Genomic DNA, 144,179 nt, shown 5'->3' with positions numbered 1-144,179 from the left:
ATCAATTGGCAGTACATATATTTATATATTTATATTATTAATTAATTACATTTATATATCAGGCTTTTAAAATTAAAACTAAAATCAAAATCAAAATTAAAATTATTAGGTATAAGTGGGCAATATGTGGACATCAAGAGTAAAAGGAAAAAGGAAAAATGAAAATTGAAAAAGAGAAAGAGAGAAAAAAATAGCATACATGGGATTTGTTTTGTATTCAAGAATTGTAGACTGTGATTACAATTAATTAATTTTTTAGTGTTCACAGGTGACCAGACTATATTTGTGATAATGTATTATAATATGAGAGAAATATATAATGTCACATTTTTAGTTCATAGTTTATTTCAAAACATGCACAGGATTAGGAGTTTCTCATTTTTAAGTTAAAATTGTGACGTTATAAAATGGCCGCTCCATTTGCACTTCTCTTGAGCTATGCAATGAACATCAAAGAAGGACTATATGGTTTAAATAGTTGAGTGTAAAATGTCTGCCAATGTCCTGTTGAAGGCTTCGGCCGAAACGCGTAGACATTTGGTTGGGACAGCGTGTGTGTCTTTTGAATGGTGGGCACATTGTTGATCTTTTTTTTGTGCTTTTTGTACCAACTTTTGCTGGTGTGATTTACCTGCAATCTAATCTTTTTTCAATAAATAGCAGCCGATGAATTTATCGATAATAAGTGGTTTTTTGAGTATTTTACCAGCTGGTATTGAATGATGTGCAGCCCTTGGTGTGCGATTTAAATACACCATTTTTCTGGATATATATATATATATATATATATATATACACATATATAGTATACATATTATATATTTATATATTATTTTTTTCTTAAAAATATTGTCAAGTGTGGTATTACTTCTCCCATGGCACTATCTGTGTCAAACACAATCACGGCTCACATTTTGTGTCATATCATGCCAAGAACAGTGATGTTCATATCTGACATTTAAAAATATACTAGACTCCATTCTTAGTGCTAGTGAGACAGTAACAATTGAAAAATGCACAGCTTTACACCCTGAAATAGCGGATGCCTGACCTAGCCATAAGTACATTGGCTCCCTGACAGCCATCAGTGGAAGTTGACAGAGTAGTAGGTGGTACCCTCCACAACAGTCCCTGCCATAGGTTGACATGTGTGACGACTGTGCACAGAAGCCAATGGCTGTGTCCATCTCTGGCCCGGATTGCCAAAAATCACTTGCTTCCTAACACTGCTGACAACTAAACCACCTCATCTTTTGCTGCTGTTTCTGACCTCTGGGAGCCTGATACAAGTCAGAGGAGGTGACAGGGCCCCTGCCTTCAGCACAGAAGAGCTGGAGCTCCTTGCTAGGGTGTTCCTGTTCCTGTACACCCAGCTCTATGGGAGCCCAGAGGAATGGGTATATGTCTGATTTGGGAATGTCTTACTGAGTAACTACTTCCTTTTTAATCCACAGGCTGATTTCCCCCTTTTAGTTAATGGGGGGATTGTTATAATTGGGGTTAACTGAATGATGTAGCTGGGAAAGATTGTTTTTTGCCACTGACTGAAGTGTCTGTGCATGGCAATGTTAAGTCACCTGAAAGTAGAAGCTGTAATGTGTGTCCATGTAACATACAAATCATATTTCATCACACAAACTGAAGACTACTGTCTACCACTGGCCAGTAGACAGTGTATCATTAGTATAACTGACTGACAACATACAGCCAAAGTTGAAATGATAGTGATGTTGAGGGAAAAATGTGGAGGGTCTGGAGTTGTCTGATGCTGTACTGCCAAGTAAGATTCCAGCGGACTATGTGTATTCGGCTGCTCTGTATGGTTTAGACCTGTCATGGAGCCACATATAGGTAAAGTTATTTTATGTACAGTAAGTTCAGATTGTACTGGCTCACAATTATCCATCCCAGTCTGTCCTATTCCAACACACACACTTGTTCATACAGCCCACACATCTCTGCTTTCACTGACACATAGCAGCCCTTCTATTTTGCCCTTAGTCACTATATGTGATGCAGACTGTGGGTTATGACTCCTGTGAGTTTAGACAGAAAGCCAATGCAGCTGTGTGTGGGATTATGTGCAAGAATTATACAGGTGGTTTGGCCTTTAGTAATTCACAATGATTGTGAGTGATCAGGGGTGGCTCTCACAACAGAGTAAGTTGCATAGCTCTGGACAAGCTGATGTTGTAAGCCTGATTAGGTATTATAAAGAGCTAGCAAGTTTTGATGGTGCTCATGAGATCACTGCAAATCAGTATTTCCTAGATAACTTTAATATTGTTTTGGGAAAAAATGTGGTTAATGTTTGGTAAATGTACATGTGCATATCCAAAATGTAATATCGCAGCAGGAATGCCAAACAGAAACACTCACATTTATTTTCTTGTTCTTTTCTGTCATCCATACAGGTCAAAGCCCATCAGAAGTGGGTGATTTGGATGGCAATCCCAGAGAAGTGCAGACCCTGGGGGTCCACAAGCGGCTCAGCCTGTACTGTAGGAAGAGGTGGAGGACCTGCGTTGGGCAATGCAGATGTCTACTGAGGGCCAAGTCGGGCAGTCCTCACAGCTATCCAGATGGGTGCACCACACCCGGAACCCCCTAATGGCCAGATTTCTTGCGCTGGCTTACCTGGAGCTTGATGGGCAGTTGAGACCCAAAAGCAGCAACAAGGGGTTAAGTCACTGTCAGTAGATATTGTTATGTTTTAACCTCTTTACTTTCCAGCTGTGTTGTATGTCATAAACATTGAGGTTGACACACATCCAAAGCCCATGAGGATGTCTGGAGATGTAAGTTGATAAGTGTCTGATACTGTGTGTGCTGTTTTGCTTTGTGCTGAAGGTTGGCACTAGATTCCTCCTCACAAGATAAGTACTTTTGTGGGCAGATACACGCTGCATGCAAACAAAGGGGTTTCCAGCATTATCTCAACGACATGAGGGACAGTTCCTCAAATCTTGCCCCACGTCATGATTGGGTCAGGTGGGTTGGTACATCATAAATGTGTGCAGTGAATCTAGTTCCCCTTACTGGTAAGTGTGGCAAACTGCAAAATTATATTGCAGCTGATATATCAGACTTGACATTGGTGCTATGACAATATGACAATATGCATCTGCACTAAATGTATTGGAATTCTGTGCACAGTGACATCATTCCGTATCTGATACACGTTTGAAAGCAGTTTGTCAACAAACGTCTAGTACGTTCATGTGGACAGTAGCAGGTTGAGCTGAATCCTTAGGACCAGATTTATGGAAAGTGGTGCTGCACCGAGTGCAGCACCACTTTCCCTGCGCCCCTTAGCACCACCCTACTGCCACCATGTGGCACCGTATTTAAAATACAGTGCCCCATGGCGAAGAGTGGGGGGCAATAGTGTAATTTTTTATGACGCTGTTGATGTACTCTGCGGGAGAAGCGCCAAAATATTGGTGCTACTCTTGCAGAGTACATAGGGGCCCATTCTAAAGAATGGAAGCCCCTTTTAATGTCTGCTCTTGAGCAGGCATTAAAAGTGCCGTAAAAAATGGCGCATTATATCTCATAGATTTCCTCAAGCCATTTTTCCGTCTCCCCTTTATGGGCTGAGGCATAATGTAGTGCAAAGGGTTACAGAGTGGCATAATGCATGCATTGCACCACTCTGTAAATACGCCACAGGGACTTTGGCCTCGTTGGGCCACATTAACATTAAAATAAATGACATTAACCCCTTCGCTGCCAGGCCTTTTCCCCCTCAGGTGGCAGGCTTTTTTTGGGCTATTTGGGGCAGTTCGCGCATAGGCCCTCATAACTTTTTTTCCACATAAGCTACCCATGCCAAATTTGCATCCTGTTTTTCCAACATCCTAGGGATTCTAGAGGTACCCAGAGTTTGTGGGTTCCCCTGAAGGAGACCAAGAAATTAGCCAAAACACAGCGAAAATTTCATTTTTTTTTTTAAACAATTGGAAAAAAGGGATGCAGAAGAAGGCTTGTGTTTTTTTTCCCTGAAAATGGCATCAACAAAGGGTTTTCAGTGATAAAATCACCATCTTCACAGGTTTCAGGAACAGGCAGACTTAAAACAGAAAACACCATTTTCCAACACAATTTTGGCATTTTACTGGGACATACCCCATTTTTACTACTTTTTGTGCTTTCAGCCTCCTTCCAATTAGTGACAGAAATGGGTGTGAAAGCAATGTTGGATCCCGGAACGCTACACATTTCTGAAAGGTAGACAAAATTCTGAATTCAGCAAGGGGTCATTTGTGTAGATCCCACAAGGTTTTCCTACAGAAAATAACAACTGAAACAAAAAAATATTGAAATTGAGGTAAAAAAACAGCCATTTTTCTCCACATTTTACTCTGTACTTTTTTCCTGCGATGTTAGATGTTTTAAAGCAATAAACCGTTACATCTGCTGGAATCCTCTGGTTGCACGGATATATAGGGCTTGTAGGTTTATCAAGAACCCTAGGTACCCAGAGCCAATAAATGAGCTGCACCTTGCAATGGGGTTTCATTCTATACCGGGTAAACAACAATTGCTGAAATATAAAGAGTGAAAAATAGGTAGCAAGAAAACCTTTGTATTTCCAAAATGGGCACAAGATAAGGTGTTGAGAAGCAGTGGTTATTTGCACATCTCTGAATTCAGGGGTGGCCATACTAGCGTGTGAAATACAGGGCATTTCTCAAATAGGCGTCTTTTTTACACACTGTCTTACATTTGGAAGGAAAAAATGTACAGAAAGACAAGGGGCAATAACATTTGTTTTGCTATTCCTTGTGCCCCCAAGTCTCCCGATAAAAATGACACCTCACATGCATGGGTACGCATAATGCTTGCGACAGGAAAGGCAACATGAACACATCACATTTTCACATTGAAATCTGATGTCTTTTGCAGAGTCCCTAGCTGTAGATTTTGGCCTCTAGCGCAGCCGGCAAACCTCAAAATTTGAAAAACGGACACCTAGGGGAATCCAAGATGGGTTGACTTGTGGGGCTCTCACCAGGTTCTGTTACCCAGAATCCTTTGCAAACCTCAAAATTTGGCCAAAAAATACTTTTTCCTCACATTTCGGTGACAGAAAGTTCTGGAATCAGAGAGGACCAACACAATTCCTTCCACCCAGCATTCCCCCAAGTCTCCTGATAAAAATTGTACCTCACTTGTGTGGGTAGGCCTAGTACTTGCAAAAGGAAATGCCCAAAACACTATCTGGAAACATCAAAATTATCAAATGCAAAGCTACCTGTTTTTGCGGGGGCGCCTGTGTTTTTGGTCCTGGGTTCAGCAGCCATACAGGGAAACCTACCAAACCCAGACATTTCTGAAAACTAGACACCCAAGGGAGTCCAGGGAGGTCCAGGAAGGTGAGACTTGCGTGGATTCCACAGTGTTTTCTTACCCAGAATCCTCAGCAAACCTCAAATTTAGCTGAAAAATATCATTTTTCCCACATTTCTGTGTGGAACCACCTCGCCGTAACAAATTTCCTACCACCTAATGTTTCCCTCAGTCTCCTGGTAAAAATGATACCTCACTTGTGTATGTGGGCCAAGTGCCTCTGACAGGGAAGAGCCAAAAACATGTCAAAATTAAGGGGGAACCAAAGTGGGTCCAAAGGGCAGTTTGAAAAAAAACATTTTTAGGCTAACAAGTGGGACAGAATTTTTATCTGCATAGATGAGACAATGCTGGGTGGTAGGAATTTTGTGGATTCCTACAGAGTCCGGCATGTTCCATCACAAAAATGCAGAAAAAAATTGTGATTCTAGCAAATTGGAGGTTTGCAGGGCATTGTGAGTAAGAAAATGGTGTGGGGTGCATGTGAAGCACACCACCCTGGAATCACCCAGATGTTTAGTTTTCAGATGTATCTAAATCTTGTGGATTTTTCTACATGGCAGCATCCCAAAGTCCAAAAAGTGCAGCCCTCATCATTCCAAGTGGGACGATTTTGAGAGTTAGCCAAGCTCTCATGGCCCAAATGTAAAACCCAAATAACCAAATGTCCTCCTGGTTGCCATGTGATAATATGTTTTAGTCTACGGGGGAGAGCTGAAAGACTGTTACCCCCTTCAGTTGGGGTGGGGACATACCCATGCCCTTACTGGTTGGTAGCCACCACCACACTTTTTTTTTTTTTTTTTTAAATTCCCTGGCATCTAGTAGACTAGCTGTCCCCCGGGGTGTGGATCGGGGGTAATTGCCCCATCTGCCCACTGGTGGGCAGAAAAACTTTGGCCCGATTTATTTGGGGTGGGGGTATGGTGGTGGTATGGGGTGGTCTCTGGTGGGCTTTCTGCCCCACGTGGGGACAGATGCGCCTCCGAAAATAGGCCGATCTGCCCTCAACGGGGGTAGATATGGCCAACAGTAATGTGCGCCCATGGGGACCGACCCTTGCCCAAGGGGCTGCCCCCCCAAACAAAACACACACATACACACACACCAATCCCTGGTGCCTAAGTGGTTTCTGATCCCCCGGGGGCAGATCGGCCTAATAGAAATAGGCTGATCTGCCCCCAAGGGTAGCAGAAATAGCCTAAAATAAATTTGCCCCCCGAGGGGAGCAACCCTTGCCTAAGGGGTCGCTCCCCTTGCGTGAAATTGGCACCAAAAAAATCCATGGTGCCTAGTGGTTTCTGCCTCCCTTGGGGGCAGATTGGCCTAATAAAAATAGGCCGATCTGTCCCCCAAGTGGGGCAGAAATGGCCTAAAATAAATTTGCCCCCTAGGGGAATGACCCTTGCCTAAGGGATCGCTCCCCTTGCGTGACATTGATGCAAAAAAATAAAAATCCCTGTTGTCTAGTGGTTTCTGCTCCCCCCTTCCGGGGGCATATCGGCCTATTTATAATAGGCCGATCTGCCCCCAGGGAAGGCAGAAATGGCCTAAAAATAATTTGCCCCCCTGGGGACCAGCCCTTGTCCAAGGGGCCAATCCCCTTATGCATAAAATACAAAAAAAACTCCCTGGTGTCTAGTGGGCATTTCTGCTGCCCAAGCGCCTCACAATCGGGTAGCAGAAATGCTGAGAAAGACATCAAAGGAAAGGAAAGGCCTTTCCTTTCATGCCTCTCTTGGCCCCTCAACGTGATCGGAGGAGACATGCTTTTGCATTTCTCCTCCGATCGGCACTGGAAGCTGAGATTCCAGCGCGGATGGGCAGGCCTCGGATGAGGTCAGCGCGTGATTGCGTGCTGATGTCATCAGATGCCACGGAGGGGTCAGGCTGGGTGGGGTGGAAGGGGAAGCGATTCCCCTTCCATCCCTGCCCAGGGGAGGGAGGTGCGAGGCCCCCGGGGGGGATCGCTAGTGCTTCCCCCAATAGCCCCTACTTGGACATAACAGTTACGTCCTGGGCGCCCGAGCGGTGCTGCCCAGGATGTAACCGTTATGTCCAGGACACCCAAAGGGTTAATTTGGTGCAACGTGGCACTACGGCCCTATAAATATGCCCCTTAGTCCTTCACAAATGTACACATAAGCCAGTCTGTGATTACCAAAGTGAATTTGTCTACCAAACTGTATTGATTGCAACAGACAGGAATGTGTCTACATTGGTGAGAGAGTTGTATGTCCCACAGGCAACATTTTCGTGTTCTGGTTAGAGGAGAAATTAATGATAGAGAGCAGTATGATACTGAAAGGGACATTTGCATATGGAAGGTTACATTACATGGATATTGTGGTGTCCCATCTTGAGCAGTCCAATTCCATCCCAACACCTTCTCCTTTGGAAAAAGTCAATCAATTTTAGCTCTGTACTGCAGTGGTTCAAATGTGTCTCCAGGCCTATGTGTTTACTCATGCTGTTGGGACCCTTTGTCATGGAGTGAACTATAAGTGTACAAGTGACAAAGGTATAGATGATATGGTAGCTGGAATGGAGGATTACTGAATTTAGTGCAACTGTTGTGTGATGTACATTTATGTCCAATTGTTTTCTCACAGATACACTAAAAATGTTGTATCTTTGGTTTCAGCATCAATTGGGCAAGGCGAAGATGACAGCAGCCACATCAGCGGGGATGAAGCTGACCACTGGGGATTGGGTGTGGACACCACAGACACCAAGGGACCAAGTGACACAGAGGATAAGGGGACTGGCTTGGAGGCTACGAGTAATTCAAAATCTTCCTCAGAGGCTTCCAATGAACACCAGTCCCTAGTGGGGGTGGACCCTGGAGCAATTGTGATACAAGCATCTTCGGCAGCCCCCTCTTCCAATCTGCACCCTCCTCTTGCTTCTCCCTTGTTGGCTGTAGCCACCCCCTAAAAGGGATGACAACACATTTGCTGCAGGCACCTCTGCACCTGCCCAGTGTCCCAGGCTGCACTCAGTCAGACGGCTGTAGACCTTTTACAGACAAATGCTGCAGGCCAGCCAGGGGCTGGCTGGCCAGAACATCCAGATGCTGGCTTACCTAGGTAGCATTCATGGTGCCCTGTCTGGCCTACAGCGGTTATTCCAGGCTGCAGCCTCCACATTGGGCACAGCCTCCCACCCACCTCAACCTCGTACCCACACTCCCACCCCTTTCCCATCCCAAATTCCTTAACCCAGCCCTATTCAAAGCACCTGCAAACATATGCATGCACCCACTAAAACAGCCACAAGCAGCATATCCTCACACTGACACAGCAAAAAACACAAAGGCAGACACACACATGCAGGCACCAAACACCCTACCACCACCAGCAGCTTACACACAGACACAACACCCACCACTAAACCTACACCCCCACACACCACCAGCACACCCTGTCTGTGCACCCACCACTACATTAACAACCATGGATACCACTAGCACACTGACAATCAGTGCACCCACCATGACACCCACACACACCATAGGTACAACCCAAGTCAGCGCACCCACTACCACAAACACATGCACCACCACACCCTCGGACACCACAGCACACACATACTGAGCCCAAACACCCACACTCACCTACCCAACAGACAATCAGTAAGAGAAACAAATCAAAACATACAGCACATACACCAGACTCTCAGACAGCCACACCTTCAACAGTCACATTCACAACAGCTGCAGCCACTTCCTCTACCTCCAAACCCAAACTCCCTCCTGCTCACCCTGCCCTTTTTTACCTAAGGAGGATGTAATGTTTGCCCTGGCCCTGATCCCTACCACCTCCCAGAACACTCCTCCCTAACGTCAGACTACAGCAATGTCTTCTTACCCCTTCCAAACTCCAAGCTACCCCTTCCACATCCCAAACCACCCCTTCCACATCCCACTCCACCCCTTCTAAATCCAAACCCACACCTCCCAAACCCAAATCCACCCCTCCCAAACCCAAATCCACCCCTCCCAAACCCAAGGACTCCCCTCCCCCCCCGTGACATCATTGAGGTACCTGCTCTATCTGCCCCATAGATGCCCCTTCCAGGGGAGATTCCTTTCCGACACTGATTGTAGGAGCCAAGTGTGGCCTGACAGCCATTGTGGCCCACATGGCTGTATATATTTTGTACATATGTACATAGTTCTTGATTGTGAAACATTCATTCTTTGTTTAGCTATTTTGAGAGAAGTATCTCATTTATATATAAAAAACTTTTAATTTTAAACCTACCTTTCTCCTTGTCTTCTTTATGACTATACTGATTGTTTGCTGATGATGTTATTTCTGCTAATGTGTGAGACATGCACTTCCTCTCATTTGTGAGAGTGACCAACACATGCTGCATCTTTGACTTTGTTTCTAAATACATAGATAAGTGTTGCACATTAGTGGTGGACATGATAATTTTGGTTCAAGCATTCATCATGTTACGGACATATACAGCAAATGTTTGTATCCTGATATTGTGACTGGAGAATGCATATGTGTGTATTTTTACACGCTGTGTCAATAAATAGCACATATGCATTACCCAGGGCACATGTCACTGTGGGGCTCAAAATCGTCTACTGTTTGACATCAATTGCAGAGAGCAATGGCACATGTGAGCATCCAAGATTTCTGACATGTTTGCAGTTTAGAGGTAAAATTGGTTGTAAATTCTGTGTACACTCCTTGTAGCTTGTTGAATGGCAATTGCTACAGTGTGCTGGTGTAGAGTAATTCCTATAGGGAATACTATTCATATTTGGGTCTATTTTTTGGAGAGATTATTTCCCACACCCGTAGGATCACAATTTTATTTGGGATTGCTGTGTTATATGGTATAAGTGTCCTGTGCTATGAAGGCAATTAGTGGCAGATTGTTGGGAACTACAGACATCTCAGGTGTGTTTTTAAAAAATACTCTCAGCACAACACAGCAGGCATAAACATTGCAGGTCATTATACTGGTGTCTGGGGCCCTTGAATAAAGAAAGTTAAGTTCTGTCCTATCCACTTTAACAAAAGTATAAAGTAAACCTCATATTCCAGTTAAAGATGTCAAAGTCATCAAGACTGAGGATCCATTGATGGCAGGTAATATGGTGACCTACCTCTGGTTCCGGCGGTGACATGTCAGTTTTCATCTTGATTCAGCAGCCGCAGAAGGGATATCATTGCCACTATTGGGTTGATGTCCACAGGAAAGAGGAAAAGTGTAAAAAAAGGTGAGTTTCATTCTTTTACAGCTCCTAATCTACCAACTCAAGTGTGGAGGGTTAGCTACCACAGTTGCGTCGGAGGAACTGCACATTATGATTTACTTGGCAATGAAAGGGGCTGGAGTCCTGCTGCCAGCCACTTTTGCCTATTGCCCCATGGACGCAGGTGGTGATTCTTGGTGGTGGAAGTGGATCGTCAGCAGTCTTTCGCCTATTAACCTGCTAACATCTAATTACAGCACATGGACGGCCATGGCTGCAAGCAGGTTTTCAGTCAGTAAAAACCAGCAGCGGGACTGTTACCACCAAAATCTAAATCAGGGCATTAGTTTCTGAAATAGAAGTCGGAATTCTCCAGTTGGGCAAGGCTACACTTCATCTCTAAACTGGATAGCTGGTGAACGAGGTCCAACTGAAGCTGGTGGTTTTATCAGGAAATGCTCAGAGTGGGAAAAAATCTAATTTTGCAGACGTAGTTGTGTCAGGTCGATACTTTTCACACCTTCACCCAGTCAAGATTTTTCCCTTCGAACGTAGGGCCTCATTTATTAGGAAATGGTGCAGCATGGTGCCACAAGCACCGAGCTCTGTCATTTCCAAAATGCAGGAAAGTGCAACCCTATGCTTACTCCTGCACCAGTGCTAAATCAGCTGCCTACTGTCACTGAAGGCACCCTTGTGTGTTGGTGCAAGGATGCCTGCGTTGCAAGGGTGATTGTTTATGTGTAGGAAGGGACACCTTTCTGCACATAAACAATCATTAATGGTGATTTGCTCCTTCTATGGGTGCGGCAGAATGCAGCACACATAGAAAGAACAAACAACAAGGATAAATAAAGGTATTTTTGTTTAGTTGTGCCACTCTATTGCCACCCCTGGGGAGGCAATAGTTTTTGATATTGCCTTAGATTTGCGATGTATAAAAAATCGGGGGCAGCGTCAAAAAGCAATGGGAGGCCTTAGAATTCCCAAAAAATTCTAAGTCCCAACTTTTCAGAATTTGGACGATCTGTCAACATCAGGGCAGTGCGCGCTCTATGGGCGACTGGAATGCAAAAACCCGGCACTTATGAGATAACGTAATTCATGCATTATGCGGATATGTTGTTGTTTAACCTTTTGCATTGCAGAGTTTAATCCTGAAGACTTATATTCAAGGTGCTTATAAATACTGTTCATTTGCAATGTATTGCTGCAGGCTTTCAGAGTGTGTCAGGTTGTGGTCCCTTTCCAGGGCTTTCTAGAAGCTTTCTCTGCAGCATGACTGGGTGTAGTTTGTGGGCTGGGCCAGACTCTATATAAGGGAGCAAGACCAGCTTCACGTACTCACTATTCAGAGGTCCCGGTGCAGAGCAGCAGCAACTTCCTGAGCTCCTGTTCTGGAGGCCTACTTTGATCTTCCAGGCCTTTGCCCTTCATTACATTGGTGATCCTTGATCAGGGCGGTAAGACGGAGGTCAGGCTGGTCCCCCGATCCCGTTTTCGAAGGCGTTTGAGTTATTGGGCCTAATTTTCATGTTCAGAGATTTTACCTTGTGCGTGTGAATGTGCTCTTGGTTTTTCTGGCATTTACATGTTGATATTCGAATGGGCAAGACGCGCGATTCATTCCTCGTGTTTAACTCTTGATATTCATTGTGCCCTACCATTTCTTGGCAGTTACATGGTGGCATTCGAATCGTCAAGAAGCGCGATTCATTCCTCGTGTATAACTCTTGATATTCATGGTGCGCTACCATTTCTTGGCAGTTACATGGTGGCATTCGAATCGGCAAGACGCGCGATTCATTCCTCGTGTATAACTCTTGATATTCATTGTGCGCTACCATTTCTTGGCAGTTACATGGTGGCATTCGAATCAGCAAGGCGCGCAATTCATTCCTCGTGTTTAACTCTTGATATTCATTGTGCGTTACTATTTCTTGGCAGTTACATCGTGGCATTCGAATCGTCAAGACGCGCAATTCATTCCTTGTGTTTAACCCTTGATACTCATTGTGAGCAACCATTTCTTGGCATTTACAAGGTGGAGTTCGAATCGGCAAGACGCGTGATTCATTTTCCTTGCATTTAACTCTTGATACGCATTGTGCGCAAGCATTTCTTGGCATTTACATGGTGACATTCGAATCAGCAAGACACGCGATTCATTCCTTGTGTTTAACACTTGATACTCATTGTGCGCAACCATTTCTTGGCACTTACGTGGTGGCGTTCGAATCGGCAAGACGCGCAATTCCTTTTCCTTGCATTTAACTCTTGATACGCATTGTGCGCAAACATTTCTTGGCATTTACATGGTGACATTTGAATCGGCAAGACACGCAATTCACTCCTGCAATTAAAACTTGATGTTTCAGATCGCGTGCAGTGTGCGAGATCATTTCATGGCATAAGCATATTCTTGATGAAATCAGCAATGTGCGAGATTCATGTTTCTGCATTTAAAACTACGGTGGTCATTACAGCCCTGGCGGTCGGTGTTAAAACAGCAGTAAAGCCGCCAACAGGCTGGCGGAAAAAAAATTGGAATCACGACCGTGGCGGAAACCGCCAACATAGACAGCCACTTTAACACTCCGACCGCCAAGGCGGTACAAACAAACACCGCGGCGGAAACCGCCAACAGCCTGGCGGAGGACAATGTACCACCCACAGAATTACAACAGTCCAATCCGCCACCTTTTCCGGGGGGGATTCACCGTGAACAAAAACACGGTGGAAACAGGACTTGGAAGGGAAAACGCTCACCTCTACACACCCCACGGGAATCAGGACGCCATGGAACCCGAGCTCCACATACTGCCAGCCTTTATCTTCCTGCTTCTCTACCAGGAACAACAAAGACAGCGGCAAAGACCACGGTGAGTACTGCACCTACGACACAGGGGAGGGAAAAGAGAGTGACACACACACGCAACACGCAACACCCCCCATCCCCACCCTCACCCACGACAACACACACACTAATACATCATGATACATTACAGTTACACCCCCTAAGCCCCTCTGGAAGAATGCAAGGACAAAAGGAAATGATTCGAATGACTTTAATATATTCAAATACATGAGTCAAAAATATATACATATATAAAGATATTTACACTATAAACAAATATATACACCAAGAATACAAGTCCAAGGGATTCCACCATCATAGTCCGTGGACCACTGGCCCCAAAATGCATGGGCGAGACCCACACTCAATACCCGAACAAGACGGAGGGAACACTGCTGGGGCATCAGATAGAAATAAAACAGGCACCTCAGGGGGAAGGGGGGGCACCTCAGCCGGATGAGTGCACGACGCCAGATCCATGAGGGGGCTCCATGCCCATTGATGTATCCTGGGGAGTGCAAAGCCACAGTCTCTAAAGTCTCTCCAGTAGGTGGTTTCCCCACTGCTTTATCCAGGGGGGTGCAAAGCCACAGTCTCTCAAGTCTCTCCAGTGGGTGGTTTTCGCACTGCTTTATCCTGGGGAGTGCAAAGCCACAGTCTCTCAAGTCTCTCCAGTGGGTGGTTTGCCCACTGCTTTATCCAGGGGAGTGCAAAGCCACAGTCTCTCCAGTGGGTGGGTTGCCCACTGCTGCATCCTGGGGAGCGCAAAGCCACAGTCTCTCAAGTGGATAACAGTCTTCACTGGTTCTGGAGGGGGCTTTGTGCCTAGAGTGCTTCATCCTGCCAAGGACAGAGGTACTGGATGGATCTCTCCACTGGTTCTGGAGGGGGCTTTGTGCCCAGAGTGCTTCATCCTGCTCGTGGCGGCCTCAGTAGCGTCGGAATCTTTGGCGCTCACTGGTTTGCGGTGCTTGTTGCGGCGGTGTCCTGTTCAGCGGTGCTGGTGGCGGCGGTGTCCTTGGCAGCGGTGCTGGTGGCGGCGGTGTCCTGTTCAGCGGTGCTGGTGGTGGCGGTGTCCTTGGCAGCGGTGCTGGTGGCGGCGGTGTCCTTGGCAGTGGTGATTGTTGCGGTCTTGTCCGTCGTGTAGGTTTTCCCAGACTTGCCGGTTTTACTGTGCCCCTTCCCCACCTTGGATGGTGGCGCAGCTGTCTCCACACTTACAACTGTACCCCTGGTGGTATATTTTTTTCCTCTCTCCCTCCGGGCACTGGCCAACTTTTTCTGCTTTTGAGGTGGGGGACTGTCCGTGCTCTGGCTCCTTGCCACACTGGCTGCCCTGCTGCCTGGCGCACTCCAGAAGCTGGTTACTACTGGCACCACTGTTCCCGCAGATGTTGTGTCTGAGGCGCTGGTTTGGGACCTGGAGAGGCGGGCCCTAGGAGACTGAAGGGGTGGGGGAGGTGAGGGAAAGAAGTCAAGGTTGGACAGGAAAAGTTTTTTGGGCACACTGGGACGGGTAGATGGAGGGGGTTTGGGAGTGGAGGAAGAGGTAGTGGTTGTAGGAGTTGTACGTTTGGTGACTTTGGGTGAAGGTGCATGAGCTGGAGGCTGTCGTGAGGTGGATGGCTGTTGGGTGGGTGTGTGGCTGCGTTTGTGTACCTTGGGAGGTGGGCTCACAGACACACTGGGAGAGGACACAGGGGATGTGTGAAAGGTAGTGGGGGTGGTGAGTGCACGTGAGCGGGGTGTGGTGGTGGGTGTGCTGATGATGGAGGTAGTGGCTGAGGATGTGGTGCATGCAGGTGTGAGTGGAGACGAGACAGGGAGGGAGGAGGGAGACGAGGAGGAGGGGGACACAGCGGAGGCAGTGGATGTTGGTATATCTGCATGTGTATGATGCTTGTGTGAGTGCTAGTCGGATGTGTGGTGCTTATGTTTGCCTGAGCTTCCCTTGTGTGTTGACGTGTGTGCATGCTGGTCTGATGGTGTGCTTGGGATAGGCTGACGTACAGGGGTTTGGGTCTGGGTGGAGGAAGTTGGAGGGGGGAGGCTAGAGACAGGGACAATGGCTGCCATCAGTGCTGAGGCCAGAGTCTGAAAAGCTCGCTGTTGGGCTGCCTGACCAGAATGAATGCCCTCCAGGTATGCATTGGTTTGTTGCAACTACCTCTCTACACCCTGGATGGCATTCAAAATGGTAGACTGCCCAACAGTGAGGGACCTGAGGAGGTCAATGCCCTTCTCACTGAGGGCAGCAGGGGTGACAGGGGCAGGGGCTGAGGTGCCTGGGGCGAAGGAGATGCCCACCCTCCAGGGTGAGCGGCCACGGGGCAAACGCTGAGGGGCTGCTGGGAGGGCGGTGCTGGTAGGGGGGTGGCGGCTGTACCTGTAGATGCGGGGGGCACAGATGGGACCGCCACCGCAAGGAAGCTCCCATCAGAGAAGGAGTCTGTATCGCTGGTCTCAGCTCCTCTCCCCGCCGTGGTGCTCCCCTACCCCTCCGTCCCACTGGTGAATTCAGACTCCGTTGTGTTGCCCTCCAGGGCCATGTAGGATGCAGCTCCCTCCTGCCACGGTGCCACTGCTCCTCCACCTGATGATGCTAATGCACACAAGAACAGGGAGACCACAGGAGAAAGACATGTTGAGTGCATGCAATACCGCTACCGTTGGCGGACACTACAGACACAGAAGCTCCCTGCACTACGCCGTGCACTTGGAGTTCCCTAATCAATCACAGGGACATGGGTTACAAGGCTATGCCCGATTGCTGCACACATGGATGTCACAACAGCCTGACTAGGTGTACTTGGCTCTGTACACAGGTGGGGTGCCACAGGGCCTGCCTTCAGAAGGGACCTTGCCTACTAAACTCGCCCTGGCCTAGGGGAACCCACAGCCCACCTCCCCCACCCAGACACCTACAATGCGCGCTGAATCAGCTGAATGAGAATGTACTCACCCCCTTGTGGCTGCTGTGATGCCCTTAAACACCCATCCAACTCCGGGTACGCCACCGCCAGTATCCGAAACATCAGGGGGGTCATGGTGCGACGGGCACCCCTCCCACGTTGGGAGGCCATCCCCAGCTGGGCCTCCGCCGTCTTCTTGCTCCAGCGGTGAATGTCCTCCCATCATTTCCGGCAGTGGGTGCTCCGTCTATGGTAGACCCCCAGGGTCCGGACTTCCTTGGTGATTGCACGCCAAATATCCTTCTTCTGGTGGGCGCTGACCTACAGGAATAGTACACAGGGAAAAGAGAAGATATAACTGTCCACATCGTCACAGTTATTGGCCCGCATCCCTACCCTTGCCATGACGCACATGCACTCACCGTCGTTTCATGCACGCCTCATTCTCCCCCCCTATCTTTCATTCACACCACTCCAAACAGCCATTGCCCATTCAGCATGCTCACAGTGTACTTACCTGTTTGTCTGTAGGACCGTAGAGTAGCGTGTACTGGGGGAGGACCCCATCCACTAGTTTCTCCAACTCCTCCGTGCTGAAGGCAGGGGCCCTTTCCCCAGACACACGAGCCATTGTCTCTTCCAGACTGAGGTCACAGCAGCACTTGCAGTGTAGGTCCTCTCCTGTCGAAGATCAGGTATCAAGTGATTGAACAGAGAGAAAATGGCGGTCACGTCTGCGGCGGTGCGTACCGTCACCGCCGGCGTACATCGTCATTGGCTCCTGGGACCCATAGGGTCCAATTTTAACGAATGCAGGATTGCGCCGCGCTCTTCGACCGCCTACCGCGACAGTGTACAACGCCAGCTCAATTACCTCATATCCCCTTGTCGCACTGTACAGGTCAGGCAGCTGCCATTTCAGGGGCCCACATGGCATTCTTTTGGACTGAGTCACACATATCTAGGCTTTGCTTAAACACTAATACAGCCATATGTCGATTTGCAAACATTTTCTGATTAAATTGTGTTTACGTACCTCAGAGTTGGTTGACTCTCTGCTCGCTGTTCTCCTCCATAGGCAACGTCCCCTGGGGCAGGTGAGGAGATGGCGGCATCCTCCGGTGTACAGACCACTGGTGGACCTGTCGACAATGGAGGAGCGACATGTGATCATCACCTACAGACTTGATCGTACCACAATCCTGGAACTGTGTGCCCAGTTGGAGCCAGACCTGATGTCAGCTATCCGTCATCCCACAGGAATCCACCCTCTAGTGCAGGTGCTGTCAGTACTCCATTTCATAGCAAGTGGGTCTTTTCAAAGAACATTGGCCATAGCATCATGGATGTCCCAGCCTATGTTTTCCAACATGTTGTCCAGAGTGTTGTCTGCCCTGCTGAAACAAATGCGGAGCTACATCATTTTCCCTCAGGTGGAGGATTTGCATACAGTGAAAGGTGACTTCTATGCCCTTGGACATATCCCCAACATCATAGGTGCCATTGATGGGACACATGTGGCCTTGGTCCCCCCATGCAGGAGTGAACAGGTGAACAGAAACCGGAAGAGTTACCATTCGATGAATGTGCAGATGGTGTGTTTGACCGACCAGTACATCTCCCATGTGAATGTCAGATTTCCTGGCTCAGTGCATGACGCTTACATTCTGAGGAATAGCAGCATCCCTTATGTGATGGGGCAACTCCAGAGGCACCGTGTGTGGCTATTAGGTGAGGACCTGGACCCTATACAGTGTGAATAGGTGTCTGGGTCTGGGGATGTCCCTATGAGATAGTGTGTGTCTAACAGTTGTCCCTTGCCATTTGCAGGTGACTCTGGTTACCCCAACCTGTCATGGGTACTGACCCCTGTGAGGAATCCCAGGACAAGGGCAGAGGAACGCTACAATGAGGCCCATGGGCAAACTAGGAGGATTATAGAGCGGACCTTCGGCCTCCTGAAGGCCAGGTTCCGGTGCCTCCTTATGACAGGTGGTTCCCTATTCTACTCACCAAAGAAGGTATGCCGGATCATCGTGGCCTGCTGTATGCTTCACAACTTGGCTTTGCGATGACAGGTGCCTTTTCTGCAGGAGGATTGTCCAGATGGAGGTGTTGTGACAGCTGTGGAGCCTGTGGACAGTGAAGACGAGGATGCAGAAGAAGAGGACATAGACAACAGGAACGCAGTGATCCACCAATACTTCCAGTGAGACACAGGTAAGAAGACAACACAGCCTGCTACATCTGATTTAATTCTACTGCCTCTCATCTGTCTGTCATTTTCACCCAGTGTATGGTCACTGAGTTGTCACTTTCCCTTACGATTTCACAGATGTGGGTCCCACTGTGTGACATCTGCTTTGTTTCTGCATGGACTAGAGCTGTGTGACATAGGTATATTGACAATACAATGGATATTGCTATTTCCCTCAGTTATTGCAAATACACAATTGTGAAAGCACAGACTGACTCCAGATTGTTTTGTGATTTAAGGGTGTTTATTTAAGTGCTAAATAGTGGAGGGGGTTGTAAAATGGTCAGGGGTGATGGTGGAGGAATGTCCATGGCAGAGTCCAGTCTATTAGTCTCACAGGTGCATTGTCCAAAGGGGCATAGGAAGTGGAGCTGGGGCAGTTTAAGTATGGAGAGGGTGACAAAGTGGGACAGAAGGATGACAAATCAGGGTGGCCTCATTTCTTGGCGGGGGTCTTGCCATTGTTCTCTGTCTTTGTCCTGGATCTCAGGGACCGCTTGCAGGGTGGTTCTCCATCTGCAGGGGGTGGGGTGCTGGTCTCGTGGTCCTGTGGCGGTGCCTCTTGTCCACTAGCGCCGGCGGAAGTGGTGGGCAGTTCATCGTCCAGGCTAGTGTCAGGGGCCCCTTGTTGTGCCACAGTGTCCCTCCTGGTGTTGACAAGTTCCTTCAGCACCACTACAATGGTGCCCAGGGTGGAATTGATGGATTTTAGTTCCTCCCTGAAGCCCAGATACTGTTCCTCCCGCAGCCGCTGGGTCTCCTGAAACTTGGCCAGTACTGTTGCCATCGTCTCTGGGAATGGTGGTAGGCTCCCATGATGTTGGAGAGGGTCTCGTGGAGAGTGGGTTCCCTGGGCCTGTCCTCCCCCTGTCGCACAGCAGCCCTCCCAGTTCCCCTGTGTTCCTGGGCCTCTGTCCCCTGAACCCTGTGCCCACTGCCACTGCCCCCAGGTCCCTGGTGTTGTTGGGGTGGTGGATTAGCCTGGGTTCCCTGTAGTGGTGGACACACTGCTGATTGACGTGTCCTGGGGACAGAGGGATGGGCCCACTGGGTGGGTGCTGTACTGGTGTTTCCAGAGGGGGAAAGCTCTGTAGTGGCCTGTGCCAGTGTGAGGGGAACCAACTGTCCCGAGGTCCCAGATGGGCTGGGCTGGTCATCTAGATCCAGTTGGTCAGAGCTGCTGTCATCACTGTGGGCCTCTTCTGTGGGTGGAGTGGACATGTCTGGACCCTCCTGTCCGGTGACGTTGGGTAGGGGTCCTTCAGGGGTGTAAAGGCATGATTATTGCATCTGTGTGTGCCATGGTGTGCAATGTACCCCAGTGCTTGCATTCCTGTGTAGGACCTTGTGTGATAATGGTTTAGGGGGGTGTATGGGTATGTGCAGTGGACATGCTTTGGTGATGGGTGTCCATGCTTTGGTGTTACATGCAGGGCTTGGGATGTGTGGTTTGTGATGTTGGAACATACTTGAGGAGTTTGAGTGATGGGGGTGAGGGTGAGGGCGAGGGTGGGGATATTTGATGGCATGCAGGTGGGGGGATAAGGTAGTAAAGATTTGCCTTACCAGAGTCCATTCCTCCAGCTACTCCTGCGAGGCCCTCAGGATGCAGTATAGCCAAGACCTGCTCCTCCCACGTAGTGAATTCTGGGGGAGGAGGTGGGGGTCCACCGCCAGTCCTCTGAACTGCAAGGTGGTGTCTTGAGACCACGGAATGCACCTTCCCCCGTAGGTCGTTCCACCTCTTCCTGATGTCATCCCTAGTTCTTGGGTGCTGTCCCATTGCGTTGATCTGCATTGCTCCATCTTCCTAGCTATGGTGGTGTGCTGCACCTGTGATCCGAATAGCTGTGGCTCTACCCGGATGATATCCTCCACCATGACCCTGAGCTCCTCCTCAGAGAACCTGGGGTGTCTTTGTGGTGCAATGGTGTGGTGTGGGTGATGTGTGGGGTGATATTTAGAGGTGTGTTGTGTGAGGTGCTTGGATGTTGTGTGAGTGATGGTGTAGGGTGCCTGTAGATGCTATTGTTCTTTCTGGTGGTGTCTCTCTCTGGCCTTCTGTCGCAATTGTTGATGTAAGGGTTTGTGGGTGATGTGGGGGTGTGTTTTATATTGTATTGGATGTGTGGAAGTGGTGTGTGTATGTGTATCAGGTGTGTGTATTTCTAATTGTCCAATGTGGTAGTGTTTTGTAAATGTGTGTGTATTTTGAGCGCAGCAGTGTGTACCGCCAATGGAATACCGTGGTTGAAAGACTGCCGTGTGGATTCATGGGTCGTGATAGTGTTGGCGTATTCCTGTTGGCGTGATGGTGGAGGTTCTGTTATTGCCAGTTTATCACTGACCTTTGGTGTGGCAGACTTGTGTTGGTGCCTGGATTTTGGCAGATTCCGAGCTGTGAGTCATAATGACTGTGGTGGAATTCCGCGGCTGCGGCGGTGTGTTGGCGGTCTTCTGCACGGCGGTAAGCGGCTTTTACCGCCAATGTTGTAATTACCCCCTGTTAAAATTCTAGATGTTACATTATATGTGCATAATAAATCCCTTAATACAATCCCTATTGTGTTCCAGAAAACGTTCAGATTATTTTCTTGTCCTCATGCAAAAAGACCATATTTAATTTAGAAAACATCATTCTAGAGGCTTCTTATATTCCTAGTCAATGTGTAACATTTCATTAATAGGTTCATTGAAAAGTTGTATTAATCATTCTTGTTTCCTTCCCAGGTAACCATTTGTCTTGAGGCCTAGTTATTCAGTCCATGCTTAAGTTATCCATGGTTACAGAATTACAATGCTTAGAATCATAGTCTAGTAAAGATTAATATGATATAATCTTGATATTGTGTGTTTTAACCTTTTGCTTCCTACAGGTCTCCTTCCCAGCTGTTCCCTACCTAATTCCCTTTTCCCCACTTGGACTCTCTTAGATTCTGTGACATTCTAATCAGAGTATTGGAGCTGTCTTGTGGTGGACATGTCGCGAACGTGCGTAGACCCCGAGGATCTGGTGACTCTGACACCATCTCCTTTTTTCACTGCTAAGTATCCCAGCCAGGACTCTCTCCAGCAGAGGCCACCAGCAGGATCCAGTGTTGGACCAGTTACTATTAGCCTACTGAGCACGTCAGGAAAAAGGCCTCTTTGTGCTTGGTGTATCCCTGTAGCCACACAGGAGGCCAGCCAACTGACCCTTGGAGTACACTTCTTAATGTTGGGTACAAGTGAAAACAGGTCCAGCAGTGGCATAACCAAACTAGAAGGACCCCTCTCCAAAGAAAATATAGGGAGCCCCCACCCCACCCAGTCAGTAGCTCACTGGCCAGGGACCCACCATCCATGCATAGTGTCCTGTTCTGACTGGACCCACTGGAACTTGCACCCTCCCCTGCACAGCAGGGGCTGGTGTGGCTAATGTCACACCACTGAGGTCCAGCCCTTCAGGTCTCCATAGAAGTCTCAAACTGCAACACCAGTCTTCTCCTGTTCATACAAAGGTCCAAAGATTGTTCTGATGAGCTGTGCATGAGGTTCCACCTTTTTAGGTTTCACTATCCAGTAGGTGGGGGTGACTCCTGGACACTCTCTAACCAATGAGAAAAACAGGTGACTCCTGGACACTCTCTAACCAATGAGAAAAACAGTTCCCTGGGGCAACTCTTCCCAATTTTGCAGCACATCCTGATTGCCTTACTACAAACTATCCTGCAGTGCACTATTCTGAGGAAAATGAAAGATGGCAGCATCATTATGCCCTTGGAGTTTGCTGCTGTGACAGCCCAGGGTGTGTTTATAGAAATGAGCAGTCTCCTTCTCCTCAACTGTACCAAAATGGATTTGGAATCGGCTCCCCTTCCACTGGGATGTGCCAAGCTGGCTAAAGAGGGCTTAGTACGCGAAAGCCTTCTCTTCTCCATAACCCCTTTACACTTAACTATGAATGGACAGGCCTCACCCTAGTTACTTTCAAGTTAATGAAGTTCTCCAACCCTCCTCAGATGCCTTTCCTGAGCTTCTAGGCATCACATACTTTGCACAAAGGTTTTCCTTCGGAAAGGCCTGAGCCATTGCTGCTGGTCTGAGTGCAGCTTTCACACCTTATTATGGGGAAGCACAGACAGGAGCCAGATGCTGGCCGGTGGATGCTAATTAGACTACTGGAAGTTCAAGTTCAAGCAAACAAAGTTTATTTATTTTTTTATTATACTTTATTCTATTACTTAAAATCATAGAAGAAGAATATACATTGTACATTAAAAGTAGCTAAGAACATTCACCAATAATAAGAATAATGGCAAAACAATTAAAAAGAATCTGTAAAATCCACTCAAACAAAAGTATAAAGTAAACCTCATATTCCAATTAAAGGTATCAAAGTCATTGAGACTAAGGACCCATCAAGACTATACATTTCTTTCTTAGTCGCAAAGCCGCTGCTAAAACGCAGGCTTCATTATGACAAACTTTAACACTTGTCATCATCGGTAAAAATAAAAGGGCAGGTCTGGGCAGCACAAAACCCATCCCTCTTAAGAATGGGAGAGTATTCTTTTGTCTCTGGGCACTATATTGATCACAGAACCTAACAAAGTGTGTAGAATCTTGAGGCGAGAAGTTATTGCAACTAGAAGGGCCCTAGCTGGTTAGCAGATTCCAACAAGCGATTCGGCTAAAAACCAATGCAGAAGATTCAGCCTAAAACTAGTAAGGAGGACCCTGTGTGGAGGAATGGTCACTATATAGAGGTAGGGTTCAATCGCAGGGCCCAATTTTAATAATACTTGTGCCCAGACTAGGGTTTACTATAGTTCGCTAGCTTCTCTTTGAGCTTGAGCCAGGGATAAGAAATGTTTCTTCACCCAGGCTAACTGACTTCTGTAATCATTTCAGGGGAGCTAAACAGGTCAGGGCGATTCAGCCTGTCCATGACCGATTTAACATAGTTGAGTCACAAAATACTGTTACCCTTCTCCAGTGCTAGACAGTCCTCAAGAACGACATGGTTTAATTTGATGCAAAAGAGAAAACCATGGCACATCTTAGAAAGATGAAAAGTTCCACTTTATTCCTCTATGATGTCTTTAGGTGAACAAATGACGTCTGGCCCAATCAGACATCCTGGGCACAAAGTCAGACGGTGAATACAGATCTCATGTTCAGAAAGACAACAGCCGACACGTGTTTCGTCAGGTTAGACTTTTTCAAGGCTGTGGACATGTACAAATATAATATATCAAACACTGATGTTGCTAGTGTTGAGAAAGTAATACATTGTCTGCCAATCAGGGCTAGGAGCTTTATCTTTGAACATCAGTGCTATTGCATTGGCAACCTCTTATTTAAAGGCCAAATCATGGACTACCCCAACTTTACCTAGACTGTTCATTGGGGAGTCCAAAGCCCCACATCCGTATATACCCCTAAAATGGGAGACCCAGGTGTCTGGCATTATTACACATTCCAAAACACTGTTGTCCATCCCAGTAAAAAAGTGGACAGTTAACAATCTCCCAGAATCTAGCACTATTCTTCAGGATCTATGTCTGGAGTAATTGAGACCATGCGTCCTGTCTAATGTCCTTTTTCCTTTGTTTGAGGGTTAGTTTATATCTCCTTCCACAAAGGGATACCTCCGTCCTATCTCTGGGTTTTCTTTTCAGGGCTTGCGTAAATTTATAATGTGCCTTGGAGCAGCCTTGATCAAACTACCTCTCACCCCCCCAACTTAGGCTTGGCATCAGCTTTCCTCAGTCTCAAGGCTACATGCGTGCAGAAACGATTATAAGCACCCAAAAGGAGAACTGGATCCACACTACCCTCTAGGCATAGGTCCATCGTCTAAATAGGAGGCTATGGTCACTGAACTGGGGCCATCTCACCTTGTATAGCAACAACCAATGGCTTAGAGGAATATGTAATCAATAATAGTGTTGGCGCCTCAACTCTTATAGGTGTGAACCTCTTTATCCTTCCTGACATCCCAAATTAAAGTCGGAGATGTCATCCAACTTACCTACTTGGAAGGTATTTTCAAATAGATCGTAGTTGAAGTCCTCCCAAGGGTTCTCAATTAATGATTGACAGCTTGCTTGATTAAGATGAATTTTAAAATCTCCAGCTAACAAAATCATATATGGGGAGTTATGATTGTCACAGTATGTAGGAGGCTGGCCTGGTTTGTAGTGGATACCTTGGGTACTTACACCTTACACCAGGTCCAGTTATCCTTTATTAGTGAAATGTAGTAGTGTTCTAGCAGCTTAGGCTGATAGAGGTAGCTGTAGCAGAGCAGGTTAGGCTGAACTAGGAGACATGCAAAGTTCATGCTATACCACTTACAGTTACACAGTACTGATACACAAGTAAAGAGTAATACTCAGTTTTACCAAAAATAAAGGTAGTTTATTTGGATGACACAGTACCAAAAATATCTTAGAGGCAATACTCCGTCTGGAGGTAAGTATTATACATAATATATACACTAGACATCAAAATAAGGTAAGTAATTAGACATAGATTAGTGCAAACAATAGAAAATGCTATAAAATGCAGTGGGAGAAAATAGATCTAGGGGCAACACAAACCATATAATAAGAAATTGGAATGTGAATTCCCCCCTAGAAAAGTGTAGTATATGCAGAATCACTGGGAGAGTAATAATACAGTAAAGGTAAGTAAATTACCCCACCCCATGGCCCAGAAAAGCAGGAGTAAAATACTGCAAGTTTTCTTAGGACACACTTCACCTCGTGATTGGGATTATTGCAAGACCCAACCAAGTCTGCAAAGAACAAACAGTGGATTCCTGGACCTGAAGACCTGCAAAGGAAGGAGACCAAGTCCAGAAGTCGAAAGACGTTCCAGGAAGGACAGGAGCCCCTGCCAACCCAGAAGAGGGTACAAAATAAGAGTCCCCGGTTGGACGAAGACTGCAGAAGTGCACCATAGGAAGATGCCAGCAGGTTCCTGCATGATGCAAAGGATGTCCGACGTCGTGAAGTTGGATGCAGGTGAGTTTTGGTGCTGGATTCCTCCAACAAGCCTTGGTTCCGGCAAAGTCGCGTTTTGCGTCTACTAGGCACTATCTGGACCCAGGATGGACCTGGGGGCCTCAACTCAGTGTGAGGAGTGAGAGGGGACTCTCAGCACTTCAGAGAGCCCTCAGAGCAGCAGATAGCACCCACAGGAGTCCCAGGACACGGGGACAAAGGAGGTGCAAAATGCAGTTGGTGCAGCACAACAATGGAAGGTCCCACGCCGCCGGAGAATAACTCAGCGAGTTGAGCATCACAGGATAGAGTACTGGGGACCTGGGCCAGGCTGTGCACAAAGGAATTTTGCAAATAGTGCACAGAGGCCTCAGGAGCTGAAGAAGACACAGTACAAAGGGGTACTGTCATTCTGGGGGAAGGCAAAGTCTTACCTCCTCCAAATTGTGACAGCAGGACTTCAGGACAGTGTGTGTCGAAGGAGTCCACCCTCTGTGTTCCAAGGAGCATGCTCATCGCCAGGAGAGGAGTCCAAGAGAACCGGTCGTTGACTTAGAAGGTGCCTGCGTGAGCAGGGGAGTGACTCCGTAACCCCACGGGAGATTTCTTCGGTCCTTCTGGTGCAGGATGAAGACAGGGAGTCCTCAGAGCGTGCACACCATGGAAACTGTTGCAGTTGCTGGCTGGAGCTGAAGTTGCAGAGGAAAAGTATCCCTTCTGGATACTTTGTTGCTGTTACAGCAGTTCCTGTAGCAGGCTGCGGTTGATCCGAGGTCAGAGGATGAAGTAGTAATTGCAGAGGATTCCTGCTGGAAACTTGCAAGTAGAATCTGAAGAGAACTCACAGGAGAGACCATAAATAGCCCTGAGAGGAGGATTGGCTACCTCATCAGGTAAGGACCTATCAGGAGGGGTCTCTGATGTCGCCTGCTGGCACTGGCCACTCAGAGCCCTCCAGAGTGCCCCCAACCCTTGAAAAGCAAGATGGCTGAAGTCTGGGACACACTGGAGGAGCTCTGGGAACCACCCCTAGGGTGGTGATGGACAGGGGAGTGGTCACTCCCCTTTCCTTTGTCCAGTTTTGCACCAGTGCAGGGGACAAGGGGTCCCTGAACCGGTGTGGACTGGCTTATGGAAGGAGGGCACCATCTGTGCCCTTCAAAGCATTTCCAGAGGCTGGGGGAAGCTATCCCCCAGACTGTTACACCTATTTCCAAAGGGAGAGGGTGTAACACCATCCTCCCAAAGGAAATGCTTTGTTCTGCCTTCCTGGGACTGAGCTGTTCAGACCCCAGGAGGGCAGAACCCTGCCTGTGAGGTGGCAGCAGCTGGTTTGGCAGTACTGGGGGTCCATAGTGGAGCCCCCAGGATGCATGGAATTGGCTCCCCAATACCAGATTTGGAATGGGGGGCCAATTCCATGATCTTAGACACTTTACAAGCCATATTCGGAGTTACCATTGCAAAGCTACATATAGGTATTGACCTATAAGTAGTGCACTTGTGTAATGGTGTCCCCGCACTCACAAAGTCCCGGGAAATGGCCCTGAACTATGTGGGGGCACCTTTGCTAGTGCAAGTAACTTTGCACCTAACCTTCAGCAAGTGAAGGTTAGACATATAGGTGACTTATAAGTTACTTAAGTGCAGTGAAAATGGCTGTGAAATAGTGTGTGCACTATTTCACGCAGGCTGCAATGGCTGGCCTGTGGAAAGGTTTGTCTGAGCTCCTTATGGGTGGTAATAGAAATGCAGCAGTCCATAAGGATCTCCTGGAACCCCAATACCCTGGGTACCTAGGTACCATGTACTAGGGACTTATTAGGGGGGTCCAGTGTGCCTATTGAAATTGGTAAATGAAGTCACTAGCCTATAGTGACAAATTTAAAAGCAGAGAGAGCATAAGCACTGAGGTTCTGATTATCAGAGCCTCAGTGACTCTGTCAAACACTATGCACACCACACACATAGGTCATAAACTATGAGCACTGGGGTCCTGACCAGCAGGATCCCAGTGAGATAGGCAAAAACATACTGACATACAGGTACACATGGGGGTAACATGCCACAAAAGATAGAAGAGGTAAGATTTTAATCTGAACTTTTTTTCCTCATATGACAGTTTCTGCCCTTTTTCAGTTAAAATGACTTTTTTAGGGGGTAGTGACTGTAAGTACATTCAGCACATAGTTCTTACATGTACCACTTTTGAATACCTTTGAATATTGTAGCCCGATCTTTTGGGTTGCAAGGCCTAGTTAATGGTGGCTTATTTAATATGTACATGCAAGGGTTCTTTCCAGTCAAAATATGTTATTTTGACAGGTTCGTCTGCAGATTTCAAAGCTGCAGGAGTCAGGCCGTACAAGCAGGCCTGAAGCCATGTTTTCTTTGTTAGGCTAGTGGACGGCACAACACGTGCTGCAGTCCACAGTTTACATTTAACTTTTAACTTTTTCATGCTGTTGCATATTTACTGCGCCATATACTAGGGCCTTACTGGGAAGTTAAATGGGCTAGTTAGGATTTAGCCAATTTTGCAATGTTTCAGAAGTCAGAGCACATACCCTGGGAACTGGACAGCAGTGTCCCAGTGTGCAGAGTTTAAAAACTAGCAGCATTAGTCGACAAAAAGGGGGTGAATACGCAAAAAGAAGCATTTTCTTACATCTGCTGATTACATATCAAAGAGAAAATTGTATATTTGCACATTTCGAAAGTACAAAAACAATGAGAAGCTGAAGCCATGCTAAGTTTGAGTGCAATTTAATGCAGCAGTAGAAGCAGCACTCAGGGAACTAGCTGGTCCCTCTGTGCTGTAGGCAAAAACGTACATGAACCTCGAAAAGCCACATGTCCGTTTTGGTCTGGGCGGTTCGCAACTTGCAATACATTACTTGGTAAATAACTATAGTTTATCAATTTCTACCTACCAACACATCTACATGTCACTCAATTGTGGAGTCACAAGGCTTGCAATATGCCTCCGCAGCAGTTTTAAAAAAATCAACCCATACTTTAATGTAAAGATGTTGGAAAATGGGTTATTGGTAGGGCAGGTAGGTACCTACACCTAGCAACAAGCCACTAACCTCCACATAGGTACAGTTAGGTCTCAGTAAATTAATCCCAGCTCAACCCTTGGTAGCTTGGCAACAAGCGTCAAGGCTTAACTTAGGAGACAAAGGGGGTTATTCTAACTTTGGAGGAGGTGTTAATCCGTCCCAAAAGTGACGGAAAAGTGACGGATTTACCACCAGCCGTATTACGAGTCCATTATATCCTATGGAACTCGTAATACGGCTGGTGGTATATCCGTCACTTTACCATCACTTTTGGGACGGATTAACACTCCTCCAAAGTTAGAATAACCCCCAAAGTGTAAAGCATTCAAATATCACAAAACAGTAATTAAATAAAACACAGGAAACAGTTTAAAAATCCAAAACCAATTTATAAAAATAGTTTATATTTTTATCATTAAAATGACACAAAAACGATTAAAATCGGTTCAGGGGAACCGGAGATATGAATTTTTAAAGAATTATTACTTTTCTAGCGCTTAGAAACAAAAAGCGCCAATCGGGTCATCTGGTTGCACCTCGACCGGGGCAAAGTCAAACTTTCAGGCCGACCGCGATGGAGCCCTGCTCGGCTACAGGTCGCGGGAGGCCTCGGTTAAAAAGTTACCTTCTGACTTAGTCTTTATTTTGAAGTTTTTCTTCACCGGGACGAACCTGCCAGTTGAATCCGACCTCCTGGAGCCCTTGTCCGGATACGCGATGTGGGTTTCCTCGGTGGAGACTTTTACCTTCGGACTTAGTCGTTTTTTCGAGATGAAAATCCTTCGACCGGGGTAAACCTGGATCTTGATCCGACGTCCATGGAGCCCTTCTCGGATACGATGGCTGGGAGGTCCCGGTCAACTTTTTACGTTCGGACTTAGTCTCTTTTTTGGATGTTTTTCTTTACCGGGACGAACCACGAAGTCAGGCCGGGTCGCGGTTGAGGCAAGCCGGCTAGAATTTCCGCGGCGGGTCGGTCCCTCTCTGGAGCTTTTTTCCCAAAATTCTCAAATCTTTTCCAAACTTCTGGGGCTTCACCCAGATGTTCTTTTAAGGTTCTTTTGGGGTCCACAGCTCACCCCAAGGGTCCAGAAGTTCTGTGATGGTCCTTGGGGGGTTCGGACTTCAACTCCCAGAATGCACCTGGCGCAAACTCCTTTTTGGCCACTGGACAGTGGTCAGCTGGTCGCTTTCTTCAGGAGTTGGTGCAGGGGACTCTGGTTTAGCAATTTTTCACCTGTAGCAAACAGGGAGTCCCTCCTTGAACCAGTTGAAGCCAGGCAAAGTCCTTCTTGTGGTGAAGCCCAAGTGTGCAGCTGGTGCAGTCCTTCTGAGTGCAGGGTCCAGGTGCAGGCCAGGGGTCCAGCAGGGCAGTCCTTCTTCTTCTTTAGTTCCTTTCTTGTTGAATTCTGGAGGGGATCTCAGGCGTGGGTGCAGGTCTGCCAGTTTTATCCTTGCTCCTGGGTGAAAACCGGAGGGGCCCTGGTTCTCCAATCAGGGACAGGGTCGTCCCCCTGTGATGACCACTTCCTGGGAAGTGTGGCAAAAATCCATCCCAGAAGGCAACAGTCTCCAAAAATCCCACATGTATGAATCTGATTTTTGGAGGTTACATCTGGCTGAGCCCACCCACTGGTGTGGCTAAAAATCATAAACACACCCCTCTCCAGCCCTCTCCTAATCTAATCAAGGGGGCACCTAATTGTCTGGGGTTGCAGGATGTGGGGGTGTTGCTGGGTGCTGCAAATGTCCTTCTCTGCCTTTGAAGACCAGTTTGGCAGCCCTCCCCCTTCCTGCCTCACCATCTGCTGAGGGGAGATTCTCTCCCCAAGCACATTCCTTTGTGTGAAGCCTGGCCACTTCACACCTCATCAAGGCAGCCTGGCAGAAGCTGCTGCAGGCTGGCCAATCAGAGCACAGCAGCAAAAACAATGCAGAGCTGAAATTGGCAACTTTTTAGGTAAAGTCTAAACTTTTTACCTGGACAAGTTATATTAAATCCAACAACTGGAAGTTGTGGGATTTATTACAACAATCAATTTGATACCAAATTCTTGGTATGTAACATTTAAGGAGACTTTAAAATTTAAAATAAAGTCTGCCCATTCTAGCCTATGAAGGCCATTTACTTCAATGAGGGAAAAACGAATTTGGCTGTTTTTACCTCACCAGGGCTTATAAATCTATTTTTATAAAGTCCCTGCTTATAGTTACATGGCACCCAGCCCTAGGGGCACATAGGGCACACCTTAGGGGTGACTTATATGTAAAAATAAGGTAGTTTAAGACTTTGGAAGTACCTTTAATTCCAAAGTCGAATTTGCATATCCATTTTACACAGAGCACAGGCCCTGGGACTGGTTAGCAGTACCCAGGGCACCATCAAAGTCAGGAAAACACCAGCAAAAAGAGGAAAATGGGGGCAAAAAGTTATGGGGCCTCTGCAATCAGCCCTGTTTTCTCACACAACCCCCGCCAGCCCACACGCCCAGGAGACTCAGCCCAACCCTGGGAGAGTCTTCCTGGCTTGTTAGGCGAGGAAGACAGTGAAGAAAACTGGCTGTCCCTTTGCAGGGCCTACTCTGCCTTATATCCTCCTGTCAGGGTCACTCCCTATGGGTAGTGAAGCCATCCCAACAGTAAAAGGACCCAACTCAAACTGAAACTTTCCTCTAGGGGGGTCCTCCTCCTTTCTCTCTGCCAACTTGGGTAGTGAGGTGCCCAACTCCCCTACTCCAAACTTTGCTAGGGCAACACCTAGCTTACCCAAAGAGGTCACCCAACACTTGAGCAACCCCACCATGACCAATAGGGTCAGGGGGCCTACTTTGCTATTGGCCCTGGGGTCTGCCTCCCAGGCCAAGTACAGTGCTGCCAGGAAGGCTAGCACCCAGCAGAGGCTACTGACAGCTGTCAGTACCCAGAACCACACCCTAAGCTCTCCACTGACAGGTGGCTGAGCTGCTTTAGGGGCTTCTTTGGGGTCCTGGCACCCCTCTTGCTGTCTAGAGTGGGGGGCTACCACCTCCTGTGGCAGACACCCTCCTTCCACTCTCCCTTCTGTCAGTGCAGGGGCAACACCCTGCATCTGGACAGCTGCCTGACTACTCAGGACTTCCTTAGGGTCAGGGGAAGCCTCACCAGTGCCAACTCTGGGCTCCCCCCCTACTGGGGCAGAAGGCCTTTGGCTCCCTGGAACTCTCTTTAAGAGTGGCCTACCCTTCCTTTTCTTCTTTCCTTTTCTTGGGGACCCCTGTCTCCTAACTGTAGGGACTGACTCCCCAGGACTTTGGTTTGGGGCGGCGCCCTGGGCGACCACCCCATCTGTGACCAGACTCACCTCTGGGAGGTCATTGCCCAGGATACAATCTAGGGGGAGGTCAGCACTGACTACCACCCTAATCCAGTCAAGGATACCCTCCCTCTCTAGAGGCACTATGGCTACAGGTTTGGAGGTGACCTCCCCTGTGGCTATCCTGACTTTCTTTGTCTTTCCTGGGACATACATGTCTGGGGTCACTAACCGGTCACTCACTATAGTGTGACTGGCACAGGTGTCCCTCAGGCCAGTGGTAGGGATCCCATTCACTTGAATGTGGTGGAAGTGCCTACTCCCACCCTCAGGGATCACCAGCTTACCATCTGGTCCTGTCTCCCAGCACAATGCTAGGAGGGCTTCATCATCTGAGGAATCCTCCTCTCTGGCTACACTGGACAGCCCAGTGCTAACCACCTTCCTTGGACAGGCTGCATCTCCTCTGAAGTGACCTGTCTGCTGACAGTCAAAGCAAGCCCTACTGTCCAAGAGCTTTTTTAACCCTGGGTCTAACTGTCTCTGCTGGTCAGAGTGGGAGTGGGATTTAATCTCCTCCTTCTTAGGGTTCTGGGGTACAGAGGGAGTCTCTGTGGTGGGCTTACCACCTCCCTCCTTAGGTTTTTGGGGACCTGTCCCCCCCTTCTTGGAGTCTCCCCCCTGGGACTTGACAACCACCCTGGTTCTCAACCACTCATCAGCTGCCTCCCCTAGCTCTCTAGGGTTGGTCTGCTTAGAGTCCACTAGATGCTGGTGTAACCTTTCTTGGGTACAATTGGTCAAGATGTGCTCTCTCATGATCAGATTGTATAACCCCTCATAAGTATCTACTTTGTTACCAATAATCCAGCCCTCTAGTGCCTTTAGTGAAATGTCCACAAAGTCAACCCAAGACTGGGTACTGACCTTCTGGGTGTCCCTGAACTTCATTCTATATTGCTCTGGGGTCAGACCAAACTTCTTGGTTAAGCACCTCTTCATACTAGGGTATGAATCTGCCTCCTCCCCCCTTAAGGTCAGAAGCCTATCCCTCCCTGAGTTGGGGACCAACTCCCACAAAAGGGAACCCCAGTATTGAGGCCTAACCCTTCTCATTTGGAGTGCCCTCTCAAAGGCCCCCAGCCACTTATCTATGTCATCCCACTCTACATAAGCAGGAACTACCCCCTTGGGTAACCTGGGGCAAACTCCCCCACCCATGGACACCTCAGCTTCTTTATCGCTGCTTCCAACTCTTTTCTCTTTGTATGCCCACTTTTTCTTTTCTAGGGCCAGCTTCTCTGCTTCCAAAGCTATGTATGCTAGCTGGGCCTCCAGCTCTCTTTCTCTGATGGATGGGTTCTCTCCTCCTGAAAGGACCCCCTTCCCACCACTAGCTTTGGATCTGCCCCTAGTGACTGTATTTACTGAGGACCGTTCTTCCTCGTCCTCACTTAGGGTCAGATGCCTTCCCTCCCCTAAGTGGTTAGAGCTTGCATCCTCCCTTCTTTCTCCCTCCTCTGGAGCTTCTTCTGACTCTACCTCTTGGGCCTCAGCCCATGCTGTCAGGGATGTGATCAGGATTTGCTTCCTGAGATCAGTGGTTGCAGGCAACCCTCTTTCAATACACAACCCCCTAAGCTGGACTACTGTCAGTGTGGGTAGGCTAGCCAGATCAAGCTCCATGGTTCCCTAGTTTTGTAGCAACAAAAACTTTTTGCAAAAATTGGAAACAAGAATTTAGAAAAATTACAAAAATTCAATAATTGAAATTAATCCAAATTAAAAATTAAAAACAATTTTTGCACTAGGACAATTTAAAGGATTTTTAATTTGTTTTACCTAAAACTGTAACGTGATATTGAACACAAGTACAGGATCCCGTCGCTGCTTCCAATTATGTTGGAAAATGGGTTATTGGTAGGGCAGGTAGGTACCTACACCTAGCAACAAGCCACTAACCTCCACATATGTACAGTTAGGTCTCAGTAAATTAATCCCAGCTCAACCCTTGGTAGCTTGGCAACGAGCGTCAAGGCTTAACTTAGGAGACAAAGTGTAAAGCATTCAAATATCACAAAACAGTAATTAAATAAAACACAGGAAACAGTTTAAAAATCCAAAACCAATTTATAAAAATAGTTTATATTTTTATCGTTAAAATGACACAAAAACGATTAAAATCGGTTCAGGGGAACCGGAGATATGAATTTTTAAAGAATTATTACTTTTCTAGCGCTTAGAAACAAAAAGCGCCAATCGGGTCATCTGGTTGCACCTCGACCGGGGCAAAGTCAAACTTTCAGGCCGACCGCGATGGAGCCCTGCTCGGCTACAGGTCGCGGGAGGCCTCGGTTAAAAAGTTACCTTCTGACTTAGTCTTTATTTTGAAGTTTTTCTTCACCGGGACGAACCTGCCAGTTGAATCCGACCTCCTGGAGCCCTTGTCCGGATACGCGATGTGGGTTTCCTCGGTGGAGACTTTTACCTTCGGACTTAGTCGTTTTTTCGAGATGAAAATCCTTCGACCGGGGTAAACCTGGATCTTGATCCGACGTCCATGGAGCCCTTCTCGGATACGATGGCTGGGAGGTCCCGGTCAACTTTTTACGTTCGGACTTAGTCTCTTTTTTGGATGTTTTTCTTTACCGGGACGAACCACGAAGTCAGGCCGGGTCGCGGTTGAGGCAAGCCGGCTAGAATTTCCGCGGCGGGTCGGTCCCTCTCTGGAGCTTTTTTCCAAAAATTCTCAAATCTTTTCCAAACTTCTGGGGCTTCACCCAGATGTTCTTTTAAGGTTCTTTTGGGGTCCACAGCTCACCCCAAGGGTCCAGAAGTTCTGTGATGGTCCTTGGGGGGTGCGGACTTCAACTCCCAGAATGCACCTGGCGCAAACTCCTTTTTGGCCACTGGACAGTGGTCAGCTGGTCGCTTTCTTCAGGAGTTGGTGCAGGGGACTCTGGTTTAGCAATTTTTCACCTGTAGCAAACAGGGAGTCCCTCCTTGAACCAGTTGAAGCCAGGCAAAGTCCTTCTTGTGGTGAAGCCCAAGTGTGCAGCTGGTGCAGTCCTTCTGAGTGCAGGGTCCAGGTGCAGGCCAGGGGTCCAGCAGGGCAGTCCTTCTTCTTCTTTAGTTCCTTTCTTGTTGAATTCTGGAGGGGATCTCAGGCGTGGGTGCAGGTCTGCCAGTTTTATCCTTGCTCCTGGGTGAAAAGCAGGGGGGCCCTGGTTCTCCAATCAGGGACAGGGTCGTCCCCCTGTGATGACCACTTCCTGGGAAGTGTGGCAAAAATCCATCCCAGAAGGCAACAGTCTCCAAAAATCCCACATGTATGAATCTGATTTTTGGAGGTTACATCTGGCTGAGCCCACCCACTGGTGTGGCTAAAAATCATAAACACACCCCTCTCCAGCCCTCTCCTAATCTAATCAAGGGGGCACCTAATTGTCTGGGGTTGCAGGATGTGGGGGTGTTGCTGGGTGCTGCAAATGTCCTTCTCTGCCTTTGAAGACCAGTTTGGCAGCCCTCCCCCTTCCTGCCTCACCATCTGCTGAGGGGAGATTCTCTCCCCAAGCACATTCCTTTGTGTGAAGCCTGGCCACTTCACACCTCATCAAGGCAGCCTGGCAGAAGCTGCTGCAGGCTGGCCAATCAGAGCACAGCAGCAAAAACAATGCAGAGCTGAAATTGGCAACTTTTTAGGTAAAGTCTAAACTTTTTACCTGGACAAGTTATATTAAATCCAACAACTGGAAGTTGTGGGATTTATTACAACAATCAATTTGATACCAAATTCTTGGTATGTAACATTTAAGGAGACTTTAAAATTTAAAATAAAGTCTGCCCATTCTAGCCTATGAAGGCCATTTACTTCAATGAGGGAAAAACGAATTTGGCTGTTTTTACCTCACCAGGGCTTATAAATCTATTTTTATAAAGTCCCTGCTTATAGTTACATGGCACCCAGCCCTAGGGGCACATAGGGCACACCTTAGGGGTGACTTATATGTAAAAATAAGGTAGTTTAAGACTTTGGAAGTACCTTTAATTCCAAAGTCGAATTTGCATATCCATTTTACACAGAGCACAGGCCCTGGGACTGGTTAGCAGTACCCAGGGCACCATAAAAGTCAGGAAAACACCAGCAAAAAGAGGAAAATGGGGGCAAAAAGTTATGGGGCCTCTGCAATCAGCCCTGTTTTCTCACACAACCCCCCCCAGCCCACACGCCCAGGAGACTCAGCCCAACCCTGGGAGAGTCTTCCTGGCTTGTTAGGCGAGGAAGACAGTGAAGAAAACTGGCTGTCCCTTTGCAGGGCCTACTCTGCCTTATATCCTCCTGTCAGGGTCACTCCCTATGGGTAGTGAAGCCATCCCAACAGTAAAAGGACCCAACTCAAACTGAAACTTTCCTCTAGGGGGGTCCTCCTCCTTTCTCTCTGCCAACTTGGGTAGTGAGGTGCCCAACTCCCCTACTCCAAACTTTGCTAGGGCAACACCTAGCTTACCCAAAGAGGTCACCCAACACTTGAGCAACCCCACCATGACCAATAGGGTCAGGGGGCCTACTTTGCTATTGGCCCTGGGGTCTGCCTCCCAGGCCAAGTACAGTGCTGCCAGGAAGGCTAGCACCCAGCAGAGGCTACTGACAGCTGTCAGTACCCAGAACCACACCCTAAGCTCTCCACTGACAGGTGGCTGAGCTGCTTTAGGGGCTTCTTTGGGGTCCTGGCACCCCTCTTGCTGTCTAGAGTGGGGGGCTACCACCTCCTGTGGCAGACACCCTCCTTCCACTCTCCCTTCTGTCAGTGCAGGGGCAACACCCTGCATCTGGACAGCTGCCTGACTACTCAGGACTTCCTTAGGGTCAGGGGAAGCCTCACCAGTGCCAACTCTGGGCTCCCCCCCTACTGGGGCAGAAGGCCTTTGGCTCCCTGGAACTCTCTTTAAGAGTGGCCTACCCTTCCTTTTCTTCTTTCCTTTTCTTGGGGACCCCTGTCTCCTAACTGTAGGGACTGACTCCCCAGGACTTTGGTTTGGGGCGGCGCCCTGGGCGACCACCCCATCTGTGACCAGACTCACCTCTGGGAGGTCATTGCCCAGGATACAATTTAGGGGGAGGTCAGCACTGACTACCACCCTAATCCAGTCAAGGATACCCTCCCTCTCTAGAGGCACTATGGCTACAGGTTTGGAGGTGACCTCCCCTGTGGCTATCCTGACTTTCTTTGTCTTTCCTGGGACATACATGTCTGGGGTCACTAACCGGTCACTCACTATAGTGTGACTGGCACAGGTGTCCCTCAGGCCAGTGGTAGGGATCCCATTCACTTGAATGTGGTGGAAGTGCCTACTCCCACCCTCAGGGATCACCAGCTTACCATCTGGTCCTGTCTCCCAGCACAATGCTAGGAGGACTTCATCATCTGAGGAATCCTCCTCTCTGGCTACACTGGACAGCCCAGTGCTAACCACCTTCCTTGGACAGGCTGCATCTCCTCTGAAGTGACCTGTCTGCTGACAGTCAAAGCAAGCCCTACTGTCCAAGAGCTTTTTTAACCCTGGGTCTAACTGTCTCTGCTGGTCAGAGTGGGAGTGGGATTTAATCTCCTCCTTCTTAGGGTTCTGGGGTACAGAGGGAGTCTCTGTGGTGGGCTTACCACCTCCCTCCTTAGGTTTTTGGGGACCTGTCCCCCCCTTCTTGGAGTCTCCCCCCTGGGACTTGACAACCACCCTGGTTCTCAACCACTCATCAGCTGCCTCCCCTAGCTCTCTAGGGTTGGTCTGCTTAGAGTCCACTAGATGCTGGTGTAACCTTTCTTGGGTACAATTGGTCAAGATGTGCTCTCTCATGATCAGATTGTATAACCCCTCATAAGTATCTACTTTGTTACCAATAATCCAGCCCTCTAGTGCCTTTAGTGAAATGTCCACAAAGTCAACCCAAGACTGGGTACTGACCTTCTGGGTGTCCCTGAACTTCATTCTATATTGCTCTGGGGTCAGACCAAACTTCTTGGTTAAGCACCTCTTCATACTAGGGTATGAATCTGCCTCCTCCCCCCTTAAGGTCAGAAGCCTATCCCTCCCTGAGTTGGGGACCAACTCCCACAAAAGGGAACCCCAGTATTGAGGCCTAACCCTTCTCATTTGGAGTGCCCTCTCAAAGGCCCCCAGCCACTTATCTATGTCATCCCACTCTACATAAGCAGGAACTACCCCCTTGGGTAACCTGGGGCAAACTCCCCCACCCATGGACACCTCAGCTTCTTTATCGCTGCTTCCAACTCTTTTCTCTTTGTATGCCCACTTTTTCTTTTCTAGGGCCAGCTTCTCTGCTTCCAAAGCTATGTATGCTAGCTGGGCCTCCAGCTCTCTTTCTCTGATGGATGGGTTCTCTCCTCCTGAAAGGACCCCCTTCCCACCACTAGCTTTGGATCTGCCCCTAGTGACTGTATTTACTGAGGACCGTTCTTCCTCGTCCTCACTTAGGGTCAGATGCCTTCCCTCCCCTGAGTGGTTAGAGCTTGCATCCTCCCTTCTTTCTCCCTCCTCTGGAGCTTCTTCTGACTCTACCTCTTGGGCCTCAGCCCATGCTGTCAGGGATGTGATCAGGATTTGCTTCCTGAGATCAGTGGTTGCAGGCAACCCTCTTTCAATACACAACCCCCTAAGCTGGACTACTGTCAGTGTGGGTAGGCGAGCCAGATCAAGCTCCATGGTTCCCTAGTTTTGTGTCAACAAAAACTTTTTGCAAAAATTGGAAACAAGAATTTAGAAAAATTACAAAAATTCAATAATTGAAATTAATCCAAATTAAAAATTAAAAACAATTTTTGCACTAGGACAATTTAAAGGATTTTTAATTTGTTTTACCTAAAACTGTAACGTGATATTGAACACAAGTACAGGATCCCGTCGCTGCTTCCAATTATGTTGGAAAATGGGTTATTGGTAGGGCAGGTAGGTACCTACACCTAGCAACAAGCCACTAACCTCCACATAGGTACAGTTAGGTCTCAGTAAATTAATCCCAGCTCAACCCTTGGTAGCTTGGCAACGAGCGTCAAGGCTTAACTTAGGAGACAAAGTGTAAAGCATTCAAATATCACAAAACAGTAATTAAATAAAACACAGGAAACAGTTTAAAAATCCAAAACCAATTTATAAAAATAGTTTATATTTTTATCTTTAAAATGACACAAAAACGATTAAAATCGGTTCAGGGGAACCGGAGATATGAATTTTTAAAGAATTATTACTTTTCTAGCGCTTAGAAACAAAAAGCGCCAATCGGGTCATCTGGTTGCACCTCGACCAGGGCAAAGTCAAACTTTCAGGCCGACCGCGATGGAGCCCTGCTCGGCTACAGGTCGCGGGAGGCCTCGGTTAAAAAGTTACCTTCTGACTTAGTCTTTATTTTGAAGTTTTTCTTCACCGGGACGAACCTGCCAGTTGAATCCGACCTCCTGGAGCCCTTGTCCGGATACGCGATGTGGGTTTCCTCGGTGGACACTTTTACCTTCGGACTTAGTCGTTTTTTCGAGATGAAAATCCTTTGACCGGGGTAAACCTGGATCTTGATCCGACGTCCATGGAGCCCTTCTCGGATACGATGGCTGGGAGGTCCCGGTCAACTTTTTACGTTCGGACTTAGTCTCTTTTTTGGATGTTTTTCTTTACCGGGACGAACCACGAAGTCAGGCCGGGTCGCGGTTGAGGCAAGCCGGCTAGAATTTCCGCGGCGGGTCGGTCCCTCTCTGGAGCTTTTTTCCAAAAATTCTCAAATCTTTTCCAAACTTCTGGGGCTTCACCCAGATGTTCTTTTAAGGTTCTTTTGGGGTCCACAGCTCACCCCAAGGGTCCAGAAGTTCTGTGATGGTCCTTGGGGGGTGCGGACTTCAACTCCCAGAATGCACCTGGCGCAAACTCCTTTTTGGCCACTGGACAGTGGTCAGCTGGTCGCTTTCTTCAGGAGTTGGTGCAGGGGACTCTGGTTTAGCAATTTTTCACCTGTAGCAAACAGGGAGTCCCTCCTTGAACCAGTTGAAGCCAGGCAAAGTCCTTCTTGTGGTAAAGCCCAAGTGTGCAGCTGGTGCAGTCCTTCTGAGTGCAGGGTCCAGGTGCAGGCCAGGGGTCCAGCAGGGCAGTCCTTCTTCTTCTTTAGTTCCTTTCTTGTTGAATTCTGGAGGGGATCTCAGGCGTGGGTGCAGGTCTGCCAGTTTTATCCTTGCTCCTGGGTGAAAAGCAGGGGGGCCCTGGTTCTCCAATCAGGGACAGGGTCGTCCCCCTGTGATGACCACTTCCTGGGAAGTGTGGCAAAAATCCATCCCAGAAGGCAACAGTCTCCAAAAATCCAACATGGATGAATCTGATTTTTGGAGGTTACATCTGGCTGAGCCCACCCACTGGTGTGGCTAAAAATCATAAACACACCCCTCTCCAGCCCTCTCCTAATCTAATCAAGGGGGCACCTAATTGTCTGGGGTTGCAGGATGTGGGGGTGTTGCTGGGTGCTGCAAATGTCCTTCTCTGCCTTTGAAGACCAGTTTGGCAGCCCTCCCCCTTCCTGCCTCACCATCTGCTGAGGGGAGATTCTCTCCCCCAAGCACATTCCTTTGTGTGAAGCCTGGCCACTTCACACCTCATCAAGGCAGCCTGGCAGAAGCTGCTGCAGGCTGGCCAATCAGAGCACAGCAGCAAAAACAATGCAGAGCTGAAATTGGCAACTTTTTAGGTAAAGTCTAAACTTTTTACCTTGACAAGTTATATTAAATCCAACAACTGGAAGTTGTGGGATTTATAACAACAATCAATTTGATACCAAATTCTTGGTATGTAACATTTAAGGAGACTTTAAAATTTAGAATAAAGTCTGCCCATTCTAGCCTATGAAGGCCATTTACTTCAATGAGGGAAAAACGAATTTGGCTGTTTTTACCTCACCAGGGCTTATAAATCTATTTTTATAAAGTCCCTGCTTATAGTTACATGGCACCCAGCCCTAGGGGCACATAGGGCACACCTTAGGGGTGACTTATATGTAAAAATAAGGTAGTTTAAGACTTTGGAAGTACCTTTAATTCCAAAGTCGAATTTGCATATCCATTTTACACAGAGCACAGGCCCTGGGACTGGTTAGCAGTACCCAGGGCACCATCAAAGTCAGAAAAACACCAGCAAAAAGAGGAAAATGGGGGCAAAAAGTTATGGGGCCTCTGCAATCAGCCCTGTTTTCTCACAAAAGAACTGTATAGGAAAAGCAGCAAAATGAGCTTTACAAAATGATTTTCAAATGTTAGCTTTTAAAAGGTCTACACCGACTGTCTCTTGTTGCAAATTATATTCATACATGCTCATGGTGCGTTTTTGCGGCGCCTCAAACTTTCCCAACATGGACGTTAGCAAAGGCAATAGGTCTAGCTATAATGTAATAACTCATGTTGACACATGCACGCTCACATGTGCACAGACTATCTGTGTCATGTCTCTGAGCAACCTGTGTCTGTCTTTCTGTGCTTCCAAAGTCTATGCTCTATGTCATATTCTCAAGCTTGCAATTCTGCGTGGAGATGCAAGCTTGGGAATAAAAAACAGCAGTGTTGCAAGCTTGTGTAACAAAAACATGCAACAGATGTGAGAGGCACAGAAAGAGCGAGGTTTCAGAGAGACAAAGCACTCTCTGTCCTCCTTTGTGCCTGCCAATTAGCGCAGGCATTAGCACTTTGTAGAGCTTTGCCAATGCTTATTTAAAGTTGTTTTAGTTCAAACGAAAACTATGCGATTGCACTGAATATTTTTATGGCCTTTGGAGAATTGCAAATAACAAATAAATTAATAAGATAAAAATCGGAGCGCCAATATTTTTCGTCTAAAAATGTGCATTAATATCTTGAACAAAATTTATGGATGTTAACTTGACCTTTCAAAAATACTGAAAAAACAGTAACCGGTATATTTCTTTTTTGTCCTAAAAGGAGCCATGTTGGTAGTAAATTATGGTCCTAACAGCTGGCTGCCAATGATGTCAACTATTAATTGTATGTTCGCTAGGCTGCTTGATGTAAATCAATATGACGAATGGGAAGTCTGGGCCTACCAAAGACGAAGCCATCTTACTGCGCACAGTAATTTAATCGTTGATTTTATGGCCGTTGGACAAGGCATTCTCATTAGTCACGCCTATTCTGTTGACAAGGCAAAAACACCAGACTTTTGCCCACTCCCCAAACTCTCTGTTTTTCGTAGTTTTTGGAAGAAAGGAAACCTGTGAAGCACTTACAAATATAGGAGTGAGAATTAGTTAAGCAAACAACTTCTGGTTTGTATTCACTGTCAGAAAAAAGGTCCAGTTTTGTTTCGTCCTGAGTGAATAATTCCCACGCTTTAAAGTGCGTTTGCTATAGATTTACAGGCAATTCCTAAACAAATGTGTTGAAAGTATTTGTTGATGTGCAATGTCAAGATAGGAGGGAGCTCTGTGGCTAGATAACACAGAGGAGAACAGGCACACGTTTGCATTGGGTGCAAAACCAAGCAGGTTGTGGCCAAGTTAAGCAACACGTGACTGGTGACAGTCCATTTATTAAATTGCCACGGGCAGGGGCATGCTTTTCCAAGTGAGCAAGAGGCTGGACTGCAGCAGGGGCAGCGTTCCAGAGACGTGTCGCTTTGAGCTTTTCTAAAATGTTGAGATGTTAGGGGTGCCCCTGGTTTTAGTCCTGGGCAAGCATGTGCTCATCTGATGGCACTGCCCTACTGATAAAAGTCCCTGCATAGAAGATTACATTTTTTTTTTTAAATACCTAGTTTTTCTAGAACAATACTTCCGTAGGCTGGATGTGGCACTACTTTCTATGTTATGAATTGTTCCAACAATAGCACAAAAAATCGGAGACAAATATAGCACTATTGGTAACTGTTATTACAGACAGGTCACAAGGCTCTTTCTGTAATGCTAATCAGAGTCAGATGCATTACCAATCACAACCAGGTTAAACACCTCACGTGGAATTCCCTGCACATGAGTGTTTCTTCACAATGGAGCAAGAAGCCCCACATGGGCCCTACCTCACCCATCTACTTGCTCTTTCACCTGTGTCAAGTCTATCTCGGGACACTTCGAGGGCCCTTAATTGTGATGAGGTTGCTACCCCCTTTTATCACCCCATATCAGAATTACAAGGTCAACAGACTTACCACAGACAAGATGTATTTCTCTCAGTGATTTCACTTGCTTCAAGGAGGTGAAATCTCAAGTAGAGAAAAACATGTGGAAATGAGGAGTTACTAGGGAGTCGAGTGGGGTATTCCCGGTTCTGAGGTCAATGTTTCATTTCTTAGCAGAACTTCAGGGTCCAACCAGTAATGAGCTGTGCTTTCCTCACCCCCATACGTACTGCTACCAGCAGTACTAGTAAGGCTAGGAACAGGGAATAAAGGTCCATTGCCAAGGCCATTTGTAATGATGCCAAGTTGGTCTTAAGAGCAGGGCAATGTCAGTGTGGAATGTCTTGGCACTGGTGCAGACCTGTCCCACAGACGCATCTACATCTTTATGCATTGGCACACAAACCTCGAAAGTTAGGGTAGATCTTACGAAAACACAGCCACGTGTTTTTCTTTTTAGGTTGAGCCTCGACAGCGCTCATGCGCTGTCTGGAAGACCTGTTGGTAGGGAAATAGGCATTTTGGTCCCGCCTGCCGCTGCCTGCAACTTCCAATAGGTTGAAGGCAGTGTTGCTCTTGTTGTGCTGCCTTGTAAGTGGGTTGGTAGCGGATACCTCACTTCCTGTACTTGGCTGAGGAGCACAAGCCAAGTACAGTTTACTTACGTCTCACAAGTTTTTCTGTTGTTTGGACGGACTATTTTTCTTTGTTTCCTGCCTCTCGTGTTTATCAGTAAGCACTCACGTTCATGCGCACGTGGTTTGTTTTCTGCATTTGTCTATCACTTGGTCCTTACTTTACATAGTCAGTAATAACAAGTAGTTGTTTTGCACCTGTGTTTTGTACTTTTTTTGTCACTATATTAAACATGAAATTGACCTAGGAATGAATCTTCATGCTCTCCCAGCACAGCGGGAGAGGCAATACTACAATGTTCACTGCACTCGGGAAACCTCAACCCATAATGCTTGATAGCATTCGGTTTACAACACGTTTGTGCCCATAACTCAGCCTGCGGTGGTCCTAGGTCAATAGGAGCATCCCCCAAAACATGTAGAATGATGTGCTCTTTCTGTTCAGGAAATCCTGTGGGTTACACTAGGTGAAAGGGGACCCAAATATTATAACCTTTTCCAACTCTCTGTGCATCTTTAAATTCTTTTATAGCTGAAACTTTTTATTTTTTATTGTTAAAACAGCTGAGAGGAGTTTGTGTAAGAGCCTTGTTAGTATTCTGATAATTCTGCCTGGCTTGTAGATGTGTAATGTGCTACGCTATGCGCTCCTGATGTTGAAAGGATAATTGTTCTTAAGGTGAATCTAGCCACCACCAGTGGTATTGCGCCATCTGCTGATGAATGAACACACTTTGGGGCAGATTTATGGAAAGTGGTGCTGCACCAAGTACAGTGCCACTTTCCCTGCAACCATTAGCACCCCCCTACTGCCACCATGTGTGCACCGTATTTAAAAAACGGCGCACCATGGCGCTGGGTAAGGGACAATAGCGTCATTTTTCAGGACGTTATTGATGTTCTCCTGCATAGTACATAGGGGCCCATTCTAAAGAATGGAAGCCCCCTTTTACTGCCTGCTCTTAAGCAGGCGTTAAAATTGGCATAAAAAATGGTGCAAGGAAATCTCATAGATTTCCTTGTACCATTATTCCAGCTCCCATAAAGGGAGAACACCCTCTTTGCATACATTATGCCTGTTGCAGGCATAATGTAGCGCAAAGGGTTACAGAGTGGCACAATGCATGCATACTCTGTAAATACTGCACAGGGATTTTGGCCTCGTTGGGCCACATTAACATAAAAAATAATTACATTAATGTGAGCAAGGTGGCGCAAGGGAATTATAAATATGCCTCTTTATTTCTGATAAATGTTTCATGTATTCATGGAAACCTAGCCCATAATGCTTTGCAGGTATTTGTTTTACAACACATTTGTGCCCATAATTCATACTGTGGTGGTCCTAGGGCAATGGGACCACCCCCAAACCATTTAGAATAATGTGTTCTTTCTGTTCAGGCAATCTTGTGGGTGACACTAGGTGAGATGGGGGGCAAATATCATAATCTTTTCCACCATTCAATGCCTATTTAAACTCCCTCCTAGCTGAAACTTTTGTAGCTTAGAAAAATTTGTGTTATAAGGGCTTAGTGAGTATTCTGATAATTCTGCCTGACTTGTAGATGACTAGTGATTTAATTGGGTCAACAAGTGCATCTAGCCACCACCAGTGGTTCTTCTTCTTTTGCTAAGGGGACATTTAGCCCAAACCAGTGCTACTGCACCTTCTGCTAATGAAAAAACACACTTTATTTCTGATAAAGGTTGAATGTATTCACGGAAAAGCAGCACATAATGCTTTTCAGGCATTCAGTTTACAACACATTTGTGCACATAACTCAGCCTGTGGTGGTCCTAGGGCAATGTAACCACCCCCAAAACATTTAGGCCTATATTTATACTTTTCATGCACTGCATGTGCGTCATTTTTTTACAAAAAAGCGCAGCAAACTTAAAAAACATAATTGTATTTTGTAAGTTTGCGCCTCTTTTGTGTCAAAAAATGATGCAAATGCGGCGCAAAAAGAGTATAAATCTGAGCCTTAGAGTGATGTTCTCTTTCTGTTCAGGTAATCTTGTGGTCACACTAGGTGAGAAGGGGCCCAAATATCATAACCTCTTCCACCATGCAGTGCATCTTTAAATTGTCTCATAGCTGAAACTTTGTTTCTACAGCTGAGAGGAGTTTGTGTTATAAGGGCTTTGTTGGTGTTAGTATTCTGTCAGTCTTGTTTGGCCTGCAAATGTGTAATGCACTACACATTGCTTTACTCAAAAGGATAATTGTTTCTCGAGACACTACTGATTTCATTGGCTTAACAGGGATGTCTTGCCACAACCAGTAGTACTGCACATTCTGCTTTTGATTCTACAGGGACTTCTAGCTACGACCAGTGGTACTGCCCCTTCTGCTATTAACTCTAGAGGGACATCTAGTAATGATCTACGGCACTGCACCCTTAGTCTACTGACTCCACGGTTAAATGATATTTAAAAGAACTGCTAGGCCTGAAAATGTGTAAAAGACTATGCCCTCAAGGGGCTGATTCTGTGATTACACTGCAATAAACTTTATCATTCTTTTTTATGTGATTATGCCCTCTAGGGGCTGAATGTATGTTTATATGACCATGTTTCCTCCAAATGCTATTTGTACTGTGGTGCTCTGTCGCGGCTATTCAGACCATTACAGTCTAATGCCAATTGTATGAAGGAATGCACAAATGCAGTTTATTTCTGATAAAGGCTTAATGTGCTGCATGGCTAAATATGTGTAAGGTCCCAAATGTGAGGTTGTCATTTCATTTTCAACACCAACAGTTTAACTCTTGCTAATGCGAGACCTATTACATTGCAAATGCTTGTTAAATATTGTATTAATATATACTCGTAATTAATAGAAAAAGAGAGATGTTTTTATGTTTGTCATTGAGAGGCACCTGATACTGGGTAATTATAACAATTATAACTGAGTTGTTGCTTGTGATTTAAGAAAACGAGTTATGCTGGAAGTTATTTCATTTTTAGGCTATAGATTTTTTGGAGTAGATAGTCTTGCAATGGTTGCACTTCACTTACGCATCCAATAGGAAATATTAGGCAAAAATGTGCATGCTGAGTATATTCAGGGTAAGTAAAGTCTTAAATTTGATAACAGAGTGTTCCCATATCTCTGTCATCCTCCATTAAAAGGTCTTTGCAAAGAAAACCTAAGGCAGATTATTGGTATTTACCTGTGTTTTCATGTAAAGGGACTTAAGGACACAATGTATACCAATCTGCCGACAAACAGTGAAATTGTGCACACTTAATGGGTTATAATTTGTTGTTAAATTATCAGAGATTGTTCCTTTGTCCAGTAATTTTAAAATGTAGCATACAAGTTAATCTTACTGCAATCAGGTTTCCTGGATGTGATTATAATTGACGTTTTGGTGTATGGCAGTGTAATGCCTTAAAAGTTACAACTGCCTAGCTAGGCCAGCAGGCAAAAGTATGAGGGTCGGTGGGAGATTGAAGAATGATCGGCTGTTTTGATACAGGATGGGCCAACACCCCACCATGAATGCATCTATTCAGGCACAGCCCTTGTCCAGTGCCCAGATAGCATAGCCAACATGCTTGTGAGCATTCATTCTCACTCAGTCAGCCTAAGACCAGGCACTAGAAATAGCACACAGACTTGTAAGTAGCTGAATTAATAAGCTACCTGTGAAATTGTACCACAAGCCAGCCCCTGTGGTTGTGCACATTGAAAAGACGTATATAGCATGGGTTGGCTGCCTGTGGGTGCATTGCCAATACCCTGCTGTGCACAGCTGAATGTCATGAGCAGCATGAAGTTGGCTGTCTTTAAGTGGTTGGTTGCAGGCCCAGCCATGCGCAAAGGGGGGTTTGCTTTACATATTGTAGTGTACACTGCTAAATACCCAAAATATTACATCACTCACGACATCTTCTTTGACATCATTGAAAAAACACTGTAACATTTACAATTAAATTATTGATGAGAAAACTGTGCATGGTGAGGTCCATGAAAGAGGCTCGTATGAGCCCAATGGGTTTGTATGACATTACAGCAAATGCCTTTACCATGCATGCTTTTACCATGCCTCCTTTACCTTACAATGCATACCACACATTGGGGCATATTTATGAGCCCCTAGTGCCACTGGAGCATCACTTTAAGTGATGCGCCAGTGACGCTAACATCTTCTCCAAATTTACGAGGAGGTGTAATGCCACTTTTTGTGGCGTTACACCTCCTTGTAAATATGGGCCCCTCTGACGCAGTTATCTGCATTGGAGGGGCGTGCAATGAGTGTTGCTGTGGGCGTGCCACAGCAACACCCATTGCATTTTGATGCTGCCTCAGATTTACAAGATTTCGTAAACCTGAGGCAGCGCCAAAATCTAACGCGACCCCCAGGGGTGGCGTTAGCAAGGCACAACGAGAAGTAATACTTTTATCCCTCCCCATTTTTTTGCTTTTTCCATGCATGCTGCATTCTGCAGCACACATAGAAAGAGAAAAATGCCAGGATATATTGTTCATGTGCGGGAAGGTGTCCCTTCTTGCACGTAAACAATCATTTGAAAATGATGCTTTGGCACTTATGTGTGTGCTGCATTCTGCACGCTCCAGCACATAAACAATCACACCCCTCAATGCAGACATTCTTATACTATGGTGCAAGGATGCCTGTGTTGGCGCTGGCAGCTAAATTTAGGGCCAGTGCAGGGGACAACACAGGGGTGCGCGGTATTCAATTAAATACGGCGTATCCCTGCGTTGTGAAAATGACAGAGCACGGCGCTGCCAATTTTGGCACAGCGTCGCACTCTGTTATTTTCCCATAAATATAGGCCATTGCCTTTACCACGCATACGCCTTTTAACATGCAAGCCTTTAAAACGAAATGGTAAGGATTTATTTATATTGATATATTTTCACTAAAAAACAAAGGTTACAAAGACATTATAGTTAGGTTCAGGTTTTACATGCACAAAACGATAGGAATTCAGCTGTCAAAGATATTTCAAGTAACTATATCTCGTGCCCTAAGGTAACTATAGCTCGTGCCCTTATATATATATACATATATATATATATATATATATATATATATATATATCATGTACATATATCTATGTGTGTGTGTGTGTGTGTGTGTATGCACCTATGCGCTTATCTGATCTATACTTACAAATTAATTGCAAGGCAAGTATGGTAAAGGCCTGCGAGGTAAAGGATGTGTGGTAAAGGCATTGCGTGGTAAATTAAAAAACAAAAGCATTAATAGAAGCCGGGACAACAGGCATCTATAGATGTTAAAAGCCAGAAACAAAAAATAATTTTTTTTAAACACGTTAGAAAAGGTAGACTGGCATATTAGAGCCATACAGAAATTGGCCAGTGCTGCTACTGTTCTTTCAGGAAGGAGAATAAATATAAAGTAGAAACAGCATAGTGTAGCCAGACTGCCACAAAAGGACTTACGCAGTTCACAACAGCCCATGAAACCTTTCAAATTTTACAAGCATGCACTTTAGGACTGCAAACACATCACATGATAGTGAGGAGGCATCAAGTTTAAGTAGTATTTTGGCACCAGTCATCCATCCAAGGCTCTTCAGAGGATGTAGAAGTGAAGAACTTGAAAGTGCTGGGGCAGTGTCCTCCTCAGACTGTCGCGTAGGCTCTCATTATATGAGACTACTGGATTTTGAGCAGCAAGATCGTCCACGGTGTGGGAGACTGAGTCTGACCCATTGTGGGTGACACCTGTCGCTCTAAATCCGGGTTTTGCTCGGGCTAACTGGCAGTGTCTCGTCTCTCCCGAAAAGTAGAGATGATTGGGCAGCTGAGCGCATGACATATCCTACTTCTCAAGGAAGTCGTGATCACTCAGGTCGCATCTGGTTCTCTCATTCACAATTCGGTCTCATATATAAATGACAATGAAAGCAGTATAGGTTTTAAAGACTGGTTTAATAAAACAACTGCATTTTAGATAGCAAAGCATGAGCTGCAATAACCAGAAGGACACATCATGAAATATTAAAATGGTGACGATGAGAGTGAAGCATAAGAATAACGCTATCATATTGCCACTTTAATTGATGGACTATTTTCTATCTGAATCATAATTTGTGCACAGCATGTTAAGCTCTAATCCTGCCTTTCAGGTTCCCCTGGGAGGACATCGACCCTCATACCTGAACAAAGGCCAGTAGTCTGCGTTAGCATCTGCAGCGAAGCATTCAGCAATCAGCATACAGTCGTGGTTCCCTGGCTTGGAATCTCCCTCTTGACGTGTAATAGGACTAGGAAGTGTTTTCATAATAACACAGCTAATGTTCTAAGAAAATGTCCCTACGTAAGGATGTGTATTTTCTATGAATGTTGGAGACTAAACTTCTACCACATTCACCGGCAATGTACCAAACTGTAGCCTTGACTGAAGCACAAAGTGATCAAGAATGTCTTGTTTGAGAACACAGTGCTGGGCTAAGCAAAACAGTTAAATAGAAGAAATTAAAACAAGACCGTAAAACTGGTGATTGTAAAAATAACAATGTGAAGCTGAATAAAATATATCTAGATCAAAGTGCACAGTGGCCTAGTGTATTAAACTAATGTGCATGGAGCTATAACTAAAATGGCTACACAACAAGACAATCCTATAGTTAAAAGAGGAAAGAAAAAACACCTAAATCATTAACTTTAATCTGTTCATTTCATTAATAATAGTACTTGTTTCAAAACATACTGGCATGAATTGCATAACATATTTGAAAGTATTATTTATTTTAACTGGCAGTTTTCTGTGAATAAACAGAATAACTAATTTGATTATCACGTAAATAGGCCTCATGTGATTACTTTTGTTTTGTTTTATGTCATTTTACCCTAAAAATAATTGTTATTTTTGTCATATGTAGTATGCCTCTGTCTGCCCTGGTTACTTCTTATGCAGGGCAGGGGGAAATTGCTTCCCATCACCTGAATCATCTTCCTCAGGATCAATGAGTAGTCTTTTTTGGGTAATTATGCCATGTAACATAGAACAACATGCAACTGTTATGGACGAGGCATCTAGAGAAAATTGTACTCCTGTGAAGGTACATGGAACTGTTTTCAAAGTCTAAAAGTCATTTAAGCTACAACACGTGCACATCTCTGTTGCATTTCCTTTCACTGGTGGTAAACTATTTAGATAAGGTGTAAGTAGCCAAACACTAAATAACATGAACTTCCATCTACAAGACAAATATATAATGATAAATGTTGCGAAGAATTGGATAACATACTGAGTATTTAAAGATTCAATTTTACAGTGTCGATACATATTGGAATCATGTACTTTCAGGGTAGCATGACATGAACTTCAGGCTTCAGGCAGACGTCCCACAGTCCTCTACATCACGACACAGGATCAAAACAATTACAGCTTAAAAAGCACACCTACCTGTCCAATACATGTGAACCATAGTAACGTTGAGTGGTGGGTACAATGGATGGCAGATGCATTGAGATTTAGATTTGTTGTAGCTGCCAGTGTGACAGCTTAGATGGAAGTGGGAATTAACATGTCAAGAGAGGGATGTGGATGCAGGATGGAATTCACAGGCCAACAGACAATTGGCACTGTACACTCATGCAAAGACCCTGAGCCCCAAGCATATGACACATGCAGTAAGGGAGTACCTACCTTTTTATTATCTATGTAATGAACTGAACTTAAAACTATGTAACACCTATACTAACCTAATCTATCCTAACTATACATTACCCACAATTGGCCCTAACTACCTTATGCTAAGCTTACTTACCACATTTAACAACACACTCTATACATTTGCCCCTCACCCCTCTTATATGATGAGACACATGCAGGACAACATATACTAACCTAAACATATCCTACCTAATACTAAACAAATATATATATATTTTTTTAAAGTTTTTTTTTGTTGTTTTTTTTTTTCAAATACACAAAAGCCCCAACATTAACCAACCCACAAACTAACATGTAAAAATATGAAAAACAACCCTCCCAAACCTACTTATCCTACCTATCCTACTACCCTACTCTAACCTATCACTAAACCCCTTAAACCCACTACAAAACAGGATGAGGAATGAGGAGGGAGGGGACTGACCTAGGGGTGAGGGGAGGCAAGATTCACAGGTTGGCCCTCCTCAGTGTCTTTTTGATGGCCTTCAGTCTCCTTGTGTTTTTGTCAACCTCCTTCTGAATGCTGTCCAGCTTTTTGAGGACCTTTTTCATGTCCCTCTGAAGCTCCCCTATTGCCGACATGTCCATTGCAGCAGGTGTGGTAGCCTGTGTGCAGAGGTTGATGGTGCAGCAGGTGGAGCAGATGTGACTGTGGCGGCTGTGGTCCCCTGTGTAGGTGTGGTGGTGGCTACAACCTTTGTGGCCAAAGCCAGTCCCCCTTGGCTGAAAGCCTGCCATTACCCTGTGGCTCGCTCTCTTTGACAGCGTTGTGCCATCTTGCAGTCCCCAGACTCAACATTCAAGATGTGGCGATATTGCACTGCTCGCTTTTGGAAAGCCCTGATTTCCGCAACATCCATGTTGGCAGCTGTAAAAAGGAGACAGGCAAATATAAGTGTCATCATTGTGTGATGCATGTACAGATGATAATCTAACACTCTTCCTCTAATTTGCACATGCAGTACGAATCACAGGCCAGATAATACAATGTCCCTGATGAATGTAATGGCATAGCTGCCTACCCATCATCTCATTTACACCACAGCGAAGTACAACAAGAGTTGGACCAATTAAAGTGATCTGTGCATTGATGTAGTGCAATGTGGCACAATGCAAAGGCAGCATCTACTTCACCTGGGCCAGGCCGACTAATCTTTATCATCTGAGTCAACTTCAAAGCACACGAGACCAGTGATTTGTAGATGTAATTGGCAGGATGGTATGCAGTTGCTAATCATAAGAGGTCAGTGTTGTTTGGGACACATTCATGCTTGAATGAGATGACTGTTATCTGCACTTTGACCATCACATCTACTTACATATATGTTGTTCCCCTTATACATGGATTTAGTGAGTGGAACACATGTGAGGAGGGCTGCCACCTAGGAATAAGGTATCCATAGGTCACTCACATCTACATTCATGTGTCCAGTTGTGGGCAACCATCAACACCTGATCTGCCAACACAATTCCCAAAACACCCACATTGATGCCAGCACACGTCTGGCCTTGACCTGCATGCATGCCTATTACATACCACATAAGTGTCACGTAAATGGAGTACAACTTATGGGGATAGATGCTGGGGACAGTTACCCATACAGTCCTACATGTAGAGTACAATACAGGGATGCACAATTTTGTGTGGAAAACTGATGTATCACTGTGTTGTGAGGATGAGGGTCTGACCCTGTGCCAATATACTGACCTACATGTGTCTACTTATCACCTTGTTCACACGCAGCTGCCTATTGCGCAGCACAAAACTCCCAAGATATGACTCTCTGCTTCTGAATGCGTAATCCTTGCACAGAACACTATTTCAACATCCAGCCTAGTGAGATATCAGATCACGTGCCAGCTCATCATATCTTGCAATGAGTGCAACACAGAAGAGTCACTCACACAACAGCGACAATCACCATAAGTGACAGGCATTATCACACTTACTGGATGTCTGGGTCCTGAAATCTAGCTACTTCCCCGATGGTATAGGGGGCAGGTCCACCAGTAAGACATGAAAAGGAAATATATGCTCAATGTCAGATCACTGTACATACATGTGGACAACATATCACAGTGTGTAACATTTTACATGAGTGAGCTGGTGATCCTGCATGTAGACAGTACAACAGACGTACCACTGCAAACTCACATTGACACTGACACTCCAGTGAGTGATAGCCACACATCTGCACACATGCCAAACAATTATGTGGTGCTAAACCCTACTACAACCATATGTGGCTAATCCATTTCAGATAGTACTCCATGGCATGATTTGTATTTTGGTGACAATTTCCATGGCATTTCCCTGGTGCACTGCAATACAAGTGACTCCGGTATTGTGGCTTGTGCATCAAGGGACACTGAGTTACTGTGTGATGGACATGTGGCTCAATCTTAAGTCTGCAATTATCGTGCGTTCAGTGGTCCCTGACAGATGTGGCACAGTTGTATGTAGGTAACAAATGCCCCATTGACAGTGTCCCTTAAGCCGTGTATGGCCCCTTTGCCAACATAATGGCAGGGATCATGTGTGTGTAATGATGACAATGTAGCACTAAACATGGATTGCCCACTTTGCTGTTCCGATACAGTGAAATGTGGTATGCTGACAGTGTCTAACCTGATCATCATTGACAGAATGCATGGGCACAGGTGTTGCCATAGCACCTGAAATGTGTGACTAAGAGCCACATGAACAAAGATCAGGTTTTTTGAGTCACACATTGTGAGACTTAGCAACTTGCAATTTGCGAGTAGGATAATCTGATGTACAACACTGTCAGTGACACTGTTTGCAATTCACAAATGGGGAGCAAATGACCTACCTCATGAAAATTCATGAGGTAGGTTTCATTTTGCAAACCCCTTGGGAATGGCGGCACTCACAAGGATGCTGGCCTGCTCAGCTCAGCAGACCACCATGTGTGTGACTGCTTTCAAATAAAGCTGTATTTTCTTTTTTTTAAATGCAGCCTTATTTCATTAAGGGTAAACAGAAAGCATGTCAAAACCAAATATTATAACTTTAACTTTTTATTTTTTTAAAGCAGACAGTGGTCCGTGGGACCACTGCCTGCTCTGAAATAATGTTTTTGCATGCCTTCCCTTTTGTGAATGGGTTAGCGCCAACTTGAAACTGGTGGTAACTGCAATAGTTTTGTGACGGCATTCGCGGTCACCAAACAATCAATCAGCGGACTGCGACTTGCAAATAGGAAGGGAACGCCCCTTCCTAAATGCCACTAGCAAACCCTGTTTTGTTATTTGGCAATGTGATTGCAGAATGGCAAAGTTTGATATGTGCATTGGAAGAAACATTTTTTCTTGACGTAAACACACAAATTCTGAAAACTAGGCCGTTTGTGACAATAAAAAATAGCTTTGTACATGTGGCCCTAAGTGATAGTCGTACATGACTCAACAAACCTCAGGCCTGCATTGTTAACATGTATAGACACGTGGACTTCATCTCATTACTGGGACACTAACACTTTGTTCCGCTTGCATTCAACCTGGCCACAAACATTGCATGCAGCACGTCAACACATCTGCTACTGTCACTCAGGGTCATTCTACTGTCCACATTTGTCAATGTGATACTCACCAACAGGGCCACCGATCACCACACCCAGGTGGCCCAGCAGATCCTGCTCTTCACCCACCAGGTCAGCCCAGCGATACTTTAGCTGGTGCTCATTCCTGTTTGTATGGTAGACCTTCTTGAGGTGGTAGAGTACCTTGTCCCACTGCAGCCGCTGTGCCTCTGTGTGATACCCCTGTATCACCCGCCCACCCATCTCCAGCATCAAGGGTAGGAAGTGGCACACCAGCCACACAAAGCCCCCAAGCTCCTCCTCCCCCAGGCGTGTCAGCCTTGCCCTTCCCAACATGTCCCTGAACAACAAATCTAAACAGATAATGTATAAAAAAAGAGGAAAGAAATAAATAAAAGGAAACTTACAGTCCAAACCTAAGAACCCCAACTAACCCAACTAATCTAACCCCAGGCAGACACCCGACAGTACAAATACAATAGGAAGGACACTAAACTACACAAAATCACATATACAGGTACAAGAAACAAACAAATTTCACAAAAACACAACAAGAGATACACCACAAGATACAATAGACGCAATTGAGACACCAGCAACACCGAGACACAGCCACACAGTCAAGAAATAGCAGACTGTAAAGTAAAAGTGAGAGTACACCCACTGTAACATGCCTGTAAACAGGATTTCCTATTACATCACTTCCTGTCCCCTTAGCGGCCCGTTTTCCATCATGTGTGTGTTTTTTGACACATACGATGTTTGTGTGAATATTTTCGATGCAAAACCTATATGTGCAGCAAAATACCACGCATTACCTGTAGACTTCAATTTCGATGGATATCCACATGCGTGTGGTGCGCAGGTGGAATTCATTCTAAGGGCCCATGTATGGTTAGTTTGCGTTTGCGTGAGTTTTCGACACACTTGCCGCAAAATTTTTGACTATCTGTAATTGCATGATTTTCTAATATTTAACATGCATGCACCCTGTATCAACATGAAGATAGGATGGTATGGCCTGCAGTGTGTGATATTGTGTTTGTCCACATGTGGTAGAGCATGCAACTTTGTGATTTGGGAGTGAATGATCTGTAACAACAGTGTGTGTGTTTCTGAAGGAACGGCATGCAATACTTTGGACGTCATGCAAATGTATGAATGTGTTCTGGATGTGTATCTACATCTGATGGCAATCAGTGATCTACAACAGTCATGTATGTGTTTGTAACATGTGTTGACTTGTGATATGTGTAGTTGTTTGACTTAGGGGGCATTATATTTCACACAACAAACAAAACTCAGGTATCATTGAGGATGGCTGATGAGTGATGTGTAGGATATGTTACCCCTCATATGTCATTAATTGTTGGTTACGACTTCATGGTGACTTGTGTGCGGACTACACAAATGTCTGACATGTGTACATGTTTGGTACGTACTGTGTTTGAGACACTGTACCTTAATTCCACCCATAAAATGTTTGGTACACGTCAGTTTGACTCATTGCAATTACCTATGTTACTTGTGTTGCTGTGGTGGACCTGCTGCCTGGCTGCATGTGTTCACATATTTTCCGATGTGCATTCCGCAGAAGTGTCCAGTTCAAGTGTGTGGGCATGTGTACCCTGTGTCAGGATTGGGCTCCATGGTGTCACGGTTTCGGGCGGGTCTAGTCAGTACTCTGTTAGGGGCACCCCTTGAGTTCACAGAGTATCTCGCAAAGAAGTAGTGTGCCAAAGCAGAAGAGCAGCTAAAGGCATACAAGGGAAAGGCCAGCTCTGGTAAGGCAGAGAAAACGGAAAAGTGAAGGCAGAGAAACCTTAGTGTGAACAAATATGGAACGGGTCAGTAATGGACAAACACATTGGGGTTATCACTATGGTTGTAGGGTAGGGCTCAGAACTTCCCACAGCAACAGAGAACGTCAATGCCTCTGTGCAGATTACTCTTACAGATATTCACCACACAAGCCCCATAGAAAGGAGGCAGCAGAAGTGATTCTGTGTCTGGACCCTTAGGGCACAAACAGGGACTGTACTTACATACACGAGACTAGACTTTGTGGATCCAGCTGGAGACACAGTGGCATTCCTGGAAAACAGCCATAGCACACTGTCACTGTTAGGCAATAAAGACTACATGCAACATTAGACAAAGGATGGAGGCTGAATTTGCCTCCTGGAAACCAGGTGCCAACCCAAGTACAAAGGTGAGGACTGATAGTACACTTACCAGACACGCTAACCCAAGAGGAAATAGAAACAGAAGGAACAAACTAGGAGGCAAAACCAGGAACTGGGAACAGGCTCAGGCTGACACAAAGGCAGGAACAGGTCTGGGAAACAGAAGGCAGGCTCTGGCTGAAACAAACAGGAACAAGGCCGAGAAACAGGGAGCAGACTCTGACTGGAACAAGCAGGTACAGGACTAGGAAAACCGAGAGCAGGCTCAGGCTGAATCAGGACTGTAACACAATCCAACAAGGGGTCTGGAACACAAAGGAATCATACTCCAATGCACGATTAGGAGCTACAGGGAATGGCAGATTATAGACAGTTCCAGGTAGCAGCAAGGAAAGGGCAGGGTCACATGGCTGGGCTGAAAAAGAGAGGTCACAGGTGTGTGCAGCTTCAGTCTCTCAAAAGTCCTAGAGGAGAGAATCCAGGATATAGGGTCAGTCAGACTTTTTACATAGGAATCAATGGACAGAAGATTACAGGTCTTACTGACTACCAGGCTGTGCATTATGGGACCTGAAGTCCATGGATGCTAATGTAGTTCTTCTATAGCATGCCATATGGAAAAGTGAAGCAAACAGGAGTCAGAAAGGGACTCTGGGTGAGTGTTAATAATGATTCCCAAGGTACAGATAGTCTGTTTACAGCACCCCCTAGAGATGGGAGGGCAGAGACATAACACATGGCAGTGGCAGGACTGATTTCCAGGGATGGACTGCGCAGGGCATGTGTTGTCATACCTGGGACACTCATGCTATTCCTTTTCACAAATTATGCCCCTCTTGTCACGCAAGCACTTTGCAGAGATTGCAAGTGTCACACTTACTAATGTCAGGGGTCTGTTTGTACATTCCTGTTTCCACTGATATTTCACATCAACTGCCTCATGTATGGGGCGCTTATTTGCCTTATGATTGGAGATGTCATAATTGTGTATCATGTGCTACAGTAGACCATGTTGGCAACGTGGATGTGAGTCATATGGTGTGGTCTATTGATTTGGTTCTTCAAATGTGAAATTCAAGTAATGAGTGTTTTTTATATGTGTGTGATGTTTGCTGTACAATCATATGCATCACATGTGATGTTGCATCAGAAGTAGCCAGATTTGCCTTTGTAACATTCTCCCTGAGGTAATACTCACATTCCTATGGAACATGTGATGGAGAATGAAGAAACCAGAGCAGGATTGTGTGATTAAGAAAGGTGTTTATTAACATATCTTAACAAGGTGTGTAGAGTGACTATTAAGTGAAAACGTTTTGTACAATTTGCTGTCTGTGGAGCATTCCTTCAGCTGTGTTTTGCTGTTCCCCATAATTTTCCCTGCCACCATCCTCCACCTCCTCCTCCTTCTCAGGCAGTTCTTGGTCATGCTCATTTAAAGGGATGTTCCTCCTCACACAAATGTTGTGCAGGATAGCACAGGTCAATATAATTTTACACACAATGTGTGGGGCATATAGGAGTCTGCCTCCTGTGATGTCCAGGCACCTGGATCTGGACTTCAGGATGCCAAAGGTCCTTTCCACAATGGTGCGTGTCCTCCGAAGTGCCTCATTATAGGCACGCTCTGGTGCTGTGCTTTGGTTGGGGAATGGGGTTATGATCCATGGCTGGATCCCATAACCCTGATCCCCTGCAAAGGATAATAGGAGTGAGTATTTTGTTGGTGCTTGCAACAGGAATGTCATGTAGCATGGCAGTTGATCTCTTGTGTCGTCTGTGACTCATATGTGTTTGTGGTATTGTGTGAGATCCTTGGCTTCTGTGAGGTTTTTTCTGCAGTGGGTTGTTTGACATGACAAATTTTGTTTGGCTCATTGAGCTGAGATCTATGATTTGTTTTCCAAACTGTTGGTCAGTATGTATGTACCATGCATTGTGTAGTGTCCAACATGTTTTAGTGTGCTTTCACTGGAGGGGACATGATACTTCCACACACACAATGGATTCGGATGTGGTGGTAACATGGTTGCACTACATGACCTGGACATCCCATCCACTTAGAGATATGTAATTGCAGATCAAATGCGACAGTGAGGCCCTTTGATTTGGCTAGGTGACAATGCACAACACATCTCCATAAGTTGGCAGCACTGAGGTGTTCAGTATTGACAATGCACAATTGTCCCATGTGTGACTTGTTTCTAGGCAAGCTTTGTTGTTCCCTCTGCCAGTAGCTCATGTGCAACCATGCACCTACACTACTGAACTTGTTCCAGGGAAACTGGCTAACTGCCTTGTGGAGGTGGATGTATCTGTGCAGGAAGGGCCATCTCCCTGTATATATGTTATTTTGATGGACAATTGACTCTTTCAGTATGTGCAGCAGTGTGCAGTTTGCATTAGTGCCACATCAATATGTGTTCATAGCAGTCCACTTCCGTATTGCAACCTGGAAACGGCATCCAAAGAGTGATGTATGATGTTGGTACTGCCTCAATATTTCCGTGTCACATACATGTGAGTCAGCATCATCATGCTATGTGTCTCATCTACAATGAGATCGCCCCTTTCTTTGAGAACATTTGCTAGTGGTCTAGATATGTAGACAATGTTTTCTTTGTTTGGAAGGGATAAATGGAACTATTGAAAGAATTTTTTGCGTGGCTCAAATTATGTGATTCAAACTTGAGGTTTACTATGAAGAGTAATCGAAACCGGGTGGAGTTTCTAGATGTTTGCAATATACATTAAAATGGAAGTCTTTCAGTATCACTGTATGTTAAACCTACAGCTAGGAACACTCTTTTGCATTTCGAAAGTCACCATCCTAGGTGCCAGAGACAAGGGATTCCATTTAGTCAGTTTTTGTGGATCAGAAGAAATTGCACAGATATGAGGGATTTTTTGGAGCGTTCAGAAGTATTGGCCAAGAAATTCTTACTAAGAGGTTATCCTCCTAAGTTAATAAAGGACTCCTTGAAAAGAGCAAAATATTATGACTGACAATCCATGTTTCAAAAGATGGAAAAGAATGCTAGTGATAGGCTGGTATGTGCCATTCGTCATTCTGACAAAATCAGACAAATTATTAATTCACAATGGCACATCCTCAATGTGAAGTCAGACATGGAACCACTAGAGAAACCTCTTTTTGCCTTTAAAAGAATAGCAACTTGAGAAACATTTTAGTGAAGTCTGGAGTGAATGTCCGTAACGAACCTATACAGAAGTCGATTTCTGGTCTAGACCCTATTACTGGTAACCATAAATGTGGCAACAGTGTAGCATGTAGAGGAGCTATAGTTTCTGCCAGTATCTTGTGTAACAACAAATCTATTGTTTTAAGAACTAAGTCGAACTGTAGGTCCAAAAACGTTGTGTATCTCATTTTTTGCCCATGTAACTTAGGGTATGTGGGCAAAACATCGAGAGAGTTCAGAACTAGATACTATGAGCATAGGTCGTCTTTGAAAACCCATAACCAAAATGCTCTTTTGGTTGCCCATTGGCTGGAACACAAACACAATGAAGATGATATTAGATGGAGGATCTTGGAGAAGATTGTTCCTAGAAATGGCTATGATGTTGACAAGATGAGGAAAAAATGGGAAGTCTTCTGGATCTTCTTTTTGGATATATTCCATAAAGGATTGAATGAGGAACTACTGTGGCAGAATACCTTGTAAAAAGGTTCTACGCAACCTGTATGCTTAGAACAATGGTATATCTCTCGTGTAATCAGTTTATTCTCCCATAAAATGTTATGGAGCTAGCGTATGTCGCCTAGTATATTTTAAGTCGCCTTAGCCACTCTTACTGGAACTCTAGCCAGTCTGCAAAAACTAGACCATAATTATGATCATTACTAGTTTTATTTGTTATATTTCACTTGTTAAGAGGGCCGCTACCATGTAGAGACATGCTGGTCTTGATTTATAAGTAGTGTTTCTTTACGTTTTATTTCCTGTCATAGTTTTTGAATCTTCAGTATGAGGTTATGGAGTCACTATATTGTGCTGATTATGGGGGTTATTCTAACTTTGGAGGAGGTGTTAATCCGTCCCAAAAGTGACGGAAAAGTGACGGATTTACCACCAGCCGTATTACGAGTCCATTATATCCTATGGAACTCGTAATACGGCTGGTGATATATCAGTCTCTTTACCGTCACTTTTGGGATGGATTAACACTCCTCCAAAGTTAGAATAACCCCCTATGTGTTTAATGGCACTTTCTATGATTGTTCAGACTACTAGCTCGTTTACATTACATACACGACAATCATTAACTACATAATGCCGATTCTGGCTAAGATGGCTGCCACTTTTTTTAGGTATCTGGGAGCTGTTTTTGCTCAGTAGTCTTTCCTTTATGTTTGTGCACTAGTCCCGTAGTGGCGGATATGTAAGAGGCGCTTCCTGGATTGGGCGTGAGTATGTTTTAAATCATACGGAATATACAAGTGCTGAGAGGATGTTCATCGTTCGCTGCTTGCAAGGTCAGACAAGAAATGTGTTTTCACCAGCAATGTAGCGCAGATCTTAGTCATCCAGTACCATTCTGGTGTGTGTGTTTTTTTAGAACTGTTTTTTTTAAAACTGTTTTTGCTCAGCCTCTTGACTGTTAAGGGGATTGGTCCTATAATAGCGGGCAGGGTTTAGTTAGAGAACAGGGCCTTGGCATTAACACCGTCATGCTACATAAGGAGCACGGTGTAGATGTCTTGCGTATTACTGCTTAGCAGCAGTATCTTCTCAAGGACACACAGTGGGTCTTATGTGTTTTAAAAAATATTTTCTCTTTACAAAGTATTTGTAGAATGATTTGCTACTGCATGTATCCATCTAGTCCTCAAGTGTCTATTTGTTACTGGTCATATCAATTGTTTCTATTCCTGTTTTTCTATGCCTTATATGCGGGGCATGTTCCGTGAGTGCACTTGTAACATGAGCTAAAAGCGTAGTCGGTAGACTTCAATTGAGGAAGCTCAATTTTAAACCCTTGTGTCATGAGTCTCTCCTGAGTTTCTGCCTTTTTTATGCCCCTAGGCGATTACACAGTCTATATTTTACTTGCTTTATAAAATGACAGACAAGAGAAAAAAGTGATTTATTGTTGAAAGGCGAAACACCATTAAGTATGGGTATATTGTTGTATTTCCTTTTTTTTTTATAAAAATTTATTTTCTCACTCACTGGTGGTGTTTTCTGGTGTTTTGGGGGGGGGTGAGACTCACACAGTTGGTGTTGGAATCTGTGGTTCTTCTTCTTTTTATTTTTGGCTTATGCTATATGGTTTTTGGATATATTGTTTCACAGCTCTTTTTTTTCATTTGGGTTTTTTCTTTGGCATTGAAGGTATTAGTATTCACATCCACTGGCTTTTCTTATTGGTTACCACTTGTTGGTATAGAATTATTTATGAAGATTAACAACACTGATGTTACCTAGACATTGATATCATTTGTTTGAAATATCCTTTTTATCCTTTTATTTAGATGCATCATTTTGTCTTTGGTGCTTATTGTATTTTTGCCCTGAGGAAGGTGGCTGTGAAATTATTAACATATTTGGATCCACCGAAATGCGCGTTGGTGAGCAGTACCAAAGTTGTACTTGTATTTAGTTTGGCTCATGAAAATATAACATCGTGACTCCTTGCTGTTTCAAGAATCAAGAATTGTTTGTTTGCTATAGGATTAATGCAACTTTATGGAGGAGTTGCCAAACGTCAAGAATTGGATATACATTTTGAAGATCTATTAGAGGCTTGTGACATCAAAGCATATGATTTAGGTGGTGAATATAGGTATAATTGCCTCATATAAGTAAGGACATTCATTTAGATATCTATTTTGTGAATTATATTATATTTTCAGGAATATATATGTTATTATATTGAAGATATTATTTGTTTGTTGCGTTATTATACGTCTGTTCTTGATTCAGCCTGTTGTTTATATGTTGTCTTGATTGTGGTTGGTGTGAGTCTATGTTGTGTTGATAATTATTATTATGATTCTTAATAAATGTGATATATTTGTTGTTTGTTCTAATGTTGATATATAATACAGGTTGAGTCTTTATTCTTTTTGTATTGTATAATCATGGTGTTTTTTTTTTGTATACTAGATAGGAGAGTTGCTATTGTTGTAATTTACATTAGACCTGCTGCAACACACATTGCACACCCCCTCCATGCTACATACTGTTTGGGAGGATGGCCGATTGACTATGGGGCCTAATGTAATTGTAAATGGTTCATCTTCCAAGTTGTACTTTCAGTGCAGGCCATGTCATTGTTACTGTAGGCTTTGACATTGGTCCCTTGTTGCTCTAGAATGGCAGCTAATGTTTGTGGCAGCCGTCATTTGTCCAGAGGTGTGTATCCCATTGTGGCAGGGTGTACAACATAACTACCAGTGTCTCACCTCAGTGTCAGCCTGCACACGTGTCAATGTAGTGGTGTATGTTTTGTGTGTCCTACAGGGTTGTTGGGCTGTGTGTACATTGCTAGGTTTATTGACCTACCGACAAGAAGGCCATTGCCATATTGTCTGTCCTGGAAGTGCTGATTGATCCCTCTGTGGCGGAATATGAATGAATCATAGACACTCCCAGGATACTTGGCCAAGATGTTTGTGAACAATCCCTGGTGGTCAACTATGGCCTGCACATTGATGGAATGCGTGTGCTTTCTGTTCCTGAATAGGTGCTCTGTTGCTGCAGGTGGGACGATCCGGACATGGGTGCAGTCAATTGCACCGAGCACATGCGGGAAGCGATGGATTTGATAGAAGCCCTGTTTTATCTCTTGCTGCTTCTGCTGGGTGTTGGGGAAGCTGATGTGGTGGGTGTGAGGGGGATTATGGCATCTAACACCTTGGGCAGGAAGGCTGAGAATGAGGGCTGTGATACCCCAGCAACCAGGGCACCCGTTCTCTGGAAGGAGCCACTTGCCAACATATGCAGGACAGCTAGCAACTTGGTCACCGGTGGTATGCTGTGTGGTGTCGGCAGGTTAGCTGTTAGTTGTGGCTCAATATGGCACAGCAGCTGCTGTAGGGCTTGCCAGTTGAGTCAATACCTCTGGATGAGATCCTGTTCACTGAGGCCATGGAGGGTTGTCCTGTTCCTGAAGACCCTCTCCTACCTTTGGCATTGCCTTTGTGGACCGCGTTGGAGTGGTGGTGGCTTCTGCCGTTGGTCCTGTGCCCGGCGTTGTCTTGCAAGCTGCATCAGTAGCACCTCCATGTTGTCCTGTTGGTCTGTAATGTTGCTGGTGTGTGTTTTCCTTAAGTAGTGGTGTGTTTGCCTCATTTTAATGCCTGTCCCGACCCAGGCATTAAATTTTGATGCAAATCGGGTCTAGCGTCATTTTTCGGATCCGCCTCCCCCGTGCATCTCATTGACGCAAGGCAGTTTCATGCATCCTTAAAATGACGTTAACTCCATATTTTTGATGCTAGATGGGTCTAGCATCAAAATATAAATATGGAGTTAAGTTTGCGCTGGATTTGCGTAAACAAAAATGACGCAAAACCGGCACAAACAGAGTATAAATATGGGCCTTGATGGGGCAGTCGACATAGGGGGTGATTCTAAGTCTGGCGGGCGGCGGAGGCCGCCCGCCAGACTTCCCCCCTCCAGAATACCGCACTGCGGTCGGAAGACCGCTGCGGCTATTCTGTGTTTTACACTGGGCTGGCAGGCGACCGCCAAAAGGCCGCCCGCCAGCCCAGTGTAAAACTACCTTCCCACGAGGACGCCGGCTCAGAATTGAGCCGGCGGAGTGGGAAGGTGCGACGGGTGCAGTTGCACCCGTTGCAAATTTCAGTGTCTGCAAAGCAGACACTGAAATTCTTTTTGGGGCCCTCTTATGGGGGCCCCGCGACACCCCATACCGCCATCCTGTTCCTGGCGGGAGAACCGCCAGGAACAGGATGGCGGTATGGGGTGTCAGAATCCTCCATGGCGGCGCAGCTTGCTGCGCCGCCATGGAGGATTCATTTGGGCAGCGGAAAACCGGCGGGAGACCGCCGGTTTTCCACTTCTGACCGCGGCCGAACCGCTGCGGTCAGAATGCCCAGCGGGGCACCGCCAGCCTGTTGGCGGTGCCCCCGTCATTTTAGCCCTGGCGGTCTTGGACCGCCAGGGTTAGAATGACCCCCATAGTGAAAAGTATACAATGCTCACAGAAAGATGCGAAGCAGTTCAAACCAGAAGCAACAAACACGACTCTAACTAATGTCAACAGTCAAAACAAATTTCAAAGTAAAACAACCGAGTAGACTGTCAACTAACGACCGTTACAGTAAAAACAAAAACATGAGTAAGACTTTTGTTACAGATGTAGTTCTAGAAATCGTGTTTTTAATTTTCAAAATTGTCCAGCAGTCACTCTAGAATTTTGGAAATGTAAAGTTTGTACAGGTGGCAAACGCATTTCTTTTAAAGTGTTCAAGATAAGAATTCAAATGATGAGGATGACTTAGACAAGAAAGTAGAAGAAATCAATAGCCTAACCAATGAGAAAAAATGTAGTGATCCACTAGTGACAGTAAACATTATAGTACAGATATGACTATGCTCATAGATTCTGGTACAAGAATCACCATTATATCGATTGAAAAATATAAAGTATTTTTACCAGCAGATGCTATCACTACAGCTTTCGAGGGAAGCAGAATTTACCTACTGGGATATTTTTGGGCAAAGCTTACTTTTGGGGAAAAAACTATCGAAGGAAAAGTGTATGTAGCTTATAAAGGTATTAATGTACAAGGATGGTGGCATCAAGCAGATTTTGGTATGGTTATTAGACCAGGTCAGAAGAATCCAGTGTCATTGGTTAGTTCTGTGTCCAATCACCGCAACAGAGCCTTGGACTTGATCACCTCCTTCCTCATCAGCAGAACTCATAGAGTCGGCTTCCCTCCATCCCACTCTGAAGCCACCAAAATCATCTGCGGCGCACCCCAGGGATCCTCCCTCAGTCTGACCCTCTTTAACATCTACATGGCTCCGCTCGCAAACATCACCCGATCTTACAACCTCAATATCGTCTCATACACCGATGACACCCAGCTGATCTTCTCCCTCACCAAGGACCCCGCCATCGCCAAAACCAACCTTCACGAAGGAATGAAGGCCATCGCCGAATGGATGAAGAGCAGCTGCCTGAAACTGAATTCTTACAAAACTGAGGTCCTCATCCTCGGCTCCGCCCCCCCTGCATGGGATGACTCCCTGCGGCCTGCCACACTGGAAACTGCACCGACACCCACCGACCACGCACGCAACCTGGGATTTATCCTGGACTCATCACTATCAATGACCCAGCAAGTCAACACTATCTCTTCCTCCTGCTTCAACACCCTCTGCATGCTTCGGAGGATCTACAAATGGATCCCCACTGAAACCAGAAGGACGGTCACCCAAGCCCTCGTAAGCAGAAAACTGGACTACAACAATGCCCTCTACGCAGGAACCATGGCCAAGCTCCGGAAAAGACTGCAAGGCATACAGAATGCCTCCGCTCGCCTCATCCTGGACATCCCCTGCCACTGCCACATCATAGCCCATCTGAGAGACCTACACTGACTCCCCGTCAACAAGAGAATCACAATCATTCTCCCACCTCACCGCCAAGACGTGGAACACTCTTCCCATCCACCTGCGACAGACACAGGACGTATTTGCCTTCAGGAGAAACTTCAAGACATGGCTGTTCGAGCGGTAGCAGCCCCCCACCAGCGCCTTGAGACCCTCAGGGGTGAGTGACATTCTTTACAAATGCTCTGATTGATTGATTGATTGAATTGTACATGGAAAAAAACATTTACAGAAGATTTTGATAGCAAGGTGGGCAAAATTAAAAATGCTGTCCATACCATAAAGGTCAAGGAACGAGTATTATCAGTAAAGCATAGGCTTCATAATGTTCCACATATTATTCAACAAGAATTAGTAAAGTTTTAAAATAAGTGCAAAAGGATGGTGAGATAGAACCATTGGATGCAACTTTTTGGCTTTCACCCTTACTTGTAGCTAAGAAAAAAAAAACAGCAGATTTACGCCTATGCGTAGACCTCAGATCTGGAAAAAAGCTATATGGGTTGGAAATTACCTGTTACCATGTATTGATGATCTAATTGCAGCTGTAGGTTAGTCTAAATGGTTTACACAGTTAGATGTACAGGCTACTTACCATGAAGTTGAATTAGATGAGAAATCAAAGCATCTTACTGCTTTTGTAACACCGAAGGGGACATTTCAGTTCTGTTGAATGCGATTTGGACTGGCCTCAGCAGCATCAGTGTTTCAAAAAGTTATGTCTAGAATATTTGCTAACATGAGTTATGCAGTGGTATATCAGGATGATATATTAATTCATTCTGAGACACATTAAATGCATGAAAAAGACATTGAAGAAGTTGAATTTATTCTACAAACAATAGAATCGCTCTTAGAGGAGACAAATGTATATTTGCAACAAATGAGGATGGGTGTCCGGTCATGTATTATCAAGTAAAGAAGTAAATCCCAAACCTAATATTGTTGAAGGAATTATCAAAACTCCTCATCCTACAGGCAAAGATCAATTACATTCATTCATTGGTTTGTGCAAATTCTAGTCTAAATGTTTTCAAAATTGTTCAAATCTCACAGAATGTTTCAAATTGTTGCTACAAAAAGAGCAGAGTTTATTCGGACCTTTACATGTCAATATAATTTTGAACTTAGTAAACAACGCATAGTAGAAGCCCCTCCTTTACAACCTTACATTGAAGGTTGTGAGACGATTATCACAGTAAATGCTAGTGCCTATAGCATGAGTACTGTGTTATTTGAGGTCTAGGGTAGAAAATAATTTACTGCTGGATTTGCATCTGGAAGAATGAGACATGTAGAATCAAGATACTCAGTAGTAGAAAAATAGATGTTATCTTGTGTGTGAGGTATAGAAAAATTCAAATCTAAGTTCTAAGAAGAAGGTTTTGTTTAAGGACTGATTATTAATTACTTGTAGATATTCATGCAGATAACAAAATAAAGAAAACTACTGCAAGACTAGCAAAGTTAGCAACCACAATATTGGAATTTCAATTTATAGTAAGCCACATAGCTGGAGAGAAAAATGTGAAAGCTGATTTTTTATCAAGGATAACAATTTTTGGGAGTCAGATGAAAAGATCATGATGGATGAAATTGAGGTGTATAGAGGATTGTGTTACTTGTAATGATATGGACAGATGGTGGATTGCCCTAAAAGAAGACAGAATCTCTAGTGAAATTATGACAATGGTAACAAATGTTTAGCCTAAAACAAAACATTAGATTGGTCATTACATCCATATTGCAAGAAAGCAGATGAACTATTTATAGAGAATAATTTGTTAATGAGAGGAGGCAAATTGGTTCCTCCTGACTGTTTTAGGCAAACAATTTTGAATACTACTCATGCAGGCCATTTAGGTGTAAGAACCACCAAGCGCAGAATAAGATATGATTTTTGGCGGCCAGGATTAGATTGTGAAGTAGAATTACTTGTAAAAGAATGTACTTAATTTTTTTACAGTGATAAAAAATGATCACATCTACACCTCCCTCTATTCGAGTAAAATGTTCAGAGAGAGTTTGGCAAAGAATTGCAGTGGATTTTAGGTCCTTTTCATGTATTACCCAACAACATGGTGAGATATTTCATTGTTTTAGTAGATCATCTGTCAAGATGGTTGGAGATAAAAGGGGTGAACAAACACAAAAGTAGTCATTTTTTTCTAGAGGTCTTTCTTAAGGATGGAGTGCCTGAAGAAATACTGTCAGACATGTTGTTCAAGTTACTTCTACTAGCATGTCTGAATTTTTTACTAGATTGGGAATAAAACATTTACATACACCATTATGTCATCCTCAAACTAACAGCAAACTAGAAAGATTTAATGGAGTACTAGTAGTATGCATCAAGAGTGCCATTAGAGCCAATGCCAAATGTGAAATTGCAATCAGTAACTTGTTATAAGCATACAGAACTGTGACAGTGACAGGTAATCCACCTTTTGAGCTTATGAGAGGAAGAAAAGTCACGCTGTCATTAAGTCCATTTTGGAAAGTTAAAGTAATTGATCAGGAATGTGATGTGATAAAACAATCACAGGAGGCTGAACAAGAAAGCGATAAACAAAGTGTTGTACGATGTGAGAAAGAAGTGAAAACAAAAGGTGACAAAAGAAGTGTTAGACTCAGATTTAGCATTGGAGAATTTGTATGCATAAAAAAGCCTGTACAGCTGCAAAAAAGTATGTCAAAATTCAGGGATTCATATAATTGAAATTAGAGGTCAAGCTGCAAAAGTGTCTAATGGTCAATCGTAGCATATTTCCCATTTGACAAAGTGTAACAATATGACATTAATGGAACAATGGAATGAGAAAGAAATAAAAACATCTGTAGACACAGAGTAGTAACAAAGAGTTAAAAACAGATCAAATATTAAGTCCACATAGAAGTACAAGAAATAGAAAAATTCCTTACAAGTTTAACATTTTTAAAGTGTATTTGATTTATGATTGTATACTATCTTTGGCATAAGATAGATCTATATTATCATTCAAGTAATGTAATTTTATTTTTGTTTTATGCTTTATTTTGTTTTCTTTTTTGTTTCTGAGGGGGAGTTATGCGGTTACTTGGTTTCGATCGATTCTAGTATTAGTGTACATAGAATAGCTTAGGTAGTTCATAGTGATGTAATATAGTATGGGTTAGACATCCATTGGTTGTCTGCATATTCCACTTTGGAATGTACTATGTAGGCATTTGAATCAAAGTTCAGGTGAATGCTGTCTCCTGGCTTTTCACTTGTATGCTGTACTTGGAGTATCAATAAATAATATGAAGAAATAAACGAAGTATGGATGTTTGGCTTCTACGAATACCCTTTTGAGTAAATATTCTACTGAAATGGATGGTTCAAGTTGTTTTTTGTTTTTTAGTGTGGAAAGCTTTTTATTTATTTTACTTTTTTTTTAACAGTAAGGAAGTGCCCCAGAGATTCCAACTTTATCTTCCTGTCCAGAAGCTTAGTCCCAGTTCTTAGTCCATCTCCTGGTCAGTTTTCCTTTGGATTTCATAGTGAAAGGATCACTCTCTTTGTCTGCAAATCTTGCTGCATATATACTATTGGATGTAAGGACGTAGGTGCACATTTACAAGCACCATGGTGCAGGGCAGCGCAGCAAGTGACCTTGCTGTCCTGCTCCACAAAGAAAGGGCAGAAATCTACCATATTTACAAGACATGGTGCTTTTCTGTCCTTCCTCCCTGTGCTGGTGCACAAATTCCTGCCTAGTGCCAACACATGCACCCTTGCACTATGGAGCTAGGGTGTCTGTGTTTTTGGCAGGATTGCTTTTGTGCAGGAAGCGAAACCTTGCTCCACAAAAACAATCAAAATAATCCTGGGAGACATTTTCCTCTCTCAATGTATGCTGTGAAATGCAGCACACATAGAAAGAGGAAATAACATGGAAATAAACATATTTCTCCATGGTGCTCCTGCCTTCGAGTGACATGCAGTTTTGACGCATTCCCAGGCCTGCAGATTCTTGTAAATCTGTAAATGTGTCAAAATCCCTGGGTATTGCATGAAAAAACCCACCTCAATGCCCATGGAATGCTTCTCTGATGCAGTGTGAGGCAACGCAGCTACTTGCGCTGTGTTGCCTTGCACCATATTTTCAAGTTCATGAAAAGCTACACAAGGTGGCTTTGCGTGGCATGGAAGAAATGGGTCTGCATTTTGCGCTGCCAGGGCATCACACAAATTCTAATCTTTTAGAAGGAAAACAGATTGCATAGTTAAGCACATTTTGTACATGTGTTTAAATTTGAGCTATTAATTTATTTTACCATATGGCCTAGTCTGCCCATGGGCCATCCAGCCAGTAATAGTCATTGGGAATATCAAATACGTTTCAGTAGTATATGTTGTTTTAAAACATCTATAATTTAGGCCAGGGGTGGCATTGGATTAAATTAAAAATGTGGATTACGTGACAAATATATTTGTATATGTTTTTATTTCACTTTTATTCTGAAAAAAATGTATTTTGGTGAGGTGATATATTTGGTTGTCTTCAGAGGATGTAAAATCTGTTTGCTGTTGTAAAATTGTTCATAGCTGCTGTAATGTTTATTCTTCCAATTGCTGAATTAATGGTAGTGTTTTCTTAATTGTTTACCATGCCTCCTTTGTCTGGTAGGGTGTGTATATGTGTGTGTGTTTAAGATAGGGCACCATTTTGTCTATGTTTTTCATGTCATGTGGCCGGTGGCCATTTTGTGTAGTCAATGTCCACAGGCTTGCAAGTTTTCTTTGTTGTCCATGCCTCCTTGCTTGTTGTTGTTTGACCATGCAACCATTGGCCATTTTGTGTGGCCAGTCAGAGTGCTTTTGCCATAGGCCTGCATGTGATTTTAGTTTTTTACACCTTCTTTCTTGTTGTTATTTTTGACCATGTGGCCAGCTGACAGTTTTCAAAGCCATTTTCAAGGGACATTGATGAAAGAGGGCTATTCCTTTTTGTTTTTTGTTCATTTTTTTACTTTTGTTCCTGATAGCAGTTTAATGTGCTTGAGGATCATTGTAGTATGTGTATCAATAGTATTTATGCTATGCAGTTTTTTTCAATTTTTTCCTTTCACCTCCTAGCCTCCCAGTGGATTTCTCATAGTTCTCAGTGATACATCAGCAATTACATCAGCATTACTTTTTTATTTTACATTTTCCCTCTACCACCCTGCCTGTCATAGGTCTCCCAGACCATAGACGCACTTCAGCATTCATTTTGTAAGGATTATGGCCCTCATTACGACTTCAGTGGTCTTTTACACAGACCGCCGAAACTGCAGGTGCCAGAACACCGCCATATTACGAGTACTGAGGATTTCTGCCACAATTTGGGTGGAAATTCTTCAGCAGTCGTGCTGACGGTCGGCGACGTAGCAGCGCTTCCACCGCCATCACCGCCACACCAAAAGGGCTCCGCCCGCCGTATTATGAGCAGTAATATGGAGTGGCGGTGCCCTGATGGCGGGGTGCTGCCGGTAGTGGAAGCGCGGGGCCCTGCTCCCTGGCAGACGACCTCCTCGCCGGACAAGGTAAGTTGATCATCTGACAGTGGAGGGAGGTTGGAGGGTGGGGGGGTGTTGTGTGTGAGTGGGTGTATGTATGCGTGTGTGAATGTAAGTGTGTATGCTTGTGTATGCATGTGTGTATGTGTGTGTGTGCGTGTGTGTGTATGCATGTTTGAATGCATGTATGATTGTTGAAGAGAGTGCGTGTTGGAATGTTTGTGTTAATGCATGTCTGTTGGTGCGAGAGAATGTGTGTATGTGTGCATGTTGGTGAATGCGTTTATGTAAGTGTTGGTGAATGTGTGTATGCGGTGTGCGTGTGTGTGTGTGCATGTATGCAGGAAGGGTGGTGCTGTCATGGAAGGAAGGTGGGGAGGGGGTGCTGTAATAGAAGGGGTGGGGTGTGGGGGTGCTTTTATGAAAGGGGGTGGGGAGCAGTGCCATCATGGAAGGGGTGGTGGGGGGTGTGGTAATTGGAGGGAGTTTGGGGGAGTCATCTGCCGGTGACAGAAAAGGAATTTCCTGTCGCCGGCAGCCTTTCCGCTAGGGTTTTCGTGGCGGTGCAACTGCCGCAGAAACCCTGGCTGAAAGCCGACTCATTATACCGCCGGCAGTCTTCAGTGGACAGCCGGCCCGGAGGTGCTGTCCTCCGGGTCGGCTGTCCTACCGCCCTGACGGTACCAGTTGAGATGTGGCGGTTTTGTAGAGGCCAAACCGCCACACTCATAATGTGGAGGTCTTCACCGCCAGCCCATCGGGGGTAAGACTGTCACCGCAGCCCTTGCGGTCTTCAGACTGCCATGGTCATACTAAGGGCCATTGTCATTTTTCCCTACACCCCTTGGCAGCCATAGGCACACACCAGCATTCATTTTGTAAGGATTATATCATTTTCCCCTGTGCCCCCTACCTGCCATAGGTGGTGGCACACACCAGCATTCATTTTGTAAGGATTCTGTCATCTTGCCCTGCTCTCCCTGCCTGCCATAGACACACACCTGCATTCATTTTATAAGAATTATGTAATTTTCCCCTGCACCCCCTGCCTGCCATAGGTACCTGGCACACACCAGGATTTATTTTGTGAGGATTATGTAATTTTACCCTGCACCCCTTCCTGCCATAGACACCTGCTGCATACCAGCATTCATTTTGTAAGAATTATGGGCCAGGTGTATCATCACGGCCCTTTGCGATTCGGTAATAGCGATTTTTAAGAAATCGCTATTACCGACTCGCAAAGGGCCATGTATCACATTTGCAATTCGGTAATAGCGATTTCTTAAAAATCGCTAATGCTATTACCGAATCGCAAATTGCAATACCGGCCCCATTCGCAGCTATGGGCCTGTTGGCCCATAGCTGCTAATATTTTGCATTTCCAAAAATGCGATTTCTGAACCAGAAATCGCAGTTTTGGAAATGCAAAAAGCCAGGGTGCTGGGGGCCCAAGGCCCCCTCTCCTGCACCCCAAAAACTGTTTTTTCAACATGTAAGGTACACACATGCCAAAAGGGCATGTGTGCTTTACATGTTGAAGTTAAAAATGCAGTTTAACTGCATTTTTAAAGTTTGCACCAGGTTACCACCTTGTTGCAAAGCATGGTATTTTGCAAGTGCAAAATGCCATTTTAGGAAAAATCGCAATTTGCGATTTTTTCCAGAATTGCCTTGCGACCTGGAAATTGCGAATCGCAAATTGCGACTCGCAATTTCCAGGTTGCAACGCAAGAAATCGCTATTTTAGCGATTTCTTAGTTGTGGTCTGCGAATGCATTTCATGCATCGCAGACCACGGTTTTGCACTCGCAAACGGCCGATTTGCGATTTTTTCCAGAATTGCCTTGCGACCTGGAAATTGCGAATAGCAAATTGCGACTCGCAATTTCCAGGTTGTAACGCAAGAAATCGCTATTTTAGCGATTTCTTAGTTGTGGTCTGCGAATGCATTTCATGCATCGCAGACCACGGTTTTGCACTCGCAAACGGCCGATTTTACCGTTTGCGAGTGCAAAATAATTTCATACATCTGCCCTATGTCATTTTCCCCTGCACACCTGCCTGCTAAAAGCACCTGGTGCACTCCAGCATTCATTTTGTAAAGATTATGTCATTTTCCCCTGTGCCCCCTGCCTGTCATAGGCGGCAGCACACCCCAGCATTAATTTTGTATGGATTATGTCATTTTCCCCTGCACCCCCTGCCTGCTATAGGTACCTGGCACACACCAGGATTTATTTTGTAAGGATTATGTCATTTTCCCTGCACCCCTTGCCTGCCATAGGTGCACACCAGCATTAACGTTTTTAAGGATTATTCAATTTTTCCCTACACCCCCGCTTGCCACAGGTGCCTTACCTTAGATGCACCTACAACAAATAATTACATCAGTATGTTGTTATCCTGATTGAAATACGTTGTTATGATTTGGAATGAAATTAGTAAACTATTGTTGTTAATTATTCTTCACTAAATCACATTGTCTGTACTATGAACAATTCGGACTGCAAAATTGCCATGTTTCACTAAATATTTTTCTTGTTTGTTTGCTTTTAGGTGCACAAGAGACATCAGCCATAGTACTGTCAGACAGAAGGCCAGCACAAAGTAACATGACCACACCATATGACACGATTCACGCTTCTGCTTGTGCAGCTATGTGCCAACTGACAGAGCTTGAGGGTGGCCCCAAAGAAGGGTGCCATTAAGAAAGTGGTCAGTGACAAGGAGAAGAAGAAACAGATTGCCACTAATAGCTTGCCATCCTCCTCCTTTTTCAGGCACCTTTGTGTGGTTGCCGCACCATCCTCCAGGCAGCAAACTGGGATCAGCACTCCTGAATCAACAAAGGCACCACCCCAACCTAAGCCCAAGCCCATGTCTCTCAGCAAGGAAGCCACTGTAATCTTGGTAAGGAGCAGTGAATCTGAATTGGATTTGTCTGAGCTGCAAAGTACCCAATCACCACAGTAAACTGAGCAAAGTGGCCAGTAGGGGCTGCAGCCAGCAACACTTCTTCCTGAAGCAGGAGCAGAACAGGAGGCAGAAATTCCAGTTGGCCAAGATGTACCTCATCTTGAATCATTGGCTTCCCAATTTCTAGCAGGGAAAAAGAAAGGGCATTCCACCATTTTCTCCAAGCCCCCCTTCTGATGATCTGGACATGGATTGGACCCTGTCTGAATCTGAGACCCACCATGAGAGACAAGGGAAAAGAAAAGCTCCTGAAAGCGCTAGAATTATGGAAAGTTATGGGACGAGGTAGTGATTGTCAGTATGGAAACCGGCTCAGAGGACACTGACATTACCCCTACTATTCACCCTGCTCAGAGGGATGTGGCACTGGTTCTATCACAACCACCACCATCTTCCATATTTATAAAGCCACCACTGAGACCTGTATCCACCACTACCTCGTTCAAAGTATGTACTGCAGAGAGGTAATTGACACACCAACCTACCTCCAGTTCTTCAGGCATTGGCACTATAAAAATGTTCTCCTTCCCAGTTTGGGACTTCTTTAAAATTAGGAACCAGGATGATAACATTGCAATATGCTCCATTTAATACACAAGTGTTTGTCGAGGTAAGCATGACTCACACTATGGCATTGGAGACCAACGACCTATAAGAAAAAAACATCACGCTATCCAGTGGAAGGAATACTTTAAAAAATAGATGTTGGTGGTGGTGATGAGAGAGGGGAATCACTTTCGATCATAGTGATAGGAGATGAGGAGGAAGGAGAGAATGACAGCTTTATTACACAAAGCAGCCCTGTCCCCTCCAGTGTACCAATATCACCCGCATCAGCAACCTCCAAATGGCATAAAACTCAGAGCCAGATGCAGAAACCACCACATACAGTGATGATTACCTCAAGATGCACATTGATTCTACCACCTTCAAGTTCCCTCTGGAAGTTGCCTGTGCCAGTGGCATCACAAAAGAAAACTATCCAAACTATTATTACAGGCATGTTTGGCCAGGAGGCCTAACATTCTATTCAAAGGCAAACACCCAAAGCCACGTTCATTCAATGGGAAGCTGGCTAAAATGTGAGCACTGGACCTCTTCTCTTTTTCTTTTGTGGAAGGAGACAGATTTTTAGAATTTGTGACAGCCACCTGCCCAAAACAGAAGGTTCCCAGCCAAACCTATTTTGCCAGAGTTGCTGTTACAGCACTCCATAACAATATACTGCAATTGGCTGAACAAGCTGTGCAGCAGAGTACAGTTCACACTAATGCAGTTTTGCATCAAAATGTTTAGCACCGGCTTGCGCCATTCCTGAGCACCAGCCGGGCGCCATATTTATTGAATGGTGCAAGCCGTGCAAAGGGTGAGCTAGCATTAAAAAAAAAATGACGGTAGGCGGGTGGTGGTAGGGGTATGAGAGAAGGGGGTTTTGCACCCAAAAATGACGTTAGGCTGGTTAGAGGCAAAAACATGCCTCTAACCAGCCTAGCATCATTTTCTGACGCAAAGCCATCTATACCACATGACTCCTGTCTTAGAAAAGACAGGAGTCATGCCCACCACCCCAATGGCCAGCACAGGGGATCAGTGTCCCCTGGGCATGGCCATTGCACCCTGTGCCCTGCAGGGGCCCCAAGGATCATTCAGCATGCTAATAGAATACCGGTTAAAGCCATCCTACATCAAGTGCCAACACATTGGAACTTGACCTAATACATGTTATAACATGTATTTGAGCATTACAGACCGATCGCTATGTCTTTCAATGAGGAGGGGATACAACTGGGAAAAGCATGATCATGGAGATGGGCAAATGGAGCCTTTGCAAATGCCTGATACAAAAGCTACTTCTTTTTGATGTTTTCACAAGGAAAGTCAGCAAGGATGACAGTGCAATAAACCAAGCTATTCCGTTGTTGAATCTGCTACAGGACCAGTTGAAAATGGTGTTGTGAAGGTACGTCGGTGGGAACAAAGGAGCACATGAGTTGGTTGAGAGCTTAATCCTTCACTTGGTTGTTAATTCAAGGCTGCAAAAGGAGATTGTGTCCTCCAAAGAGTACATTTGTGCCACAATACTTGATCCATGGTACAAAACAATACTGGCTACTTTAATTCCTATTTCAGAAGGGGATCTTTCACTATAGAAGATGTGGATTGTTGAGCAAGTGAGAAACCTGGAAGAAGAATGGCTGAAAGTTAGAGGACCTGGCAGAAGTGCTGGCTGCAGCCTTTAACCTCGAGAAAGGGCAGTGCTGCTGCCTCAGAGCAGCCAACACTAGCAACACTGGCAACATCAACACTGGCAACAACAACAACACCTGCAACAGAAGAATCAGACCCAACCACTGCAATGGCTTGGTTTCAAGTGGCAGCTCTTAAGTCATGTGCAGAGGTGATGGCTAAAGAGGTTGAGCAAGTGACCATTCAGAGGATGGTCCATGACTATCTGGGTGACCCAAAGGAGCTCTACCTGGATCCAAACCCATTGCCCTATTAGAAAGATGCACCAATGACCAGAGCTCAGCAAGGTGGCAATGAAGCATCTGGCTTATCCAGTAGCCAGTGTGTCTGTTGAGTGTGTGTTCAGTGCACCTGGCACAGTTGTCAAAGTCAGAAAGACCAGTGTATTGCTTCAAAATGTTGAGAGATTGAAATTGATTAAAATGAGCCAACACTTCATACTGCAAGATTACACTGTTCCTGCAACTGCACAGGAGGAGTATGACAGTTATTGCTCAGTCTCAAGTGTATTAGCTGACCAACTTCTTGGTGAACCCTGTAAGAACAAATTCACTGAGTAGGCCACAATAGAACTTTCACATTATTGTCAAACTGTTTTGCAAAAAAATGGATATAGCTAGAAGTAAATCTATATGTTCAGGGCCTCATTTACAAGAATCTGACGCATCAGCATTGATGTGTCAGACTTCTTGCACATCCCTAGGATCCCCTAACAACACCATGGATGTGCTGTATTAACAATACAGAGCTCCATCGAACATGTTTTCATAGATGCATCAGAAATTCTGACACATCTGTTGGTGCTAAACTCATGCATTGGTACAGTAGCGTCATAAAAATGATGCTACTCCAGCAATGCGAGGCGGCTTCCATTGGAAAAAGCCCTGCGTCAATTTTACACCTGCTTTGAGCAGGTGGTAAAATTATGATTCAGTGGAGTCACAGAATGATGCAGGGAAATATTTTAAATTTCACTGCGTCAGTTCTGTGTGGCTTTTTGCCTGGGAACACCTACCCTGCATACATCATACCTGGTATAGTTTTAATGTGATGCAGAACTTTGCAAACTGACAAATTGGGCTCAATGTGTCAGTTTGTAAATCCAGAGCAGTGCAGTGAACTGCTAGCACCACTGCTGCTTAAAAAAATGAAAATGACACTGCAGTGGCACAAATAGCTTGTAAATGAGGCCCTTAGTGTCTGACATACGCTGCCTGCACCATTTATTCACATCCATGGCCAGATTGGAGATGGACCCGTGTGCACAGAAGAAGCCTCCACATCCCCTTAAAGGACATGAAGAAAATGTCTGCCTTCGTCCAGTTCCTTTCCATCTTTTTTTTATTCCCTAGCTGGGCTACCCCAGTAAAGATCATTAATTTACAAGACTGCCATTGTGTTGCTTCCATGGGGAAAGAGGAGATACAATAGACAATTGTTTACCACCATGCTTGGATTGGAACAGCTAACTATTGCACCAATAAATGATACATTATTAAGTGAGTGGTGATGATTGATTGTGGTGGCAGACAGTAAGGGTGTTGTTCAAATAATATTTGTAAACATGATTTTGATGATTTGCACTGTTTGAGGGCCGATGGATGATTCTGCCTGAAGGTGATTGACCCTTTCTTTCAAACTTACCTAGATTTACTTGCATGCTCCACTCCTTGCTATACTTTTTCAGGTTGTTTAGAGACCAGTCAGCTTACTTAACAAATACCATCTACACAAAATGCTCAGGGTTGAATTACCTCAACAGCCAGATGAAGGAAGATATCTACTTTAAGTTCAAAGGGAAACCAACATGACTCAAAAAGGCCTAATCAGCCATGTGGACTTCACTGGAGAGAAGTATGTTGATTTGGGAAATGGTGAGCAGTGTGCTGGCTCCATTGTCAAGCTCCTCTAATGAAGTGGTTGTGGATGGGGAGAAGGGCTGTAACTGGAGACAGGGGTGACACACGACTAATCACTTGGCTGCATGTTATGACAATTGTTAGATTGATCAGTCAGGTACATGCAGCTACTTGTCTGGAATTGGTTGTAAATTGTTCTCACTTCTCAGTAAATCGTACATGAGTCATCATATGATGGATTGCACTGCAGGAGCCTATACTCTTGCTGTGCCTCATGGTCATCTCCTCATGAAGCTTAACTTCTCTGTGACTCTACAATATCAACTTTACTGTTTCCCAATCCACATGCCTTAGTTTCTCCTCTGCATGAAAGCTCTAACACTCCTGCTTACCTTACAGGACCAGTTCAGCAATACACCCACAACAGACATTCCACGAAGAATGCAGATGCACCACCCAATTTGGCATTTATATACAGTATCATTTGTTCTTTTAACTGTGATATTTGTTAGAATATTTATTATTTGTTGTTATTTGTTAGAACTGTATGGTTTTGCTCCTCCCTAATTTGTAGTTTTCAAACATAGATGACAGAACATTTAGTTAATAACTTGGTTTGCTGGGACTGGAGTACTGTTGCAATGCATAAACTGACTGCGTTATTCCTTCCTCTGCTTCAACAGCAGCTTTGATGATGATGATGTGCTGCTCATCGACCTGATAAATATTGTTGTTGCGCAGTGTTTGTCAGCTTTTCCCAACTCCCTGTTCCCATCCATTCATCAAACCCCTAACCCTTTTTCGCCGGCTGTGTGATATATCAATCAATAAATTTGTAAAGTGCGCTACATACCCGTGAGGGTTTCAAGGCGCTGGGGGGTAGGGTGCTGCTACTGCTCGAAGAGCCAAGTCTTGAGTAGTTTTCTGAAGGAAAGAAGGTCCTGGGTCTGTCGTAGATCCGGCGGGAGGGTGTTCCAGGTCTTGGCGGCGAGGTACGAGAATGATCTGCCGCCGGAAGATTTGCATCAGATGCGGGGGACGGAGGCGAGGGCGAGGGCGAGGTTAGCGGAGCGGAGATGCCGGGTGAGGGTGTAGAAGCTGAGTCTGTTGTTCAGGTATGAGGGTCCGGTGTTGTGGAGTGCCTTGTGTGCGTGGGTGAGGAGCTTGAAGGTGATCCTCTTGTTGACGGGGAGCCAGTGAAGGTCTCTTCGGTGGGGGGTGATGTGGCAGTGGCGAGGGATGTTGAGGATGAGTCGGGCGGAGGCGTTTTGGATGCGTTGGAGGCAATGGAGGAGTTTGGATGAGATACCGGTGTAGAGAGCGTTGCCGTAGTCGAGTCTGTTGCTGACGAGGGCCTGGGTTACTGTTTTTCTTATTTCTGTTGGGATCCATTTGTAAATTCTGCGAAGCATGCAGAGGGTGTTGTAGCAGGAGGAGGAGATGGCGCTGACCTGCTTTGACATGGAGAGTGAGGAGTCGAGTGTGAAGCCGAGGTTTTGTGCGCTGTCGGTGGGTGTCGGTGGGGGACCCAGCGTGGACGGCCACCATGAGTTGTCCCAGGCAGGGGGGGGTGCGCCCAAGGATGAGGACCTCTGTTTTGTCCGAGTTCAGTTTTAGCCGGCTGTCTCTCATCCAGTCGGAGGTTAGTTTTGGCGGTGTGCGGGTCCTTGGTGAGAGAGAGGATGAGTTGGGTGTCGTCAGCGTAGGAGATGATGTTGAGGTTGTGCTGATGGGCCACTTGTGCGAGGGGGGCCATGTAGATGTTGAACAGCGTCGGGCTGAGGGATGAGCCCTGGGGTACGCCGCAGATGATGTTGAAGGCTTTGGATTGGTATGGGGGAGGCGGACTCTTTGGGTCCTGCCGGCGAGGAAGGATGCAGTCTATTCGAGGGCCTGGTCCTGGATTCCTGCTGCGTGGAGGCGGGATTTTAGGGTGTGGTGACATACGGTGTCAAAGGCGGCTGATAGGTCTAAGAGGATGAGGGGTGATGTTTCTCCATTGTCGAGGTGGCTTCTGATGTCGTCTGTGGCGGCAAGGAGGGCGGTTTCGGTGCTGTGGTTGCATCTGAAGCTGGACTGGGAGGGGTCGAGGATGTTGTTGTCTTCGAGGTACCGAGTGAGGTGAGTGTTGACGATTTTCTCAATGACCTTCGCCAGGAACGGGAGCAGAGAGATGGGCCGGAAGTTTTTCAGGTCCTTGGGGTCCGCCTTTGGTTTCTTGAGAAGGGCGTTGATTTCGGCGTGTTTCCAGCTGTCCGGGAATCTTGCAGTTTCGAAGGAGATGTTGATGGCTTTCCGTAGGTGTGGTGCGATGGCTGTGTCTGCTTTGTTGAAGATGTGGTGTGGGCAGGGGTCTGATAGGGATCCGGAATGGATGGAGTTCATGGTCTTGCGGGTTTCGTCATCGCTGATGTTGGTCCAGGAGGTCAGTCGGCTGGAGCGGGTGGAGTTCATGGTGGGTGGGGTAGGAGCATCTGGAGTGTGAGGGGAGTTGAAGCTGTCCTGGATGTCCGTGATTTTTCGGTGGAAGGCGGTTGCTAGGGCGTTGCATAGTGTTTGGGAGGGGGTGATGTCATTGATGGTGGCGTTTGGGTTGGAAAGTTCTTTTACGATGCTGAAAAGTTCTTTGCAGTCGTGGGTGTTGTTTTCTAGGCGGATTTTGAAGGAGGATCTTTTTGCTTGCCTGATGAGTTGGTTGTGTTTGCGTGTGGCATCCTGGAGGGCCGTGTGGTTGTCTGGAGTGCGTTCGAGTAGCCATATTTGCTTGAGTTTTCGGCAGTGGCGTTTGGAGGCTTGGAGGTCGTCGGTGAACCAGGTGGCTTTTTTGTTGATGTGGTTGTTGGAGGGTTTTCTGAGTGGAGCAAGGCGGTCGGCGCAGTCGGTGATCCATAGCTTGAGGCTGTGTGCCGTGATGTTAGGGTCGGTGGGGTTGACGGGCGGTTTCTGGGCTAGGGTGTTGATTAGTTGAAGTTCGGTGACTTTGCCCCATCGGCGGCGTGGTGGTTGTTCGGTGAGGTGGTGTTCTGTCTGTTTCTTGAAGGTGAAGTGGATGCAGTGGTAGTCGGTCCAGTAGAGTTCGGTGGTATGGTTGAAGGTGACGTGGTTGCTTGTGGAAAAGATGGGGTCAAGGGTGTGACCGGCTGTGTGGGTGGGTGTGTTGACGAGCTGTGTGAAGCCGAGGTTGGCGAGGTTTTCGGTCAGGGTGGTTGAGTTGGTGTCATTGTTGTTTTCGAGGGGAAAGTTCAGGTCCCCGAGGAGGATGTAGTCCATGGAGGCGAGTGCGTGGGTTCTGGCCAGGTTGGCGATGGCGTTGCTGAAGGGTGCCCTGGGTCCTGGGGGTCTATAGATGAGTGTTCCTCTGAGCGTGGTGTTGGGGTCGGTGCAGATTTGGAAGTGAAGGAGTTCGGCGGCGCTGAAGGAGTCGTACGGGGTGGTTTTGACTTCGAGGGTGGCTTTGTGGATGATGGCTATGCCTCCTCTGGTTCTGTTGGTGCGGTCTCGGCGAGCGACTTTGTATCCGTTCGGGATGGCTATGGCAATGTCGGGTGCTGAGGAGTCGTTCCACCAGGTTTCGTTTAGGAAGGCCACGTCCGGGGAGGTGGAGTCGAGCAGGTCCCAGACTTCGATGGCGTGCTTGCGTGCTGAGCGGGTGTTGAGGAGTATGCAATGGAGGTGGTTGGTCTTGATCCATGGAGGTATGTGGGTTCTGTTGCAGATGAAGCTGCAGTTGTGGCAGGAGAAGGGTCCGTGCGTGCTCTTTGGAGAGGCCTGGAAGCAGGTGGTGTCTCGGCTGGTGTTGAGTGCGCAGAGGATGTCGGCTTTGTAGCAAATACTGGCGGGGTGGCTGTTGCTGGGGCCAGGGGTTCTGGCGCTTGGCGCGGTCCAGGTGCGGACAGGTTCAGAGGGGCTTGCCATAAGAGGAGGGGAGGGTGGGAGTGGCAGTTGGGAGGCGGGAGGGCCTGGCGAATGAGAGGGCTGGGGGAGGGGACACAGGGGACGCAGCAGTGGGAAAAACGGAGTCAGAAGGAGCGGAGAGAAGGAGGGGGAAGCGGGAGGGGCCGCAGGGGACGCAGCGGCGGGGAAAACGGAGTCAGAAGGAGCGGTGAGAAGGAGGGGGGGCAGGAGAGGACGCAGTGGCGGGGAAAACGGAGGTAGAGACAACAGGAGAACCAAAATGCAGAGTGGAGGTGGCGCGGAATGCGGAGCGGGGATCGACCTACCTGCAGAAGCAGGGTCAAAGGTTGCTCCCTGCTATCAAGCCGCGGCTTCCATAAGAGGAGGGGAGGGTGGGAGTGGCAGCTGGGAGGCGGGAGGGCCTGGCGAATGAGAGGGCTGGGGGGAGGGGCCACAGGGGACGCAGCGGCGGGGGAAAACGGAGTCAGAAGGAGCGGTGAGAAGGAGGGGGAGGCAGGAGGGGCCGCAGGGGACGCAGCGGCGGGAAAAACGGAGTCAGAAGGAGCGGTGAGAAGGAGGGGGGAGGCGGGAGGGGCCGCAGGGGACGCAGCGGCGGGGAAAACGGAGTCAGAAGGAGCGGTGAGAAGGAGGGGGGAGGCGGGAGGGGCCGCAGGGGACGCAGCGGCGGGGAAAACGGAGACAGAGACAACAGGAGAACCAAAATGCGGAGTGGAGGTGGCACGGGATGCGGAGCGGGGAGCGACCTACCTGCAGAAGCAGGGTCAAAGGTTGCTCCCTGCTATCGCGCCGCGGCTGCCATAAGAGGAGGGGAGGGTGGGAGTGGCAGCTGGGAGGCGGGAGGGCCTGGCGAATGAGAGGGTTGGGGGAGGGGACGCAGCGGCGGGAAAAACTGAATCAGAAGGAGCAGTGAGAAGGAGGGGGGAGGCGGGAGGGACCGCAGGGGACGCAGCGGCGAGAAAAACTGAGGCAGAAGGAGCGGTGAGAAGGAGGGGGGAGGCGGGAGGGGACGCAGGGGACTCAGCGGCGGGGAAAACGGAGTCAGAAGAAGCAGTGAGAAGGAGGGGGGAGGTGAGAGGGGCCGCAGCGGCGGGGAAAACTGAGGCAGAGATAATATGAGAACCAAAATGCGGAGTGGAGGTTGCGCAGGATGCGGAGCGGGGAGCGACCTACCTGCAGAAGCAGGGTCAAATATATTGAAGTATGACTTAAAAATGTATACTTAAATGGATCACACATTGGGTGGATGTGGTGAAAGCAACACCAACTCACCGTGGGATCTTCTTAGTGCTTGCAAAGTTACTACCCATAACGTTACTGTTGGAACTTTACCTTTGTAAATTCGGCCCTCCAATAGTTACAGATTCTATGCAACATGGAGTAATCAAACCTTCTCCTCCGGAGTTCTGAGGCCTGAGTCCTGACTGGAGGATTTTGTAAGTTTAGTTGTATTCTTTTTTTTAACAAATTAGTGCCCGGTTTGCTTAGGCGTTACTACTGCTAATTTTTGTAATCAGAGTTTTTTTGTCATGGTGGTCTGCTCTCAGTCTTTGATCCCTTACTAGGCAAATAGTTATAGAGGGTAGGCCAAGGACAGTTACTACTATGCTAACTTCTATACTGTATAATTAATTGGGTGCTGGGTCCTGCAAAACATCATCAAGTGAAACAGAATTAACTTAATCACTAATCTGTTGCTGGACAGTGCCACTTGTGATGGGTTATAATAAATTATTGGACAGCAGGAAGAGGTATGTATCCTACTGAAGAATATATACATGGCAAGGGACGTCAGGTAGGGAAAGTCTAGGATGAAAAGTGAATGTATAAGGTGTGAAGATAACAAAGGGCAGCTCTGTGTCATACTGGTGTGTCAACAATAACCCTCAACAATGCTATACTATTCTAACTAGCAAAGGAAAGACAATGATGACAACAAAGAAAAAAATTAAAACCTATTATTTTAAGACTCACCCTCTCCCACAACAGGACCAACCCCCTCACCAAGCCAAAAAATGTCCCAAACAGTTCAAAGTTCAATGTTCACCCTTCCCCCAACTTTCTGTCCTTAACAACATACCCTACCATCAAAACAAAAAATCAATAAAAATGGGCCTTGAGATACTTTTTTTCAAAAGGGAGGGGCCCCATGACCCCCTCCTCAGCCTGTCTTCAGTCCCAGGGACCCCATCCACTGGGGCCCAGCCACACACCCAGTACAAACTTTTTGGGACTCTGGGGAAAGGTTCAAGGCCTCCGCGGTCCCACCAGTTCCTGCCTCTTGCACACAGGGAGCTCCTACAAATAGCAGATCCCTGCATGACTGAGCAATGTTTTCATCTCTTTCCCTGCCCGCAAGACAGTGGAGAGGGGGAAGAGATGAAAAGTCCACTTTCAGCAAGTGGGAGCAGTTTGATAGCTGTTGTTTGCTGAAAGCGGATTATGTTTGCTTTTGCTTGGTGGGAGCTGTCATCTCCTACAAAGCAAAAGCAAACTGCTATCTCCTGAGGGTGAGCACCTCGTCAGGTAGCAGGAACTAGCCCTGGGGGGTGAAGGGCCCGAGGGCCATATCGGCTCCAAGAGGGGGGCCCTCCTTCTATTATATTTGCCCCAGGGAGGTGGTGGTCCCGGGGACTGTGGGGGGCCATGTGACCCCCGCACAATTTGCATGTTCGCTTTTTCCCCAGTGAGGTGGTTTTCCCCAGGACACAGCCCCCCACACGGTTTGCATGCTCACTTTGCCCTGGGGAGGTGAGAGTCCCCAGGGCTGTGGGAGGTCACGTGCCTCCCCCAAAGAATTGCATGTTCACTTTGCCCTGGGAGGTAGTAGTCCCTGGGGCTGCACAATTCGCATATTTACTATGCCCCAGGAGGTGGTGGTCCCCACACCCTCCCCATGCACAGGTTTTGTTTAGGAATATTCTTACAGCAAATGTTACAGTGATATAATCAATGGTGTTATAAAGGAAAGATGTTATGAGTGCTGTAATATCTGGGGTAAATAGCAGTGCATGGCGAGTGTGCAAGTTATAGTTACTTTAGGGCATGAAGTATAGTACCTCGAAATAACTAAAACTATAACTATAACAGATGAATTTCTATGGTTTTGTAAATTTAAATGTGAGCCTAACTATAACGTCCCTGTAACCTTTGGTTTTTTAAGTGACTTTTTTAAAACTCTATTTCCTAACTTTAACGTTCCTGTAACCTTTGTTTTTTTCAGTTAATTTCTATGTTTTTTTTTAACGCAAAGTAATTTTAATTACTATACATTTATACAACCACAGCCATGCATAGCCTTCAGCATTCCTCCTGGAGCCCGGTGACCCACGATTTATGACAAATTTAAAAAAGGCTCACCTGCGGACCAAAAACTACCTTTCTGCTAAATTTGGTGTAATTCCATCCAGCGGTCCAAGCTGCAGGCTTGTCTAAAGAGTCAATGGGAATTAACATGGGAAATGCAGTTGTTTTACCCCCCCCCCCCTTTTTCTCAGACCCCGCTTAACAGATCACCCTGAAACTTTTTAATGCCCAACAAGACTCTAGATGGCACTTCTTTTGGAAAATTACGTGAAGATTCGTGAAACAGTGTCAAAGACATAGGCAAGTCAAAAAACACTTTTTCTATGGAAACTAGGTCCTGACTATAACTACCTACTATAGACTCCAGTAGGCAATCTACATATATATACATATATATATATATATATATATATATATATATATATATATATATATATATACATTACACACACACACACACACATATAGAGTACACAATCAATGTAATACACACATGTAATAAATTTCACATTCAATGAACACATTGACATTATTACTTATATTTAGATGTATTTACATAATTTTTGAATAAGCACATGTACATATGCACACTATTATTAACCAGTGTACAATATATGGATTTTTATAATACAAGAAATAATATACATAAGCAGTTAATGTGCATAATATATATCTCATAACTACAGCATTCCTCCTGGAGCCCGGTGACCCACGATGTAGCCAGTGGATCAAGCTGGTCTAATCCTTCCAGCACAATCCATAAATAAAGATGCTCACTCAGGACCATCCAATGCAGCAAACACTTCACTGTACCCAGTTCATGAACTGGGTACAGTGAAGTGTTTGCTGCATTAAATGGTCCTGAGTGAGTGTCTTTATTTATGCATTTTGATATGTGACTCACCTAGTCACAGTTACCACTAGGTAGTTTTAGTTAGGACCATGTTTCCATAGAAAACCCGTTTTTTGACTTCCCTATATATTTGGCAATGTTTGGCAAATCTTCACAAAATTAGTCAAAAAAACGTGCACTGGTGATTGTTGTTTCACACAGAAGGTTTTGGGTGATCCGTCAAGTGGGGGCTGAGGAAAGGGGGATCAAAAAAGTTGTGTTTCCTATTCTAATTAGCGTTGGACCTTTAGACATGACTACAGCCCAAACCACTGGACGGAAGTACACCAAATGTGGCAGAAAGCTAGCTTTCAGTACACAGATTATGCTTTAGCTTATTTGGTGTAAATCCGTTCAGTAATTTTGGAGATGTAAAAGGGAAAATGAATTTGGATTTCTCTGTCAGTGATGACTTCACAAATAATGATGAGCTTGTGCAGGGAAATATATAGCTCTGATTGTCTGTCAACACTTCAAACCAGGAAGTGTTGGCAGCCATCTTGGGACGAGTCCCAGAAAAAGACACAATAAAAAGAAAAGGGGACAGGGTATGGACACCCTAGCCCTTTAGCCCTGATGGTGGGGTCTCAGAGGGACCCCACCAGAGCAAAAAACCTTTTTGTTTTTACATTTTTTGCCGCAAATTCACAATATTCACAAATTTGCTGCAACAAATTACAAAAAAACAAGCACAGGCTCCTGCAAATGTTTTTTTTTAAAGTCCCCAGGTGGGCTAGGTCCTTGAGGCAAATATAAAATTTTGTAATTTGGGGGGTTTACCAGCCCTGACGCATCCTGGGGACCACCACCTCTCTGGGAAAAAAGTGCTTTTTATGTGTGGGGCAGGCCCAACGGGACCACCATTTCCCCAGGGCGATATATATAAAATATGTGCAGGGGAGTTCCTAGCCCCCCAAAAGACCCAGGGACCACCATCTCCACAGTGAAAAACAGATTGTTGGAGGGGGCCGCAGACCCTCGTGGAGCCACTGATGACCCATGGGACCGCCACCTCCAGGGCCAGCTCCTGCTATGTCCTGGGGTGCCCTTCCTCAATTTTGGATTACACATGTATTGCAGTGCTCTTTGCTATAATTAGCCCAGACAAAGGAGGTGATTAATAATCATGTAGGTTGTCTGGGTTTGAAAGGGGCAGGATCTTGATGCTCCTGAATAAGGATGGGACTGTACCTACTATGTTGGAGATAATGATATTGAGGAGAGGACTCAGGGCTTAAGAAATAAAGATTTGTTCTCTATCACTGTTGCAAGGCATTCTACGCTCCTGACATCTTTTCTGAGTCCTGCACTCCACGCCTTGTATTGTGATCAGTGTCACATACACATATTTCACGTATATTCTTTACATTGTTAATTTGTTAACTATAGAAGTAAATCTCATTGCCGTAAACCTGATTAATTGCATAATTCTTCGTTTTTAATGAAAACCTCTGAATCTGACTCCAGGAGGGTGACAAGTGCGAGCACAGCCATTCTTCCTCGGTTTGAATAGTTCTCAATCTTCTAGTCTATGAGAGAGGAAAACACAAAACAATCTAGCTTAAAGATTTGTGATGTAGTGGAGCGTGGCTGCACATAGCATGTTACCTGCCGCAGAATGGATTTCCTGTAAATTGAACACGAAATGGTCTCGAAATACAAGTGGTGGGAGCACAGATGTTTGCGGACAAATGCATACAGTCAAAAATATTGACGAATGATAGGCGCTGCGATCCGTGATTTGAAACTTGAAAAGGAGCAGAGATTTAGAAGGTGGGCTGTAGTCCATAACTACTGCCGTTGGCAGTGGACTCGCTTTCCTTTTTCATGAAGCCTTTATGTTGTTTTGTTTACTTCCCTCGACTTTATTTCGTATATTATGGGTGGAGCTGCCTTCCAATAATAAAAGATTTGTGCATCTAAAACACTTTAACACAGCTGTGCATGTTTGCAGGTTTAAAGCCCTTAAAATACAGCAGGGTGTCTACGTACAGCTGGGAAACGAAGGCAGCAGTGTGTCCAGAGTGCCATGTTTTAAGTTATTTCTTTAACTCTTATGCTTTAAGATTTTTTTATATAGAGCTGTAGGCCTAATGGTATGTTGAGGGGCAAACTAGAGTCAAGATGTGAAATTATGTTTTAGCATGTATTTGGGGATAATTATTTCATTTAATAATTACAATGCCCAAAACAATGGCTGCTAAATTTAGAAATGACTGAAAATGTAGGCGATCATTTAAGTTTACAATATTTCAGATAAAATAGCTCAGTGGGAGTGAGGAGACATATTTCTCCAAGTTATGACAAAGTATTTAGGGCCGGATGTAGCAAAGGTTTTTCCCCATTCTGTGTCTATGGGAAAAAGTGTTTGTACATATGGCCCTTAATTCTTTCTTTCCCTGCCAAGTCATGAGCAAGTCATGAGCAATTAATGAAGGCATAATTGTGGTAAGAAATCATTACACACTCTGAACCCAGGCCACAGAATTGTCTGGGTCTTAACTAAGGTGATTTCCAATGCAATGGTGTGTCCCAATATCCAGTCCCTTCAAAGAGTGAGGCTCAATACAAATGAGAGAGTGAATTAAGACAAAAAATCGGGAGTTTGGGGAGCAGATGAGGCAAGAGAGCAAGGAATAAGTCAGATAAGAGAAGGGAGCCGAAACTAGCTGGACATTAAAGGGAAGAAAGGCACAAGAGAGATGGAAGAGGGGACCAGGGCTTACAGTGAACCTCAGTGAGCAGTTGAGAGGAGTGATTCACACCCTGGATGTGAAGATGTGATTGGCGTCTGCAGCCCACCTCCTTGCTGTGATGCACATTTTTTTTTTTGTTTTGTTATGGGATAAGTGACTCCAAACCACTTCCTTTCTGTTTTTTCACCTTACATGGTGGTACGGCCCAGAACCTGCTTCCTGCCTTCTTTTTTCCCTACCTGAACTTGTTTTACAGTATAAAGTCCTGGTGTCATGCAGGTAAGGCAATACCTTGTGCAGAAAAGCATCTGGCCACAAGACCACATACCCAGGGCACCCATGGGATGATTGAGATGGTCAAGACATATGCTGGACGAGAAATAATTCTGAAATATAGGACAGGGAAAGGATGGGACGTTCTAACTCATGGACAAAGTGGACAAATGCCCTGGGCCCCCACCTTCCAGGTCCCCCCGGGAAAGTAAACTTTATCTCTCTCAAGCTCAAATCTTTCTATTTCTATATGTAAACCTCTCTTCTCTCTGTCTACCTCTACCTGTCTCTACCTCTCTTTTTAGGTGAATTTCTATGTTTTTTTAACGCAAAGTAATATCTAATTACTGCACATTAATACAACCACTGCTGTGCCAGGCCGTCCGGCTAACCCCCCACCCTCCTGCATGCACCCAACCCCTTCAGCTGTGCTTGGTGTGTGAGTAGTTTTTTTTTGTCATTGTTCTTTGGATTTGTGGATTCTTCACAAGTTTACACTGGGAGCCGCACTGAGCACCTCAGAGGATCCGTGGATCTTCAAGAACGGAAAAAACAATGAAGCCAATTTTTCCCCAGGAGGGATAGAAGGGAACTCAGTGACCCCTCCCTCTCTCCTATAGGGTCAGGACACCTGTATCCTGACCGTTAAGTCAATTTTATTTTGTCCCCCCCCTCCACCCCCAGAATGATGCATGAAAGAAAAAGTTGGCTGCAACTTTCCTCTCAGATTACAGCAGCCAATCAGGACCTTGCTTTTCCTGCAGATCCTCTGCGAGTGGATCCACGAAAGGTCTTCTTCTCTAGATACATACACTTCTTTTTCCTTTAATAACACCAAAACTACTGAAACTACTGAATGGATTTACACCAAATAACAAAAAGGGCTCTTTCTGGACCAAGAGATCTCTTTTTGCCATATGTGGTGTCAATCCACCCAGCATTTCAGCTGTAGTCATATCTCAAATCCCTATGGAAAATTGCATGGGGAAAGCACATTTTGGGACCTCTTTTTCTCAACCCTTACTTTTTCTCAGTCCCCAAAGTAATGGGTGTACTAGTTTGGAACATTTTGTGACAGTTCATCAAATGGAGCCAAAGTTATAGGCAAAACAAAAATGCTTTTCCTATGGAAACCGGATCCTAAGTATAACTTCCTACTGGCTATTGCCAGTAGGTAATATACATATGTGTTTGTGTGTGTGTGTGGGTGTGTGTGTGCATGTGTACATGCATGCATGTGTGTGTGTCTATATATATACCTACAAAGGAGTGATGTTTTTTTTAGTGCTGGGTCATTTAAAATGTTTAATTTTTGCATTGTAAAGGCCTGTATCAAGGGGAGTATTTACTAACATTAAAAGAAGATGGTTCTGAGAGGAGTGTCTGTGAAATTTTCTGATTTGCATGTTCAGATAACAACAGTGATTGCATCTAACTCCTACCATATCGAATTTAGCTTCACAGATGGGGATGTGTACAGTGATGTACTGATATGCATCATTAATTTATACTCTGTGGCCAGATGTATCAAACTATTTTGCAGTCACAAACGATGAGAATTGCAATATGAAAGGGATCGCAGTCCCATTTTAGGGAATCGCAATTTTTAGCAATTCCCTATAATTGCGACTCCGATGAGGGAATTGCAATTTGCGATTGCCTAAATAGGAAATCGCAAATAGGGAATTCCAATTTGCGATTCCCTAAGCGCATGTATCAAACATTTCCTAAATGCGAACTGGGCATTTAGGATATGCAATTGCCACCAACTCCAAGGTGGTGGTAACCATGTGCAATTTTTTAAAATGTATTAAAAATGCATTTTTAAAAGTGCCATGTAGCTCACACATGCCCAACTGCACAATTACATTTTGGGGTGACTCAAAGGGGGCCTTAGGCACCCTTGGTTTTGCATTTCCTAATTTGCGACTCCCTAATAAGGAATCGCAAACTAGGAAATGCAAAAACATTCACACCTATGGGCCTGAAGGCCCTTGGGAACAAATAGAGTTTCATTTCTTACTAGGTATTCCTTAATAGCAATTGCGACTCTGTGGGAATCACTATTTTCTCACATACCATTCTACATTTCTTTAACAGCAATTTCTTAAAATGTGCTATTTTAGAAATGCAGAACAGTACTTTGATACATCAGGCCCCTGATTATTGTACCAGAAGGATTTGTGCTATTCACAAGACCAAGTTAATCATATTTGGAAGGAGAAATGACCACATGGTAAAGGATAACGCCAGGTTTGAGGTAAATCATATTCAAGTGGCAGAGTTTTTTGTGAACCTATATGTGCAATGTACATTTTTGTTATTGACATAGGAGTGAAGTATTTGCAGAGGCGGCTGCTGCACATGTCAAGGAGGGGTGGGGGCAGGGGGACGACGTGACAGAAGAAACAGGGAAAAAATACAAAATAAAATACTTATGGTTTTGTCGCTGCCACCAGCATTCACTGGGACACTAGCACAGGCTCCGCAGCAATCCTGGCACTGCTTGCATATTAAACCTAGCATGAAAGCAGCATCAGGATTGGTATGAGTGGCAATGACTGCCGCTCAGACACAGCCCTGGGGTCTGTGCAGTTTCTCCAGTCCGGCTGTTAAACACAGCTGGGCAGAAGAAACCTAAGGGCACATTTGTGTTTGATTGGCCTGAGACACTACTCCCCTCTCCTCCGCCCTCTCACCTCCCGTAGCCCGGCCTCAACCCTCCCTGAACAGCTGGCTGAGCCATCTCCTGGCTCTTTCATCTCCTGGCTCTTGGCCAGGGGGATGACGCTCCTCCGCCATTGCGGAGGAGCAACCCATGAGTATTTGTAGTGGTGGGTGACTAAAAGGACTCATTTTGATTTGTTTTATAGAGTTTTGTAACAAGGGGAATATTTTCTTATATAAAGATCATTTGGAGAAAAAAGTCTTGGGCAGCTTTCAATTTGTTGCATATTCAGGTAAGAACAGTGATTGTGTATAACGCTTAGTATATGAAATTTATCCTTATAGATTGGGACAATTAAGGAATAACTGAGAAGTGTTAATAATTTTTGTGTTAGATTCTCTTAGGAATTTTTGAGTGCTGACAAGACTCAGGTAATAGAAATCTTATGGAGTAATGATTTAAAGGTCTAGGATAACTGGGTACGAGGGTTATCATAATTAATTGGCAAAGTCTTTGTTAATGTGCAGTGGGAAACTGATAGGTTTAAATAGTTTGAATCACTCCATCAGTGCGGGGATTAGAATGGATATCTTTTTTCCTATTTATGGCCATCAATGGAGTACTATTTTCTGCTCTTTGTTATCTCTTTACTTTAGTACCTTGAACTTTCCATAACGTTTTTGAATAAGCTCTGATAATATTATCACGATGAGAGATATCCCCTGGTAGAGGATGTCTAGGTAAACATACATTCTGTTCTTTGGTTATAGATGTGAACTTTATAAACAAATATGCTTTTGGTGTTTTCCTCAATGTTAAAAAGTTTATGTTATCAAAGCATAGATGGTTTAGCTTTTATCTTTTTTATGCAGTGTTATTTCTGATGAACATACATACTGTAAATACCTTTGCTATTGTATCTTTTGTTTAACAGCCCTGAAGAAGTGACTGTGTTGCAAGCACTTGTTGGTTTTCTGGCTGTGAATATATTTCTTAAAGATTAAACTAAGCATTTGGAACAAACATCTGGAAACGTTTTTTAATCATATTTTTAACATGTATTTGTATTAAGCTATGCATACACTGGTTGGGTACCAGTGCTTCGATCGTAGCGCCAGGAAAGATCCCTGTTGCCCAGGGTTCGAGTCGATGGTAGACGAAGGTAGGCGGCATCTACCTTCTCTTTTCACAGGGTGGACCCCGTCTACCCTGCAAAGAATGTGAGCACCACAAAAATATAATGTTTGTCCCGAGGTAATTTGTAGACACCGGGACACATTCAGCAGCGCCTGCACGTTGTCGGCTTTCATTCCAAGCAGACGTGCAGGCAGGTAAAGGGTCTGTTAGATTCCAGCTTGGTCAATAACGAAGGCCAGGCAAGTTAAAGGGCCTTCAGAAGTATCCAGGCTGGGAGCTATCGGGAACCTTCTACCTAAATGTAAAGGAGGAAAACAAAAGCACAAAGCTTATCTCTTCACAGGTACTTAAGAGGGATGTATTTCGCTTTGTTTAACCCGTGTTTCTAAGACGTAAGCATGCACTGTAAGAACATCAGATGTGTTGGCCTGTCTCAGTATTTACACAAATACCACTATTTTGTTTTATTACTTTTATAGCGCGTTAGTGCTACTCATCCCAATGTAGGGTGTATAAATGCTTTACATCACTCTTACATATTATGCACTGACAATAAATCATATGTATGTAAATCAATGTACAGGATTTGTTACACAAGACAGTAAGGGTTACAAGGTGCAGGGGTGGTGTCCTTCACAGCTCACTGTGACTTACAATTTCTGAATTGCAAATAACAAAAGGATCTCATTGTTAAAAGCAGTAATGGACCTACCCATTTCCATAAAATAAAAATCTGTTATCTGCATGTTACATGATGTGCTTACCAGTAGACACATTAACCCTCTATGCTACTTTGATTCAAAACAGGGACTAGACAAAACACAGATCTCTCCTGCAAATACAGTAACCTCCAGAGTTATATTACCATTATTACCATTATTGTTACTCTGAGATTTAGTTGGCACACAAAGATCTCTGGCCCATAATGTATTTTAAAATGCACACTTTGCAACCATTTAAGCAGAACAGATTTATTGCCAGCCATGATTTTCCTTGTTTCTAATTTCATTTTGTCAGAGTTTTAAAAATAAATGTAAAAGTTAAGGTCCAGATTTTACTCTGGGGTTGCATTACTTTTCTGGCATCCGCAACCCAAAATCTAATTTGTTAAATATTGTAATGTGCTCAAATGTACTCATGTTAGACCTGCTCAACATATGTGTGAGGGTAACAAGAATGACAGAGTAAAACAAAGCTTAAGATAAATGACAGAGAAGAGTCAAGAACAAGCTAATGTGAATGGAGTCCTAGGCACAACTGGATGAAAGATGGGAGCTGGGAAAAAAAGATTTGGTAAGGAAGTGAGTTACAAGCCAAATAAGAAAGGAGATCTAAGTACAGATGGAAAAAAGAAAGAAGCAGGAAAAAGAAGTGTGAGTGGGTGGACCAAAGCAGACAATGCATTAGAGGGGACAATACTGTACAAAAGAAAGAATGTAGTTAGGCATTCGCCTGAAGAGTAGAGAGACTGCGGAGCTAATTTAATTGGAAATGAGAAGGGTGAATCAAGATAAATTAGAGAAAGGAGCAAGGTACAAGGTGGCTTAGAGGAGAGAATGTCGAATAAAGTTGAACGAGTCTGGGGCCAAGGCACAATAAATGTAAAAGAATGCAACACCTGCAAGATAGCTGAGAGAGAAGAGCCAGAAATAGGATAAATTAGAGGAAGGAATGAGAGATAACACTAATTAGAGATGTGTCCGAAGACCAAGGTTGGCTATTCAGAGGTTTGGGACACATGATGAATGAGAGGGAAGACCAACTCGCAAGACAGACGAACAAGACAATAGATGGATCTTAAAGGGAACCAAAGCAAATTATGGAAGATGGCGCATGCAAAGGCACAATACAGGTGTGAGACAGTGGCCTACGCACACAACAAAACAGTAATGGGAGTGACAATCAGTACAGATTACAGGTTAGTAAAATGCTAAACAAATGTTAAAGGTTCAGAGGCACAATCCAGGTAGAGTGGAATGTAAATCAAGATAGAAGTGTAACAAAAAACCAAGCCAGAACACAGGCAAATACTGTGCTCTGCATTCACACAATTTTACATGCTATACCTTTCTTTGTACTTATATTCTATTTAATATGTTTGTAACTATAATCTCTATTAAAACTATGGTGTCGACAGGAAAAATAATGGGAAAAAAGATTATTCAAAGAGGTAGTGAGGCACAAAACAGAGGAGAGACAAGAGTGAGAGACAGCATTTATGATAGAGAAATTCATAGTACAAAACGTATGAATACGAGGACCAGGACACACAGAGAATGAGAGGGGAGTGATACACATGGCAGCTAAAAGAGACGCAGGAGAGACACAGCACGTGTGAGAGGGGGCTGTGGTATCGATGGATGAGAGAGGATGCTGGGAAACGCAGTGATGAAGGAGGGACACAATGGATGAGATAAACAATATCGCCATATCAACATTAGACAATTTATCTACTTCAGAAGAATGCAGTACAGAGTTGGTCTTATTCATGTTCAAACACTTGTAAGCCTTATTCTGAGTGTCATTATAATCCGAATGGGGCTGGAAATCAGAGTTACCAGTCCCATGGAGATTACAATATTCGTGGGAACACGCATCCCGAGACATTTTTCAGCTGGACACCATTACTGATCAAATCACGCAAAATATTTAGGTGAAAAAAAAATAGAAATGGCAAAACGAATGCAGAAATATGTGCAAAAACAGCAAGACCCTCATTTAACTCCCCATTAGCTCATAATCAGGAAAGAAAAGTTTCCCCATCTAGGACTTATCAATGCCCACATTGTCACTGGTCCAAGTATGGGGGAATTGCAGCCAGGATACTTGTAGCTGGACCTTTGGTTTGGATCTCTGAGTGAATGGCTTACCTCACTTAGCTATTTTAGGCACTGAGGGACTTGTCAAATAAGACAGTGTGCCATGGAAAAAGACTGATTAGGAAAGGGGACATGGAAGAAGGGAGAGGGTAGAGGAGACTGTGTCACAAAAGAGAAGGGAAGGGGCAGAGAAACACAACAGAGGAGTGAGCATAGCTATGGACAGAAAACATGACAGCAGGGACAAGAATGAAAAAAGACCCAGGACACTCAGTGAATGAAAGAGAGAAAGGAAGCACACATCAAATGAGGAGGAGTGGATATTTTCACAAGAGGAACGGGAAAGGGAACAAAGGCAAAATATAAATGAGAGAGGAGAGTGGGTGGATGAAGAAGAAGCACGGGTTCAATAGGAGGGATGTGTGAAATTGGCATAATTTGCTTTCTTGTAACTATGCAAAATGTCAGTAAAATTATGCGTAATTACATGAAATGCAAAACTGGAATTTCAGTGCAAAATGCATGCTCACATCCACTCTGGATATTACATTGCAAATTGCACTAAAACATGGGGACATATTTAGGATCCCCAAGTGCCATTCCAATGCCACATTAGTGTCATTATTTTGACGCTAATATGGCATTAGAAGGCCAAAGACGCTGCAGCATATTCACAAAGTGGGGTAATGCATGTAATGCGCCACTTTGGAAACCTTTGCACTACATTATGCCTGCGCCAGGTATAAGGTATGCAAAGGGAACGTTACCCCGTTACTGGGGGTAAAAAAATGGGCCAAAGAAATCTAAGAGATTTCTTTGTGTTGAGAGAGCGGAGCTTATATACTTAGAAATTAACATGTAATGTTTATGAACTAATGCGTAATAATGCCGCATAGAAAATGTATTAATGTATTTTGCTAAACGTGCGCTTGAAATGTGCCCACAGGGAGTGGCCGTCAATATATACAATATATACAATGACTAATGAAACTTACTAGTAATGTTAAAATGTTATGTTAAGAATATAATTTTGCACTAATAATAAAAGGGTTATATGTTAAAGTTCTGCTAATAAATCATTAGGCCTTAGTTAACATGAGTCGAGGCATAGCTGCCTGGTTTCATATTAAATGTGTTTTTCTAACGTGCAGTGTGCTGACTTGCTGAAGGACATGAACTCTTGTTTTTCCAAAGCTAGAAGATGAATGTAACTGTAGTAGATCCGTTCTCATGAAATTCGACTTGCTTAGTGAAACATTCTTGCTGAATGCAACAGTGTAGACTACTCGCAGGTACAAGGTCACCTGAACCGGTACAGACAATGGAGTCAGTGACTAAAGATGCAAAGAAGACCACGAGAGTATGAAATCATACCGGACATTCTACCCACTGAAGACATCAATCATAAGGACCAATAAACTACGTGAGAACTGTTATTGGGGTGACAAATTTAATGAAGTAATTGAAACCCTATTGGAGGGAGATAGTGGGGTACTGACCCCAAACAATAACATTTTAGAGGATTGTACAACAGAAAAGGGATAAAAACCCTTGACACAAGGAAGTAGATCAGAATAGGAGACTAGGAGATAGATGAGAGGGAGATGCTGTCGCGTTTTGCTATGACCCAGACACTTTGTTACTCTGCATAGAGACTTTGCTGTTTGGTTCTTCAAACCAACCTTGCCCTTATATTGCCCGTTTACACTTTACCTCCTTATGAGGGAAGTGCCCTTTTACCCGACTGCTGAATTCCTGATGGCGAATCAACTGATGTCCTGAGGACGAAGACTGAACCTGAATGCTGACCCAATACGGAGGGTAACTATATGACATTGAAACTGTAGTTGTCTGTTTGCTTTTCCTTTCCAGGTACCAACTGCTTCTTTTGACAGAGACCAGAGTTAGATGTTTTTCTAAATTGGTGTTGCTAAATTGTTTTGCATGAAGCCCAACATGCCAATGCTAATTCGAGGTTAAATGAGGGGTTCACTAAATAGACACAAATAGACAAATGACTAAATCTATGCTTTGTTGAATAAAGTGATAATGATTCTTTGCTAAGGGATAACCTATGTTGACGTCGTGCTATATTCTAATATTCGTGATTCTTGCTTTGATGAAATCTTTTCAGAGTTGCCATATTGTGACTATGCTAATGTGTTTCTTGATTTTGAGACTAATAAACTTGCTAGTAGAATTGTAATCAATAGGGAATAAACTTCATATAATAGCACTAAGCTGGTGTGGCTATTCATGACTGTAAGGTCATGGTGGTTTCTGAGTTTTATTAATGTCTTTGACTAGTTTGAATTGTATTATTGCGATAAATATTGATAACGTTATTGACATATTGATTGACATGCTGATTAGTTATCTCGTCCTAAGGTGTCTTCAATCAGGATCAAAAGATTCATTGGCCTAAAACAAGTCCCAAAGTGAGTAAATTAATCATAAAGGGACGCGTTATCAGTGTTATTTTTTTCGGCACCTTTAATGCCTGCTCAGAGCAGACATTAATTCCATTGGATACAATGGGCCTCTGGGTGCTTTGTAAGATTGGCATAAAAATGTTTGACGCTAATCCTGCAAAGCGCCGGACTAGCATCAAACATTCTGATGCTAGTCCCCGAACTACTGCCATGGTGCACCGTATTATAAATACGACGCACACATGGTGGTGTTAGGGGGCCACTAAGGGGTGCAAGAAAAGTGGTGCTGCACTGTTTCTTAAATATGACAAAAAACAAAAAGCACTGCATACAACGACCTCTCATGCTCTTTTGTTTTGTGGTATATGTTATAATATGTTTTCTTGCTTGGGTTCACCTTTACTGTGTAACAGATTGTTGAATCTGTTGAATGGAATATAACTTCAAGAAGCCTTTAAAAAAAGGACATTATAGATGGAGCTTGTTCAGGTTGGATGATGATGTAGGATAGTGAATTTCAAATGAACCCTGTGGGTGCAAGGGAGGTTGGCAGGGAGGCTTGTGTTCCCAGGAATGTTCGTGCTTCAGGAGATGACCAGATGGTGTCAAGGGAAGGGAGATTTTGCAGACCACCAGGTTGGATGGGCGACTTAGGGCCTGATTTATACTTTTTTAGCAACGCAGTTGCATCATTTTTTGAAGTAAAAGTGGTGCAAACTTACAAAATATTATTGGATTTTGTATGTCTGCGCCGCTTTTACATCAAAAAATACTGTGTTGCTTTTCTGGGTTGGCCTGCAGTTTCTGCTTCGGCCTTAAAAGAGAGCAAAGGGTGAACTTTGCTGTGTATCCTGCTTGAAAGAGTTCTCCAAGGTCTTGGAATAGAGCTTGCCTCCTGTTGGAAGTCTCTGGGACACCAAAGACTTCAGTTTCATCTGCCTACAGCACTGGGAACTGTGTGTTTTGTGCTGTTCAGGAAGAAAACCCACAGCACCACCAGCAACGATACTGCTGGCCTACACAGTGATCTGCGATGCTGCATGGAACTCCACTGCCCCGCTTCGCACCACAACCCCATCTCACAGATGCTGCCATCTGACGCCGCCACTGAGCCACTGCTTGCACCGGGACCTGGGGCCCCACACTCTGGCATCACCTAGCTCACAGCACAGCCTGGGCATGCCGACGATGCTGCTCCTGCTGACACTGGTGCTTCTGCCTGCACCGTGACCCGAGGACACCTCTCGTGAGGTATACGAAACACCGTATGGTCCCGCACTGCAGCCCAAGTCCACCTATGCCAGCACCATCGACTCCAGTGTTATCACCAGGTGTCCCAGTCTGAACTGCAACCCATGGATGCTGCACGGAGCCCGTCCCGCACCACACCGCTGACTTGGGCCCACTGACGACAGTGCTTCAGCAACGACAACGCCGCTGCCTGCACTGTGACCTGATGATACCGCACGTCACTCCGCCCCACTACACTCCGCAGCCCTTGTCTTACCAATGCCACTGGATGCCGCCACTGAGCCACTGCCTGCACGTGGCCTGTGGGCACCGCATGTCGCATTGATCCACTTCGCACCGCAGCCCCGATGCCATCCACACCAGCACTCATGACTTCATCAGCCCGGAGCTCGATCTGTAACGTGTGTGACCTCAAGGGCCCGATTACCCCTGCACCGACTTCCAAAACCAACGCCAGCCATGCCACTCTCTGGATCTCATCGCGAGGATCACAATGCCCTGCATTTCCAAGGTATTGTTTGTGGGTCTTCCCGACACTGTAGCTGGCCCGCAATGCCTGGCCTGAACTGTTGGTTTTGTTGATCACGATGCCATGATAGCCCCAGGTGGAGCTATCGACTTCAAGGAACTGTATTTTTAAGTAATTCTTGCAAAATTCATATCATTAGTACTGTATGTTGGACTTTTCTTGTTTTGGTCTTGTTTTATATAGATAAATATTGGCTATTTTTCCAAAACGTGTGTGGTGTTCTTTTGTAGTGTTTTCACTGTGTTACTGTGTGTTATGTGCAAATGCTTTACACATTGCTTCTGAGATAAGACTGACTGCTCGTGCCAAGTTAACAAGGGGGTGAGCAGAGGTTATCTGAGAGGGTATCTCCCTTATACTGACTAGAGCGAGGGTCCCTACTTGGACAGGGTGCAAACCAACTGCCAACTAGAGACCCCATTTCTAACAATTTCCATATAGCTGGCCCAAAACTGGGGTGGCATGGTGAGTACAAAGAATTATGGATTTAGGCCAAGATCTCTAACTAGGTGTGAATGTTTGATATTGTTCAGCATTCAGTCCATCATCTGTTTTTTTTCACTTTTAGGAAGTTGCCATTTTCCTCCTCTAGGTTTCTGGGCCTTTCAAGGACTTTCCAGCTATCTGGCCATGTTAATGGTTCCCCCATCAGGGATGCGTATTGGGCAAGACAATAAACTATGGGACCTGGGTGTGGCTGGTATTTCTGGTAGGATGACTGAGGAGGAGCTGCACCCTGCTCTGATTACATGGCAAAGGACCTTGCCCACAGCAAACACAAAGGAACCAGACACCAGGCCCGCTCTTGCATTTGTCCCCCTAGACAGTTTGGAACCAGGACCATGGGAAGGGGACGAACTGACCAGACCCACAACCAGCTTTATGAGTATGTCAGGAAATTCCCCCACACAAAGGCTGGCACCAGGATTAAAAATGGACCTGTTGAAAATTCAGAAGAAGAACTTCCCTGTTGCCAGAAGTACTGCCCTCCTGCCAGGAGGACTGTCTTGCGGTCTGAATAAGGAAGACTAGATCTGCTTGCCTTGATTCTAGGCGACCCATGGTGAATCCAAGGGTCAGTTGACTGACCTGTGTGAATTACAGGGTCACAACTACCAGAGCCCTGCCTGCATCTTTACAGCCCACCAGTACCAACTGGACCTGCCTGGACCGACCTGAGTCCTGCTGCTGCCCTCTGTTGTAGTGATTCCTGATCTCCAAGAGATGCCCCTAAGGTCCTGGATTCTTGGTTGGCATCAGTGAGAGCTCCTCCCGAAGTATAATGTGAAACTCCTGAAGTTTGATGCAAATACAAATGAGCCTTTTGATGTCAAACCTCTGTAGCCCATTGGGACTGGCAATTCAAACCTTTGTAGAGACCTGCTCTTTGCACCAACAGCACCAGTTCGCGAACACTGGCAACGTGAGACCTGTACTTAATGCAGATAGTGACCATCTGAAATGATCAACCAATTCAAGGCTCCATTGCTGACCAGCTCATTGTGCTACAGCAATGACCTTGTGGGACACTAGACCTGCTCTTCATGCCAAAAGTAAGCCTCCTCCTTGCGTTCTCCTCCAATGCAACAGAACTCTTCGTTCTGGACTTGAGAAGGTAAGTCTTCAGGGAGAATAACCTGGTCCCTGTATCTGACCCACACTCCATTGTGATCGGCATGAACTTGTGACTTTTCCTTGGTCTAGCGGGACCAGAAAACTGTGATTGTCGATTACTGCTTTTTGGTGCTATTTCACTTAAAACTTTAAAATTCAATATGCCTGGTTCTACTGATTGGATTTGTGCACATTTTGGGATCATTTTATTTATTAAAATGTACTTTGTCATTCTAAATTGGTTGGGGATTTTCTTTTGCTGTGTTTTCACTTTATTGCTGTTTGTGTGCTTCATAATATGTTACACATTCCATCTAAATTAAGCAAAATTGCTTTTGTGCCAAGCTACCAGAGGGTTAAGCACAGGTTCATTTTGTGGTTCACCAAGACAAGGATTGAGGTTACTGCTTGAATGGGGCTTCCACCCCTCTCAACCAACAACTCAATTCCTTACACTCAAGAATAAATTTAAAATTTAACTCATGCGAGAAACTGTGGACTAGGAGAAGAACTGTGGGACTGATCAATTGAACTTTGTAAGTTTGCGCGGCTTTTGCGTAAAAAAATGATGCAAATGCGGCGCTAAAAAAGTATAAATCAGGCCCTAAGTCTTCTCATCTCAACATTAGGAAACATGTGGGACAAGGTTGAAGAGGTCTGTACCTCTCAAGTCCAAGGGAATCAAGAAAGAATGACTGATGTCCAACTGGGGAACAGTACATGAAAGTCCAAAATGCAAGATGATTTGCCCATCTCTCACTTCACATGAATCGAAAGGTTTAGCTCTCCAATCATAGTCCATTATATGACAGTCACTTGAAACACCAGGAACGATTCCCATTACCAACATGGGAAAGCCATCCATCTTCCTCTCCTGTACAATTTGAAACAATCATATATTATCCATACCCACAGTTCCTCGATGTACCGAGTTCAAGGTTACTTTTTCAGGCTCTCTCAACACAACAAACAATAGGACATCTATTTCCAAGCTAATATTCTATAGGAACGTAGTCTGAAAGAAATGACACATTAGCAAGAATGAACAAACATTTTTCCACACATTTAGAAAAAGGAAGATGATTCCACAAAACCATTTGTCTTACAACAAACATTTCTTTGTCAACTAACAAGAAGGAACCTGATGTATCTGTAGACAACTTATCTACAATGGTTGATAACTTTCTTATCTTTTTATCTTCAGATGATTTACAATCACAAATACAGATGGAATCATTGCACCAAGGATATCTCCTACAATCTCTGAAGCAAAGGAACCTCTCTTGATTTGGGTATTTGATTTTTCATCCCAAACAGGTTAATCAAAATATTCCACATTATAAATCCTTGGAAAAGCTACTAAATAGCATGTATCATACCATCCTTTCAGCAATCTAAAATAGGCATTCTTTCCACAAATGAAATAAACTCCTGGAATTTCTGGATCTTGTCCATTCAGCATAAAGGTCCAAATACGTTTAAACAAAACACAAGTCTACACTCACTCATCCCTACTTTGTGCCAGTTTTCAATTTGGGTCTATAAACACATAATTTCCTTACATGTTGCCAATCTAAAGTCACAGCAGTTTGACTTCCTGCTGCTGAATGGTCTTCTTATTTTCCCCAATCACAGACTACTACCCCTGTCATTGCTTTAATTGCTTTCCTTCTGTCTTGAATTTGCTCCTTTGCTACTGAGGTAAGAATACAGGTCAAATTATTTTTCTGGCTTCAGACTGAACCAAATGTCAAGGTAAGCTCAAGGAAAACGGCCACTGTGTCTATGTTTTTAGTTTTGGCAATGCTGCTCAAATGTTTCATGATGGGGACCATTGAGATAACTAAGCCATAGGTGAAATAATAATATTGGAAGTACTCTTCCTGCTACAAAAGAGTCAGCAACAAGCTACAGGAAATTCCATAAGTCAAAGGGAAACTACGATATGTGATTCACTCATGAAGGCAACTGTGTGCACACATAACAATTCTTAATGTCCATTGTAGCAACATAATCATATAGCAATTCATAATAAGCATTTGAAGAAAGAGCTTCTCTAGAACCATCTGCGTGTAATATCTTCTCAACTAATGTATGCAATCTATAATCTGTGGGCTTTGTGGTACTCGGTGCACTAATGTTTCCTGTTCTAGATGTTATAGGCATGATCATTCTGATAAGCAATGCAATCATTAAAATAACTGTCACAATTAAAATTCCCAGATATAGGTACCTACGTTTACTACTTTTGTCTCTAGTGATCTCCATGTGTTCTCTAATTTCAGTCCAAAAATCTAAAATTAAATGCAAAAATAAAAAAATGCCAATAGTGGCAGCAAAAGATGCAAATGTATCTTTCAGTCCTTTCAGTCTTTTTGTTGTGAGCAAAGCAAGTAGCAAGAAAATGAAAAACTTGTTTTCTTTTCAAAGTTCAGGCTTTAATTTCCCAAAAATCTTCATTTAAATTGCTACAGGGTCCATCAAATGCCTCTAATAAAAATTAAAAGGTTTCTAATAAATGCACAATTCAAAATCATTAATAATCACACACAAAGTATAAAGTCTCAGGACCTGATTTAGAGTTTGGGAGAGGGGTTTAAGCCATTGCAAACGTGATGGATATCCCTTCTGCCATATTACAATTCCATTATAGCCTATCAAACTTGCAATACGCAGATGGAATATCTGTCACGTTTGAGATGGAGAAACCCCTCCACCAAACTCTAAATCAGGCCCTTAGTCTGTCAAGTGGCAGTGAAATGTTTAATTTCAGCTCTGCCACAAAAACAAATTCAAAAATGTTCAACTGGATATTTATTGTTAAAACAAAAGGTTGCAAATTCCTTCTCCCAGTCATTTGCTGGAAAATATGTTCATCCAAGTGTTGCATACTTTTGATAAGGAACTCTCTTTCGTTTTGATCTCCAAGCTACTGGTCTGTCTGTATTACTGTCACTCTGACCAGACTCCAGCTTGCTCTCGAATAGTTGGGACACTTGCACTACTGAAACGATTTGCCCACTTGGCTGATGGTGTCCAAGCACAACTTCTTTTGCTTCATCACTAGCCTCTTATTTACAAACCCCTTGCACCACTGTAGCGTCATTTTTTTGTGACGCTGCTGCGGCACAAGCAGTCCCCTACAATGCGCTACATTTACAAACTTGCACAACAAAGCCATTGCACCAGTTTGTAAAGCCCTGCACCACATTATACCTACCCAAGGGTATAATGTACGCAGGGTGGGAGTTCCCATGTTAAAAGCCACGCAGAACTGGTGCAGTGAAATTTACTACATTTCACTGCTCCATTCTGTGCCTTCACAGCATCACTTTTTTAATGTCTGCTCAGAGCAGGCATTAAAGTGATGCTGGGCTTTTTAACATGGGACCCTCCTCGCATTTCTGGAGTAGCATCAGATTACCGACACTACTCCAGCACTGCCCCACTTTTGCTCCAACAGATGCGCCAGATTTTTTGGCACATCTGTGGAATTGTACGCCATGGAGCACTGTATCATAAATACAGCGTTACCATGGCTTCAATAAGGGGCATGGGGCTGGCGCAAGAAAACTGGTACATTGATGCTGATGCACCAGTTTCTAGTAAATGAGGCCCTAGGTCCTTTGTCAGCGCTTGAGCTTTGCAGAAACAACTGTTTCTGTCTCGACCCTTCTGTACAAACCACTGCTGTTGACTCACTCAGACCCCCTTCAGATTGCAATTGTGCTGTTTCATTTACTAGCACTTTCCCAACAGCTTAACTAGCCTGCCCCCTTTGTCTCACTATGACCGGCCTACAGGGAAAGGTGCTGTACCATCAAGGGCACCTGGAACTTTGCAAGTGTGGGCTGCATGGATCCAGTTAGGGAGACCAGAACAGCCATCGTAGTCACCAGCACAACCTGTTATGGCCCCTTTCAGCACGGCACTGAGCAGGACTTCCGAACATGCTTTTTGTCCATTACGTAGTCAACTGGACACAAGTCATAGCACAATTCCATCTGCGGCTGGACTGTAGCTTCTCCAACCTAATGAGACATAGAACAAAACACGTTGTTGGACCTGGCGCTTTTTGCAGACTAGTCCCCAAACTTTTTGCCTCCTTCCTCCTGTTTTTGTTGGCTTTAGGACCCTGGGCATTTTATCACTGCTGACCAGTGCTCAAGTGCAAGTACTCTCTGTCTAAATTGTATTGGTGATTGATTCATATATGATTGGCATATTTGACTTACTAGTAAGTCCCTCATAAAGTTCACCAGAGGTGCCCAGAGCCTGTAAATCAAATGCCACTAGTATGCCTGCAGCACTGATTGCACCACCCACATGAGTAGCCCTGTAAACAAGTCTTAGACATGCCACTGCAGTGTCTGTGTGGGCAGTTTGGAACTACTAGCTCGGCCTGGCAAGGGAGTGTACCTACTTGCCACGGTCAAACCATCCCTTCTACTACATGTAAGTAGTCACCCATAAGGTAGATCCAAGGCAGCCCCATGGGCAAGGTGCAGTGTATTTAGAAGGGAGGACTTGTACTGGTTTGTTTTATGTGTCCTTATAGTGAAATACTGCTAACTTTGTTTTTCACTATTGCAAGGCCTATCGCTCCCATAGGTTAACATGGGGATTGCCTGGAAATATCTTTTCAGTGCGGTTCCCCATTGGGAGCAGATCAAGAAATGGAGTTTGGTGCCTCTGAACTCACAATTTAAAAATACATCTTTAGTGAAGTAGGTGGGTTTTTAAATTGTAAGTTTGAAAATGCCACTTTTAGGAAGTGGGTATTTTCTTGCTTAACCGTTCTGTGCCTCTGTCTTTCTGTGGAATACACGTCTGGGTCAGGATGACATTTGAGCTGTTTGTGAATTCACTCTAGACAGTCACACAAAGGGGGATGAGGTGTGCCCTGCATATCCTGATGGGTCTTCCTTGACTAAAGTGGTGGGAGGAGCTGACACTTGCACCTGAATAGGGCTGTGCCTGTCCTTCCCAAAAGCAGTATCCAACCCCCTGGGGTGTGTCTGTGGATAGGGCAGGAAAGGCAGGGTCTTGTGCCCTACAAAGACTTTCCTTTGAAGTTTGTCTACTTCAAAGGCAGAAATGGACTGAGGACATTCTGCTAGGAAGAAGAGCTGGATGCTGTAGGAGGAACTGCTACTCTGTGTGTTGCTTTGTTGTGCTGGCCTGCTGCTTGCTACTTCTGTCCTTGGAGTGAAAGGATTAGACTTTGCTTTCTACATCCTGCTTTCCAAGGTTCTCCAAGGGCTTGAACTGAGCTTGCCTCCTGTTGTTAAGTCTTAGGGAAATCAAAGACATCATCTGCCAGTGCCTGGGCCCTTCTGCTGAGAGTCCTGACTTGCTAAGTGGTGCCAAATTCAGTCCCTGGGCCCTTAGAAGTGGAAGCTGGTAATATGAGTAAACATCCATGCATCAAGGCCGTTGCTGCATAAAATATTGTTGCAGTGCCAGCACCACGGCTAAAAAATCGATGCAGCGCCTATCTTGTGCGTGCAAAATCAAAACAACGCCTGCTTCAGTGAGGATCCATCATTACTGTGCATCTGAATGTTCCATGCATGATCCCTTGGCATCATTTTTCTTCATTGACGTTACTCCACAATGAGGAATCGACACATTGCTAGTTTGGCGGGAAAAGAATCGATGCATCGCCAGTTGGGTGGGAAAAGAATCGACGCATTACCTATCCAGCGTGAAAATAATAGATACATTGCTTACTTTACACACGCATCACCTCCTTTGTAGCCCGCATCATCTTTGTTTTTGACGCATCCGAGGTACGGTGTTACAAGGAAACAACCACAGATTTTTCAGGATTAAGACCCTTTTAAACATTTTAAAAGTGATAACTTGATTTGTGTTTGTTGGATATTTGTCATTTTGGTCTTGTTTTACTCAGATAAATACTGGTTATTTTTCTAAACTGGTGTTGAGTACTTTTGTGGTGTCTTCACTGTGTTATTGTGTATGTGTGTGTGTGTGTATATACAAATATTTTGCACATTACCCCTGAGATAAGCCTGACTGCTTGTGTCAAGCTACCAAGGGAGTTAGCACGGGTTATCTGAGCTGTGTATCTCCCTTTGCAATAATTCAGTACCATGTCATCTGTAATGTTCACAAGCTCATTCGCTGGCACAGCTGGTAGTTTCACGGTACGGCCCAGGAGGATTTCATGCAGAGACAGTTTTGTTTTGTTGTCTGGAGTACTGCGTGCACAAACTCATCATAACATGATACAATACTGCAGACCATTTCAATGAGGTGGTGCAAAAACCTTTGCCAGTCAGGACTTCAAAGTTCTATTTACTTACTCCACCAATCCAGAAGCTTCTGGTCTGTAACTGCAATGTAGCCTTTGCTCAACTTGTAATGCCATACACAGTAATTTTGGAACTTCACTATTGAAGTGGGTCCCTAGGTCTGACACCCGAGAAGTCAGGAATCCAAACCTGAAGATGAATTCCCTAAGCAACAGATTTGCTACTGTAAGACTGTCAATTCCCCTTGTTGGGCAAGCTTCAACCCAAATACAGAAAACACACAAAATAACCAAGGTATATCCCAGTTCATTGCACATGGGTAGCTCAATAAAGTTGAGCTGCATCCTGTTGAAAGGCTCTCTTGATCTGCCAATGTGACTCAGGGTAACTGCCATTCATATGTCTACATTCATCTGCTGACATGCGACGTGCATGTGACAAAGGGCTTCTGCCATCACTCTTAATCTGGGGTTAAACCAGGTTTGACAAAACATCCTGATCATTGCATCTTGACCAGCATGAGCTTGACCGTGCTAATGCCTAGACATCAGTGACAAAATAAACTGTCAGGCATCATAATTCTTTCATCATTTGAAACCCAAACATCATCTTCATCTCTTTTGACACAACCTGCTCTAGGCAACACAAAATGATGATGAACAGTGTGCAGAAACCTTTCAAACACTCCCCCCCGTCAGATATCTGGGTTTAATCCGTCGTTCTTTTGCTCACTATGCACCCCAGTTTGGACCAAACCATGTGTAAATCAGTCTTGACCCTGTTCCTCATGGGAATAGTCCAGCCCCAACTGCCAGACTAGGGGGTATATTTATACTCTGCACTGAATTAACATTTTTTTTTACTCTAATTCTGTGCAAAACTAATTCCATATTTATACTTTGGTGCTACACCCATCTAGCGCCAAGTTTATGGAGTTAAAATCATCTTTTGGAGGTGGAAACCTACCTTGCCTTAATGAAATGCAAAGTAGGCGTTCCCGTGCCAAAAATGACTCTATGGCATTAACGCCATATTTATACTCCTGTGCAAAAATGGTGCAAGGGAGGGAGAAGGGGTAAAAAAATGGTGCAAAGCTTGCTCTGCCCCATTTGTTAACACCTGGGTCAGGGCAGGCGTTAGGGGGCCTGTGGGCCTATTTCCATGGTGGAACACCATGGAATAAGCCCACGGGTGACCTCCCCAAGACCCCAGGGACATCCCTCCACACACACCAGAGAGACTGCAGAGGATGGGGGACCCCATCCCAGGTAAGTACAGGTAAGTATTGCATTGTATTTTTTAAAGTGCCATAGGGGCCCCTGATCCTGTTCCCCTGTGATGGCCATTGGGGTGGTGGGCATGACTCCTGTCTTTTCTAAGACAAGAGACATGTGGTATGGATGGTTTTGCATCAAAAATTACTCTAGACAGGTTAGAGTCTTTTTTTTTACTCTACCCTGCCTAATGTCATTTTTTGGTGCAAACCCCCTTCTTCTATAGCATCAGCACCACCAGACTAATGTCATTATTTTTACGCTAGCCTACCCTTTGTACCAGCTTGCACCATTCCATAAATATGGCACCTGGCTGGTACACAGAAATGGTGCAAGCCGGTGCTAAACGTTTTGGTGCAAAACTGTGTTAGTACAGTTTTGCACCAAAATGTATAAATCAGGGCCTGGATACTCCCTGAACCGGAAACAAACATCCTGGGTCTGATTGCAGAATATCACCTTTCATCAGCCAGGCTAGCATTAAACCACTGGCACAGTGAGCACAAGACTCACCTATGGGCATAGCTTTCCCACTTAGAGCAACTTTCGCAACACAAAAGAATGACGAACTTTGTGCTGAAACATTGCACACTCTCACCCCACTCATAGATCTGAGTTTAATTTTTCATTTTTTTCCTCATTCTGCCACTCCCATTTGGAACCAACCATGGCCCGTATTTATACTCCGTTTGCGCCGAATTAGCGTCGTTTTTTTTCGACGCAAATTCGGCGCAAAACTAACGCCATATTTATACTTTGCCGTTAGACGCGTCTAGCGCCAAAGTATGGGCAAATAGCGTCATTTTTTTGCGTGAACGCCTTCCTTGCGTTAATGAGATGCAAGGAAGGCGTTCCCGTCTAAAAAAATGACGGCGACGCAAATGCGTCGTATTTATACTCCCGGGCAAAAATCACACCCGGGAGTGGTCGGGTCAAAAAACCCCGCATTTGCGCCACTTTTTAACGCCTGGGTCAGGGTAGGCGTTAAGGGGCCTGTGGGCTCAAAATGAGCCCACAGGTGCCCTCCCCTGCCCCCAGGGACCCCCCCTGCCACCCCTGCCCACCCCAGGAGGACACCCAAGGATGGAGGGACCCACCCCAGGGACATTCAGGTAAGTTCAGGTAAGTATAATTTTTTATATTTTTTAATTTTTTTTGGTGGCATAGGGGGGCCTTATTTGTGCCCCCCTACATGCCACTATGCCCAATGACCATGCCCAGGGGACAGAAGTCCCCTGGGCATGGCCATTGGGCAAGGGGGCATGACTCCTGTCTTTACTAAGACAGGAGTCATTTAAATGGCGTCTGGGCGTCGAAAAAAATGGCGCAAATCGGGTTGAGGCGATTTTTTTGCCTCAACCTGACTTGCCCCATTTTAAGACGCCCTAACGCCATTTTCCCCCTAAGCCGGCGCTGCCTGGTCTATGTGGTTTTTTTCCACGCACACCAGGCAGCGCCGGTCTGCTAGCGCCGGCTAACGCCATTCCATAAATACGGCGCCCGCATGGCGCTTCAGAATGGCGTTAGACGGCGCTAAATTTTTTGACGCTAAACTGCGTTAGCGCAGTTTAGCGTCAAAAAGTATAAATATGGGCCCATGTTCAAAGCAGTCTTGACCCTGTTCCCCCTTGGAACAGTCCAGCCCGAACTGCCAAGCGAGATAATCCCTGAACCAGAAACAAACGTCCTGGGATTAGTTTCAGGGTATCACCCACCATCAACCAGGCTAGCTTGAATCCAGTGGCACAGTGAACACAGGGCCCACAGGGCGACTTTAGCAACACAAATGAATGATGGATGGAGTGCTGAAACTTTTCAAACACTCACTCCAGTCACAGATCTGAGTTTAATCCATTATCTTCTGCTCCCTGTGCTACCCCAGTTGGGACCCAACTATCTGCAAATCAGTCTTTTGTATATGGCTGATGTGCAATGATATTGGTCCAGGATGCTTGTTTTCAGTCCAGAAAGGACCTGGATTGGCAATTCGGGCTGGACTGTTTCCAATGGGAACAGGGTCAAGACTGATTTACATATAGCTTGGTCCAAACTAGGGTAACATGGTGAGCAAAAGAACAATGAATGAAACCCATTATTCTGAAATTGGTCCCAGGATGCTTGTTTCCCGTCCAGAGAGGACCTGACCTGTCAGTTCATGTTGGACTGTTCTCATGGAGAACTGGGTCAACTGATTTGCATATGGCTTGGTCCAAACTGGGGTAGCATGGTGAGCAAAAGAACAATGGGTTAAACCCAGATCTGTGACTGGGGGTTTCAGCACTCTGTCCATTATCCTTTTGTGTTGCTAAAGATGCCCTAAGTGAGAAGGGTATGTCCAGATGTGGGTCCCGTGCCACTGGATTCAGGTTAGCTTGGCTGCTGCATGGTGATACCCTGAAATTGGTCCCAGGATGCTTGGTTCTGGTCCAGAGAGGAGATGACCTGGCAGTTTGGGCTGGACTATTTCCATGGGTGATAGGGTCAAGTCTGATTTTTATATGTTTGGATCCAGACTGGGATGGTATGTTGAGCAAAAGAATGTGGGATAAAGCCCAGATCTGTTTTCCTGGGGGTGAGTTTTTGAAAAGATTCAGCACTCCTTCCATCATCCTTTTGTGTTGCTAAAGTCACCCTAAGTGGAAAGGATATGCCCAGACCTGGGACCCATGCTTACTGTGCTAATGGGTTCAAACTAGTCTGGCTGATAAAGGATGATAGCCTGACATTTGTCCCCGGATGCTTGTTTTCGGTCTATAGAGGACTTGGCCTGGTATTTCGGGCTGGACTGTTCCAATGGGGCACAGGGCCAAGTCTGGAGTGCCTATGGTTGGTTCCAAAAGGGGATGGCATGGTGAACAAAAGAATGATGGATTAAACCCAGATCTATGACTGGAGATGAGTGTTCGAAAAGTTTCAGCACTCTATCCGTCATCCTTTTGTGTTGCCAAAGTTGCCCTAAGTGGGAAGGGTATGTCCAGACATGGGTACTGTGCCACTGGATTCAAGCTAGCTCGGCTGATGAAGGGTCATACCCTGAAATTGGTCCCAGGATGCTTGCTTCTGGTCCAGCAAGGAGCTGGTATGGCAGTTTGGGCTGAACGGTTCCTATGGGTAACAGTGTCAAGACTGATCTGTATATGGTTGGGTCCAAACTGGGGTGGCATGGTGAGCAAAAGAATGTGTGATTAAACCCAGATCTGTTGCTGGGGGTCAGTGTTTGAAAACTTTCAGCACTCTGTTCTTCATCCTTTTGTGTTGCTAAAGTCGCCGTAAGTTAGAAGGATATGCCCAGACATTGGGATTGTGCTCACTGTGCCACTGGATTCAAGCTAGCCTGGCTATTAGTGGTCCCAGGACGCTTGGTTCTGCTCCAGAGAGGACCTAGCCTGACAGTTTGGGCTGGACTGTTCCCGTGGGTAACAGGTCCAACACTGATTTGCATACGGCTTGGTCCAAACCGGAGTGGCATGGTGAGCAAAAGGACAATGGATTAAACCCACATCTGTCACTTGGGGTGAGTGTTTGAAAAGTTTCAGCACTTCGTCCATCATTCTTTTGTGTTGCTAAAACTGCCCTAAGTGGGAAAGGTATTCCCTGACGTGGGTCTTGTGCTCTTGGGCCCACTGGAATCAGGCTAACCTGGCTGGTGCTTTAAAACCAGTCCCAGTATGCTTGTCTGTTTTCTAGAGAGGACTTAGCCTTCCAGTTTCTGCTGGATTGTTTCCATAGAAAGCAGGGTCAAGACTGGTTTGTATATGGCTGGGTCCAAACTGGGATGGTATGGTGAACAAAAGAATAATGGATTAAACCATGATCTGTGAGTGGGGCTGAGTGTTTGAAAAGTTTCAGTACTTCATCCATCATTCGTTTGTGTTGCTAAATTTGCCCTAAAAGAGAAGGGTATGCCCAGACGTTGGTTCTGTGGTCAATGTGCCACTGGATTCAAGATAGTTTGGCTGATGAAGGCTGATACCTTAAAACCAGTCCCAAGATGTTTGTTTCCGGTCCAGAGAAGACCTGGCTTTGCAGTTCGGGATGAGTGTTCCCATAAGGAACAGGGTCAAAACTGATTTGCATCAGTCCAAACTGGGGTCACATGGTGAGCAAAAGAACAATGGATTAAACCCAGATCTGTGAGTGGGGTTGAGTGTTAAAAAAGTTTCATCACTCCGTCCATCATCCTTTTGTGTTGCTCAAGGCAATCTGCTCTAAACCAATTCTGCTTTTCTTCCTCTGACACTTCGGCGGTCATTATGAATATTGGCAGTCCGGACCGCCATGCCGGCGGTGGCAGAATTCACAGCCACCGGAATGGCGGTCCAGACCGCCATATAATGTTCATGGCATGACTGCCACAGGCGGAACTCCGCCACTGCCAGGCTACCGCCACCAGGCAGCCTGACGATGGCTGAGTTCCTTATCCGACAGGGCAGCGCTGCCCGCCGGATAGAAAACCAGTGTCCACCAGCCTTCCCCTTGTGGTGTCCCCCGCCAGGAAAAGGCTGGTAGAATGGGGGCCCCTGCACTGCCCATGCAGTTGGCAAGGGCAGTGCAGGGGCCCCCGTGCGCAGCCCCGTTGCGCATGTCACTGCCCGATTTACGGGCAATAATATGTGCGACAGGTAATGCTGCACCCGCCGCACTGAGACATTGACGAGGGCTCCATGTGGAGCCGTCTGCAATGTCCACGCCCAGCATTCCGCTGTGCCGGCTGGTGGAAACACTGTTTCCGCCCGCCGGCCCAGTGGAATGATCCTTATTGGGCCGGCGGGGACCTCATCGTGCTGGCGGTCTGTGTTTAGACCACCAGCATGAACACAGTGGGAAATCCCGCTGTGTTCATAATGAGGGCCTTATTCTTGTAATCTTTTAACTTCCTCCCATGTATCAGTAGCAGCTAACAGAATATTGTGAATTGTCTTATCATTTGCCTTGTTGGTGTACAATTATATTGCCAAGATTAACATAATTACTGGCTTTGAGGTGCGTGTAGCACTTCACAAAGTAATGTGGGCAGGCAAATGTAATGCCTTCAAGAGATTATACACCTTTTCTCCATTTCATATGGGGGATCCAGAAGAGGTTAGAAATCCTCTATGGGACCATAACTGTCCAAAATCATGAACAACACCAAAGCCATATTGACTATCGGTGAAAATTGTCACCTTCTGCTTTTCAGAGACATAGCATGCTCTTGTAAGAGCAACTAGTTCAGCTACTTGGGCAGAAAAGATTCCTTGAAGTGAAGAGGCCTTTTCTACACCTAAGGCTGTACACACTACATAAGCAGCTCTCAGGGTACCATCATTGTCTCTCAAACAGGAGCCATCCACAAGCATTACCTTATCAGACTCTGGAATGGGATATCTTGATTATGAGGTATTGACGTGATGCACAGTTCAGTGACATCTAGACAATCATGCTCAATTCCATCTGTACAATCATTTACATTTTTCTCAGTAACAGGCAAAGGAATAACATTCACTGGTTTAAAGTGGTACAGTGTTTAAGAGAAATGTTGGGTGCATCCAGTATGACTTGCTCATACCAGGTCAGACGTTACCTAGTCAAGGGCTGGGTTTTGGTGTGGGTTATCAATATTTCCATGGAGTGGGGCCAAAAAACATCCAGAGGATAACCCATGACAATGCCTTCGCACTGCTCTATGCCGACACTAGCAGCTGCAGTGGCTTTAAGAGAGCCGGCAAAGTAGAAGCTACAGGATCAAGCGTGGCAGAAAAATAAGCCACTGGTCTGTTGATATTTGCATGCAACTGAGTCAAAACTGAGAGAGCACATCCCTCCCTCTCACAGCAGTACAAAGTAAAACATTTAGGGGCAGATTTAATGGAAAATGATGGTGCACGGCGCAACGCCAAACTTGGCAGCATTGTGCACTGTCATTTTCACAATGCAGGGATGTGCCGTATTGAATCAAATATGGTACACCAATGTGTTTCTCCCTGCACCAGCACTAAATTTGCAGCCATGCACCAATGAAGGCACCCTTGCACCGTAGTGCAAGGATGGCTGCGTTGAGAGGGAGATTGTTTTTGTGGAAGAAGGAATATCTTCCTGCACAAAAGCAATCTTAAATGGTGATTTGCTCTTCCTATATGTGCTGCAAAATGCAGCACACATAGAAAGAGCAAAAAACAAGGGAAATTAAAGCATTTCTCCTCGTTGTGCCACTCTAATGTCAACCCTAGGGTGGCGTTAGATTTTGGTGCTGCCTCAGGTTTACAAAAACCCATAAATCTGGGGCAGCGTCAACATGTAGGGGGTGTTGCTCTGGCATGCCCACAGCAACACCCATTCAACGCACCTTCCACGCAAAGTACTGCATGTGAAGGAGACGTATTTACCAAAAATAACCAAAACAAAGTGGCTTTACGCCACCTGATAAATACAGCGCAGGGCATAGTGCCACTGGAGCTTGACGAAAAGTGACACTCCGGTGGTGCTAAGGGCTCTGAAATAATTAACCCCTCGCTGCCAGGCCTTTTGCCCCTCCTGTGCCGAGCCTTTTTTTGGCTATTTGGGGCAGTTCGCGCTTAGGCCCTCATAACGTTTTGTTCACATAAGCTACCCACGCCAAATTTGCGTCCATTTTTTCCAACATCCTAGGGATTCTAGAGGTACCCAGACTTTGTGGTTTCCCCTGAAGGAGACCAAGAAATTAGCCAAAATACAGTGAAAAATTTGTTTTTTTCAAATAAATGGGAAAAAAGGGCTGCAGAAGGCAGCTCGTGTTTTTTCCTCTGAAAATGGCACCAACAAAGGGTTTGCGGTGGCAAGATCACCATCGTCCCAGCTTTCAGGAACAGGCAGACTTGAATTGGAAAACCCAATTTTTTTATACAATTTTGACATTTTACTGGGACATACCCCATTTTTACAATTTTTTGTGCTTTTAGCCTCCTACCAGTTAGTGACCAAAATGGGTGAGAAACCAATGCTGGATCCCAGAAAGCTAAACATTTCTGGAAAGTAGACACTATTCTGAATTCAGCAAGGGGTCATTTGTGTACATCCTACAAGTGTTTCCTACAGAACATAACAGCTGAAATAAAAAAATATTGAAATTGAGGTGGAAAAAACAGCAATTTTTCTCCACGTTTTACTCTGTAACTTTTTCCTGCGATGTCAGATGTTTTAAAGCAATATACTATTACGTCAGCTGGACTCTTCTGGTTGCGGGGATATATAGGGCTTGTAGGTTCATCAAGAACTCTAGGTACCCAGAGCAAATAAATGAGCTGCACCTTGCAATGTTTTTTTTTTCTATACCGGGTATACAGCAATTCATTTGCTGAAATATAAAAATTTAAAAATAAGTATCAAGAAAACCATTGTATTTCCAAAATGGCCACAAGATAAGGTGTTGAGAAGCATTGGCTAATTGCACATCTCTGAATTCCGGGGTGCCCATACTAGCATGTGAATTACAGGGCATTTCTCAAATAGACGTCTTTTTTAAACACTGCCTTACATTTGGAAGGAAAAAATGTAGAGAAAGACAAGGGGCAATAACACTTGTTTTGCTATTCTGTGTTCCCCCAAGTCTCCCAATAAAAAGTGGTACCTCACTTGTGTGGGTAGACCTAGCGCCCACGAAAGGAAATGGCTCAAAACACAACGTGGACACATCAAATTTTTTCACAGAAAACAGAGGTGTTTTTTGCAAAGTGCCTACCTGTGGATTTTGGCCTATAGCTCAGTCGGCACCTAGGGAAACCTAGCAAACCAGTGCATTTTTTAAAACTAGACACCTAGGGGAATGCAAGATGGGGTGACTTGTGGGGCTCCGACCAGGTTCTGTTACCCAGAATCCTTTGCAAACCTCAAAATTTGACCACAAAAACACTTTTTCCTCTCATTTCGGTGACAGAAAGTTTGGGAATCTGAGAGGAGCCACAAATGTCCTTCCACCCAGCGTTCCCCCAAGTCTCCTGATAAAAATGGTACCTCACTTGTGTGGGTAGGCCTAGCACCCACAAAAGGAAATGGCCCAAAACACAACGAGGACACATCACATTTTTTCACAGAAAACAGAGGTGTTTTTTACAAAGTGCCTACCTGTGGATTTTGGCCTCTAGCTCAGCCGGCACCTGGGGAAACCTAGCAAACCAGTGCATTTTTAAAAACTAGACACCTAGGGGAATGCAAGATGGGGTGACTTGTGGGGCTCCGACCAGGTTCTGTTACCCAGAATCCTTTGCAAAACTCAAAATTTGACCACAAAAACACTTTTTCCTCTTATTTTGGTGACAGAAAGTTCAGGAATCTGAGAGGAGCCACACATTTCCTTCCACCCACCGTTCCCCCAAGTCTCCCGATAAAAATGGTACCTCACTTGTGTGGGTAGGCCTAGCGCCCACGAAAGGAAATGCCCCAAAACACTATCTGGACACATCAAAATTATCAAATACAAAACTACCTGTTTTTGCAGGGGGGCACCTGCGTTTTTGATCCTGGGCTCAGCAGCCTTCTAGGGAAACCTACCAAACCCAGACATTTCTGAAAACTAGACACCCGAGGGAGTCCAGTGAGGTGTGACTTGCGTGGATCCCCCAATGTTTTCTTACCCAGAATCCTCAGCAAACCTCAAATTTAGCTAAAAAATCAAATTGTTCCCACATTTCTGTGTGGGATCACCACACTGGGACACATTTCATACCACCTAATGTTCCCCTCAGTCTCCCAGTAAAAATGATACCTCATTTGTGTAGGTGTGCCAAGTGCTTGTGAAAGGGAAGAGCCAAAAACATGTCGATATTGAGGGGGAACAAAGGGGGTCCAAAAGGGCAGTTTGAAAAAAAAAATTTTAGGCTGACAAGTGCAGCAGAATTTTTATTGGTATAGATGAGACAATGCTGGGTGGTAGGAATTTTGTGGATTCCTACAGATTCCGGAAGGTTCCATCACAAAAACTTGGGAAAAATGTGTGATTTTCAGAAAAGTTGGAGGTTTGCAGGGGATTGTGGGTACAAAAACGGTGCAGTGCATGTGAAACACAACACCCTGGAATCACCCAGATCTTTAGTTTTCAGATGTGTCTAGGTCTTGTGGATTTTTCTACATGGCAGCGTCCCAAAGTCCATAAAGTGCAGCCCTCACCATCCCAAGTGGGACAATTTTGAGAGTAAGCCAAGTTCTCATGGCCCAAATGTAAAACTAAAACCCAAAATAATCAAATGTCTTTTTGCTTGCTGTGGGATAAGATGTTTTAGAGTGCGGGGGAGAGCTGAAAGACTGTTACCCCCTTCAGTTGAGGTGGGGGCGTAACCAGGCCCATACTGGTTGGTAGCCACCACCCCAATATATATTTTTTAATTCCCTGGCATCTAGTAGACTTTCTGCCCCCCGGGGTGTGGATCAGGGGTAATTGCCCCATCTGCCCACTGGTGGACAGAACAACTTTGGCCCCATTTATTTGGGGTGGGGGTATGGCCATACCCTCACCCTCTTATTTCTGAAAAAAAAACTTCCCTGGCCTCTGGTGGGCCTTCTGCCCCCCCTTGGGGGCAGATGGGCCTTCCAAAAATAAGCCCATCTGCCCCCAATGGGGGGCAGATATGGCCAACAGTAATGTGCCCCCCTTGGGGAGCGACCCTTACCCAAGGGGCTGCCCCCCTAAAGAAAACAAACGCATACACACACACCAATCCCTGGTGCCTAAGTGGTTTCTGCCCCCATGGGGGCAGATTGGCCTAACCAAAATCGGCCGATCTGCCCCCAAAGGGGGCAGAAATGGTCTAAATACAATTTGCCCCCCAGGGGAGTGACCCTTGCCTAATGGGTCGCACCCCATCTCTAAAAAAAAAAAAAAAAAAAAAAAACACACATTTTTTTTTTGCCCTGGAGCCTAGAGGTTTCTGCCCTCCGGGGGAAGATCGGCCTAATAACAATAGGATGATCTGCCCCCATGGGCAGAAATGACCTAAAATGACCTAAAAATAAATTTGCCCCCCACACCCTCCCAGGGAGCGACCCTTGCCTAAGGGGTCGCTCCCCTTCCGTGACATTGGCGCAAAAAAAAAGATCCCCGGTGCCTAGTGGTTTCTGCCCCCCTTGGCCTAACAAAAATCGGCCGATCTGCCCCCAAGGGGGGCAGAAATGGTCTAAATACAATTTGCCCCCAGGGGAGCGACCCTTGACTAATAGGTCGCTCCCCATCTCTAAAAAATACAAACAAACTACAAAATAAAAAAATTACAAACAAATTGCCCTGGCGCCTAGAGGTTTCTGCCCCCCCTGGGGGCAGATCAGCCTAATAACAATAGGGGGGACAGAAATGGCCTAAACTAAATTTGCCCCCGCCCTCCCAAGTCCCCCGGGGAGCGACCCTTGCCTACGGGGTTGCTCCCCTTGCATGACATTGGTGCAAAAAAAAAGATCCCTGGTGCCTAGTGGTTTCTGCCCCCCTTGGGAGCAGATTGACCTAAAATCGGCCGATCTGCCCCGAAAGCGGGCAGAAATGGCCTAAATACAATTTGCCCCTCCAGGGGAGCGACCCTTGCCTAAGGGGTCGCTCCCCATCTGTAAAACAACAACAACAAAAAAATCCCCGGTGCCTAGTGGTTTCTGGCCCCTTGGGGGCAGATCGGCCTAGTTAAAATAGGCTGATCTGCCCCCCAGGGGGGCAGAAATGGACTAAAATAAATTCCCCCCCTGGGGGAACGACCCTTGCCTAAGGTGTCGCTCCCCTTGCGTGAAATACACGAAGAAAAAAAAAAACTCCCTGGTGTCTAGTGGTTTCTGCCCCCCTTGTGGGCAGATTGGCCTAATAAAAATAGGCCGTCTGCCACCAAGGGGGCAGAATGACCTAAAGACAGTTTGCCCCCCAGGGGAGTGCCTCATAAAAATAGGCCAATCTGCCCCCGGGAGGGGGGCAGAAATGGCCTAAATATAATTTGCCCCCTAGGGGAGCGACCCTTGCCTAAGGGATCGCCCCCCACCTCTAAAAAAACAAAAAAAACAAAAACAAAACAAAAAAAAAAAGATCCTTGGTGCCTAGAGGTTTCTGCCCCCCCTGAGGGCAGATCGGCCTTCAAAAAAAATGCCCCCCCGGGATCGCTCCCTCATGCCAATTTCATAAACATAAATAAATCCCTGGTGTCTAGTGGGCATTTTAGCAGCCGGATTGCTTTCTGAGAGAGACTTCAAAGGGAAGGAAATTCATACCTTTGCATTTCTCTTCCGATCGTGCTGGGGGAGTAGGCCTCTGTGATTGTCAGCGTGCTATCGCGCGCTGATGTCACGGGGGTGGGGTGTCGGGGGTGGAAGGGGAAGGGCTTCCCTTTCCATCCCTGCCTTGGGGAGGTGGGGGGGAACCCCACAGAGGGAAAAGTTCAGAATCCATTGGTGACTGTAGCTTACTATTCCCAAGAACATCCTGACTTCTTTCTGAGTCTTTCGGGGATTCATTTTCAGAGTCACTGAGACTCTTTCTTGCAACACCTATCTTGCACTTTTCTCAATACGGTGCCCTTAGTACAAGACTTCTTTCTTACAGTACTGCAATTTAGCCGTGGAAACTTTATGCCTATTCTCAGCTAAGTGGTTCAACAGGGCAAATGTATCTCTCCTGCAAGCTTCTTGGGCATGTGATGCTACTAACAGAGCATCTATGTACTGGACCAAGACCGAGTGGTAGGGCATTTTAAGTGACTCATGATTTTTTTAAAAGATCTGGTTGAAGATGGGCGAGATCTCAGTATACCCATGTGGGACTTGGCACCATGCCAAAACATGACTGCCAAACCGAAATGTGATGAGAAACTGGCTCTCCTCATGCAGCGGTATAGAAAAGAATGCTTGACACAAGCCAATCACAGTGAACCACTCTGCTTCACAAGGAACTTAGAATAAAATCACCGCTGGATTCCGTACTACTGGACAACATGGAACAATACTCTCATTCACCTTTCTAAGATCCTGGACTATGCAGTACCTTCCTCTGGGTTTCTAATGGGAGAGTTGCATGGACTTCACATTATCTCTCTTAGAATTCCCTGTTCTATCAAAGACTTAGGTGGTCATTACAACCCTGGCGGACGGTGTTAAAGCGGGGGTAAGACCGCCAACAGGCCGGCAGGAAAAAAAAATTAATTACGACCGTGGCGGAAACCGCCAACAAAGACAGCCACTTTAACAATCTGACCGCCACGGCGGTACAAACAAACTGCAGGGCGGTTACCACCAACAGACAGGCGGAGGACAAAGTACCGCCCACAGTATCACAACCTACCAATCCGCCACCTTTTTCAGGGCGGATTCACCGCGGACAAAAACACAGCGGAAACAGGACTTCGAAGGGAAAACGCTCACCTCTACACATCCCACGAGGAACCAGGACGCCATGGAACCAGAGCTGCAGATCCTGCCAGCCCTTATCTTCTTGCTCCTCTACCAGGAGCACGAACACCGGCGGCAAAGACCACGGTGAGTACTGCACCTACGACACAGGGGAGGGGGCAAGGGAAAAAACAGGGACACACACACGCAACACGCAACACGCAACACCCCCACCCCCACCCTCACCCACGACAACACACACACTAATACATCATGATACATTATAGTTACACCCCCCAACCTCCCCGGAAGAATGCAAAGACCAAAGAAAATGAGTGTAACCATTGTAATATATGAAAATGCAGTACGCACAAATATACATATATACACTATAAACAAAATATACACCAAGAATAGTAGTCCAGGTAGTGCTCCATTGAAGGCCGTGGAACACTGGGCCCACACGGTATGGGCAAGGCCCACACAAGATCCCCGACCATGACGGAGAGAACACTGCAGGGGCATCAGATAGCAATAAAACAGGCACCTCAGGGGGAGGGAAAGGGGGGCACCTCAGCCGGTTGAGTGCACGATGCCAAATCCACGAGGGGGCCACATGCCCACTGTTCAGTCCTGGGGAGTGCAAAGCCACAGTCTCTCAAGTCTCTACAGTGGGTGGGTTGCCCACTGTTCAATCCTGGGGAGTGCAAAGCCACAGTCTCTCAAGTCTCTACAGTGGGTGGTTTGCCCACTGTTCCATCCTGGGGAGTGCAAAGCCACAGTCTCTCAAGTCTCTACAGTGGGTGGGTTGCCCACTGCTTTATCCTGGGGAGTGCAAAGCCACAGTCTCTCAAGTCTCTACAGTGGGTGGGTTGCCCACTGTTCAATCCTGGGGAGTGCAAAGCCACAGTCTCTCGAATCCCTACTGTGGGTGGTTTGCCCACTGTTCCATCCTGGGAAGTGCAAAGCCACAGTCTCTCAAGTCTCTACAGTGGGTGGTTTGCCCACTGCTTTATCCTGGGGAATGCAAAGCCACAGTCTCTCAAGTGGATGACAGTCTACACTGGTTCTGGAGGGGGCTTGGTGCCCAGAGTGCTTCATCCTGCCAAGGACTGAGGTAGTGGATGTATCTCTCCACTGGTTCTGGAGGGGGCTTGGTGCCCAGAGTGCTTCATCCTGCCAAGGACTGAGCTAGTTGATGTATCTCGCTACTGGTTCTGGAGGGGGCTTGGTGCCCAGAGTGCTTCATCCTGCTCGTGACGGACTCAGTAGCATCAGTGCCCTTGGCGCGTATGGACCAGCGGTGCATGTGGCGGCGGTGCCCCGTTCAGCGGTGCTTGTGGCGGCGGTGCCCTGTGCAGTGGTGCTTGTTGCGGCGGGGTCCTTTGCAGTGACTCAGCTGCTGGCGGTCCTTCATGGCCCAGCGGGGCTGGTGCTGGCGGTTGTGTCTGGCCCAGCGGGGCTGGTGCTGGTGGTCCTCTCTGGCCCAGCGCGGCTGGTGCTGGCAGTCCTGTCTGGCCCAGTGGGGCTGGTCCTGGCGGTCCTGTCTGGCCCAGCTGGTGCTGGCGGTCCTCTCTGGCCCAGCGGGGCTGGTGCTGGCGGTCCTGTCTGGCCCAGCGGGGCTGGTGCTGGCGGTCCTCTCTGGCCCAGCGGGGCTGGTGCTGGCGATCCTGTCTGGCCCAGCGGGGCTGGTGGCAGTGGCCTCTTGGGCAGCAGGGCAGGTGCTGGCGGTGGCCTCCTGGGCAGCGGGGATGATGGCGGTGGCCTCCTGGGCTGCGGGGATGATGGCGGGGGCCTCCTGGACAGCGGGGATGATGGCGGTCTTCTCCGCCGTGCTGCTCTTCCCAGGCCTGCTGACTTTCTTGTGGCCCTTCCCCACCTTGGAAGGTGTCGCAGCTGACTCCACACTCCCACCTGTACCCCTGGGAGAGGCTTTGGTGGCTGGAGTCTTCCCCCTCTCCCGCTGGGATGTGATGCTTCACAGGTGGGGGACTGTCCGTGCTGTGGCTCTGTGCCACACTGGCTGCCCTGGTGGCCGGTGCACTCCAGATTCCGGTGACTACAGGCACCACTGGTCCTGGAGATGTTGTGGCTGAGGTGCTAGGTTGGGACCTGGAGAGTCTGGCTCTAGGAGACGGACGGGGTGGGTGATGTGTGGGAAAGAGGTCAAGGTTGGACAGGAAAGGTTTTTTGGAAACACTGGGAAGGGTACCTGGAGGGGGTTTGGGAGTGGAGGAAGAGGTTGTGGTTGTAGGAGGTGTTCGTTTGGTGACTTTGGGTGAAGGTGCATGCGCTGGATGCTGTTGTGAGGTGGATGGCTGTTGGGTGGGTGTGTGCCTGCATTTGTGGATCTTGGGAGGTGGCGTCACAGACACACTGGAAGAGGACACAGGGGACGTGTGAATGGCAGTGAGGGTGGTGACTGCACGTGAGCGAGGTGTGGTGGTGTGTGTGCTGGTGATGGCAGTAGTGGCTGTAGAAGTAGTGCATGCAGGTGTGAGTGTAGACAAGACTGGGAGGGAGGAGGGAGATGAGGAGGAGGGGGACACAGTGGAGGCAGTGGATGTTGGTGTGTCTGCATGTGTGTGATGATTGTGTGAGTGCCTGTGGGATGTGTTGTGCTTATGTTTTCCTGAGCTTCCCTTGTGTGTTGACGTGTGTGCATGCTGGTCTGAAGGTGTGCTTGGGATAGGCTGAGGTACAGGGGATTGGGTCTGGGTGGAGGAAGTTGGAGGGGGGAGGCTAGACACAGGGACAAAGGCTGCCATCAGTGCTGAGGCCAGAGTCTGAAAAGCTCGCTGAAGGGCCGCCTGTTCAGAATGAATGCCCTCAGGAATGCATTTGTTTGTTGCAACTGCCTTTCTACACCCTGGATGGCATTCAAAATGGTAGACTGCCCAACAGTGAGGGACCTGAGGAGGTCAATGGCCTCCTCACTGAGGGCAGCAGGGGTGACAAGGGCAGGGGCTGAGGTGCCTGGGGCGAAGGTGATGCCCACCCTCCTGGGTGAGCGGGCACAGGGCAAAGGCTGAGGGGCTGCTGGGAGGGCGGTGCTGGTAGGGGGGGTGGCGGCTGTACCTGTAGATGCGGGGGGGACAGATGTTGCCACCACCACAAGGGAGCTCCCATCAGAGGACGAGTCCGTGTCACTGGTGTCAGCTCCTGTCCCCGCCGTGGAGCTCCCCTCGCCCTCCGTCCCACTGGTGAGCTCCGAGTCCGTTGTCTCGCCCTCCAGGGCCATGTGGGATGCAGCTCCCTCCTGCTCCGGTGCCACTGCTACTCCGCCTGATGATGCTAATGCACACAAGAACAGGGAGACCACAAAAAGGGGGGGGACGACAGAAGAAAGACATTTTGAGTACATGCATTAACGCTACCATTGGCGGACACGACAGACACAGAAGCCCCCTGCACTACGCTGCACACTTGGCCTCCAATGTTCAATCCCTGGGACACAGGTGGGGTGGGGTGGCACAGGGTCTGCCAGAACAAAGGGACCTTGCCTACTAAACTTGCCCTTGCCTAGGGAAACCCACAGCCCACCTCACCCCCCCAGACACCTCCACTGCGCGCAAAATCAGCAGAATGAGAGTGTACTCACCCCCTTGTGGCTGCTGTGATGCCCCCAAGCGCCCATCCAACTCCGGGTTCGCCACCGCCAGGATCCTGAACATCAGGGGGGTCATGGTGCGACGGGCACCCGTCCCACGTTGGGAGGCCATCCCCAGCTGTGCCTCCGCCGTCTTCTTGCTCCAGCGGCGAATGTCCTCCCATCTCTTACGGCAGTGAGTTCTCCGTCTGTGGTAGACGCGTCTGTCCGGACGTCCTTGGCGATGGCACGCCAAATATCTTTTTTCTGGTGGGTGCTGACCTACATGAATTGTACAGGGGGAAAAGAAAAGTTATTACCAAATGCACCGTCACAGTCATTGGCCCCCATCCCTACCCTTGCCATGATGCACATGCACTCACCGTTGTTTCATGCACGCCTCAATCCCCCCTCCCATCTTTCATCCACCCCACTCCACACAGGCATAGCCCATACAGCATGCTCCCAGTGCATTTACCTGTTTGTCTGGAGGACCGTAGAGTAGCGTGTACTGGGGGAGGACCCCATCCACGAGTTTCTCCAACTCCTCCGATGTGAAGACAGGGGCCCTTTCTCCAGACGCACGAGCCATTGTCTCTTCTAGACCGAGGTCACAGCAGCACTTGCAGTGTAGGTCCTCTCCTGTCGAAGATCAGGTATTGAGTGATTGAACAGATAGAAAATGGCAGTCACGAAAGCACCGCCGGCGTACATCGTCATTGGCTCCTGGGACCCATAGGGTCCAATGTTAACCAATGCAGAATTGCGCCACGGTCTTCGACCGCCTACCGTGACGGTGTACAACGCCAGCGCAGTTACCTCACATCCCATTGTCCCACTTTACAGGTCAGGCAGCCGCCATTACAGGGGCCCACATGGCTTAATTTTTAACTGCGTCACACATACCTAGGCCTAGCCTCAACACACATACAGGCCAATTTTCAGATTATGATTCGTGTTCTGTGTAAGCTGTGGGTACGTACCTCTGAGTTGTTTGACCCTGTGCTCGCTGTTGTCCTTCATAGGCACAGTCCGCTGGGACATGTGAGGAGATGGCGGCATCCTCCAGTGTACAGACCGCTGGTGGACCTGTCGACAATGGAGGAAAGACATGTGATCATCACCTACAGGCTTGACCGTGCCACAATCCAGGAACTGTGTGCCCAGCTGGAGCCAGACCTGATGTCAGCTATCCGCCATCCCACAGGAATCCCCCCTCAAGTGCAGGTGCTATCAGTACTCCATTTCCTTGCAAGTGGGTCATTTCAAACAACAGTGGCCATAGCATCAGGGATGTCCCAGCCTATGTTTTACAACATGTTGTCCAGAGTGTTGTCTGCCCTGCTGAAACACATGCGGAGCTACATCGTTTTCCCTCAGGTGGAGGATTTGCCTACAGTGAAAGGAGACTTCTATGCCCTGGGACATATCCCCAGCATCATAGGTGCCATTGATGGGACCCATGTGGCTTTGGTACCCCCCCAGCACGAGTGAACAGGTACTGGAAGAGTTATCATTCCATGAATGTGCAGATGGTGTGTTTGGCAGACCAGTACATCTCCCATGTTAAAGCCAAGTTCCCTGGCTCAGTGCATGACGCCTACATCCTGCGGAATAGCAGCATCCCTTATGTGATGGGTCAAATCCAGAGGCACTGTGTGTGGCTAATAGGTGAGCACCTGGAAGCAAGTCAGTGGGAATGGTTGTCTGGGTCTGGGGATATCCCTACAGGTTAGTGTGTGTCTAACAGTTGTCCCTCGCCATTTGCAGGTGACTCTGGTTACCCCAACCTGTCATGGCTACTGACCCCGGTGAGGAATCCCAGGACAAGGGCAGAGGAACGCTACAATGAGGCACATGGGCGAACTCAGCAGATAATAGAGCGGACCTTCGGCCTCCTGAAGGCCTGGTTCAGGTGCCTCCATGTGACTGGTGGATCCCTATTCTGCTCACCAAAGAAGGTGTGCCAGATCATCGTGGCCTGCTGTATGCTTCACAATTTAGCTTTGCGACGACAGGAGCCTTTTCTACAGGAGGATGGTCCAGATGGCGGTGTTGTTGCAGCTGTGGAGCCTGTGGACAGTGAAGACGAGGAAGCAGAAGAAGAGGACATGGACAACAGGAACTCAGTGATCCTGCAATATTTCCAGTGAGACACAGGTAAGAATACAAACCTGCCTACTACATGTACTTTAACACTACTACCTCTCTACTGTCTGTCGTTTTCACCCAGTGTATGGTCACTGAGTTGTCACTTTCCCTTACGATTTCACAGATGTGTGTCCCACGTGTGACATCTGCTTTGTTTCCTTATGGACTAGAGCTGTGTGACATAGGTATGTTGACATTACAATTGAAAGAGCATTTTGCCACTGTAATTGCTAATACACTATTTCAAAATCACAGACTGACTCCAGATTGTTTTGTGCTTCAAGGGTGTTTATTTAAGTGCCCAATATTGGAGGATGTTCTAAAATGGTGAGGGGTGATGGTGGAGGAATGTCCATGTCAGAGTGCAGTCTATTAGTCTCACAGGTGCATTGCCCAAATGGGCATAGGAAGTGGAGCTGGGGCAGTTTGAGGATGGACAGGGTGTCAAAGTGGGACAGTAAGCTGACATTCAGGTTGGTCTCATTTCTTGGTGGGGGTCTTGGCATCGTTCTCTGTCTTTGTCCTGGATCTCAGGGACCATTTGAGGGGTGGTTCTCCCTCTGCAGGGGGTGGGGTGCTGGTTTGGTGGTCCTGTGGCGGTGCCTCCTGTCCACTGGCGCCGGCGGAGGTGGTGGGCAGTTCATCGTCCATGCTAGTGTCAGGGGCCCCTTGTTGTGCCACAGTGTTCCTCCTGGTGTTCAGTACTTCCTTCAGCACCCCTATGATGGTGCCCAGGGTAGAATTGATGGCTCTGAGTTCCTCCCTGAAGCCCAAATACTGTTCCTCCTGCAGGCGCTGGGTCTCCTGAAACTTGGCCAGTACCGTTGCCATTGTCTCCTGGGAGTGGTGGTAGGCTCCCATGATAGAGGAGAGGGCCTCGTGGAGAGTGGGTTCCCTTGGCCTGTCCTCCCCCTGTCGCACAGCAGCCCTCCCATTTCCCCTGTATTCCTGGGCCTCCGTCCCCTGGACCGTGTGCCCACTACCACTGCCCCCAGGTCCCTGTTGTTGTTGGGGTGGTGGGTTAGCCTGGGTTCCCTGTAGTGGTGGACACACTGCTGCTTGAGGTGTCCTGGGGACAGAAGTATGGGCCCGCTGGGTGGGTGCTGTGCTGGTGTTTCCAAAGGGGGGAAGGTCTGTAGTGGCCTGTGACTGTGTGAGAGGAACTGACTGTCCCGAGATCCCCGATGGGCCAGGCTGGTCATCTAGATCCAGTTGGACAGAGCTGCTGTCATCACTGTGGGCCTCTTCTGTTAGTGGAGTGGACATGTGTGGACCCTCCTGTCCGGTGACGTTGGGTAGGGGTCCTGCAGGGGTATAAAAAGATGTTTATTACATCTGTGTGTGCCATGGTGTGCAATATGTGGGTGACCGTGTACCCCAGTGCTTGCATTCCTGTGTGGGACCTTGTGTAATGATGGTTTAGGGAGGTGTATGGGTATGTGCAGTGGCCATGCTTTGGTGATGGGTGTCCATGCTTTGTTGTTGCATGCAGGGCTTGGGGTTGGGATGGGTGGGTTGTGATAGTGGGACATTTGTGAGGAGTAGGAGTGATGGGGGTGAGGGTGAGGGTGGGGATATGTGATGGCATGCAGGTAGGGTGGGGGATGTAATAGTAAAGCTTTGACTTACCAGAGTCCATTCCTCCTTCTACTCCTGCGAGGCCCTCAGGATGCAGAATCGCCAAGACCTGCTCCTCCCATGTTGTTAGTTGTGGGGGAGGAGGTGGGGGTCCGCCGCCAGTCCGCTGAACCGCAAGGTGGTGTCTTGAGACCACAGAACGCACCTTCCCCCGTAGGTCGTTCCACCTCTTCTTGATGTCATCCCTATTTCTTGGGTGCTGTCCCACTGTGTTAACCCTGTCCACTATTCTTCGCCATAGCTCCATCTTCCTAGCTATGGAGGTGTGCTGCACCTGTGATCCGAATAGCTGTGGCTCTACCCGGACGATTTCCTCCACCATGACCCTGAGCTCCTCCTCAGAGAACCTGGGGTGTCTTTGCAGTGCCATGGGGTGGTGTGGGTGATGTGTGGGGTGGTGTGTATAGTGATAAGTGGGCTGATATTTAGTGGTGTGTTGTGTGAGGTGCGTGGAAGTTCTGTGGGTGATGGTATTGTGTGCCTGTGGATGCTTGGTAGTTGTTTGTGGTGTCTCTCTCTGGCCTTCTCTCGGTAATTGTGGTCGTAGGGGTTTGTGGGTGATGTGGGTGTGTGTTTTATATTGTAATGGGTGTGTGGGAATGGTGTGTGTATGTGTATCAGGTGTGTGTATTTGGAATTGTCCAATGTGGTAGTGTTTTGTAAACGTGTGTGTATTTTGAGCGCGGCGGTGTGTACTGCCATTGGAATACCGCGGTTGAAAGACCGCCGCGTGGATTCGTTTGTCATGATAGTGTGGGTGTATTTCTGTTGGCGTGACGGTGGAGGATTTGTTATCGCCAGTTTATCACTGACCTTTGGTGTGGCGGACTTGTGTGGGTGTCTGAATTTTGGCGGATTCCGAGCTGTGGGTCATAATAGCCGTGGTGAAATTCCACGGCTGCGGCGGTGTGTTGGCGGTCTTCTGCACGCCGGTAAGCGGCTTTTACCGCCAATGTTGTAATGAGGGCCTTAATCATTGGGATAATTTCTGTAATTGTTTCAGGTGTCATGTTGTACAGAGGAATTCCCGGGTACACAGCATTCAGTTTCATAGCTATCTTGATAGGCTCAACTCCTTTAGTGTGACCTATCTCTTTCCCTGTAAAGTCCCAAACTTCAGGGGACGCAGTAACTTTTAAATCTTCAGGTAAGTCATTACAAGTTAACATAGAGTACAGTGTGACACTCTGGGTTTGGTTCAAAATTATGATTGCTGCATCCCTATCATTTGTGTGTATCTCAATGCCACGTGGGGTACAAGAAATGTATCAGTTTAGCTTCCACAGCAAATTGCGTCCAATCAAATTCACTGGACTTGAATCACACACCACAAATTAGTGTTCATCTTCAAAGGGACAGCTTCTTTCGCTGGATAGGACAGTTACTTACTTACAACTCCTACTACAATTTGAATTTTCTTTCCAGATGGGGCAAGTTTGGTACTTCTACTGATCTGTCAGTAGAGTGAGTAGCTCCTGAATCAACCAGGAAAGACACGCGGTGACTATTTGCATCACCATCAATATATGGACCATGCTGATCCACTTCGTAGGATGCTTTTAGCATGCATTCGTCTTCGTTCGGGAACCTCAACAGAAAAACGGCTGAAAATTCCTTATCACTTAAATCAATCAAGAGAAACTGGCCTGTCAACTGATTGGAATCTACATTTGTAACCTGGTTTAAATTCTGTTGCGAAACATTTGACTGTTGTTGGGGCATCAGAGCTTGTGGAACCTGCATCTGTCGTCTTTGGGACACATTTAAATTATTCGGGGTCTCTGTGCATTTAAACCTGATTATTTCCCTGAGTTAGAACTAATCAATCATTCTGCATCTGATTATTACTCACAATAAGAGAACAGTCCCTCTTCCAATGGCTCAATTTACTGCACACGTGACATGGATTAGTGATTTTCAAAGTCAGCACATCCACTCCTACTTTCTGATCTGCTGGAACACCTCTTCCTCTACTTTCTTGCTGATAACCAGTACTGTGGATCACCTTTGAGTTCACCTGCTGATACACTCCCTGCATTCTACCAGTGTTCCCTGCAAACTGTGGATTCTGATTCTCTGTGCAGCCTTCTACTGCATCACCATCACCTTCTCCTGATTTAACTCCAATTCATTGCTGCAGCACTTTGCATACCGCAGGATCTCATGAATCGGTTAGTTCTGCCAACAAATCAAATGCTGCTGAATCATGGTGTTTACTTCTGGCTTCAATCCGTGAACACATCTGAATACAAAATGACCCATCTGTTTCACCTCAATGTTTTCAGTACCACTGAAATGCTTCAAAGTCTGCAACAAATCTCTCATAGTAGGAATGTATCAACTCCCTAGACTCCTCGGTTATTCTGTCAACTCGCAGGCAATCAATCTTTTTAGGAGACACCTTGGGTGAGATTTACAAGGACCTAGGCACCTCCTTGCACCATACTAGCATCATTTTTTTTACTCTAATGTGGCGTTATGGAGGCAATTCCCCAGCACCACCTTCACAAAGTGTCTCAATGCTTGCATTGCTCCAATTTGTAACACCTTGTGCCACATTATTCATGCACAAGGCATAATGTGTGCAAGGTGGGTCTTCCCCTGTTAGGAAGCCCAGAAAAACGGCGCAGTAAAATTTACTTGATTTTACTGTGTCATTTTTTCCATCATTTTTAACGCCTTTACAGAACAAGCATTAAAGTGACGGACCCATAGTACCCTTTGGGCCTCTCTAGTGCTTTGCTGCACTAGCGCCACAATAGCATCATAAATTATGATGCTATTGTGGAAACGACCACCATGGTGCACAATATTGTAAATGCGCTGCAACCATGATGTTGTTAGGTGGGGCACGGGTGACGCAAGACAGGTGGCGCATCAGGACCAATGCCCCGCTTTCTTGTAAATCTGGTCCCTTGTCTTTCAAAAAGCTAATCACTTTCAGATATTTTGTCATCACCTCTTCAGCCAGCGCATTTGTCACTGGATCTCTTGGAGATTCACTGTCAGGCCAATCAACAGAAACCTTGCTTTCAGTCCACAAGTAACTCTGAACCACCATGTCAATCAATGTATTCAAATCTTCCCACAAACATTTGGAAAGTTTCACAAATCTTTCAGTCTGCCTGTGTCATTCTGTTGGTTTCTCACTCAATTTCAGAAAATCATTTTTAAATGACACAATGGCCCTCATTATGGTCCTCATTATGAATATGGTGGTAACAACCGCCATGTTCATGCTGGCGGTCAAAACACTGACCGCCAGCGTCCCCAGATCCCTCCCGGCCAAATAATGAACCTTCCTGTGGGCCGGCGGGCAGGAACATTGTTTCCGCCCGCCGGCGAACAGGGAGGCCTTGCAGGAACAGTGACGGCAGCTCCACACGGAGCCACCGCCAATGCCTCTGTGCGGCGGGTGCAGCTGCACCCGTCGAGCAGATCACTGTCTGAAAATCAGGCAGTGACCTGCGTGATGGGGCACTGCACTGGTGCCCCTGCACTGCCCATGGGCAGTGCAGGGGCCCCCAGGGGTGCCCCGGTGCACCCCTTCCGCCAGGGGAAACCCACCAGGGAAAGGCTGGAAGATTAGGAAACATTATCTGAGGGGTAGCACCGCTGCCCTGTTGGATAATGTTTCCGCCCGCCACCAGGCTGCCTGGCGGAGGAAGCCTGGCAGTGAGTGAGGGCTGCCGATGGCGGTCCTCACCAGGATCATTATGTGGCAGGTTGGCCCGCCATGCCGGCTGGTGGTTTCACCTGCCAACGCCGGAATGGTGGGCCAACCCGCCATGTTCATAATGACCGCCTATGTCCCTGGCGATTAATGTGGTGGTAGTACCGCCAACACTCTGACGGTACATACCGCCACATCATGAGATTGTTAGGTTGGCTGCAGCATGTTTGTAATGTGGTAGTTTAAGAAATTCAAAGAAGCACACCTGCATCTTTTGTTTACATTTACCAATTTTGTCCAAGCTGCCTTCATGCTAATGGACACCTACACAAAATGTCCCAAATTCAAACTATGTCCATACAGGTGTGTTTAATCATTTTCCCTAAACTCCCAAATCAGATACATATTCATTACACTTTATTTGAACTACATAAATCTAATAAAATGTAGGAAGTGCACTACACAATGCAACAGGTGGGTTTAGAAGAAATGTACATTCAATGTCACAACTAAACTTAAAAAAATCATATATGTATTATTGTCACATTTCCTCTTATCTAGTGCATTTTCTGCATATCATTAAATTTCATTCCAGTATATTTTTTTATGTGTAATGCATATGTGTTTATGATGAACACATCATTCTTAAATAAACACACCTGTATCAACATGTGAAATAAATGTAATTTTAATTTGTCTTAATTTCAGTGCAAGTGTCCATTATCATGCTGAATGCTTGCACTAAAACTACCATGTTCAACAAATTTGTCAAAAGTAGAACCTGGTTTGTTCATTGTCATAAATGAAATTAAGATTATGTTTCTCTCATTTTCAGAAAAAACATTGTCATCAATCAATTCATTTTATTCAATAAATGATGTCAAGATAAACTTTGTGAAAATAAAAGTTTTATTTTCAAATGAGATCCATCTTTAAAAACATATAGCACAAGAAATATGACAATAATGTCCAAAAACACAAGATGAGCTGCTTCAAGGATTTAGTTTATGCCCAAGAACTTGCCTCCTAAGTTCACTGCCAAGGGACAACCTCCTCAGGAAGGGGGATCTATTGGGCACAGAGCAGGCACCTCAAGGATCGTTCTTGGGAGGGGTGGATTTGTCTTTCAGAGGGGTCAGGGTCAGGTAAGAAGTAAAAGAGGGAGGAGGAGAAAGGGGATACAAGGGTGGGAAAGGATTGGGTTTGGGAGGTAGAGGGAGCTAGAGTGGGGGATGTGTGTGTGTCTGTTTTGCAGATACAGATGGGTGTGGTGTATGTGGTGTTAGTTTGAGCATGTGTTTCTTGGAAGGTGTACGGTGCTCGGGTGAGTGTGTGTGTTTGCTTTTGGTATGTGTTGTTGTGGATGTGCTTTTCTGTGAGTGTGTTTGTTTGGATGAGTGCGCTGTTGAGGTGGTTGGTGTGGTTGTGTTACATGTGTCTGTATGTGTTTTAGATGCATGTGTGTCTGGTGTATGTTTGTATGTGTGTGATTTTGTAGGTATTTTGTATACGGGCGACTGTGAGAATGTGGGTTTGATGGGTGTTGTTTTGGTGTAGGTGTGACTGTGTGTGTTTGGATGAGTGTGCTGTTGAGATGCATGATGTGGTTATGGTGCTTATGGGTGTACCTGTGTTTGTGGGTGTGCTGGTCATTGTGGTGATTGTGGGTGTGCTGGTGGTTGTGTGTGTAGTGGTGGTGGTGCTTGTGTCTGTGGTGGTAGGTGTTGTGGATGTGGGTGTGGTGGTGTTTGTGGGTGTGGTGGTTGTGTAATCTGTGGGTGTAGTATAGTTGTGTGTGTATGTTGGATGGGTACCTGTTTATTTTTCTTTCTGTGTTTGTGTTTATGTGCGGGTGTGCTTCTTGTGTTTTGTTGGAGTGGGTACATGCAAAGAAGTGAGTGTGTTGGGATTGGGGTGAGAGTGGGGATTTAGGATGAGAAAGGGACCAGAGTAGGGGCACAGTGTTGGGTTGAGGGGGGGACTGCAGTCAGTGCAGAGGCTATTTTCACAAGCGATCTCTGCATATCAGACATCGAACGATGAATGGCATCCAAAAATGCAGCCATTTTTTTCATTTAAGGCCCTGGTTGCCAGTCACAGTTGCTGCTTGCCTACAGAGATGCTGCGTAACAGGTCAATAGCCTTTTCAATGAGCGCAGACGGGGGTGACAGGAGCAGGGAGGGAGGTGTCTGTGGCAAAGTAGACCTCAGCCCTTTTAAGGGGGAGGGTATGTCTAACTGGGAAGGGCAATTGGGAGGGTGGAGATAGGAATATGGGTGTCTGACGAGGATGCAGATGGTAAAGGGCCAATAGGGTCTGCCACCGTGGGCGACTGGTCACTTGTGGAGGCCTCTGAAGGAGAGCTGATGGCCTCCATTCCAGTCCCTTCACCCTCCATGCCACTGTGTCTATCGGTGTCTGAGGTTTCACCACTTGACACATGGTGGCCAGCTGCTTCCCTGCCTTCAGAACCAATGTCCCCTTCGCCTCCTCCGGAACTTACGGAAAAGTCAGATACAACTTTGTTAATTGATCTGTGCAAAGAAAAAGGATCATGATTTTTATAATTAACATTTCCTAATTTTCATATTTCACCTGCTTCAAGCCTTTCAAACTTAGGTATACTTTACCTTGCATGTAGGGAACATCTTAGGGACCCATTTGCTCATGGTTTTGTAATTTATCATCATTGCTCCCATTTCATGTTTGATCATTTCTCTTAAACATTTCACATTTCTCCTGCAATTTTTAACACCTCTGAATGGTAGAGATTGTTTGTTTCGAATAGTGAACTTGTGTCACAAAAATAAATATGTAGCAAGAAACCTCAGCAAAAGTCCCTTTCAATAACTCTTTTTCATCAATATTGATTTATCATCTGGACATAACAAAGGACACAAAATTATGTTTTTGAGTATGTGTTACTCTGTCACCAATGAGTACACCTTCCAATCTGATTTATTTATTAATGTTTGCCTACCAAATTTATGCTTGTAAAAACAGACTGGTTTACAGTCACATTTGTGAAAGAGTAAGGCTTCATGCCAATCTGCGACTGTGAACATGAACTGACTTGAATTTTGAAGTGAAAAAACATTTTTCATATGTTTTTACTAACAGTTGTTGCCATTATTCACGTGTTCCTAGTCATTTTGGATCACATGCTCACTATAGTTTGTTTATTATACCAACTCACCAATGTGAAGTTTGAAACATTCACTGTATCGTAAGTGCATTCCATGCTATGCCACATGTAATAGGACCAATGGACCCTCCTCTTAAATGTGATGGAGGATCACAGCTAACACAATCATGACCTATTTGGTACAACAGCAAAAAGTACAGATAATGGATGGAATGCTGAATAATGCAAACATTCACCCCCAGTGACAAAGATCTGGGTTTAATCTATTGTTTTTTTGCCCACCATGCCACCACGGTTTTGACCCAGCCATATGCAAATCAGTCTTGACCCTGTTCCTCATGGGAACAGTCCAGCCTGAACTGCCAAGTCATGGTCCTCCCTGGACAAGAAACAAGCATCCTGGAACCGGTTTCAATTTATCAAACCTCACCAGCAAGGCTAGCTGGAATCCAGTGGCAGTTCGAGCTGCACTGTTCCCATGGGGGACAGGGTCAAGACTGATTTGCATAATGCTCGGTCCAAACTGGGGTGGCATGGTGAGCAAATGAACAATGGATTAAACCCAGATCTGTGACTGGGGGTGAGTGTTTGAAAACTTTCAGCACTCTGCCCATCATCCTTTTGTGCTGTTTGGTACAACAGCATCTTTTTTTCTTAGGCAGGCTTTTGACTGCTCAAAACAGTCCTTTTGATAGTGACAAGAAACCTAGTGGTAACGTTTTCTACAAATCAATACACAAAACACATCATCATACACCTTGTGCAAAACATACACCTTCCAGAACTCTTCTTGTCCATTGGATGTACGTCAATCTTTATGTTGATGCCATAATTTGTTGCTGTATCCAAAAAAAGCTGGCTAACACTAAGAACTAACTTACCCATTTGATGCAGCTGTTGGGGTCTCAATTGCCCATCAAGCTCGGGATAGACCACTGTAAGTATCGGGCAATTAGGGGGCAGGGTGAGGCACTTCACACGTTGGGAGGACTGGGCAAGCTCAACTTCTGATGATTTCCTTGTCCAGCATCGTAGGTCCTTCCACCTCTTTTGACAGTAAATGCTGATCTGTTTGTAGACCCCGAGGTCCGCACCTTCTTGGCAATGGCCTTGTATATATTTTTTTCTGATGGGCATGGACCTGTATGGATATGAAAAAAAAAAAATTGGGTGAGGTTTTGTTTGTTTGTTTGTATTGAAGCAACACAATTTTGATAAATCACTAACAAACATTTCTAAGTACAGCACATTTTAAAAAACGTATTATTTACTCCAAATTTGTAGTGCCCTGTTGACTACCCTAATCACTTTTCATGCCATTATTTTACAAAGTCATGCCTCTAACATAATCTAGGCCAGGGGTCTGAAACATTTCCTGTAGTGAGAGCCACTTCTGATCAGTGCAAATCATTGTGATGTACTGAATGCTAAACAACTTGTGCATTGTTACCACACACTCCCACAGCCAGCTGCATTGGCCTAATGCCTAGTGTCCAAAAAGCCAGATACCATGGTTAGAACTATGACTAAGAGCAGTATGGAAGGCCTGCCATGTATGTCAGTAAGAGCACAGTCTTTGTTGATGTGTGAACATGTGTGTGTGTGTGTAGGAATGGAATATATTTATATGGGTGACTGAGTGCCTGTGTCGTATATACTTGCAGCACAAGACCTACCTTTCCCCATATGTGGCCCCATTATATGTATAAGAAAAATGGACTCTCATTATTCTGAAATTTGAATACATTTAAAGGGCAAAACAAATATTCAGAACAGTTTGTAACTTGATTTTTTTAATAGTACTTTACATTTCTCACATAACATATGGCTGTATTTTTCACTTTTACTTATGGTATAGTGTCCACTGGAAGTAAAAAGGCATGCAGTATGTAAATGGAAAACCTTGACATGTGAGTACATTGAAATGAAATGAAAAGTTGCCTTAATCATCAAAGGGACATTTAATTTCAATTTACAGACTTTTAAAAAAATTGTTAAACATCACTTTGTTCATAGCCAAATTATTGAGTTGACTTCACTCCAATCACAACACTTCACTCAGGAGCTAAAAATGACAATTTAGCCTATGTTTTAAAAAACAAGTTAGTTAGAAATACATTTTCCTTTCAAACATGTACCTGTTCCTCTGGTGTCCCATACAGCTGGCAGGGTCAGAACATCTATGCTCAACAGTTCCAACTCCTCTGCTGAGAAGTTAGGAGCCCTGTCATCTGCGTTGCCGGGCACTGTGACTCCAAGAGGATGGTAACAGCAGCAAAATTGGAAGATATGTTGTTGGCTGCAGTGTTAGGCGGCAAGTGGGCTTTTTCCATAAAGCTACATACATGTGCACAACATAAGCGATCATCAACAGAGACAGACACATCCATTGGCTTTTGTACATTGCTGTCACACACGTTAGCCTATGGCTGCATATGTCATTGAGCTTTACACCTAGTATGCAGTCAACTTTTGTCAATGGCCATCAGATTGCAAATGTCCTAATGGTAAGGTCAGGTGGCTGCCATTTTTTAATGTGAACCAGTCTATTTTTAATTGTGAAGTGCATCACCACAACTCAAAATAGTGGCTAGTTTGTTTACATATAAGAAATGTGAACGTTACTGCATATATAAATATATATATATATATATATATATAAAACACAGTATCATATAATGTATTACTGTGGTTAAATGCGATAGTGGCACAGTTCATGTTATACTTCAGTTAATGGAATTTTAGAAAAATTAAAATTTAAAAATAATGTGTAAATAATACATTTGAAATGTATTATTTAAACTTTATTTTTAAAAATATCAGACATCTAAAAAAATGTATTATTTACATCACTGAAAAATGTTGTGCAGATATAGGTTACAAACACATATGGAATTTTACAAAGACATGAGATGTATGTTGATTATTGAAAATATATTTGCCTATTTAAAGATATATTCCTCTTTTTTTTTAATGCAGAACTATGAAACCAGGGAGAGGTAGAAGACGACAGCCTCAAGTGTTTAAACCATTTCCAGGCTTTGCCACTATTGAAGAATGGGTTATTATAAAAAAAATCAGACTGAATAGGCAACCTATTCTTGTTTTATGTCTATCATCAGCTGGCGCTAGATCTTCTGCCTCGCAATAGGACTCCCACAGTAATAACACCAATAGTCAAAATCATGGCAGTACTCAATTTTGTGGCCACAGGATCCTTTTAATACACTTTGGCAGTATCTGGTGGCTTGTCACAACCAGCTTTCAGTTGTGTGCTATAATGTGTTCTTTCTTCAATGATAAAACACATCAATAGCTTCATCCAGTTTCTACAAAATTAGGGTTTTGCCAATTTGAACTGAGATTTTTATGCTTCGGGTGGCCTACCACATGTGGTTGGAGCAATTGATGGCACACATATTGCCCTAATGCAGTGGCCTTCAAACTTTTAAATTCCGCGTCCATACATATTTAAACATTGCAGTTAAGTTCTGTCACTGTTTTAAACATGTAGTCAAATGCATGCGAAGCATACTATTCTTTTCAGGCAGGCTTTATTAATGTGTAAAAGTATGATTTCCAGAAGTGGGGATGGGGGGGGGGTTAAAGTGTATTTGGAGTCCCTTCCCCTTTAACACATATTCCCAGCTTGAATATAAATGACAAAACATGTTAATGATGGCCCATTGCAGAGTGGTTTAATGCTGCTCGTGTTTTTTCAGCTTCAAAGTATTTTTATCAGCATAAAGCTTCTCTTGGACAGAGCCTGGTACCCCCAGGATCATTTCATGACCCTCTAGGAGGCTCACCCCCAGGTTGAAGACCACTGCCTTACTGCCACCACACAACAGAGAACAGGTCTACTGCAATTGGAAGAACGCCATTCAATCAATGTGCTAGCTGTCTGCTTACCTGATTTGAGCATCTCAAGCATGTTAGTCCATTTCCCAAGATCAACACATGATTACAGAACACCAGAAGACCCCTGCAAATGTCACACTTGAACCTGAGAGGGCCTGACTTGTTGGTGAGTGCAATCTGCCTTAATAATTATTTGGTTATTTTTTAGTTTAAGAATGTACAATGGAATTAGGCATTTTTGCACAATATATTTTTAATTCCATATAGGAGGATCAGCTTATCCTAACCGACCATGGTTGTTAGCACCACTAACGAATACAACAATGCCAAAGGAAGTCTACTTCAATAAGGCCCATGAAAGAACACAGAGGCCTGTGGAGCTGTCTTTTGGGCTCCTAAAAGCTAGATTTCGCTGTCTGGCTAGGACTCGTAGAGCCCTCTTCTCTTCACCCAGTATGGTGTGCAAAATCACCATGGCATGCTGCATGTTGCACAACATAGCCTCGCAAGGATAGAGACAATGATGAGCCACCAGGCGAGGATGTTGAAATGCCAAATGAAGATGATAGTGGTTAAGAGAAAGGAATCACGTATGTCAAGATGTTATTGATAACTTCTTCACATGAGTGCAACTATAGCTTTACATAATGTTACATTCAAAGTGAAAACAACTTTTTATTATAATAATAATAATAAGCATATCAATTTGTGTTGGACGTGTTTTTTAGGAATGAGTAGTTCAGGAAATTCCAGGGCAAAAATGTTTGTTGATCAAAGGTTTGAGACATTGACAACTGTGTTCATTTATATTGTTTATCGTTGGTTGTTCTATGTAAATGTGTCCTCATAAGTTGTCATTTGTAATGTGTCTTTTTGGTCATGTAAAATCATACATTTTGTCTTGTTAATCTGTTTAGGATCCTTTACTATGCCATCTTCATTTGGACATTTCAAAGTTTTGGCGTTTGAAGTTAAATGATGCTGTTGCAAAGTACAGAGGGAACATGGGCTGGTCGTGTGAAAGACACACACACTTTGGATGTACACATCTTGCACAAAGACAACTTGCAGGGTGATTGAATAAAAGGTTTTGAGATTGCATTAGACTTTTTGTGTTGAATGTTGTCACCAAGGCAACATGTGCTGCTTAACTTGCTATAACCACATGTGTGAGTTGACCAATAGCATACTCATCTCCCTTCCCATTTGCAAAATCCTCTTTTTGTGTTAAGTGCATGAAGCTGTTGATGTGTCTCATCACTGTAGAAAGAACGTTTTGTAGCACACTATTTAAAGTTGGTTGTGACATTCCACCAGAAACTTCCACAGTGTATTGGATTGTTCTTGTGGCCCCAAAATGTAGTACTGGCATGATTTTGACTATTGGTGTTATGGATGTGGGATTCCTATTGTGATGCAGGATGTCTGGCTACAGCTAATACATGAATAGTTTACCTACTAAATTTGATTTTTAGGATTATATTACATTCTTCTATGGTGTCAAGGTCTGGAGCTGTAAAAATAAAAATGGCACAGACAATTTGGGTTATGCCTGGTTTGTACATTTTGTTTTTAATTTGAGAAACAATTCTTTCCTACAAATGTATGAAATTCTTACATTATGATTAGTGGTGTGTGTTTTATTTTTACTTTCTAGTAAATGGGAGAAACATTACTTAAAAATATTTTTTTAGAGAAACATATTTGTGGTTATTTGCATTTTTAAAATATGATGGAATGAAGAAATCAAAAGTAAATACCAGAAGAAGTGCGTCACCAGTCTTTGTGGTTTTATTTTACAAACACAAATAACTGAACCAGGATGAAAACCAAAAAGCAAAGGAAAAAAAAAAAATAGAGCCAATCATGGTGAATGAAATTATCATTGTAGAGCAAAACTGTTTGAACTCCAATGCACCAAATACAACTGGCATCAAAAAGATAAATGTGTCTAGAAAATAGTCCACAGAGTGAATGGTAGTCACACTGAAGGAAATTAAGTTTTGCATCTCTTGCTGGTGTTGGTGGAGGTCTGAATACAACATAACTTGAAATACATTACCAATTACATCACTTCAATGACATAACAAGATAGTGACAACATACACATTTTTATTAATTAATCCCATTTTTATTCATTGCATAAAATGGGGCTTGAGAAATGTCTGACATTTTGACATATGTGCATATAGGGAAGAAAAGAGAGAAAGACCAACATCACATTGCAAACATATTTTCCAGAAACAAAAACAAGGCATCATGTTATTTGTGGTCTTTTTAATTTGACATCACTAACACTTGGAAAATTGTAAGTTGAACATTCCTAGTAAAATATATACAGTGAAGATGTACACATATTTACTAAATTATGACATGTGAAATATGTTACGAGGTGAGAAAAGACTTACAAGCGCCATACCTTCATGGTAGAATAGAAGGGGGTTTGAATCTGTTATCTTAACTACAAAAAAATGCATTCAGGCAAACAAACAAGCAAATGCAAGAAATGACCAACGAAGAACAACACTCATATTGACCACACATATTGCCCAGTAGTAAAAGAAGCAATGGCACCATAATGCTATTAATTTGATGATGAGAATTGATTTGTGATTTTTAAAATTGGGTTTCTTTGTTTTACAAAGGTGGAAAACACATTATCAACAGCTAAAGTAAAAGCAAAAATTACAGTTATCTTCAGTGAGACATTCATAAGTCTAACATACTAGTCTCCACTCCACCAGGGATTCCTGTTACGCCTTCAGGATTTAGAAGCTGCAAGGCCTTCTCCTCCCAGGGAAACAGTTCTAATGGGAGGGGCTGAGAGAATCACCACCAGTTCTCTGGGCCTTCAGGTGACGCTTAGAGGCCAGAGAATGCACTCTCCCCCGGAGGTCATTCCACCTCTTCGTAATTTCCTCATGTGTGCACAGGTTGTTGGCTACAGCAGTCACTCTGTCCACTACTCTGGACCACATTTGCCTTTTCTGAGAAATGGTGGTATTTTGTAATTGCGCTCCAAACAATTGTGGTTCTACTCTAATGATTTCATATAACATGAACAAAAATTCTCCCTCTGTAGAACGGGGATTTCTACTCCCTGCCATTCTGAGCGCCCTCCCGATACATCTAAGTATGGCGGTTGGAACTCTGTCAACTTGAAACAGGGCCCGAGGGCGATTTTAAGCTCATTGGGCAGTGTGGCTGGGGGCACATGTTGTGTCCCCCATGCCTGCACTGTCAGTGCACACCATTTGCCATGCACAACATTGTGCATGGCAACAGTGCACCTGAGGTGCATCTGTCAGCATGTGCTTCAGGTTCACTTT

Source organism: Pleurodeles waltl, chromosome 1_2, assembly GCF_031143425.1.
Source record: "Pleurodeles waltl isolate 20211129_DDA chromosome 1_2, aPleWal1.hap1.20221129, whole genome shotgun sequence".
NCBI classification, from domain to species: Eukaryota; Metazoa; Chordata; class Amphibia; order Caudata; family Salamandridae; genus Pleurodeles; species Pleurodeles waltl.
Note: the sequence above shows the minus strand (reverse complement) of the source record.